At 42.1% G+C, this 142,217-nt stretch overlaps 3 protein-coding genes and 1 long non-coding RNA gene across 15 annotated transcripts; 3 read left to right on the top strand and 1 right to left on the bottom strand.

Annotated features, from left to right (window-relative positions):
- Positions 1-23,937: 23,937 nt before the first annotated feature.
- SAMD3 (sterile alpha motif domain containing 3) lies at positions 23,938-41,985 on the top strand. The gene is made up of 10 exons (XM_088666134.1): positions 23,938-24,038; positions 24,737-24,931; positions 26,577-26,675; positions 27,186-27,371; positions 28,118-28,202; positions 31,476-31,640; positions 38,343-38,555; positions 39,136-39,307; positions 39,688-39,770; positions 40,467-41,985. The coding sequence occupies exons 1-10, from the start codon at positions 23,956-23,958 to the stop codon at positions 40,731-40,733; spliced, it is 1,548 nt and encodes a 515-aa protein (XP_088522260.1). The 5' UTR covers positions 23,938-23,955; the 3' UTR covers positions 40,734-41,985.
- Positions 41,986-42,566: 581 nt separating this feature from the next.
- Positions 42,567-99,371, bottom strand: L3MBTL3 (L3MBTL histone methyl-lysine binding protein 3). 12 transcript variants are annotated; one of them, XM_035109022.3, is made up of 22 exons: positions 99,182-99,371; positions 88,169-88,280; positions 80,337-80,448; positions 79,735-79,894; positions 79,338-79,470; positions 78,208-78,292; positions 76,985-77,076; positions 76,280-76,384; positions 75,608-75,743; positions 72,013-72,104; positions 70,824-70,975; positions 65,193-65,269; positions 62,614-62,699; positions 60,651-60,761; positions 59,040-59,154; positions 57,981-58,083; positions 50,114-50,263; positions 49,207-49,338; positions 45,357-45,448; positions 45,004-45,167; positions 43,803-43,865; positions 42,567-43,334 (listed from the first exon to the last, which is right to left on the bottom strand). In XM_035109022.3, the coding sequence occupies exons 2-22, from the start codon at positions 88,268-88,270 to the stop codon at positions 43,191-43,193; spliced, it is 2,406 nt and encodes an 801-aa protein (XP_034964913.2). In that variant the 5' UTR covers positions 88,271-88,280; positions 99,182-99,371; the 3' UTR covers positions 42,567-43,190. The 12 variants fall into 12 exon arrangements, with proteins under 12 accessions (XP_034964913.2, XP_034964905.2, XP_034964907.2 ...); XM_035109014.3 differs by lacking the exon at positions 99,182-99,371 and adding an exon at positions 98,669-99,156; XM_035109016.3 differs by lacking the exon at positions 99,182-99,371 and adding an exon at positions 98,167-98,474.
- LOC148686258 (uncharacterized) lies at positions 99,341-100,501 on the top strand. The gene is made up of 2 exons (XR_015948971.1): positions 99,341-99,471; positions 100,028-100,501. It is a non-coding gene; the product is annotated as an uncharacterized LOC148686258 (long non-coding RNA).
- A 24,381-nt stretch (positions 100,502-124,882) lies between these two features.
- Positions 124,883-136,688, top strand: TMEM244 (transmembrane protein 244). Its single transcript, XM_035110537.2, has 6 exons — positions 124,883-124,915; positions 127,081-127,166; positions 127,543-127,616; positions 134,096-134,221; positions 135,942-135,986; positions 136,594-136,688. The coding sequence occupies exons 1-6, from the start codon at positions 124,883-124,885 to the stop codon at positions 136,686-136,688; spliced, it is 459 nt and encodes a 152-aa protein (XP_034966428.2).
- Positions 136,689-142,217: the final 5,529 nt, after the last annotated feature.

Here is a 142,217-nt window from a genome sequence, read left to right as displayed (position 1 = left end):
AAGCAGTTACAAACAATCCATAGTGATCATGTTGCTGCCCAACAGCTGCTCTGGGTACATAATCCTTCCCTACTGTGGTAATAAAAGCCCAGAACATATCTCTTGTTGACTCAGGAAGCAAATCATTCCATTGACGCAGGAAGCAAATGACCATGTTCATATCTCAAAACGAGAAGTGGATGCCTATAACTAGAGGGTATACCCATCTTTTTTTTCCAGCAAAAAAAGTGGAGATATATACACTGATAATACAATGGTGCTATAAAATTAAGGTGGCGACAAGTTATTGTTGACAACACAGGATATTGGTTGCAACACAGTCAAAAAAAATGTCCCGTGTGGTGGCTGTAATTGCATGGACAAGCGGACTGCCACCTGGAGCTTCCAGCAACACCTTGGGACCTTTGTTGCACCCCTTCCACAACTACTTTGGCAACCTAGAGAAGCCAGTCTCATGGTAATACTAGGTTTACCATGGGGGCAGAGAGCACAGATTACAGCCTCTGTGTGTTTACCCGTGTGATTCACCATCATTTCCGCCTTCTGTTCCATGTTCCATCCATGTTGGTATTTATTGATTTCTACTGAACAACTTAGGGACACAGGTGGCGCTGTGGTCTAAACCACTGAGCCTAGGGCTTGCCAATCGGAAGGTCAGCGGCGGTTCGAATCGCCACGATGGGGTGAGCTCCCATTGCTCGGTCACAGCTCCTGCTGTTTGAAAGCACGTCAAAGTGCAAGTAGATAAATAGGTACCACTCTGGCAGGAAGGTAAACGGCGTTTCCATACGCTGCTCTGTTTTTGGTGTTCTGTTCCAGAAGTGGCTTAGTCATGCTGGCCACATGACCCAGAAAAACTGCGGACAAACGTCTGCTCCCTCAGCCAATAAAGTGAGATGAGCACTGCAATCCCAGAGTAATTCACGACTGGACTTAACTGTCAGGGGTCCTTTACCTTTTACTGAACAACTATTTTGCACTGATGAACACCATTCTCTCATAAATATGAAGAGGACAATGAAGAGGATAGAAGGAGCAGACATTCTACTTCTGTGTTGATTTAACATGCAAGAGGCAGAGGGGATGAGCATGCTAGCTCTGCTGTCCCTGTTCCCATACCTTCCATCATTTGGAAGGCAAAGATTTGAAGTGTGGAGTTTCCTGTACTTAAGTACTTCCTGTACCATGCAGGCCTCCTGTATGGTCTTCCAGGGTTCTGAACTGGGCAGGGAGCCTCCACAAGGGTGAGCCTGGCTCATAGAAGCTTCCTGTTTGACCTAGCACATCTGGATTCCAAAATCTTTCCTCTTAATTGGCACCATCACTTCTTCCACCTGTGCATGTGGAATTGGCAAAGGGGCTGTTTAGCCTACTTCTCTTCTGTGGTGAGAACAGCAGGCCAGGGCCTATCAGAGATCTCCCCTTTGGTGAATGAACCAAGACACTGACAGAACCTCTGCTGGTTCCACCATTTCATCTTTCACCAGGAAGCTTGGGTTAAGGATCTGCACATAGTGTTGGGTCATTGAGATCCTGTTGAAGTCCCACCCACCCCACCATGCAACAACCTCCCTGCCAGAGCTGAGAAAGGAGCTCTTGGAGATATGGGTGGGTGACTCTGTTAGGTCTCCTTGATCTCTCAGTGGCTTTGGGGACCCATCAACCATTGTATTTTACAGGTCAGCCTTCTGGGGTTGAGGTTGAGGCCATGGTGAGATGTTGATGAGACACTGGTTGTGTTCCTGCCTGTAGGGTGTCTTCCATGGCTGTCAAGCTGTGGAGCATCATTATTACAACTTGTTTCTGAGTGAATGCTTGGGTACTGTTTTCAGATTTTCAGTTTCAACCTAGCTATATAATGTTGAGTGGGTGTGATGAAATTCTCTCTGAATAATTTTAAACGTTAAGAAATATGCAGTGTGTACAACAGCAAGGAACTGTTGACAAGATGGTGACTTATTGTTTACCTGATAGGGGTGGCTGAGGCACACAGCCTAAAGTAGGGGACTTGTTCCACTTGTCCCAGAGTGAGAAGATAGCTATATACAACACACACAACCTGCTGGTGCCACAGTTCTTCCTGTCAGCTATGTGGACGTTGCCGAGGCATGAAGTGTGGCAGAGCTTTCCGAACATTTCATGTTGGCGACACATATTTTTAGACATGCATCGTTTCATGACACAGTAATTCAATTTTACCAGCAAACCAGAGGTTAAACTAACCGCTTTCTAGTCCCAGGAGAAGAGTGGGGAGCATGACACACCAACACACTGCAGCCGACACACTAACGTGTTGCAACACACAGTTTGGAAAGCTCTGAACTATGGGAATTGCCCACACATATGATATGTTAGGATGTGCCTTCAGTGTGCATTTTGCTACTCCTTTAACACAGGAAATTTCAGCAAGTGCCTTAAGCTGATGTGTGTCATCAAAATATTTGAAGGAGCTGACAATGTCAGTGAAATGAATGGCACAAGAAATTGTCACCTTCTGTTTCCTGGAAGAAAAAGAAAGGTATTGTTCGATTTTACTATCCAATTCCATAACAACAGACTCCTTACACGTGGATGATACCATGAGCATTACTAATACTGTCTCTGTTAAAAAATTCCACCAGGGACCTCTGAACTGAAGAAACAAGGAAGAAGCAAAGCATAATTCTCGCTGGGAATATGTAGTGTGTCCTAAATTCAAGAAGCAGATAAATTTCCATTATCTTCTGCTTTCTACGCCTGAATCATGCCATCTTGTGAAATTATTTCAAATTAACTCACTCTGGGCACAGAACATCAAATTGTTGTTTAGTCGTTTAGTCGTGTCCGACTCTTCGTGACCCCATGGACCATAGCACGCCAGGCACTCCTGTCTTCCACTGCCTCCCGCAGTTTGGTCAAACTCATGTTCGTAGCTTCGAGAACACTGTCCAACCATCTCGTCCTCTGTCGTTCCCTTCTCCTTGTGCCCTCAATTTTTCCCAGCATCAGGGTCTTTTCCAAGGATTCTTCTCTTCTCACGAGGTGGCCAAAGTATTGGAGCCTCAGCTTCACGATCTGTCCATCCCGTGAGCACTCAGGGCTGATTTGCTTAAGAATGGATAGGTTTGATCTTCTTGCAGTCCATGGGACTCTCAAGAGTCTCCTCCAGCACCATAATTCAAAAGCATCAATTCTTCGGCGATCAGCCTTCTTTATGGTCCAGCTCTCACTTCCATACATCACTACTGGGAAAACCATAGCTTTAACTATACGGACCTTTGTCGGCAAGGTGATGTCTCTGCTTTTTAAGATGCTGTCTAGGTTTGTCATTGCTTTTCTCCCAAGAAGCAGGCGTCTTTTAATTTCTTGACTGCTGTCACCATCTGCAGTGATCATGGAACCCAAAAAGGTAAAATCTCTCACTGCCTCCATTTCTTCCCCTTCTATTTGCCAGGAGGTGTTGGGACCAGTGGCCATGATCTCCTCTACCCTTACCTTTTCTATCCAGCCTGGTGTTTGACCTCTAATCCATTCATGATGACCACAACTCATAACTCTGACACATGTGCCCATCACCTTACTTTGCAAAATTAGGTAGGATAAGATCTTTCTTCGAACCAGCTGCTTGATTATGCAGTACCTGTATTTCTAATCTTTCAGATTGCACAGTCCTCTTCACCAGACATTTTCAGATGATCATTCCAGGATTCATAAACTTTGTTTTGTTCAGATGGCTAGAGAGTCTGGGCCAAGCACTCCTTCCTCACCCCATCAAATTCCTGTGGCACAACGGCGCTGGCTTGCATTATATGTTTTGCTAAAACTGGTGAAAGTTAATAAGCCTTAATTCAAAAGAAATAATCTAAGAGGTTTATTTATCATGGGCACCTACCCACAAATCACACTACTTAGGTTAGGTATTTTTAAGTGTTTTATTGATTGACAGCCCTAAATATAAGACGTTTTACTTCGGAAACCTGCCAAAGAAATTATACGGAAGTCCTTCTGCAGTGACACCATAGAAATAGCAGGAAGCAACACAGCATAAGTGCTTGCTTATGCTGAGTTATTTTAAAGGCCCCCCTTGTAAAGTCTTTGCTCAGGTCTCTAGCTAGAGACCACTGAGCAATGCAATTAGTTTAATTAACCAAACAAAATGAAATGCAAAACTCTTATGAATAAAATGTTTGAAAGGTCAGCCATAGTCTTGAGTTATATTAACAACATGTGAATGCCTTGTCATTTCATTGCCTGCGTGTCAGACATGGTCATTAAAACGAGAGTGTAATTTATCAAGAAAGCTGTCCAAGTGTGACAGTCTAGCAGACTACATCAGGTAGCTAGCACTTGCTATAAGAAAGATTAGCATGACATTTTTTTTCTAGAATCAATGGAAGCTGAGTACTCTGTGTGGGGGAGTGCACTACACACACAAACACACACTGCATAGTTCATACACAATCTAGATCTATTGCATATTTTGTGCTCCTGAAAAGTGCTCTTTGTCTCCCAAGACAGATGGATGCCAACCAATATGTTGAATCCTGAACCGAAATCTACATTTAATTTTGACTGGTATTTAAAGACTAAGCCCATTCCATATGTTATGACTTCCTCTCTTTGTGATACAAGAACATATGAGGCTTCCCCACACCCACACTTGACGCCGTGTCAGCTCATCAACTTGCAAAATCAAACATCCCTTAAACTAAGCAAGGAACACTCAGGGTCTTGTGTCCGAAGGGCTCGTTCACATTGATTGAAGAAAAGAGAGACACAAATTGGGCAAAAAGAAATGTGAATTTAGAACGTGGAGTGGAACAAAGCACGGCACAATCTAGGGTACAGGAGGTTTCTATGATGTTGTCACAGGAAGTCTGGGATACCTCAGGGTTGTGGGTTCAAGCCCCATATTGGGCTAAAGATTCCTGCATTGCAGGGCTTGGCCAACATGACCTTTGTGGTCCCTTCCAACTCTATGAGTGTGGAAGAAGTGTGGAAAAGGTAGCTAGAGGTGTCATTAAGACTAACCATTAAGACTAACCGACTGTCGCAAAGGCTGTCCTTTCCCTGGCTCTGAGTAATGGATAGAGACAGAAGAATTGGGAGGGGCAGGTTGCCAGGGTTACAGGGGCTGTGATGTCACCACAGGGGGAGGGGGAAGCATCCTTTTGCAGGAATTTTCTGGAAAGGGCAAGAAGGAAGTGGGGACAGACCTCCATGTGGTGCTGGCTGGGAGAAGCTGCACACAAAGACCAGGGAGCATGGCTGGCTTCTGCTCCAAACCCAAGCTTTCTGATGCTATGGGAAAAGCAAGAAGAAATGCTCTTGAGGTATAACATGTTCTTCACTCCCTCCATTCCATCAAGGCTCAAGTATAAATATGTGTAAATGAACCATATTTCATAAAGACACTGCAGCCTTTGCTGTGCCTTGATTTTCCAATGAGAACACAAACCTGGTTTAAGTGCCTGGAACTCCCTGGAATCTTGCTATAGCTCAGCGGAGATTGGGGATGGCACATAACAATATATTTTAATGAAGGCACATCTTGCTGCTAAGGGTCAGCATTTCATTTTTTTAGCTCACATAAACCTCTCAAATGGACACCCCGACCAATTCGTCCATCAGCCAGAATTGTCATTCCTGCTGACATTCATGTCAATTTAACACACACAAAAAGATGGCAAGGGCAGGCTCCAAAAAACATTCAATTTCAACTGTTAAATGTTGGAGAAAAATTCCTCCTATAGGATAGAATGCCTAGTGACTTTTTTTAACCTGGCATTTCACTCATCACCTCACCATGCTATAGTGATGTTGGCCTTGGATTGCTAGTTAAATTATCCTTTGAATAATGACATCTTGATCACCAAGATTATGTCATCTGTTTCAATTTGTTAGCACCATCACTTTTGCTCATCACCTTATAATATTGCATAAAGAAACTCTGTGGTTTTAAATAGATATCAATTTGCATTCTGCAGGTTGTGTAGTCTAGACAAATGTATTGTAGTCTAGACAAAATTACCAAATTCTGATTTCATCACTAAATCCTTTCCCGTAAATATTTCAAGCACAGGCCTATTATCTAATGCCTTCCCTGGATAACATGCTATGAATCTTGGACCTGACAGACTACATCTGTTTTAGTGACAATGGGTGGTTTTCAACTAAGCTTTACGCAACATGGAATTAAGAACAATAAATATTACAAGACTATGTTCATGAATTTCATTGGATCTACTCTGAAGAAGTGTAAATTCTACACTGGGTGGTATTTAACTATCTTAGTCATTCCATTGTTGGAAAAACCAATGATAATGGACTTCTCTGAGATACCATTAAACCTGTGCTAAATTACTGTTATAATTATTATTTAATAATTAAGGAAATACACAGTCTGTAATCATACTTTTTCCTTTATTTTATTTTTAAATGTGCCATTTTAATGTTCTGATTTGCAAGAATACAAGATAACAGACAGCAAGCAATATACGTATAGCAACTCAGGAGGTGGCTTGGGAAAACTATGAGGGCTAGAGAAACATCTTTATTTGGAAATTAATAAAACATAATGTGCCACTACCAAGAAGGCCCTCTGCCTGGTTCCCTGTAACTTGGCTTCTCGCAGCGAGGGAACCGCCAGAAGGCCCTCGGCACTGGACCTCAGTGTCTGGGCAGAACGTTGGGGCTGGAGATGCTCCTTCAGGTACACTGGGCTGAGGCCGTTTAGGGCTTTAAAGGTCAGCACCAACACTTTGAATTGTGCTTGGAAACGAACTGGGAGCCAATGTAGGTCTTTAAAGACTGGTGTTATATGGTCTCGGCAGCCACTCCCAGTCACCAGCCTGGCTGCTACATTCTGGATTAGTTGTAGTTTCTGGATCACCTTCAAAGGTAGCCCCACGTACAGCGCATTGCAGGTTGTAGCTATGGTGGGACTGGTTTATACCTAGTATTTAAAGGAAATTACCAATTATACCTTTCTTTGCTGCTTCCTTGTCCAGCCTTTGTCAAGAATACCACTACTTGCAAGTTTGAAAACCAGAAATCTACCAGTCTTTTTAATGGATATGCAGTCTTTTTAAAGAAGATGCAGTTATAGCTTTCTCAACAAACAGAGCTATTATATTGGCCCCCAGGAGGTGGAGGAAGCAGCTGAGTGGGTCAAGCTATTGCTACACTGCATCCCCTTTCATACCTGCGCAGAGAGAAACACTATCCCTGGGCTTAACCTGAATCCCCTAGATAGCAAACTCATGAAGTGATTCATTCCTATTACAAGAAAATCAACTCAGATGAGCTGATGTGGAAAAGAAGCAGGACCTAGCTGCAGTTTGCAATGTACATTCTGTCCGTGACCTCAGGATTACTATTATGTTTTTAAATCACTACAAAACCATTTTTGGAAGAGGTCAGTCATCCAAAGGTTATTAAATGAAAATAAGGCACACCTGGCAGCATATCAATTGAAAGCAGTACATGTATAAGTACCTTTTTGTTCATTTATTGGTAAATGGATTCTGGACATGCCCCTCAAAGGCATAGCCTTCCGTCCTACATGCAAAATCAAAATCAACATATTATATAAACCAATAACAATCTTATCCCCTGAGATTATGAGCAGAACCATTTACAAAGCACTATTACAGAACCTTTCTGTTATCCAATACCCCTGCTTGCCTGCAGCATAAAAGGAATACATCATCCTTGATTAAGCAATGGTATAATTTAATCAGGGGATGTGGCTGAAATCACATTCAGCAAGAGCAGAGCTCAGGCAGTCTGTGACTGGCAGCCAATCCCTGTGATTAAATATCAGGACTAGAACCATAGCTGCCAAGTTACCCCTTTTTTAAAGGGATTTTCCCTTATGCTGAATAGGCTTCCTCGCGAGAAAAGCGAAAACTTGGCAGCTATGGAATTCACTTGGGAACTATGTTCAAGCCACACACAAAAATGTTTCTTTAATAATGGAAAGTAGAGCAAGTGAGGAAGGCAATAAATGCCAACCGAGTGCATTGGGGACTTGTGCGTGCAGTAGGTGAAATTAGAGGCAAGAAGCACCACTGGCTTCCATGGAAATTGGAAAATCTTGTCCATTCTTGGTGCTGAGAGCTTCTTATGGATGGGATAACTTAAAGGGCTGATCAATAAAAAAACATAACCATTTGCCCAGTAAAAGCATGGAAGAATATGCTAAAAGAGTAAGCGGAGTTTATTGGCTGGGTAATAAATCAGATAACATTATTATTATTATTATTATTATTAATATTATCCCACCCATTTGGGGTGTAAGCCATTCTGGGTGGCTTACAACATATATAAAAACATAATAAAAACATCAGTCCTTAAAAACTTCCCTAAACAGGGCTGCCTTCAGATGGCTTCTAAAAGTCAGACAGTTGTTTATTTCCTTGACATCTGAAGGAAGGACGTTCCAATTGTGTCGTTGGGTTTAAAAGATATTATTTTAAAGCAAATAGAATTGTAAGAAGCTCTTAATAATTTAGCATTCATGAAAGTTAATGAAAAAAGCTCCAGTTTACTGTTTCTGGGATATACATATACATATATACATACATAAGGGAAGCAGGTGGCGCTGTGGGTTAAACCACAGAGCCTAGGGCTTGCTGATCAGAAGGTCGGCGGTTTGAATCCCTGCGACAGGGTGAGCTCCCGTTGGCCTGAGTTTCCAACCCTACCTGATAAATGTTGATCTTATCTCAAGTTACGGCATCTTAAGGGACCACTTTCAGCTACGATGTCACGGAGATTTGTGCTCCTGGGGGAGGACCCTAAGCAAGGCCTCTCACTTTCCAGCAAGCCCAGTGTTCTCACCAAATTCTGTATGCAGTGCCACATACGGGAAATCCAAGGCTTCTTTAGCAAACTTACAAGCTTATATAAGGGGTTGCTGGCATCACACCCATCCTCTCCTGATTTGGGAGCTAGGATTAGCCATGGCACAGGTACTCTTGGGTTGAGTTGGGGAGTTCTGGCATACTAAAAAGATAGCTGCTTTCCCTGTGCTAAGGCTTGCACACAGAGAGCTGGAGACCCAATTTTAAAAGAGTGCACGACTGTTGAACATGTTGCCGAATCCTAGAACGCTGGGTTTTCTTTCTTCTTCTTTTTGAAATATTTTTTATTTTATTTTTACAAGCATATAACAATACAACCATTCACATTTACAGATCCCTCTGAATCTCTGGACTTCCCAGCTCCCTTCCATGGGCCCTATTATTAAACCTTTTCTACGGCAACTTTTCCAATAATCTATATTTTATATTGCATCATTGTCTCCATAGTACTTGCTACATTAGGGACCGAGGTGGCGCTGTGGGTTAAACCACAGAGCCTAGGGCTTGCTGATCTGAAGGTTGGCGGTTCGAATCCCTGCAACGGGGTGAGCTCCCGTTGCTCGGTCCCAGCTCCTGCCAACCTAGCAGTTCGGAAGCACGTCAAAGTGCAAGTAGATAAATAGGGACTGCTACAGCGGGAAGGTAAACGGTGTTTCCGTGTGCTGCTCTGGTTTGCCAGAAGCGGCTTTGTCATGCTGGCCACATGACCTGGAAGCTGTACACTGGCTCCCTTGGCCAATAATGCGAGATGAGCGCGCAACCCCAGAGTCGGTCATGACTGGACCTAATGGTCAGGGGTCCCTTTACCTTTTATATACATACATATACTCCATGCAACCAGCTCAATACAATTCTGTGCATTTTGTTATTATGGATTTGTCTTATACATGTGAGTACTGTAGAGCATTCCTGTAAACTGCAATTTACTGGATATATATTTGCCATGCTAAGTTACAGCACTGTGATCAATAGTGCAGGAATAGCAACTAATTGCACCTGTTTGGCCACAACATAATGTTAGAATGTTGAGGAATTATACAATTTCTTCTAATTTGGATCAGGACTTTAACTCTTAAGATCTGCTTTACTGGATTTTACACCAACCTGCCAGCGTTGGTAGCGGTGGGCAGGGCACCCACAGGGCTGCTGGCTGCCCCACGATATTCCACTACCCAAGGCATCTGCTTCAGTCTGCCTTATAGGTGAGTCGGTCCTGCCTCCTCTGATTCCCACAAAAGGCCTTAGTAAATATCCCTTCAAAGACCCACGATTCATGAGAGACTGTTTGCTCTTCCTGCTCAATCCCTGTTTGCACTGGCTCAGCCTCTCCGAACCTGCTCCAGCAGGCTAGGATTGAACACCAAACCTCTCTTCCATTCTGAACAGAGGAGAGCTTCTCTCTGTGAATGTATGTAGTGGTGGCTGATGAAGATGTCTTTTTTGCCATTGATGGGGGCAAATTCCAAACCATAACAGGACAATAATCTTGACCCTTCTAGACTGATTTTGGAATAAAAAGGAGCATTGTTCTCCTGCCCTTTTTTTGGGGGGGGGTGTTCCTTTTTCATTCCATATGAAGCCAGATATATAACACAGCTCAAAAGATGCAGAGTGGGGATTTTTTTATGAACCATAAACTCTCCTTGAAGCTGCTTCTTGAATAGCGGGGTCAAGGATTACTTTAACATGCCATCTGTCTATAAGCATTCCGAGTTTTGAACAGACCATGGTTGGCTGCTGTTCCATCTCAGACAGGTGTATGTGTATGCACATTAATCTCTCACCATCTCATTGTCTCTACCTTTCTCCTACATTTGACTCATAATATTTCATCCTCAGGGTGTAAAACATTATTCTGAATCTTTCACTCAGGGATGTGATTTCTTGCTTATGCCCTTTGATATGATTTACTTTCATTCAACAGCTATGGCCCAAGGGATTTGTCTCAGATTCATTTTTTCTAGACTTTCATTCAGGGTTTCTCTCCAGCACATACGCTTCCTGATTCTGGCTTTTAAGCAGAATAATTGAACAGTTATTAGTTCACTGAGGTCCAGAATCCAAAGATCTTTTTTTTCCACAAGGTGGCACTTCTGTTGCAGGGATATGGCATTTCCCCCACCACTGAAATGGTGCTACTATATTGTCACTTGGGCAACACAGTCTATATACCCTGTTCCTCCCCCCCACACACACACCTAGGACATTGATTGCAAATGTGTTATATTGAACATGGCCAAAGGGAGAGCCACAAAACTTCATCGATGCTTGCACCATCAAGCTTTATTTCACATTCATTACTTTACAAACATTCTTTAGTGCTCACATGCCTAGCAAAGGCATGACCATTCATTTTAAGACATGGTAAAAATACTCACAGTGATGGAATGGCATCTGTGAATGTTTTACTACTCTTAAAAAAAAGGATTTAGTGCTAAAGTCACTTACTATGGGGATAGGATTACACTGCCAGTCCTCTTAAGATTGTGAGCCCTGCCTTTCCAGTGCAGACGCACACAGATGCTTTTTCTTTCTCCTCTCCCACCTCATACATTGGGGTATTTTTAACACTGGACAGGAATGTGGTCATCTCAGGCAGCAAGTCTATTCCACTAGCGGCAAGCTTTCCTCAAGAATTTCATTCCTGGCACTACTAGTGCAATATATATATATATCACTAAAATACTTGGGGGAGTTGTCCAACTTTTTAAAATCACTGGGAAAGACCCACCCCGAATGTATCCTTTACCATTGTGTTTGAAATGCAATTGCTATCTACGGTGCCACCACGTGGAATTATGCCTCTATTGCAGGGTTTTTTAGTTGTTTGTTACTTGCATCAGCATCACTTTCTTTGAGAGACTTAAGAAAGTTTAATTTTAAGGAGTATTTGACACAGCCAGTGCTGCCAATGCTGATGGAATACTTTGACAAGGTTATCACAGTACTGCAGCAGATCTGAAGCCCCTCACAAAAGGATCTTTGGCTGCAGGCCAGTAGTGGATAGAGCAATGCACATCTGAATGCAGCAGAAGAAACAGTAAGCCAAATGTTGCTTATGTTATATGAATTTGTGCTAGTCTGAACTTGAAATACTGTAGAAATACTGAGCTAATTCTCAGTATTTCAATTTATTTACACCCTGCTTCTGGGGGATGATGAAAATGCTTGATTCCAGCATACAAATCCAAAAAATAATTTGCCAGAGATTTTTGCTTATGTCAGTGGCTCATTTCCATGCAGTTCAGTCTTCAGTACACCAGGCCTGTATATTTTCCATGACAGCATTTTTTGTTCTTGTTTTTTAAATGTCTAAATTTTGATACTTACTGCAAACTATTCTGCCTAGCAATTCTATTATTCTGTTCATATGTCTAGCAAATGTGATGGTGGTGGACCAAGAGAAAAACCTGAAGGATGTTTGAAAAACTATTTCAAAGATGCGTAACCCGGGTCTGGAGCAAGGAGTGCACACTTCCCTGTCTTTTTCAGAGAGCTTGTATCCCCAGGAAACAGCCGAGGCTGTTTTGCAACCCCCAATGTATTTTTTGAGCCGAGCCCGCTCAGTACTCAGGAGGCATTCGGGTCCACCCCCAGCACCCTGTGGCATTGTGCAGCATCAGAGTGTCACATGGCATCACACACGTGACGTCGGGACGTCACATGGCTACCTCACAGAGCATAGACTCCCTCAATCCTGTTAAGAAGATGGCACCCCTGGTGTCCCACTAGTTATATCCATTCTGCCCATGCCCTCTCCATCTAGGCTTGCCTCCACAACCATGTATTCCAGCCTACCTTTGTTGGCACATGATGCCTGCCTCCAGACGTCTTTGGCACAGGTGTTTCGCCCTATCATGTTTTAGTCTCTCTGAATTGCTCATGTACCCCAGCTGTCAGGCCTCAGAGGATCCAACCCCCCTATGGTAGTTTTCCATGAATGGATATGACAAAGAAAGTTCTTACCAAGACTGTTTATTCAATATTCACAGAGAAAGGCTTAGAAATGCAGCTTCTCTCCTACTTCCTCAATCGTCAACAGCACCACCCACCTTACAGTTGCCGCTTAGGGCCATCTGTCTCTGAGCTCTTTGCTCTCCTACTTTGAAGGCTTGCTGGGTTCTGGGAGAGGTTGGGTCTGGAATGCTTTGATAACGTGACAGCCAGCTGCTCCGGCTCTGCCTCCTCCTCCTCTCCCATTATTTCCCAACTCCCCCCTTCATCTGCCTCTGAGCTATGACCTCCCAGAAGCCACTGTTGTAAATCTATACTGCCTTCCTCCTCTCTGGAAGGGTCAGGCTGGGGAGGCAGTCTCCACCATTCTTCCTCTTCCCAGTCCCTGACATAGTGCCTGGTTTTACCCTTCTCTTATTAAACAATCATGGACATTAGCACCCTCATCCTTGGAATATGATTTCTTTTGAACCAGTTGCTTCACAGCTCCTGTTGGCTCCCCCCCCCCCCGGCGATCAGTTTAAAAGCTGCTCTGTCAGGTTTTTAAAATTCTAAGCACCAACAGTCTGGTTCCACTCTGGTTCAAATGGATCCCCATCCCTTTTGTACAGGCCTGGCTTGTGACCAAACATTCTTCAGTGCCTAACAAAGCCAACCCCACCTACTAACATTGATGTCTCATAAAAAGGCAAAGGTAAAGGGACCCGACCATTAGGTCCAGTCGTGACCGACTCTGGGGTTGCGACGCTCATCTCGCGTTATTGGCCAAGGGAGCTGGTGTACAGCTTCCAGGTCATGTGGCCAGCATGACAAAGCCGCTTCTGGTGAACCAGAACAGCTTACGGAAATGCCATTTACCTTCCCGCCAGAGCAGTACCTATTTATCTACTTGCACTTCGTGCTTCTGAACTGCTAGGTTGGCAGGAGCTGGGACCGAGCAACGGGAGCTCACCCCATCACGGGGATTCGAACCGCCGACCTTCTGATCGGCAAGCCCTAGGCTCTGTGGTTTATGCAATGGTGCTTTTCAAGCTGATCCTGCATGTGGAGTAGGTAGAATTTCAGAGAAAGCTACTTTGAAGTTTCTGCCTTTCAACCTCCTGCCTAGGAACCCAAATTTCACTTCCACAACTGCATGGTTACATTTGCCCATGTTGTTGGTGCCAACGTGCCATTCTGAGGAATATGACTACACACCCCACTGGCCACAAGTTCTTGGCAGCTGCAAAGTGTCCTTATGCCCACAGCAATGTGCTGTGGCCGCAAGGCTGACCATGGCTGGCTGTGCCTGCCTTTAGTGAGAGGTGTGAGTGGCACACATACCATCGCAATAACAGGCCTGCCCAGGGCAAGTCTTCAACACCATCTCACGGTGTTTTCAGAGCAGGAGAGGTTTTTTGTGTTCTCTTGATGATCAATACATAATGGTGCAATTGTTTTGTTTTCAGGAATTGGATTCTAATTGGCAGTCAGCTTAAATGGCAACACATTTTTTCTTGCCAGCTTTCCTAAAAACTGCAAGTCTTCTCCCCTTCCCACCAACCATCAGCACACAACACTAAAAATAAAATAAAATAAAATAAAATAAAATAAAAATCCTTCAGGCATTCAAAACTAACTAATTCAGGGGAAGCAGAGCCATGCACATTACCCCCACCCCTGATCAGGGCCGTCTTTAGGCCCGGGTTCGGTGGCGCGGGGCGCCAGGCCACCAGGGGCGCCGCTGCGCCCTCTGCGCCTGCTGAGAGGCGCGGCGGAGGCCGCCCCAGGCGTGCCTCTCAGCTGTTCAGCGGCTTCAGGCCGCTCTCCAGAGGCGTGCAGGCCTGGGGCCGCCTCCGCCGCGCGCAGGGGTGTCGCAACAGGGGGCGGGCAGCGCCCCCTGGCCCAGGGCCGGCCCTACGGCCAGGCTGGGTTGTGCAGGGCTCCAGCCCTCCAGGCAGGCAGCCGCACTGCGCCCGCCCACCCGCCGCGCTGGAAAACGGGGCGGGGGCGCCGGAGGGATCCGTCGCACCACGGCGCCAGATATGCTTAAGATGGCCCTGCCCCTGATTGTCCCCATCCTTTTGCAAACGGGAGAGTCAGATCTTTGCACTCAACATGTGAAAGTCTGCCAGGAGATTCCAAGTGTGTTGAGTGGGGTGCGCTTAGGGTCACACTTCCAACCTTAGCATGCCAGAAATGGAGTCAACGTGCACAGAGAAAATGCAGGGGAAGGCTTAGTGAGTGTCACCCTGTCCTTCCCAGTTTAAGCTCTTAACGCCTTCCGCAAAACACATGAACAGGGCACACATTAGAAAAATGATCGGCATGCATTCCTATGTACACTTCTTTGCAAAGATAAGTCAGTACCCCTAAAATCAGAAGCAAGCTACCTCTCGCAACTTACTCAGATTGAACAGGATCAGCTTGCTCTGGTTAGAACAGGTTGCCATTTATATCCGTTGGGGGCATCAGGGTCGAACAACAAATTATTTGAAACATGATTTCCAAACAAGCATTCAGCATGGGCTACTTTATTTTTTGAGAAAAGAAGTGACTGTGCAAGGACCCAAGCCACACTGGAGCTGCAGCATGCGGTGAGGAAGGTTTAACCCTTTCCCACCCACATAATTTGTCTGCTGGTGGGGAGGGCGGAAACCCCACCACACACCAGCTGCTATGTGTTCCTATTGGCAGTGACTTGCTTGAATTTAAGCTCAGAGGATGTGACAGTAGAGAGACTAGATGTGCTTCTGTGGTGATCATGCCTTCCCTAGTCTATGGAAGGCTTTGATGAAACATGAAAAGAGAATCTCACAAGCCGAAGGAGTGAAAGAGAGCTATACACTGGAAGTGAATCCAAAAATCTGGACGTGATATAAAGCTGACAGGAAAATGGGTTGCAAAAATTAGGGATTCCATTAAACACTAGCTCTCAACTCCTCAGTTTTTGCCAGACTGCTTCACTTTTAAGCCTCTTTCCCACTTAACCCCCCCTGCCCCTGCAGGCTCCATCATTCTTGGAAGTCCTGCATCACCTCGGCTGTCAAATGTGCGCTAAAAGTAGCTGCTTTCTCTTTTGCCCTCACCCTGTCGGCACCCGGGTTTTGCCGTACACGCTGATTATTTTCTGCAGTCACAGCACTGCCACTTCGCAACAGGCAGTGTAAGATAAATGAGGTAACTTGTTAATTTTTAATTGATTTTTTCACACTGGGGAAATTTGGGTGTGAGAATCTAGAAGCAGAGCTTGATTATTCGAAAAGAGGCGAAAGAATTCTCCATTCAAAAATCCTAAACATTTGCCTTTTAAAAAGCTAACCCTCTTTTTTCTGGGAAGCGGGTCCCTTTTGAGACTCTGAGAGGCCCAGAGGCGGAATGTGTGTCATATAATTCTTTCAAAGCAAGCATATAATTCTTTCAAAAACCATCTATATTTGAAATTATCAGTGTGTTACATTCCTATGCCTTTAAAACAGAGGGGAAATTAAAAATACTATTGGCAATCTCTCTCTCTCTCTCTCTCTCTCTCTCTCTCTCTCTCTCTCTCTCTTTCTCTCTCTCTCTCTCTCTCTCACACACACACACACACACACACACACAGAGAGAGAGAGAGAGAGAGAGAGAGAGAGAGAGAGAGATCTGAATGTAATATTTCTAATATCATTTGGACTGCTGTTCATCCATTTTGTTTCTTTTGGGTTTAGCTTTGTTTACTTAGGATAAATCAAACCAAAAAGGAGAACCTTTTCCCTGACTACTAAACAATAAGCAGCACAAAAAATGTCAAGCAAGAAAGTGTACAGTAATACATATGCCACAAAGCAAACCATAAATTACCACTGTCTACAACCTGAGGAAGGAAAGTCAGAATTAGGACATACAAAGGCTTGTTTCCAAGGAGTTTCTCCTTCTTTGATCCAGCTAAGCTTCACTTATTATTCATTTATTTTATTTACATATTTGTATATTGCCTGTCATTTAGAAATTCCCAGGTGAATTACAAAAATTAATACAATAAAACCAACAAATGTGTGCGCTCTCTCTCTCTCTCTCTCTCTCTCTCTCTCTCTCTCTCTCTCTCTCTCTCACACACACACACACACACACACACGATTGTCCGCTATCTTTATCTAAAATCTTGACTGTCCAGGAAGGAAGCAGGACCTCGGCTTCCTAGCATTGAATCTTCTCTGCTGCTCTGCTTTAATCTATATTTTTGATTAAGTAATGCTTTCAATGCCATTTTTAACTTTTTTATTTGAATATCTATACTGAAAACATCAGGGCTTCTTTTTCAGCCAGAACTTGCTGGAACTCAGTCCTGGCACCTCTCAGGTGGATGCTATTGTCATTATAAGAGATCTAGGGAGGCGTTCATGGTGAGTTCCAGCACCCCTTTTTCTAGAAAAATATTTATTTTATTTAATAATTTAATTTTATAGTTTTATAATACTGATTCCTTATTTTATTATTTTTACTCTTAAAATCATTAATCATTTCTTAGTGGGAATTAAACAAACTAACACTGTGTTTTTCTGTAAAACAGAAGAGAAAGAAGTGTCAGCATATGGCTAGACTTCAATCAGAGCTGGGTAGTGGTGCGGAGCTAAAAATAGTGGTTACAGGTCCTCCACGGGGGAGATATTGACTAGGGAAAGAATCTGGGTGTTTTCATGTCACAGTGAAAAGAATCAGCCTAGCTTTTCAGGAGATCATCATTGCGTTAAAGGGCCACAGTTGCTAATGCTGACCTATTATTTTATTGACTGAAGGCTGGTAATTTATTCCGGTCTATAAAATACCCAAGAGCCTTTATTCAAAGCCCTCAGTAGCTTACTATAATCAGTTTCCTTTCTCTGTCCTGCAACTGACCATGATTAATGGTATAATTAAAGCAATTGATGATAACAGAGTGTGATCGCTTGGCCTGAGTTTCCAACCCTACCTCATAAATGTTGATCTTATCTCAAGTTACGGCATCTTAAGGGACCACTTTCAGCTACGATGTCACGGAGATTTGTGCTCCTGGGGGAGGACCCTAAGCAAGGCCTCTCACTTTCCAGCAAGCCCAGTGTTCTCACCAAATTCTGTATGCAGCGCCACATACAGGAAATCCAAGGCTTCTTTAGCAAACTTACAAGCTTATATAAGGGGTTGCTGGCATCACACCCATCCTCTCCTGATTTGGGAGCTAGGATTAGCCATGGCACAGGTACTCTTGGGTTGAGTTGGGGAGTTCTGGCATACTAAAGAGATGGCTGCTTTCCCTGTGCTAGGGCTTGCACACAGAGAGCTGGAGACCCAATTTTAAAAGAGTGCACGACTGTTGAACATGTTACCGAATCCTAGAATGCTGGGTTTTCTTTCTTCTTTTTGAAATATTTTTTATTTGATTTTTACAAGTATATAACGATACAACCATTCACATTTACAGATCCCTCTGAATCTCTGGACTTCCCAGCTCCCTTCCATGGGCCCTATTATCAAACCTTTTCTACTGCAACTTTTCCAATAATCTATCTTTTATATAGCATCATTGTCTCCAAAGTACTTGCTACATTACAAGTGTTATTGCAATCCTGCTAATGTTTCCAGAATGTTGGGTTTTCTAGCTTTACTGTGTCTGAGCAATTTGGAAGAGGCTGCTTTAAAAAAATGTGTAATTATATATTTCTAGAAAGGTTTTGCCTCTTTAGCTGAGTATAAGGAAATAAAACCTTATACCTAGCTCATGAAAAATAAATGTGTTACCAACACTCAGGGCACAGCAGAATAGAAAGCCCATTATGAGTGTGAAATCATGTTAAGTATTAACTCTGGCTAGAAGGATGACAGGTTTTGGTCTGGACTGCTCTCCCTGCTAGGAAAGTGGTTCTGGCTCTTAATAACGTCTCCCTGAAATCACAGACAACTTTGAATCATTCAGCTGATCCCCAAGAAGAAAAGAAATCTCTTCACATTTTTTATTTTTTGGCCTGGCTTTTAAGCTGTCTTATCTTTCTACATCATCTTATTTGCATAGCAAAAACACATCGAAGGAAATCAGCACCTAGTGTTAACTTCCCTTGAACTCTTTTAAAAGGAGCGGCTAATGTGAAAAATCACAACTTTAAATAAATTTACACCCAGAGCAGAAACACTTATTTGAAGTCATCCCAGTTCTATTACCGGTATTCACATTCAATGTGCAGGACTTTGTTAGTGGTTGCAGATTAATGCTCTGGCAGAATAATATACTAAAAGCCCAACCTAGGTTCCAAGTTGAATTTTTCATATATAGATTCCAACCTTTATCCCTTTCTTAAATAAATTTGAATAAAAGTCACTTGTGATAAAAGCCTCGGTTTTAACAATTGTTACCTGAACTTTTAGTACCCACTTGCTCTATTCAATGATGCAGGTTATGACTAGATCTGGGTCTACCAACAGAATGAGACAGCAGAAACTGAATGAGACAGTAAAAATAATAATTTATTATTTATACCCTGCCCATCTGGCTGGGCTTCCCCAGGATGATAAATAATAATAATAATAATGCTGCGATAAAACATAATACATTAAAATCTTCCCTAAACAGGGCTGCCTTCAGATGTCTTCTAAAAGTCAGATAGTTGTTTATTTCCTTGACATCTGATGGGAGGGCGTTCCACAGGGCGGGTGCATATACTAGGGTATGGTGTTCATCTAAATTTAATAAATATAAAGGAAATTTAATAAGGAAAAAGAAAAAATATTTATTTAATAACTAAAAGAAAAGGAAAGTGTGAATGTAATATTGAAAAAAGAAGTCAAGAACTTATAAATCCCAGTAAAGACTGGAGGTATGATCTGTCAAGCCAAAACTAAGCATTTTGAACAGTTACCCCATGGAAATAATAAAACCCACTGGGTAGTATTCAGCTAAGCTTTACTCAGAGCAGACCCAATGAAATCAATTGGGTTAACTTAGCTGCTGTGATCTAAACTACTGAGCCTCTGGGGCTTGCTGATCAGAAGGTCGGGGGTTCAAATCTGCTCGAAGGTGGTGAGCTCCCGTTGCTCTGTTCCAGCTTCTGTCCACCTAGCATATCAGTGCAAGAGGATTACCGTGTTTCTCCTAAAATAATACACCGTCTTATATTTATTTTTCCTCCAAAAAAAACAACAACCACTATGGCTTATTTTCAGGGGATGTCTTATTTTTTCCCTCCTCCTCCTCCTCCTGCCGCAGTCGGCATTGCTGATGGGCCTATCACTGTGTCTTATTTTCAGGGTATGGCTTATATTCCTTGAATGCTTAAAAATCCTGCTACAGCTTATTTTATGGCTACGTCTTATTTTCGGAGAAACGGGGTAACAGGTACTGCTGTGGCGGGAAGATAAACGGTATTTCTATGCCCTCTGGCTTTCCATCACTGTGGCAGAAGCAGTTTAGTCATGCTGGCCACATGACCTGGAAAGCTGTTTGGGGACAAACGCCGACTCCCTTGACCTGAAGCGAGGTGAGCACCGCACCCCATAGTCTTAACCATCCAGGGGTCCTTTACCTTTTACCTAGCAGGCTAGCATCTCCTTCTGACAGTGTGGGACACACATAGTACTGGGCCTTAGCTTCTCATTCTGTGGCCCAATACCCAAGCTGCATACGGAGTGAATGGTGGCGTGTTAATGCTTCTGGGTGGGCAGGTAGCATGGCATGGTCAAGATGCCGCCCCATTCTAGTGGTGGTGTAGTAGCCATCATTCAAATTGTGCATAGACATATTGCCACAGTTTACAATGGCAAACTTAGGGCATTGTTCTCTTTCTCTATAGACTATAGCCTTTAACTTGGAATTCTTTTTAACTTGGAATATGAATTATCTGTCCAGTAAAATGTATTCTGTGCTGAATTCCATTTCATCGTTGAGGATTTTGCTCATTTCATCCTAGGCTTCTCAAGGAAACAAGAAGTGTGACAGGAAGGTGTGATCTTTTTAATTTACACCAGAGTTCTCAGCAAATAATGATTTTTCACACCCTGTTATTGCTCCTTAGCCTGGGGGGTGGGGAGGAGCTCCATGGCTACTAAATGAAGCCAACTGCTATAATTCTTGAAATAATTTTAAACATATTATGTTGAATATTATGCTATAGGAGAACTAGAAAAAATGCCAGAGGGCAAAATGCAGAGAAAATAAGCTTTATACTAGATAAGAATTTGGGGATAGGAACCAGCTCAGTTATGCTTTCCATTTAGAATGCGAAATGTTTTTGCAACTTTGTGTTGCATTATTTCTTCTTCTTTTTAAAGGATTTAAGAAGTAATTAGATTAGAAAAGGCTGCCGTGCCCTCTTCACAACAGGATGCCTACACTCTGTTTTATTTTGATACACCAAGCTGCCCCGGTTTGGATGTAATGTTCAACCATAATGTTGTACTACATGAGAGATCCTGGGGTGAGCCTCAGACTTGTGTGCTTTAGCATCCCTGTGATGTGAAGATTGAAAGCACCACTTCCTGGTTTAAAATAAGCAGAGTTTTGGGTTGGGGGGAAAGAGGAGTTTAAAAAAGAAAAGAAAATGTAAGCCTTGGAATTCATTTATGAATAGTATTATTATAACAGCATATTGCTATGAATAGATATTGGTTAAAATTAACCTCATGGTGATTGTAAAAGTGGATTCAGGGCCGGCCCAAAACACTGTCAGAGCTCAGGCCACCCCATTGCCAGTCCTGCTTTGCACCCTCCTTGAGTGTTTTTGACTGACTGGAAAGTGTCTTTGGATGGAGAGGAGAGAGAGTTGTGGTGGAAGAATGCTAATCTCACCTCCCTGTCCTGCCCTCTGCCCCGTCCAAATGCTTCCTCTTTCCATTCCATATTACACCGACCTCTGCACCAAGGCTTACATAGCTGGAGACTGAAGCTACTCTCTTGCAAAGCCGGGAGTCTGCCCATTAGGAGGCAGCTGTTTGCAGCCTGGTACTTGAACAGGGCTCTGTGGGGTTGTGTAGAGGTGCAAAAAGGAAGGGACAGGAAGACCTCAGGGAATGGGAAGGAGAAATGCTGAGGTAAAAACAAGGGGGTTGGAATGGAGAAGGAAAACAGTGACAGAGGGAGGAGAGAAAAAGCAGTGGGGAAGCCCAAGAATGCTTTTCCTCTCCATTTTTCTTCTCCATTTCGTTCCCTTGCTGGAGTACCTAGAGCAGGCATCCCCAAACTTTGGCCCTCCAGATGTTTTGGACTACAATTCCCATCATCCCTGACCACTGGTCCTCTTAGCTAGGGATCATGGGAGTTGTAGGCCAAAACATCTGGAGGTCTGCAGTTTGGGGATGCCTGGCCTAGAGGAGAACAACCAGGAACTTAGAAAGCTCCTTAGAACCACATTGTACTAAGTTAGAGCTCAGTATTGTCTACTCCAGGAATAGGGGATCTTTTTTAGCCCAAGAGCTGCAATTCCTCATAAACAAACTTCCAGCACTGGCGGTTGGCAGGGCTAGAGGCAAACATGGGTGTGGCAATGGATATGACTCTTACCTTTGTACTGTGGTCTACCTTCTAGCCATGCAAAATCCAGGTGTCTTAATAGTCTGGGATAGTCCTGAGAGCCAGAGAGATGAGCCTGGAGGTACTTTTGACCCTGTGCCTGATGTTCTCCAGCTGGCAGTGGCTCTCCATGTTTCAGACAGGAGTCTTTCCTAACCAGGGATTGAACCTGGGGCCTTCTGCTATACCAGTGTTTCTCAACCAGTGTGCCTCCAGATGTTTTGGGACTACAACTCCCATCATTCCTGACCACTGGTCTTGCTAGCTAGGGATGATGGGAGTTGTAGTCCCAAAACATCTGGAGGCACACTGGTGGAGAAACACTGTGCTATACGGCCCTTTTCTTACGGCGATGGGTTTGAAAAACATACGAAATGGTTGAAAGCATATGGCTAGCCCAGCGAAGAGAAGATCAATGGGAGACATGAATGCTGCCTCCAAATATCTAATGGGCTGCCGCAGAAAAGATGGAACAGGGATTGGCCTAGATGAATTCCACAATCCTCTTCTGAATCCATGGTTCTGAGTTATTTGTATTTGACGGATAAGTATGAATCATGGAATCACTACTGCTTGATTCAAGTATGAATCATAGAATCGCTACTGCTAAACACATAACTTTCAAAAACCTGTCTCATGAAAGGAGGTGGGCATTTCCATTTAAAGAGACCTCAGGAAACTGGAAGGGAAGAAGGAAGAGAACCTCTTAGGGTCAGGTTAGTTCACCCTCCCCACAAAAGCACTGAAATGTGGATTCCTGTGTGACTTCAAGGCAGGGGTGCCAACTTGATTAAAATATTTAGGGGGGCAGGTAAGCCCTGCCCCGCATCATCAATCATCAATCACAAGACACAACACACACACACACACACACACACACACACACCATTTGAATGGCAAGGCCCATCGATATTTTTTTTGGGGGGGGCAGCCTCCTCAAATATGCCTCAAGGACAGAGAATATCACGATATTGTCCTTCTACTGCTCAGTTGCACCAGACGCTTTGAAAATCTACCTGCAAACACATCCGTTTCTTGCATTTCCTAGAAATAGCTTGAATTATAAGGTGTCAGTAAAGGTGACTTCACAAAACTGGCGTGCGATTCTGTGGATTTTCTACCTTTGTTTATACTGCTCCCATTGCTGTACGTGTTCACTTGACTAGTTCCTCAATGGAGCAGTGTGGGTTAATGCGTTCAGTTTGCTCTAAATGTGCATGTGAGAGGATAATATGTAGTTTCTCCCCCATCCCAGCTTTCTGTAAAAAAAATATCAGCCATTTCCTGATGAGCATAGTGGTGGTGAATTTCACACCTTTCTCATATCTGTGTGGAAACTTGGGTGTTAATGGTGTAGGATCTGGGTGTGTTCAGTATTATAAAGAATGAAGCTGCCTGTTCGGAACAGAGGAAAGCAAGACTGGGATTCTAAGATCAGGTGAAAAAGGAATCATTAAACTGCCTCCTTACAGCAGGCATGAATATACAGTATAGTGTGCAAAATATGGGAACAAATTATTATCAGCCTGGAACCATGTGTACCTATTGCAAACTAGCAGGTTTTGGGGGTGGGGGAAGGACTGAACATTGACTCAAAGATTTAAAATAGAATCATTTTATTGTTCTTGTTTTTCCAAACTCTATAGTGGAGTTTTCCATCACAGCATGGAGATGGAAAGTTGGTCAGTTGATCAAGTCTGCAACTGGTTGCTACTGAAAAACTTAGGAGACCTGGTTCCTAAATTTCGTGGTAAGTCTGTTCTGTGTGTATCACTGTATGTGTCAAATATCTGTGTCATTTATAGAGGTTTATTAAATCAAATGAGGTTTCCATTGATGTTTCTAAGTATTTGTTGCAGGGGGTGGGGGTGAAATGTGGAATAAATTGCTGGATGCTAAAACCTTACAAGCTTTATGTGCATTCTGGTAGCATGTTTCTATGTGAAATTAATTGTTTTGATAGTGTTTGCTTCCTAGTTACATAATAATATAGCAATACAGTTTGTGAGTTTTTAACCAGGGGAAAGCTGTCATTAATTTCCAGAACAGGGCTGTGAGGTAAGCACAGGACTAAATATGCACCAGGCTTATCCACAGAACATTTTGAAGCAATCCAAAAAAGTACAGTGCCTCTGTGGATGTGGAGAGTACTTTTTAACCACCAATAGGCAACCACAACCTATTGGCTGGGGCTGGAGGTGGGGAGAAAAGTTCTTGGGACAGAAGACTTCAACTAGACTCCTGCCTTAGTGCCTCCTTCTGTAGCAATTCAACACCCACTAGACCCACAAAGCCAATATTGTGCCTAAGAACATCTGTACTCTAACTCAATTGAAAACAGATAGTGTGCACAAGGATTGATTGCTTGTTACAGTTTATATAGAACTTTCCCTTCAGATGTGCACAAAGAAAAAAAGACTTATACTTTTGTGTGAAATGATTCTTTGGCTCTTCTTTTAGAGGAAGAAGTGGGTGGAGCTGCTATGTTGGCTCTTAACGACAGGATGGTTCAGCAGCTGGTCAAGAAAATTGGGCACCAGGCAGTGTTAATGGATCTGATTAAAAAATGCAAGCAGCAGACAGAAGGACCAGCTTTTACCTGCAAAGTGCCCTTCTCTGAGTCACCAGGAGAATTCAGTGGGTAAGGCTCTGCAAAGAAAAATAAAGGAAGCAACAAAAGCATTCCATTTATATTCCAGTCAGAGGGGTTATCAGTTTTAATGCTAAGGCTCATTAATTTTTACAGTCACTGAATTTTGCTACTACAGTAATGTGAATTTGGAAGCTCGGCAGAATATGGCAATGAATGTTTATTGCTTGTTGTCCCTGAATATGGAAAAATAACAATCTGTCCTGTTTTTCTAAGGCACTGTTGCAATGTTCAGCTCGAACTAGTTTTGTGCCTCGTTTCTAAAATGAAAGGTGCTTGGGCTTTCAAGCCTGCTTGAAAATTGCACCCAGAGGCGGAACGAGCAAATCTTTCCACTTGTAAAGGTTCATCCTTAATCTATAGTTCAACTTTTATCTATAGATCAGGAGCAATAATGTTACACTTCCCCATTTTGCTCTGGCAGTGAGAACTGCCAGGGGCACAGTGTGTAACCAAGTTTTATTTTCTTTCCAACAAGGTAACTAGAGGATTATTGGTATATTGTCATAGTTGCATTTAATTTACAAATAAATCGGTTAGACAGAGGTGGTGGCACAGCTTAAACACTCCAAATGACAGCCCCCACACCAGATATTTAGGGAGATAACCCCCCTAAAATGGTACTAGTTTATGGAGTCCAAAGTCTCCGTATGACTGTGCCTTTTGGACTCTGGCCCAAACCAAAACCCTTATTATTATTCACACACAAACACCTTGTCCCTGCCCTCATAGTGGGAGAACCCAAATGAGTCACCTCTTCTGACCATTGCCCAGTATTTTTAGCTTCTATGGAGGCATGACCCCAGAACCTCATGGTCTACCAGTGCTCCTTGTAATGTCACCCATCCTTTAGAGTTCCATATAGTTCTTCTTCTGGGCAGAATATAAAGGGGGCACTTGAAAGGAGATTCAGGATCAGATATGAGCTCAGGAGCACCCAAAATGATAACCCTAGTCACCAAAATCAGATCAGAAAGCTACAACAATACAACTAAAGCAGAGTAGCATCCATGAAGCAGTTGACATAAGTTGAGATGACCAACTTATATGTCTGTAGGAGCTGTTTGGTTCTCCAAGGGCCAGATATATATTTTCCCAACTGACGTTTGGGCTGAGAACACACTGCACCTTTAAAGCACATTTCCCCCCCCCAAAAAATAATAATTCTGTGCACTGTAGTTTGCCCCTCACAAAGTTACGATTCCCAGCAACCTTTAGCAAACTAGAGTATCCATAATTATTTGAGGGGGAGGGAGGTTCTTTAAAAAGATTGTGTGTATACAGCTGTAAACAATATATAAAATCCACTGTGGATCTCTCTTTTTCTCACAACTTGACCATATTTGTTCATTTTTCTTGCAAGTGAATTAGTAGGCAGGCTTTGTACCAGACTGTGATCACATAATATGGTAGAGTCACAGGGGCCAGACGAAATTGTTTGGGGGACTGGCTGAATCCAGCCTGGCCATCCATGCTTCCAAGTTCCACATAGCCCTCATTCAGGCAGGAATATAAATAGAAGAGTTAAAAGGAGATTTAAGGGATTAAAAGGTAGATCTTTATACTTGGATCAAGACAGGAATTTCTATCTGTTGTGGGTCATAATCAACTGGGCAACATGTTTCCTTCCTTATAGAACCCATGGCATTCAGGTAACGGTTGGACACGCAAATTGTTTCTCTCCTAATGAAAGCCGTGATGATGGATCCATTGACCAAAGAGTTCTCAAACAAAAGTGAGTTTTTGGTTATCCTTCTCATTTCAAAGATATAGCTATCTTCATATAGAACCTCCCATACTACCAAGATATATTGACAATAACAAAGGATAACAACATCATATGCTTACATTAGTTTTTTTTTTAAGTCTTACACAAAGATGATATGATTCTCGGAGTAACAAATTATTTGGATGCAGAGAACTACTGGGGGGAGGGGAGGAGAGACAGGGAGTAGGGGTTCTAAAGCAAAATAAACTAAAGCACATTTTCTAAAAAATAATGTAAAGAAAAATATAATTTGGATCATATTATAATTTGTAACACATTTTTTTAAAATATAATAGATTATGTGGAAATAACCATAGGGGTAGCCCATGTTCCTGGACTGTAAAGCATAGTAAATATATTATAACAAGAGGATGGCTTGTCTTTCACTGATAATAAATCAATTGAAGGAGCCTAGCACAAGGAAGTATGTGAGAATTTAAAGTGCTAATGAATGGTCGTTTTTGCTTCCTTTGTCAGGAAAAACATGAGGCATGTTTTAACAAGATGCAAAACATTGCAATGGACAAATTCATATATTCTGCCTGAGTTCCCTTATGATGTCAAATGCATATTAGCAGAAAGAAAATGCCCTGGCCACAGTGTGAGAATAAGGATAATTGAATTCTTGCAAGCTGACATGACAAAGTATCTTGAAGGATCACTGTAAGTAAGGCAGTCTTCAGCATTCTGCCTCATGGGAGCAATATGGTATGGGGTGAATTTCCATAAGGATGATAAATTGATCTCTGCATGCTGTGATCTTTGATTTGAAGAGTGCCTAGGTATAAAGGCAGAATGAACATATTTGTGGCTGCCCATAACTTGTATGAGGGTTGGGAGGCCTGGAGGGTAGCCAGAGCCCACTTACGCCTATTCTCTTGCCACCCAGTCACTTAATAAACCCTGCAGACAGTGGTCCATGGTCTTGTTTGGACCAATGGACTGTCTTCCTAGCTGTCATCTCTCAGTGCTTGTCACCAAACCACAGGGAGCATGGTAAAGAAGCAGGAATGTCTCACTTACATGCAGGGGTGCAATCTCGCCCTCCGGATTGTGAGTGCCCACCACCTCAGTGCAGATGTGCAACATCACACAGAGAGATGTAGGAGCCCAACCACAGATATCCACTGCACAAGTGCTTCCACGGTGCTAAAGAAGAAATCAAATCTCCTTCCATATTAGGCACCCTGGGCCTGGGCACAGATCAGTGTTGATATGCAGCCTGATATGGTGGCAGCAGTGATAGGAATGACTGGGCCAGTGTGTGAGTAGAGATTGCCAAGAGTGTACTTTTTTATTTTGTATGATAGAGGCAGACATTAATGTAAAAGGAGCTGAAGATTTTCAAATTGAAGCAGCAGGGCACTTTAAATAATAATATTTGTATGCATTTTATATTGCGCGGGCAGATATCCAACCACTCAACAGTATAATGATGTTGTCAATGAATTGCTCCAGGCATACCCTTTTCTTGATGAGGATGGGAATGGCTTTGTAAGTACCCCAAACAAATGCAATTCTGTACTGTTGTTTTTCTTGAATTAAACATGCAATTGCTTTTATTTGATTATATACATTTCTATTGGGGTTTGGGCCTGCTTTTGTCATGTTTGCCTGGTATGGTGACTTCTGCCTGGAGATCTCTCAGTAGCTTTCTGTACCCTCAACCATTAGTATCCTGCAGGAGCAGCTGTCTGAATTGGGACTGGGCTTTCCAGTGGTTAGTCTTATTTGAGAGAGTGGTGCTTAGGGGATGTTGCTGGACCCTGTGGAACCTTCAATACATTGTTCCACAGAGGTTGATCTTACCCCCCTCCCCATGCGGGGCTTTCTGGAGAAATGCCATGTGTTGTCCTCAATATGTTAGCAAAGACTTCATAGATGAGTGCATGTTCCTTAGGAGAATGCTATCTATCCCCAGGTTGTGATCAAAAGGTGTGATTTGTATAAGCTTACCAAGGTTCCTGTCTCCACAGAGGAAACCTTGTGTGGCGAGGCCCCAGGGCCCAAAGTTCCCCTTGGATAATAAACACACGGACACAAATATTTTGAGTTAATGGGATAAATAAGGCCACAACTTTATTGGTTACAGATGTGAGCATTTGGCTTAGGCATTGGGTGAAACCGACTATATCATGACTCCTGCACACCCACATGAAGTATTAAGAGCACCCCCAGGTCCCCAATGGGGATGTTGTATGGCCCTAGACCATGCCCAGGCTTCGGACAGAATCCACCACCCCCACCCCACATCCCTTTAACAAGATCCCCTTAACTTGGAGGGGGCAGGTGGAGGCAATAACCTCCCATCCCATGAACCAGGTTTACCCAATGCCTAACCACCTAACCTTACAAAGTTGTGGCGATTGCTACAAGGTAGGCGAAAACCAAATGGCTGGCGCCAATTTGCCAAGTGGAAAAAATTCCTACCTGGCCCCAAGAATAAGGCAACCGACATTAGTCCATAGCAAGGCCAAAGTCAAGCAACGCATACAAAGAGGGTTGGTGGGCTGGGTGATCCAACAAAAGGAGGCCAAAGGAGGCCTCCCCCCAGCCATGCCCCCCGCTAACCAGATTGGTCAGCCGGGGGGCGTGATGCAGCTGGGAATCCCGATGATGCGGACGGCAACCCTCCACCTCCTGCTGGGTCCCAGTGAGGTCCCAGATGCCCACCCACAACTCCACCCCCAGGGAAGGGGAGTGGTCTTACAAGTACAGGCCCCTTTCAGAGGCCTGTACTTGACATGAGTGGGATGGGTTAAGGGGCCAGAGCTAGCTGGTGGGTTCTGAAAAGTCTCTTCATTCATACTGAACAACTGAAGGTTTGTGAGAGTTAAATATAAAGAACAACACTGGGACAGGAGTGTGTGATCATTTCAAACTTATGAAATGTTGGTCTTGGCAAGTGGACACCTGTGGCTTTCTGTTTTGACCTTTATTGTACTCTTGCAGGCATTTCCTAATTGTCTGCCATTCCTTTGAATTCAGTTTTTGGATGCTTATTACTTCATAGGTCCACTGGGCTAAGGTGATAATCTCATAGCAACTAGGAAATGTCAATCTGGATAGTATCCTCCATATATTACGAAGGATAAAGCTATCAATGGCTACAAGCCACAATGGCTATGTTCTGCCATCACAGTCAGAAACCATATCCTACTGACTACCAGTTCACAAGAGGGAGGGGAACACTGTTGCCAATGTCTCTTTTGTAGGATTCTCATCGGCATCTTTTTGCAAACCACTTTCAGGTTTTGTTTTGCTTTCTTTACAATCAAGTAGTAGATAAATGTTATGAAATAAGAAGCAAACAAACAAATCTGTTTGGCCACTGTGTGGTGGCTGAATTAGATGGACATGTGGCCTGATACAGCAGTTGTTATTCTTATATTATTATCACACTAGTGTCATTCAGCCCGTTCAGTAAACGGGCGCTAGCCGGGCGGGAATGGAGGGGAAGCCCTGGGACCGCGCAGGCGTCGCCTCCGTCGAGCGCCTGAGGCCCACCGGCCCGTCCTCCGCCTCCTCCCGCTGTCCCGAGTGGCAACGGCCTCCTCCACCTCCCTTCTCCTCCTCACCTGAGGAGAAGGAAGAGGCCTCTGCCGCCGCCTCCCACAGCGCGCCTCAGGTAAGAGCACCGCCCCTCGCTCTCCCGCCTCTCCGCCCTCGCGTCACTCCGCCGCAGCTCCCGCTCTCGCCCCACCCGCCGGCGAGCGCCTGAGGCCCACCGGCCCCTCCTCCGCCTCCTCCTGCTGTCCTGAGTGGTGACGGCCTCCTCCACCTCCCTGCTGCAGCGGAGTGATGCAGGGTGGCGAGGCGGGAGAGCGAGGGGTGGCGTGCTTACCTGAGGCGCGCTGCAGGAGGAGGAGGCAGAGGCCTCTTCCTTCTCCTCAGGAGAACGGAGGTGGAGGAGGCCGTCGCCACTCGGGACAGCGGGAGGAGGGGCTGGTCTGCGCTCCAAGTCTCTGCGTCCAATCCCTGTGTCCGTGGGGCACATGCACAGTAGCGCGGACACAGGGACACAGGGACTGGACGCAGAGACACAGGGACTTTATTATATAGGACAGGCATCCCCAAACTGCGGCCCTCCAGATGTTTTGGCCTACAACTCCCATGATCCCTAGCTTAAGGGACCAGTGGTTGGGGAAGATGGGAATTGTAGTCCAAAACATCTGGAGGGCCGAAGTTTAGGGATGCCTGATATAGGATGACACTAAAATGCTGAGAGCTATATGAGAAACTGTGGGTTATCAATAAGTTGGTTTACACTCTGATTTTCGATTCATGTTCTGTTACTCAGCCAGAAAACGTGGAACAAGATGGGCTATAATCTTAAACAGAATTTTAATGTACAGTAAGTTCACACACGCCTGTTTGCTTCTCAATGACTGAAACTTCAAGCGATTACTTGGATGTGTGAAAACAACTCCCCTGCATTGTGACTTACCAACTATGCTATTTGCTATGCTGTTAAAAGCAGGCAGCCATTGTTTTGCATTTACAATGTTATCATTTGTCAAACTACTTTTAGGCAAAGCTATTGCCTGCTGCCTTTCAAAGGTAGCTACTCTGTTTCCTCAATAGGGATGGGATGCAATTAGCTTCTGCAAAGTATACAGTAGTTGCATTTTTTTAAAAAAGAAAATCTGCTGGAAATGATATTCTAAAGGTTCTTTTTCTTTTAGCAATTTAGGAACAGTAGATAACTTGCTCTGAAAGAATAGATAAGGCTCCTGGAAGACACTAACAACTTTTTTAAATATGTAGTTTCTATGGAAACAAGCCCTTAAAGACCGTTTCAAGTATGTGCGGAGACCGATAGAGGATGATGAACAGGTGGTGAGAAATAAATGCAAGTTTGGACACAGGCGAGGGCAGACCAGAAAATCTTCTGAAAACAGGTGTGAGAAGGTCCAAGGAGTGCACACAAAAGTAAGTATTCAGGTTCTGTGGATGGAATAACAAGAGGATATGAATATGAGCTTTGCCTGTCCTTTCCAGCAACGCCTGAAAGGGGAAAATAGGAAGGTGTGCATTCCTCATATGGCCTCTTTCCAACCATTGAGCATTCCTCATATGGCCTCTTTCCAACCATTTTGATTCTTGAAGAATATGAGTGCCATATTTCCATTAAGGAGTCTAATGCCCCAATGCTTTAAAAAGTCCCATAGATTTCTGCCTGTCATTAATAGCTTAGATCTTAAGGTAACCTGAAGAAGTCTATGGAAAGAAAATTCCCTGTCTGCCCCTTTCTACTGCAACTTGAGATGGGGGATGAGGGCTTGAAGGAGGGAGGAGAGGATGGGTAGCATTTTGTCTATGAACTTCCTTAAGCTATCTTCCTTTCCCTTATAATCCAAGGCAATATGACAAGAATCTGACTGCAACATTCCTAGACCTTATTAAGATATCCCTGTGATGAGTAACAAGTAACTAAAGAGTTAACTGTGTACTGTAGCACCTGACCACTGAGGAATATCATGTTACAGAATGTACCAGAAGTGTTTCTGTATGTTGCAGTTGGTTTCGTTTCTGCCTGGGAGACGGTCGCAAGATGTCTGCGCTCTCACCAGGTTGTTTGTTATTTTCTCTCTAGAATAAACTTAAGTAGTTATTAGAACACTTTGGACTCTGTGTGTTCTTAAGAGGCTTTTTATCCAACGGCTATACAAGCTTTCGCTGTGTGAGAAGAAGAACTCTGCTGTGTGTGTGTTTTACTGCCAGCCCGGTTCTACGGAAGCAGAGAAGCGGAGAGGAAGCGCGCCGGGCGATAATCAGAGGCTCCTAATTGAGTCATAAACAACTCAACGGAGCCCTATACCCGTCACAGGTTATGGGAGATAATAGGTCATGGGCCACCTGTCACAGGTTCTGGGTGACAGGTTATGGGTCATAGAACCTAATCAATCACCAAAGCAATAAAAGGTGATTGCAGCTGTAAAAGCCGTGGAGAAAGCCGGTGTAAAGAGCTAGCTGGGAGAAACCTGTTGTTTTGCAGTCGGCAATCAATAGATGCACTCGCTAGCAGAAAGACCCTGTACCAGAAGGCTGGGATCCGCAGTCTACCCGGAGGAGCAACGTGAGCTATTCTGAGTGAGTACACAGACACGGAGCCCGGGGGTGGACAAGATGGCGGAGCAGCTACAGGAGTCATTTGTCGTGCCGTTCCAGAGGTTGAATGGCGACAACTATGCAGAGTGGAGAGAAAGGGCCAGAATGTGGTTGCTAGGAAAGGATTTGTGGACTTGTGTGTTAAATCCTCCAACCCCTGTCGCTGATAATTCAGCAGCTGAAGCACAGAGGTTTGCAGCAGAAACCAGGAAAGACAATAAGGCTCTATGTGCCATTGCCATGAGCTGCGATACTACGCAACTGCCCTATGTGCAAAATGCTGAGAATGCCAAGCAAGCCTGGGACAGTTTGGCGGATGAGGAACTGAGACGCCAGAAAGAATCGGCTGAGAAGGGGGGCCATGGGCGCAGAGAAGCCAGTGGGGGTGCAGTAAAAAGCACTGAGGAATCCACTGTGAGTGCGTGCGCAACAAGGCTTTGCTATCGGTGCCAGCAGCCTGGGCACGTAGCGAGATTTTGCCCAGCTCCGGAAGCAGCCAAGGTCACTCAGCCAGGTGCCAGGCAACCCAGCGGACGTGGTCATGGGACCAGCCAGCAGCGCCGAGGCAGAGGACGTGGGAAAACTCCAGATAAGCCTGTCAGCCGTCTTTCTGCTGCCTTAGCAACGGTTCGAAACAGAGGACAGGACAGTTTCACTTTTATTATCGACTCAGGCAGCAGCCATCATCTTGTACCTCCTTCAGGACAGATCCTGAACTGCAGGCCACTTGAAGATGAAAAGAGCCTGCATCTTGCTGATGGTTCTTCTGGAACAATTAAAAGCAAGGGTGTTTTTTATATGCAATGCTTAGACACTAACCTTGATGTTTATGTTGTACCAGGCATGGAGAATGGTCTTTTAAGTGTGTCTTGCTTATTGCGTGAGGGCTTTGAAATAAGTTTTGCCAATGGTGTTTGCAAAATTGCCAGAGATGGGGCTGAGCTGGTAAGTGTTACTGTTGGGTCTGATGGTCTGTTTGTCCTAGATGGGAGGGGGCAAGCAGGTGGAAGTAACACTGGTGATGCTCAGGCTAAAAGTGCCAATACCCCAAAGGGCACAGAGGGCGCTATCCATAAGGATTGTATTCATGCTTGGCACAGAAAATATTGTCATATGTCTTTTCCTTATGTGCAAAAAGCCCCTGATTTTGTCAAAGGTTGCAGGTTCAAGCCATGTCAAAAACACCTGCAATGCCGCGCATGTGCGAAAGCGAAGACGAAGAGATGCTCTTATCCTAGGTCTGAGAGGAAGAGCACAAAACCATTTCAGTTAGTTCACTTGGATATTTCTGGGCCTATGTCAACGTTAAGTTTAGGTGGTTCAAAATATGTTTTGTGTCTTTTGGATGATTTCAGCCATTTTTCCTGGGTCATAACACTGAAAGAGAAGGGGGAGGCTGCCAGAGTGATACAGGAGTGGGTAGCCGAGGTAGAACTACAGTTCTCCGTCACTGTCCAGTGTTTTCAGAGTGACAGGGCGGGAGAGTTTTTGAGTGCAGAACTACAAGGGTTTTTCCGAAGCAAGGGAATTAGGCACAGGAAAACCGCTCCTTTTAGTCCACAGGAGAATGGTTTAGCTGAAAGGAAATTTAGAACGCTGTCTGAACTGGTGGAGGCAACGTTGTTTGATGCAGGACTACCCCAGAAGTTTTGGGGGGAATGCTATAAATTTGTGAATTATTGTTCAAATCGCGCTTTTAATTCAGTTGTGGACAACACACCCTACTACATGTTGTATGGCAAAGTTCCGAAGGTGCACTATTTCAGAACTTTTGGGTGTGAGGCTTGGGTTCTAATTCCAAAGCAGAAGCGCAGAAAGGGAGGATCAAGATCCAGAAAAATGATCTTCTGTGGTTACGAACCAAACTCAAAGGCTTGGAGGTTTGTACCAGCAGAGGGGGACCAAACCCGCGTTCACATTAGCAGGAGTGCTACGTTCTGTGAACAAGAGGGCTGGAGACGCATTCATGCTAACCCCGAAGTTCTTCTTGACTGGTCTTCAGGTTTTGACCAGGAAGAGGAAACTCAGGTAGCTGATGCTGGAGTTCCAGGTGCTGCAGGACCAGATCCAGGTCAGGCAGCTGGTCCAAGTGGTGTAGCTCCTAGGGAAGTGAAGCAAGTAGTCAGAAGCGCACCGACTTCACCCCAGGTCAAGCCTGGGAAGTACAGCAAACGTGGTAGGTCACCCACTTCACCCAAAGCAAGCCCAGAGGGGGCTGCAAAGCGTAGTAGGTCTCTTGACAGTGCTGCTAGTCCGAGAGAGCCACAGTCAGAGACAAGCAGTTCGGATTTAGAGGGGGAAGATGTGGGACCAAGGCGTTCAAAACGCACCACGAAAGGTAAACCACCTGAAAGGTTTTCAGCTGTCAGTGTATGGGCGAACCTAGCAGTGTGTGAGCCTGAAAGCTTTGAAGAGGTGCAACAGTTGTCAGTGGAGGAAGCTAGTAAGTGGAAAGTTGCAATGGAGAAAGAGTTGAACTCCATGCAATCTCTTGGTGTGTATAGCCTAACACAGTTGCCAGAAGGCAAGAAAGCAGTCAGTTGTAGGTGGGTCTACAGGCTGAAACCCACAGTGACTGGAGAGCCTCAGTACAAGGCTAGATTAGTGGCTAGAGGTTTTACTCAGAAGAAAGGAATCCACTACACAGATGTCTTTAGTCCGACTTCGAGAGCGGAATCTTTCAGGATGCTTTTAGCGACTGCAGCGCAGAGAGGCCTAGTGGTCAACCACTTTGATGTGGACACCGCTTATTTGAACTCTGACCTCCAGGAGGAGTTGTACATGCTGCCTCCTCCAGGGTTTGAGAGTGACGTGCCAGGTCAGGTGTGGAAGCTGCACAAGTCGATCTACGGTCTGAAGCAATCCGCTAAAAATTGGAATTCATGTCTTGATTCTGTTTTGAAGAGCCTAGGTTTCAGGAAGAGTCTAGCTGACAGTTGTCTGTATCTCAGAGGTGAAGGAGAACAGCAAGAACTGTTGCTTGTCTATGTTGATGACTTGATCTGCTTAGCAAAGAGCCAGACGCAAGTGCAGAAGTTTGCAAAAGAGCTAGGCAAGAGGTTCAAACTCAAGAATCTAGGTGCAGTGAATGTTTATCTAGGTGTGCAGATAGACAGAACTGAGGATGGAAGTTTTTTGCTCAGTCAGAAAGGCAAGATTGAACATTTGCTTGAGAAGTTCAGAATGTCTGATTGTAAAGGGGTCAGAACACCCATGGAGACAAACTTTGTGAAAGAGTCACAAGTGAAGGACAAAGTAGCGTTTGAGAGTCCTGAAGTGTTTCAGTCAGCGCTAGGGAGTCTGTTGTATTTGTCACAATGGAGCAGACCAGATATTGCTTTTGCAGTCAATTTGCTCAGTAGAGAAGCATCGAAACCTAGCGTGCATGCTTGGAATGGCATTAAGAGAGTGCTTAGGTATTTGCAGGAGACCAAAGAGTATTGTTTGGAGATGTCAGCGCAAGGTGAGCCACAACTCACTTGTTTTGCAGATGCTGATTGGGCCAATCAGGAGGACAGGAAGTCAGTGACTGGTTTGGTAGTCAAGTTTGGAAATGCCCTGATTGGTTGGCGGTCGCGCAGGCAAAGCCTAATAGCAATGTCTTCCACGGAAGCCGAATTCTGTGCGTTGTCTGCGACATGCACTGAATTGGAGTACTACAGATGTTTGGTCCAGGAAATCTGGGGTGATTGTAGCCAGCCCATCACTGTTTGGGGCGACAATCAACCATCTTTGAGACTGGCGGAGTCTGGACAGTTCAAAGCCAGAACCAAACACTTAGACATCCGCTTCCGAAACGTATGTCAGAGCATACAGGTAGGCTTGGTGAAGTTGAGGTATTGTCCAAGCCAGGAGAACCTAGCAGATGGGTTCACAAAACCCTTGAGTTTCCAACGGCATGGGGAATTCTGTGAAGGGTTGGTTTTGGGGTAAGTTTGGATACCCGCTATCCCCAGTGTTCAGGTGAGAGGGGGTGTGATGAGTAACAAGTAACTAAAGAGTTAACTGTGTACTGTAGCACCTGACCACTGAGGAATATCATGTTACAGAATGTACCAGAAGTGTTTCTGTATGTTGCAGTTGGTTTCGTTTCTGCCTGGGAGACGGTCGCAAGATGTCTGCGCTCTCACCAGGTTGTTTGTTATTTTCTCTCTAGAATAAACTTAAGTAGTTATTAGAACACTTTGGACTCTGTGTGTTCTTAAGAGGCTTTTTATCCAACGGCTATACAAGCTTTCGCTGTGTGAGAAGAAGAACTCTGCTGTGTGTGTGTTTTACTGCCAGCCCGGTTCTACGGAAGCAGAGAAGCGGAGAGGAAGCGCGCCGGGCGATAATCAGAGGCTCCTAATTGAGTCATAAACAACTCAACGGAGCCCTATACCCGTCACAATCCCTCCCTTTTGTACTGGCAGAGAATGTCCTACCCACCATTTCTGTGCATGCAAATAACCTAAATGTTGGCTGTATTACAGCTGAGATGGGAGAAGGGACACATAAAGAACTGGAACCTAAGTGTTTGGATTGGAAATCATGGTGCTTGGGGACAAAAGAGGTGCAGACTTTGTCAAGGCATTCATCCTATGTACCCACTTAGGCTTGTTATTACTAAAGACTGATTTATATCATTATGGCTATAGCGAAATTGCTAGATGCGAATTTACCTTTGGGCGACATATCACCCTGAATAAATATGGTAATGCTTTTGCTTATCTGTTTTTGCTTCACTTTCTGCACTCACTTAGGTCTGGGGAGGGGAAGTGAACAGTATCCCCACTCTTCCCTCCACCCCAACCATTTTGCTAGTTCTGATTATCAGCTACGCCTGATAATTGCCAGTTGTAGTGTCCTATAAATTACTGGTGAGATTATACTTAGTAACACAATAATTATTTTACCATTTTAGAATTAAGAACTCTTCTAGAAGATCAGCATTTGGATTACTTAATTGTGACTATAAGAAGCTTGGGGGAGGTTTCTTTCCCCATATTTTTAAATTTAAATATATAATAAAACACTTGAAAATTGGCACAAATAATGTGTTTTTAGTCTGGAAAGTACTGATAAACAAGGAGTACTGAGTCTACTTGACTGGAATGTACTTATGGGTTCTAATTTTGAAGGGAAACTCAATTATAATTATAGATAAGAATTGTGCTTGCAAAGAATGCCTTTATCTTTATCTTCTAAATGTTGTTACCACCAAATGCTGCTGGAAATAAGATACTTCCGTTATGATGATGATGTTGTTGTAAAGAATGCAGGGTTTTGTTTTGTTTTTAAAAGAAGTATGAGAACCCTGAGAAAGAAATACTTGTAAAGCATTTGCCAAACATTAACAGTGCAGTCCTGTGCATCTGTACTCAAAAGCAAGCCCCACTGAGTTCAATGAGAGGTACTCCCAGCTGTGTATAGGATTAGTTTTTCTTGATAAATTGCACTATTATTAACAAAGACTATTCCTTTTTTTTTTTTTTGGTAAAAATGCACTCTGCAAAATAGTTAACTAAATGACTATTTTAACAGGTTAAAAACATTTACAATGAAGACCTTGATGTTGAGATAATTGAACATATTAGCTGGTTTAAGGAAGAATATATGAAAACGGAGAGAAATTGGGTAGAAGTGGACAACAGGATGACCAAGACTTTAGAAATTAGAAGGAAGATGATCAATAAAGAGAGGAAGCCTTTGAAGGAAATTCTCAGCCTATTCCCATTTTTAAAGTGTCCTTATCAGGTAATGGGGTTTTTCTTAGAAACAACCTTATATTTCATGACAGGACATGAGTGCGCATAGGCATTTCTATGTTTGTGGCAAAGAAGGCACTTCTGTAACTTATGCGGAGGTTTTAACAGCAAATCACACCCTGCTATAGTGAGCCAAGAAAAATATGATGGCTATGCTCTGCCTCCAGTGATTCTGAAACCCCAGTAACGCTGCAAAGGAGAGAGTGCTCTTGTGATCTGGTCTTGCATCAGTGCATACTTCTACTTATGTGCTCTATAAATTGTAATTTAACACATTTTCTCAGTTGAATTACAGTAGACCCTCGGGTTACATTACTCTCGAGTCATGTAAACTTCGAGTTGCGAAAGCGGCAAACCTGGAAGTATTTTTCCAGGTTTCACCGCTCGCGCATGCACCACACACATTCGTGCACCACACGCATGCACAGAAGTGCTCTATCGTGTCGCATGCATGCGCAGAAGCAGTGCTTCTGGATACGGATTTTTCAGGGTGCGCACATACCCCCAGAACAAATTAAATTCGTATCTAGAGGGTCCACTGTATCGAAATTGCTTTCCTTTCCCTTTAGCTCTTCAGAGAATATCATCTTCTAACACGGAAAGACATTTACAAGAAAACAGCTGAGATTTTGGAAGCGTATTCAGAGGACATACTGACGTCGTATGTGGTGAAGAATAGTCCAGTTATTGTTGCTCTGCAGAAGAACCTGAAGCAGTACATGGAAGATGACATTCGGACATGTTGGTATAGCCTGTTGTGTTTGATTTTAAAGCAGTTAATGGGCAAGATACTTTGTATAATAGAGGCTAAGTAAACGTTTTCCTTAAGTGCACTGAGAAATGGCTGTTTGCTTTCAATGCACTATGGGACAGATCCTACATAGAATATAAATGACTTATTAACTGAAAAAGGAAGGTTGATTAATCATGCTTGAGATGCTGAATGTTTCTTGTAAAGGTGACTAATGTGTGTGTGAAGTAACTCTAATAAATTATTGTCAAGAGTGGGGAAAAACATCCAAATATAGAGCATTCTGCTTTGAACACAACTGCCTTTTAAAACGCTTGCCTCTTCTGGCTGTTAATCCTACTGCCCTGTCATTGTTATTCACTTTCGATAGATATGAATATTACTGCCACATGTTTACTTTTGCCAGATGTTTTTGGAGAGGATTCCTGTTTGCTGGCTGCTGTGAATGAGGAGGTATGTAGATAACGAATTATACATAGCTGCCAAGTTATCCCTTTTTTAAAGGGATTTTCCCTTATGCTGAATAGGCTTCCTCGCGAGAAAAGGGAAAACTTGGCAGCTATGGAATTATATGGCGGGAGGCCGGACCTTTTTTTAAAATAAAAAATCCACATGTACTCATTTGTCCTTATGCAACATTGCAACAATATATTTGGAGTCACCATTGATAATGGTTGGTAAGATGTAAAATGGTTTTTCTTTTATGTCTTGATTTTGTCAGGCATTGGAGTGCTTTCCTGGAAGTAGCCCAAGTAGTAAGAACCAAATTGGGGTCAGCAGTTCCAATTCTTATTTACTAACGATCTTATATTGTAGCACCTTAAAGACCAACTAAGTTTTTATTTTGGTATGAGCTTTCGTGTGCATGCACAGAAGTGTGCATGCACACGAAAGCTCATACCAAAATAAAAACTTAGTTGGTCTTTAAGGTGCTACTGAAGGAATTTCTTTTATTTTGCTTCGACTCAGACCAACACGGCTACCTACCTGTAACTAGATCTTATATTGTGTTTTTTCATTCAACTTGAACTCTAATTACTGGTTTAAAAGACAGTTTTGAGAGAATGATGGTCCTCCTGCTACTTCCTTTTTAGTTAATACAAGAAATCCCATGAATTTTATGCGTAGACTTCTATTTTTCTAAACCAGGTGAAAGTGTCAACACCAGTACTAGAAGTAAAATACCCATTTGATGTAAACGTGTGTGAGTGTTCCCTGTATGTGGAGAAGGAGAAATTGGCCCAGCTGGATGATTGTTCAATGGCCCTCGCTGCTCTGCTGGCTTCCTACCATGTCTTCGGCATTCCATACCCCAAAAGACTGTACAATACCCTTCACTTTTTGGAGTCCCTCATCTTTGAAGTCAAGTGTCCGCAGTTACTTTCAGCAAAAATCAGGGAACTGGGGAAAATGTGAATGTACCAATACTGAATATTACTTAATATGGCTTTGGGGCAGAATCCACTTGCAAGTAATTCCTGATTTTATCATTTGCCATTTTGATTGATTTAAGTGCACTATTTAGTAAAAGTTCACATAATCTTGCTCCTTCAGTTAAAAAAAAAGTTAGATGTTTTATGAACATATACTTTTATAGCAACTATCTTCTGCCAAATACTCATATTCTTAACACCCAACTTGAATGGGATGTGGGTTTTTTTATGTTTCCATGAATATCCTGTCCCTCTAGTTTCATAACTTTGTTATTTCCTAACAGTGTTCATAAAAATGTAATGCAACTTGATTTTAAATAATTATCTATGGTCTTACCTATGGTCCTGTGACAAATGCATTTTAATTTTAAATGTGTTGACTCTGTATCAACTGTATCATCCATGCTACATGATTGTGCAGTTCTACCTTGACTTAAAAGAAACATTCCTCAGGAGAGCAATTAAAAATAATCATAATGGGGCAAGAATGGGAGGTTCATGTTGCCCAAGCTATTGGAACCACTTTTATTTCTAGAAGTATAGTAGTATAGAAGTAAGAGAAGTGTATAAGTAAGAGAACGATAGCGCATATACAACGTCAGATGATCCCTTGCCTCTCTAGCTAACATGAAAATATGTACCATGTGTGAAAAATGACATACTTACTTCCCACGGTAATTTTGCCAGTCATGGGGCAATGTAAGTAACCCCACCATCTAGTTGTTTACAGATGCTACCATAGGACTGAACCATAGCAAAGCTGCTCTTTCCACTCTCTTAGCTTGTGAGAATACCAGACACTGCTCACTTGTTTAAGCATGGAGGTTAAAAACACTCTAGCTCTATTAAAAGGGTAAAGGTACCCCTGACCGTTAGGTCCAGTCGCAGACTACTCTGGGGTTGCGTGCTTCATCTCGCTCTACAGGCCGAGGGAGCCGGCATTTGTCCGCAGACAGCTTCCGGGTCATGTGGCCAGCACGACTAAGCCACTTCTGGCGAACCAGAGCAGCGCACGGAAACAGCGTTTACCTTCCCGCCGGAGCAGTACCTATTTATCTTCTTGCACTTTCAAACTGTGCTTTCAAATGTGCTTTCAAACTGCTAGGTTGGCGCTAAATATTATAATTAACACTCTGTTAATAGTTACTAACAGGATCCAGTATCAAATTCTACACTTGTAAAGCACACTCAGTCTCATTTGCACATCAGAGTAAACTATTACAATGGTTTATCACAAAGGGGCCTTTCTAGTCTGTATCAGGGGCGTACCCAGGATCAAAACTGGGGGGGGGGCAAGCCATGGTCGTTCAGGGGCGGGGCCAAGGCACGGGAGGGGAGGGGCCACAAAGTGGGGAATTTTGGCTGGGGCTACAGGGCCAGCGGGCCCGACGACTCTGCGGCGGCGGCTGCAGCCGCTAAATGAACCCCCTAAACTCTCTCACACGAATTCCCCCTGCTCTGAAGCAGGGCCGTCTCTAGGCCCAGGTCCAGTGGCACGGGGCGCCAGGCCACCACTTTTACAAGTGAAAAATTCCTCTTAGCTGTAACATAAATTTTACTTGACTGTCTGCTTGGGCTTTTCCCTATCTCTTGTCCTATCTATTCCTATCTTTAAATTACTGAGGGTAATGCATTATTCCTGCTCAAATAGATTTTTAATTTCCCCAAGGAATTGGACATTTTAGTTGTAGAATTTAATTTCTATTTTCGTCTTAGATTTGTGGACTAAATATTATAATGCAACATAAAACAATTATATAGATCCTGAATTTTACTTTTGTTGGTAGTTCTTATTTTAGTAACTTAATACTAAATATGCTGGTGGAAATATTCATTAAACTTCTTTAATCATGCAAAAAAACAAAAACAAAAAAAGCATTGGTCTCCAGCAATGTTTTCATACAACGGAATAAATCAATCAGATTAATTGTACACAGCAAAGTGTTAAATTTGAGCTGCTGTGTGAAACTAAGACGACTTGTTAACAGTCTTCATTAACTAACTATATTTCACTTATTTTAAACTGTGAACAATTTTTTTAAATGAAAATGATGAAACAATACAAAGGAATTCACTGATGAAGAAGTAAATTCATGAAGTGTGTATTTTGTGTCTCCTTAGAAAAGGATATTTCCATAATTTTAGTATGTTAACTTAGTTAATGGATCCCCGATAAAATTAAGGATGGCTAGTTGTGGGGAAAATAGAGCCATCAGCCAGTAAACATTAAGTACCCACTCTTTTGTAAGAGCATCTTACTAAAAAGCTTAAGCACTTCCCAGAAGTGTTACTTTGCTTAGGCTCTTGGAGAAAATCAACACTCCATCCACTCTGACTTTTCCGCCTTGGAGAGTTCCTCCTTGATGATCCTTTGGAGTCTTTGTGCTTTGAATAAAACATGAGCTGCAATGGAGAGAGCTGCCCTGTAGTCACTTTTCCATTAGAGTTCATTGTGCGAATTCTTATCGGCAGCCTTGAACATCAGGATTGAGTTGAAGATCTTTAGGGCTGGTCCTAGCTTAATGCTCATTATTTTTACTATATCTGTTTGGGTCATTAGAAGGAAAGCTTCTCCATCAATTTGCTTGAAAAAAAGAGAGAAAATTTCCATTATTAGTAACTTTGGACATTTAGGAAAAAGAACTCTAAACTTTAATAATTTAAGATACAGTGGTACCTTGGTTTTCGAATGCCGTAAACCCGCAAGTAAATGCTTCTCTTTTTGAATGCGTCTCAGAAGTCAAACGGCTTCCACTGAGGTACCACTGTGTTTTTCTCAATTTTCTCTATTAAATTTGCAGACCACTCTTTGCACCTTGGTTTTCGAAAATTTCAGAACTCTAATGGTCGTCCAGAATGGATTACGTTTGAAAACCAAGCTACTACTGTAGTTCCAATGGCTTTAGCTGGCTCTCAGAAAACAAATCTGATTTCAGTTGAAACCAGGCTCAAATAATGTCTTCAGGAATATGCCCTAAACCAGTATTTGGCCTCCTTTATCCATTTAAATAATAATTCTTGATCAAAGAAACAACAGATTTGTTATACTCACTTCATCTTTGAACACCTTGCCATGTTCCTCGCAGCCTGGCAAACTCCGTATGAATTCTGACACCTGAATTTTAACAACACATAAAATCAGTGGATGTTTATCCACAGGAGGGCACAAAAAATACTGTGATCTTGTCTAGCAATTAACAACGAGCACATTCTTCGAAGGCCCCACCCCCGCTAGCTTGGAAATTAACAGAGTTCTGAAAAATATTAGAAAAACTTGGATAATTTTTTTAAAAAATGGCCCCAGGGTTTAGAAACGTTGGCTCTCTTTTTCCCACCCTCACACAAGAGCTGCATTAGCATGGCATTCACTCATTTGTATGGAGGAAGAGAAAAAGATGCTACAATGGCCAAAGTTAACTGAGAGATTGAGGAGTGTTCTCTATGGCTTCCTCCAAAAAATGGATCTCATCACTGCATGTCTTTATTCCAGCTGATTTTAATATAATGAAGCCCCCCACCACAGCCTTCACCCACTTTCCAATTTTGCCCGTGGAGCCTCTTTTTCCAGCTTATGTAAACTAATTGAGGTCTGTTGCTTAGAAGAGGGTGGGATGGGGTGGAATCAGGCAGTGGTGAGCAATGATGGGAAGAGTCCAACAACATCTGGAGGGCTGCAGGTTTCCCATCTGTGCCCTAAGATGACACTGCTTTCCCTATGATCTGTTCTAACACTGCCCTAAAGGAGTATTTTAGAAAAATGAAGCTCTACAATAAATTGGAATTCAGTATAGCCACAAAAACAAAATCAGGAGGAAAGCACAAAGTCACCATCTGCATTGGTTATAAGAAACATCTGCCTTTACCATAAGGCAAAACAAGTTGTCTTTAAAGTATGATTCCTCTTAAAGTAGTTTAGATACAGTCCACTTTCTGATAAAGACAGAAAGGTTTATTTTATGTAACATGAGCATAGTTTTTAGGATTCATCTATTATTTGCTATATCAGAATAGGTTTTTTTAGGATTCACCTATTATTCGCTATTATCCTACTTTAAAAACCCACAAATAGCTTACTAAACTTAAAAGGAACCATGTTACATTAAAAATAAATATGTAATCAGCAATAAACAAATAAACAATAAACTATACAATATTGTGTTCTCTACAAAATAGAGCTATAACCCCCAAAGACTACATGATCAAGTGAAGTCTGCTTTAGTTCATGTCCAGCAAGAATTGCGCTGGGAACACACCTCATCTGTGCTCCACTTGGAAACTTTACTGGCAGGGATTCCAGCCACAGTAGGAAGGAGTTTACTCTGCTGTTCCCATCGCAATGGAAAGGCTGGGATTGTCAACTTCGAAGTCAAAATAACTGGCTGAGGATGGGAACTACTGTTATTGGATTCCTTGGTGTCTGTAAATAAAAGGAAACAAACAAATAAACAAAAACACAAGCAAGTTTTAAAACTGCAGGCTGAATTATTTGGTTCAGATTTGATTGGCCATGGAAACCGGTGACATAATCCATAAATGTGAGCTTAAACCATTAATTTGTGGCATTCAAAAAAGCCTGTACATTGGCAGGTATAACATGAGATAGTACCTTTGGATTCATTTAGAGATGACTCCTCATTTTCCATGTTCCTGACCGCACAGCTGTCCTTCTTTGCAAAATCCTTAGTTGCCTGGCATCCCCTAATTAATTAATTGATTAAATAAATAAATCAATAATTTTCAAGATGCTACAGAGTACAACAAACCATTCCTGTCACCTTTGCATGGAATATTCTACAACAAGAAATGGAGACCCATATATGAACCCACACGCAGCAACCTTCAGCTAGTCACCCTCTTTGCCTCACTGATCTGACAGGAGTTTCCATTGTCTCCTGAGACAGACTGAAGCCAACCAACCATCTGGCAGGGTTGTTGGGAAGATAAAATGTACCAGGGAGGGAGATCGTTGCCTCAGCTTTAATTTAAGAAATACTACAGAAAGAAGCAACCAGAGTGTAATTGCTGGATTATTCGATGCTGAAACACAGAAAATAACCAACAATTCTCTATTATCTTCAGTAGCTATTTTAGGCGATTAACTTTTTATAGAAAATTGACAGAAATGGAAGTCACTTTTATGAGTATTTCCTTTGTCATCTGTCACATAACACCTGCCTGCTATTTGAACACAGAAATGTAAATGGCTTATATAAAAAGGTAAAGGTACCCCTGACAGTTAAGTCCAATCGTGAACGACTCTGGGGTGGCGGCGCTCATCTCACTTTACAGGCCAAGGGAGCCGGCGTTTGTCCGCTTCTGCAGACAGTTTTTTCCAGGTCATGTGGCCAGCATGACTAAGCAGCTTCTGGCGAAGCCAGAGCAGCACACGAAATGCCATTTACCTACCCGCCAGAGCGGTACCTATTTATCTACTTGCACTGCATGCTTTTGAACTCCTAGGTTGGCAGGAGCAGGGACCGAGGAATGGGAACTCACCCCGTCGTGGGGCCTCGAACCGCCGACCTTCCGATCGGCAAGTCCAAGCGGCCCAGTGATTTAAACCACAGCGCCACCTGCATCCCCTAATGGCTTATACATAAGTGCATTGCTGGAGGGGGACATCCTGGAGCATGATGCAATGCAGGCAGCCAGAGAAAATAACTAATAAGGTCTGAACAAAGCTCAATTCAATTAAAGCAACAAACAACCACCACAACTACATTTATCAGCAGTGAAGCACTGTCCCATCCATCCTCACTATTTAATTCAGGATGTGGTGAAAGAATTAATTTGCAATAAAGAATATGCAAAATGGAATAGTGGCTCACACACACTCGCCATTAGCATGGAAACTCACCACAGGGCAGTAGCACCTTTGAAGAACCCCGTGATTAAAATGGGATTCTTTTTAATGCAAGGTTGTAAACCACTATGGGGGGGGGGTTGTTTGTTTTTTACAATTAAACAAAATTTTATGGTGTGGGGAGATTTTCCTGTTTCGTTGCTGGTCTGGGCATTTCACAAATGCAGACAGATTTGCCACAAAATACATCACACAGACATGTTGATGAAAATAGTCTGGAGGGGAAGGAGCCTGGTCTGTCCAACACGTATCCTGCATGGTTGCTGTGGGGGGAGAATGCCACAATACATGCATTTTATCCATAGAAAATATGGAGTAGGAGAGTAAATAGTAAAAGTGATAAAGAAAGTGCAGTGAGTCATGTAATGAAGCTTGAAAGGACATAATGATGTTTGGAAATGAACATATTAACAGATTTTTTCCTGCAACAGCTCCTCTCACTGATATACAGAATTCCATTCAAAATCATGGGAAACTGTGTGTTTGTTTCTGGTTGTTTTGTTCTTCTTGATATGGAGATGCTCATATTGAAAAGTAAGTGTTTGGATATTCTAATTACGGAAAAATAATTTGATCTAGGTTTCTGGGGATTTAATTGGTTCTTAATTAAATAGAAAGCTTCAGTAACCTAAACACTACTGTGAAATATCAACTGCATGTAATTAACTTTTCTGAACAGAGGGCTTTATCCCTGTTCACATGTTATCAGCAGCCACTTAATAATAGGGCTGTTGTGAAAATGATATGTTAAGTGTTATATTTTGGGTATCCCATTGTACCGTAGCAAGACAACAGACACCACACTATGGTCCTTAGGCAAAGATCCTTTCCCCCAAGCATTTGATGGTGTAACAGTACTGTTTCCTTCCTTTTTTATATAAGCACTGTTTTTAATTAAAGCCATCAATATCTATATTTGTTGCAAAGGTGGTGAATGCATTTCTATGGATAAAAAAATACTAGTGAACATTTCTTTTAAAAAGAAAATTAAAAACTCGTGTATCTCTAAATATGGAGAATACAATCTCCATGAAAGAAAGATTTCTCTTATCTGCTTTATATATGTCAGAAGCACTGGGCACTATTGGTTAATGCTAGAGTGAGGTTATTATTATTTTTTAACAAAATGGATACACAATACAATTATCAATAAAACCAGCAGCCTCTACATGTCTGATAGAGTAGACTTGCCTAAACAAAAAACAAGGCAAGTAACAATATTTCTGCAAACTGACTTTGTGGGCATTGTAAGATCTGTCAGTTCCCTAAACCCAAAAGAATTGCAGGAACAAGAGAAAGAGATCAGCCTTAAAGATGGTAAAATGTGATAGCCTGGTGCATAGTAAACAGGACAAAATGGAAAGAGAAACAGATAGGCAAATAGACAGTAATATTTCTGGGAGTTATTCATGCGGGCAATATAGAATTTGTGTCAACACTACACAAGCTATGGCTACAATTCTTCCCTAGGCAAAGGCACAGCAGCTGGTGCTTGTGTTGTAATTGTGCTCTATAACTGCAGTGATAATTTGTACAGACTTCTTCAAAAACTGGGGTTGTATTGATCTGCATACAAAAGGCAATTAGATGAATCAGAGGCTTTCATGAGCAGGAAGGAGGAAGAGGTGGTTTCTGCAGCTTCTTCCTTTCTCCAGCAGCCCCCTGGGGCACCTGCCACATTGTTCCAAAGGGTTCCCCAACCCCGTACAGCAATTTCCCCCCCTGTTTGAGTGTGCATACAAAAAACAGCAAAAACTGCCTCATTTTTCTCTTACAGCAATTTCTGCTGAACCAAACAGTAGAGGAACACAGTTGGATAAAACTTTTAATTCATTAAATCAGTTAGTACCATGAGAACCTACTACTGTACTTCTAATCATGTACAATTCCAATACAATGTTTTTGAAAATATGCTTTCAAAAAGTATGTCGCACATACACCACAAAGTTAATATTTTCTTAGTGCAATGCTTTGCTGAGCTAGTTTTAGTTACGGCATTCTAGTTTCTATAGAAACTGCACAGAAGGAAGCAATGTGGCCTATATCTAAACTAGATACCTTTCGCTCCCCCTGTTCAATAGAAAAAGTACTCAACTGTTGACAGCTAGGACAACCTTGACTCACCCAGCACTCAAAAAAAACACACTTGAGACAGTATGCTTGAGATGCTTATTCTTAGCCTGAATATTTGCATCAGAAATGCTCTTGTGGGTGCCTGAATGTTGATCAGCAGAGCATTAGTGTTATCTGGGCAGGATACTACAAGTTTGACCCCTGGTACAAAAGACCCACCCACTGTTAGGCAGCTGCCACTGTTTTGTCCAAAAGGAGAGATCCTGAAGTGTCAACCGGCTATGATGCATGAAACACTCTCTTCACTGAATCATAATCACCAGCTTATTTGCCAAGCACAAGTAAGCATTCCTAATCCCCCAACTTCCAGTAACAGAGTGCATCATGTATATGGCACGGTGCATCTAACAAGTAGGACCCCTGAACAAAGCACTTAATTCAGGAAAGCAATTACTGGCACTAGGATGATAAGCATTAGAGCTGGAGTATTCTTTATTTTTAACATATCTGAAAAGGATACCTGTAGTTCTTTTCTTTGACATCAAACATTAGAGGCTTTTTGCAAAGAGGTTTCACCTCTGTATCTTCCTGCTTTGATGAATGGAGATGAGCTGAAGATTTTAGGACAACGGGACTGGGACATTTTCTATTACTGATTTAAAATAAAAGGACAAGCTTTCAAAATCCTACATTCATGTCAAAATTACTCAAAGTATCAAAGAATTAATAGCAAGCTGAACACCATGCAGTAGGAAAATACCATATAAATTTTCTTTACTGTATCTGCTTTCAGATCTTTACAATTTGAGATGGATACTTATTTAGAAAATACAATTGCACACAAATATGGAAATGTCTTTTAGGGATTTATTTGCACCCCAACTCCAGAATCAAATGTGCATTCATGGAAGGACAGTTGGGCTCACAGAAGTTTTTCCATAAGTGGAAAGGGATCCCTCCATGAGCACATTTCCTTCCATGATTGGCAGGAACTTCCACTCAAAGGAGAAAAAAATAGGATCCGAACCTGGAGATGATACAAATATTTCAAATAGGGGTTGAAATCTATTTATTATTCTCTGTTATTATAAATAAAATTGAAATTAGGTAAATGTTAACCAGATATCTGATTTTGCTCTAATTGAAAAAAGTAATATGTATATTATTTATTTTTATTTCATAAAAATTCTATACCATTTGATTGTAAGAAAAAAACCTCTAAAAAGCTAAAAGATTCAAATCAAGAAAAAAATGCAACACTTTAAAACATACAGAAAATTAAAATATTAAAATTCAAATCAGCATTTCTAAGCATTCTGGGTAGGTTTGCCTAAACAATGATTTTAGCAGGTGCCGAAAGGTTAGCATTTTATCTAGGTCTGCAAACACTATAAGCTACATATAAAGGAAAATTCTGTCATAGTTACCTGATTACAGGAGATGCAGATCTTTCATTTGCTTCTGGCTTCCGGTTCCAATGCAGAGGCGGAATACTCAGAGGCATCTCTCCACTTAAGCGGTCTGAAAGGATATGTTCTTTGCTCAGATTTATCTCAGAATATGGGCAGCTGAGAGCACTGAAAAATTGAAGAAGAAAGAGATTAGACATTGATAAGACCTCCTAGCTGAACTGAACACCCTACAGATTAAAAGTTAGGTGGAACCTGTCTCAATCCATTAACCAATACAAGTAAAAATGTCTTGCAAGACTCCTACTTTAGAACTAAAGTGCCAACTACATTTGAGCACACAACACTTGGAACTTCCTCATCAGGGAAATTTACTGATAAAAGAAATTCATTTGTAATTAAATTGTTGCTACGGTATACAGACATAAGAGTTTAGCAAGTTCCAGTGCCCAAAGGTGTATTATTGTTTAATGGCAATAATACAAATGTGTTTGACGTTTGGGCTATTTTCCTGAGGACTATCAGGGAACTGTTGTCAGCTATAAAATAATGTTCTGAAAGCACACAACAAACTATGAACAATAATTAGCTTTAAGCCTCTTGGGTGAGATGTCAACCCTAATAGGACTATACAGCAGTATACTAAAGTTCAATGAGATATTCTCCCTCCCTGTTCTACAATATGCCAAGAGAAACATATGAAGCAGAACCCTTTAGTTTTGTAGTATTTGTAGGTTTCTTGTCCCCTAAGTTGTCAAGACCTCTTCTCTTCAGTTTAGTTCAGGTAGAAGCAGCCAGCTTCATTTTCCCCCTTCCCTGGTGTACAAAGCATCATAAGTCATTTCTGTCATGTAATGCAAGGCACTGTGCCTTTTCTGTAGTATTTTCAGGTGTTTAGGTGTCACTGACATCCCAAAATACTGCTCCCTTCTACCTGACTCACCTTTCTTGATAGTAAAAGTTCAGCTCCAATGTCAAATTGGGTCTATGCTGGAAACAGAGGGAAGGAATTACTGCCATGGGCATAGTTCTTCCCCCATGAACGACTTCAAAATGGCTAGATATCTCAGCAGACCACTTTGGCATAGTCATAATTGTCAAAACCCGAAATGAAAACCACTGGTCCTAGGCCAAAATCCCATTAGCCTGCTTGATCAATTGAGCTCTACTCAAAACGGCCTCAATCTCTGTTGTTAGAAAAAATTAACCAAGCACAAGACCAAGTGCAGATATTACTGATGTTATTCTCAAACCACCTAGATGAAGCTTCTGGACTTGTCCATGAAAGCCCTATGCAAGGACTTCCCTTCCCCCACATATTCCCCCACCCCATTAGCTCAGGAAGGATTGGGAGAATCCCCAGAATAGCATGCAGGGGGAGGAGAAGGGGTATTATTCTGTTTCACAAGCTACAATGCTTCCACTAACATAACCATCAGAACAGCATGACATTGCTTTTCTCCCTCAGTGACTCGCAGACCACAGTTTGAGAATTTCTGTTCAAGAGTAATAGTAGGCAATGAGATTGAAAGCCCAAAATGAAATGCTAAGAGGGACTGGGGAAACTTCAGAATCTTAATTAAAAGTCCAAGTGCCATTTTTGTTAAGTAAGCTGCTTCATCTGTATGGATATAGCATTGGCTTTCACAGGACACTTGGTTTCAGAGCTTTTTTGCCAGAAGCAGACAAACATTCCCTGCTTCCCATTTGATAGCATACATTAAAAAGGAAGGGGATAAATTAAAGAAATCACACTTCTAAAGTAAGATGAAAATTACAACATGAAATAAAATTAATTAGGAACTGAAATTGGCATCACATTCCCCACAAGTCCTAGGTGCCACACAAATTGCCTAAAATTGCTCTGAACTTTTGACAGTAACAGAGATATGTAACTATTAACTGAATGCACAAAATGAAGCTTCCACACATTGCCAGACACAACAGAAAGTATATGAAAGAGATTCTCCTTTACTTGTCAATAAACTGGAACACCTACTGTGAAAGAGAATTACTCTTTTCTTTTCATTTTATTGTTATTTTAGGAAGGACTGCCTTTGTACAATATGAGAGAGAAAAAAGAGCTCACAATTTACCTGTGGCTTCTCTTTTCAAGTAACTATCCTCCCACTTACCATTTCACATTTATCCCTCATTGTGACATAATTGCTTTTGATATCACAAGCATCTTCCTCAGAGCAGTAACCTAGCAATCTATATAACCACTCTGAAACGGCAAATGTAAAGACAAAGAACAATCCCAGTCTCTTTTTAGTCTTTAGCTTATTCTGTTGGGTAGACCAAAGCACCAGGTATTTTTCAGGTGTGGACCAAAGGAGATGTATGTTGTGTTAATCAACTTTCATTGTTTTCCTTTAAGCATTTGGCTCTGGGCAACATTCAATCCTTACGGACGCTTTCCAGAATGGAAAAGAGATCAATTCTTCAGTACTGGAGGCCTTGCAGCTCTTTTGCTATTGACAGAAAGAACGCCGGAGCGCAGCATGTGAAGAGACTGTCTTATAATAGAAGAAATACTACTGACATTTTTCCTTAGTGCATTTATTTGTTTCAATCATGCATTTCCATTTGGGTTGCCAGCCTTTCTTCTCTTTTTCTTTCACTTCACACTGAACTGCCTTTCTTTCTCATTCACTTCTATTAGTTCTTATAAAAAGCTGTGGGTTAGGGTGGACATAAGAGGGTGCTGGGGTTGCTTTTGTTGAATATCACAACCAAGATCCAAATATCTACTTTCAACAAAGGCGAGAGCTAGGGCATGCATGGAAATATTTTCTTACATTTCCCCCTGAAAAACAGCAGGGATTCAAACTACTTTTGGACCTCTGTCCTGGTAAAGCAGTCTGTGGCAGGTCAGGATTGTAGTACCATGGAGAGTTCCAAGTGAACAACTTGCTCTGACAAAGACTGAAAGCCATTTAAAGCTTCCACCAGCTGCATCTCTCCCAGGCTCCACCCCTTTTGGTGAGAACTTAGATTCTTAAAGGGCCAACCTTCTGGCCTGAAGACACAGCCTCCTGCCCGGCGAGGTACTGTGGGGGGACATTTTTTCCCCCAGACTCAGCAGAAGAGATCTGTGAGAATAAGACACCTGTGAGTCAGGTTCTGGCTCTACAGGCCCTGGCCCTATGGGAGGTTGTGCTATGGGCTGTTTGTCAGCCTCGGGATGAGTAATCTGATCTGCAGTAGAAAGCTCAGAGTCCTCAACCTGTTCTGACTCCTTAGCCACTGACTGCAGCCTCCAACTCTGTGCCATAGCTGCCAAGTTTTCCCTTTTCTCGCAAGGAAGCCTATTCAGCATAAGGGAAAATCCCTTTAAAAAAGGGATAACTTGGCAGCTATGCTCTGTGCCTTGATCACAACTGAACTCTGGGGCCATCATCCTCTACTTAAAAGATAACATGGAGGGCTCTTTGGCACATGGGATGAATCACAAGGGTCTTCAGATTATATACACTTGTAAAAAAATATAAAAGAATAAAAAATAAAAGGAAAGGAAAACCATCTCCTTGCTACTGCAGTGTTAGAAAATAGAGGAACTAATATATAATTTTGGAGTAAAACCTTAGCACCTTAGAAATCAATGGGATCAGTGATGCAACTGGATCCACAACTACAATGAAAGCATTTTGCCCAAGTTTGTCCTTCTTTGCTCACTGTGTTTTAAAACAACTGGTACAGGAACAATACAAATAACAAATAAAGCATTTAACTAAAAAAGTATGAATTAAAAAGCACACAATTTATTCACAGGAGACCCCAGGCAAGCTAATCTTCCTGTCTTTTAACCGGGAGGGATTCAAATAAATGAAGCTTTTTCTCAGAAAGCGGTAAATTAATCTGCACATTGCTCAATTTAAATAATCAATTTATTGACTATGACTGCTCAGTCAAAATCTGATTTAAAAACTTAGAAATGCAAGTGAAGTTCAGTATTGCATTTGAAAGAAAAATGGAGATGATTCAGTCCCATACAACATACATGGTTAATGGACATTTTAATCTGTAAAACAAACAAAAGACAACTAAAAATATAAAACCAAATTACACTGTGGGAGGAACTGAGCCATAACTCGTGTCTTTTAAGACAGGTGCTGTATCCAATTTTAGGAAATAACTTCCTTTTTTAAGTAAATGCTTTAGATTTAGAGTTCTTAAAACAGGACTACTACGTTAGCACTGTATTATGCAGATGGCTTATTTTGGAACTCAGCACCAAATGAAGTTGATTTGTCTAGGTTTCCATTTTGGATTTTTAATAAAGCAAAGTAAAAAAGAGACTTGCACATGAGCAGTACAAGCTCGGTTTGAGAAATATACAAGTAGGCTTGTTCTCTCTCTTCCTTTGTAAACGAATTCCCTCCTCCATTTCTGGGTTGCTGTAACCATGATGTTCAACTATGACAAACTATGGTTTAGCACAAACTATGTGTCATGGTAAAATCTGAATGCAGGAGTTAATCATGACAGCCCCCATAGCTACACCCCCAAACCCTAAATCCATAGCATCTCAAAGGAGAATCCAAACTGATGCCAAAAAAGGTAGCTGTGCAAGGAATGTTTACTACAGAAATGAAGGGATAATGTCTAGTCTTTCAAGAAGGACTCCCGTGTAACTATGACTACAGTCCTATATATAGTTACCTGAGTGTAATCTGAGTGTATAGTGGTGCTGACTTATGAATGCATAGGTTAAACTTGCAAGACACATTAAGCATCAACAAAAGATCTTCAGCCAGCTAAAGCCTCTTTGTCTCTTCATTCACTCACCTGAGCTAGGAGACACCATCTAGGACATTTGTCTTGCTAGGAGACACCCTGGTGCTCCAGCAAATGATGTCATCACTTCTACCCTGGAAAGAGCAGAAGGGCTGCATTCGCCCGTTTCCCCTCCACTACACCACTGAAGCTTAGCAGTTGCCATTAGCCATAGTTGTTCAGTTCAGATGTCATTAGAAACTAACAGTAACTTGGAGATGGAGGAGGAGGAGGAGGAGAAGGGACTGCATGAGCTAGCAGCACGTTTCTCCATCCTCTAAACCACTGTGTTGGTGTTTTAAATCAATTCATAAATCCTCCCAAGCAGCACAGCCTCCAGGTCTCCATTTAACAAGCCAACCATAAATCATCAAAAATTAATCATGTCATACCCTACATTGGGTTGTTGACACCAGAACAAAATGGTATACAATAGCCCCTTCAAATGAATACACAGCTTTAAAAAAAATTGGAAGAAAAGGAAATTATATGATTCACTTGGCATCTTTACTAAGGAATTGTGAAGGCTTTAATTTTTAAAAAGCACTAGACAGATCAGAAGTATGTCTAATAGCATAGTAAATCCTACTTTGTATTAAAATGAAACCAGTGAAATAGCAAAGCAACAGAAACATTGCATTTCTGTAATCAACAGTGTTTTTGTGAACTCTGTTGATAGACATGAGGAGTCCACATCTTCACAATCAATGACTACAAGTGACATTTCCACTAGAAAAATAAGAGAATGAATCACATGGTGATTAATCTTTCCAATGGGGGGACGGGAGACTGTGTTTGCATGTGGGCTTAAATACTCAGAACATAGTCAATATAAATAGTCACACAATTTGAGAGTGAATAAGGGGAAAGTAGGATTCAGATGACTAACTACTGTTGGGGTGGGGGGAAGTTATGCAGGACAGCTCCATGTTTCCCCCCACCCCTCTTAGGGCTTCTGAGGCTATGCAGATTTTCACACTCTTCCACAACTAGGAGAGTTATACAGGAATCTTAAAATCAATCCTACATTGGATGACTTTTAAATTATAAGAATATATAATCACCCATGGGATAGATTTGGAATAGGCAAGGATTGGCCTGAGGGTTCAGTCTGCCCCTCCCCTGTTAACCTTTGTGAGCTGACTCAGGGCTGAAAGATGGCCAAGAAATAAGCTCTAAGTTGTAAAAAACAGCACAGAGGGATGTAGGAATGGACTACTATTTATGTTGTACTGATAATAGGGATTCATTCTCTAGTCTAGGGGAAAGTTCAAAGGTATACTTTGTAGGACATTCAATATGCAATTCCTCACATAAGCACACCAGACACTCCCATTTGTATGCAAGCTCAAACACTTTTCTGCAAAGCAGAACCCCCAAAGCCCTTTTTAACATCTACATTTTAAAAGGTGCTCATTTTAACCCTGCCATAATTAATCACCACAGGTTTCATCCAGCTCAAGCAAAACACTTAACAGAAAATGGCCAATCTGCCTACTCTCAGACACTTGTTCTGACAGCATAAATGCACCTTGTCATAAAAAAATTCAAAAGTACATTTTCAGTTCTAAGATGAAAGAACCCATGGAAGAAAGCCTGACGTAGATAATTATATCCACTTTATATTGTCCTTTTAATTCAAGTGGACAATGGGACACAATCTGAGGGTTCTAGGATGACTTGGATTCAGAAACCTGTAGGATCCTGTTATTTTTTCCCCTGCGTGCTTATTGAACTCAAACTGTTGTAAGACTGCAGCTGCAGCAAATACAAGTACAGTGGATGCTCAGGTTGTGAACGTGATCCGTGCAGGAGGCACACTCGCTACCCGCAGCGCCACGTCTGCGCAAATGTGGGTTGTGATTCGGTGCTTCTGGGCATGCACGATTTAGTGCTTTTGATCATGCACGAGCATCAAAACCTGGAAGTAACCCGTTCCAGTACTTCCGGGTTCGGCGTGGTGTGCAACGCGAAAACGTGCAACCTGAAATGTCTGTAACCCAAGGTATGACTGTAAGTTATAACTGCATTAGTTTTCTTTCTCCTTAGCATTACGTAGTAACAAATATAGTACATATTTGTGCTGACCTGCTTTATATTGATGCTTTTCATCTTCAACCAGATATCTATGTATATATGCTATGTTATGTATACATGTAAGCATGTACACGCAAGTCCCCCTACTGCAAATAGTTGCTCCAACTTATAGAGGGCAAGGGGCACAGCAAGGGGGCGGCAGCGTGGGGGGGTAGTCCCCCCCCGTCTCCACTTCTCCCACCTCACTCATTGAACACACATTGACAAATGCCTGAAGAAAGGCAGGGGGGAAAACTAATAATATATTTTATCTGCTTTCTAATTATTTTGAGTGGTGCTTAGATCAGAAATTCTGAAACACACATTTCGTTTCACACTACAAGGGGTGAGTCTCTGTGACAATGAAAAACAAGAGTGTTGATTTCTAGATTAAGCAGAAGGAGTAGTAATTGGCACAAAGGGGTACATTCCACAGATGAGTATATTAACTGAGTTAGCATTTACCTATGTCTATCTAGCTGACAGCAGTGACAAAACAACATGTTTCTGCTTCAATAGAGGCTATCAGGCACACTTAGATACCCAAAGACGAAACACTGATGTGCTCACCAATTGCACAAACCTGTGAAAACTACAACTGAGTTTTAAACCAGAACATACCAATGAAGTTACAAACCTTTCCATGTTCATTCCAAAGAGGTAACCTGAATTCTTGTTTTCTTCCTCTAGTTCACATCTTCTTTTTCACAAACAGCAATTAAGGATAATAAAAAAATTCCTTCAGTAGCACCTTAAAGACCAACTAAGGTTTTATTTTGGTATGAGCTTTCGTGTGCATGCACACTTCTTCTTCTTTTTTTATTTTGCTTCGACTCAGACCAACACGGCTACCTACCTTTAACTAGCAATTAAGGATGCTATTCTATATTCCCTTTCCTGGGAGTAAGTTTTATTGAACTCCATGGAACTTCCTTCCGAGGAGATGTGTGAATAAGCATGTGTTAGAAATCAAGTACTGTATATGTGCAGATCCTAATCGGACATCCGAGTTTAGCTACTTAACACATACCTGTGATGGCCCGTATGTCTGGCTCTTTTTATGTGTCCAACTCCTTTGCAGCCTGCTGTAGGACATCCTCCTTGTTCTAAAGCTTCTACCAATTCCAAAGGACCTATACAAATAATATGGGAGGTAAAATGCAAAGCATTTGTAAGAGTGGAAGTTATGCCTCACGTTTAGGTAAACTCTAGTGAACATCTGTTTAAAATGCTGAAGACCCACAAGTACAAATTACCAAGATAAAATATTTAAACCTTACTAAAATCTACTGCAACCATTTCATTATCTTGTTAGTAAAAAACTGACATGTATTTTATTCTTTAATAAATTATGACTCGATTGTATGAATATTGAATCAAACAATGATTTATGTTATTCTGTGATAAATATTCCTGCATGAACACCCTCTTCCGCCCAGAAAATGTTTGTCAATAAGGAAACTACAACTTAAGAGGTTAATTTATCAATTGTTTCCAAGAGCAAGCATTATTCTCAACTGATCCTCCAAGTATTCACTTCTAACTCTACAATTCTATGATTCTATAAACTATTACAGCAGTAACTGACTTGGCTCTACTATTCAACATCACTTTTTCTAAGTTAATCAAATACTTTAGAAATATTTCTTCAGAATCTAGAGGATGTTTTAAAAGCATTCATATATTGGTTTCTATTTTTTTACAGTGAAATAATAGGGATGCAACATTTAATCAATAAAAGGGTTAGATCAATTGATTAAGCACTTGAAGACATAAAAAAGGTTTTTAATTATTACTTTTTAAAAACAAAAACAAAAACTGTTCATCCTATGTTCAGAATGCGAATTTATAGAGAGCTATAATTTTGCCATGATCTGGAGTAACGTGAATTCATATTTAATATCAAGTCAGAAATTAAGAATATCACTATTTTCCAGTCTCCAGTACCAAGGTTATTTGCTTCAAAGATGCTGGCTTTGTTATGCATACTAGACTTATTCAGTATTACAGAGGTCGCATCAAACAAAGTATAACAAGGTATTCAATATCCTTTCTTTAAACGTCTACTATATCTTATAGCACATCTCACTAAGTGGGGGCTGAAGAGGATGTCCAGTTTTCCCACACCAGCCAGCAGGATGGATATCAGGGCTATCTGCATCGATCCAATAATCATAAATACTATCCCAGCCATCAAAGTGGACCTAGAACACAAAGGAATATTACATTTCAAACTTAAGTGAAGTCCTATTCCCATGCAATCTCCAAGAGTGCTTGGCTTTCGTTAGAGAACATAATGGTTAAGAGAATCCATTTGTTCAAATATCAGGCATTATGTATTGGACAAGGGTGTGTGGGAGAAGGAGTTTGTCAAGTAATACAAAATTATCTACCAGGCTCTCGTCTTACTAATTACAACAGCTTTTGCATTTACTGAGATAAGAAATAGATCACAATTACAACTAGTTTATTAAAGTGTTGATGCATGAGCTTAACAATTTATTTAGTACAGAATGGTCCTCAGTGTGAGTCTACTGAGGCCTACATAACTTGTGATCCATCAAGTTAAACACAGCTCACTGACCATAAAGTGAAGCTTCTCCAGTGCTTGACAGACCCTATTGTTGCAGTCACAGAAATACAACAAAAATAGGGCATTGAGCCCCTGGTGGCCCACCAGAATTTTTGCCCCACCCACATCCCCCTGAAATTCCCCTGCCCCAAAGTCACGACTTATACTGTTACAGTGGTACCTCGCAAGACGAATTGCCTGCAAGACGAATTTTTCACAAGACGAATGCATTTTGCGATCTGATGGTGACTCGCAAGACGAATTCATTTTGCGAAAAATTCGTCTTGCAAATCGCGGTTTCCCATAGGAATGCAGTGAAATTTAATTAATGCGTTCCTATGGGCAAAAAAAAAAAAAGAAATTTCAATGCATTCCTATGGGAAACCGCGATTCACAAGACAATTTTTTTCACAAAACGAATTGACTCGTGGAACGAATTAAATTCGTCTTGCGAGGCACCACTGTATACTGTTACTATGAACTAAGTAATTTTAAAAAAAGGTTAAGTACTATCTAGAATAGGATGAAAGTTTTGAGGACTTAAGCTTGCATTATTTGAGGCACCTAGTTCGGGTTTTCTAAAATTATCCCTACCGGTAATCCTGCAGGCCATAAAAAGGTAAAGGGACCCCTGACCGTTGGGTCCAGGCGCAGACGACTCTGGGGTTGCGGTGCTCATCTCGCTTTACTGGCTGAGGGAGCTGGCGTACAGCTTCTGGGTCATGTGGCCAGCATGACTAAGCAGCTTCTAGCGAACCAGAGCAGCGCACGGAAACACTATTTATCTACTTGCACTTCGTGCTTTTGAACTGCTAGGTTGGCAGAAGCACGGACCGAGCAATGGGAGCTCACCCCATCACAGGGATTCACCAACCTTCTGATCAGCAATAACCACCAACCTTCTGATCAGCAAGCCCTAGGCTCTGTGGTTTAACCCACAGCGCCACCCGTGTTCCCCTGCAGGCCATAAGTGATGCCAAACACTGTAGATACCTGTGGATATTTATTCTCCCTTCTAGGAGAGTGAATGGGGAAGCCATGTGGGACAGTGTGTGTAACATGATACCACCACTCAGAAGGGATTTTTCAATACAGTAATTTTAAAATATATGTGAAAGTATGAATTACTTTAATTCTATGGTCATCAGTATCTACCACGGTTGCTACCCTGATAAGTACAGGATTCCTCTTGTCAACTACTTCAAGTTTCATATTCTTCTGGAATCCATGAGAAGGTTTCTACAATAAAGAAGAGATTGAGTTGCTATTATTTATATCCTTCTTTTCCATTAAAAATAACCAAAAGAAAATAACTATAAAGGAAACATTTTTTTAAAAAAAAACATTCATCAGATTGTTACAGCTGTTCCCATAGTTTACAATGAATATGTAATTGATATCAATTAAACTAAAAAATTTAAAAAGCATATGCACCTACTTAAACTGGCATTCATAGCTTTTTAAAAAACAACAACAACACCCTTTGTTAATGACTTTGTGTTGTATGCAATTGTGTCCCTCTACTGCTGAAAAGCTCTTTGATCCAACTGAAACTTCCATGAGTGGGAAGTGGGTAGAAATGGATTTTGCAAATTTCCCTTTTCCTATGCCCAGCCCTTTTAATACTGTGGAAATGCTTTGATGGATAATAATAATAATAATAATAATAATAATAATAATAATATTTTATTTGTATCCCACCCTCCCCCGCCGGAACCGGGCTCAGGGCAGCTAACATCATAAAACTAACACAGTATAGAAAGAACATAAAAACATAAAAACAAGCAATTAATTAATTAATTAATTAATTAATTAAAATCCATCTTAAAATTAGTTCAGTACAAATTAAAATCTGGACAGATGTCAACCTACACTTTCCCCACCTACCTTTAGTGAGAGAAATTATTTAGCTTCTTCATTATTGGGTGGAGAAAGAAAAGACATACCCAATAAACGTTTGCCTGAGTATTTTGCCTTGACAGCTACAAAATAGCAATATTATTATTTTGATATGCATGCTGATTGCAAGCTGAAAAGCCAATATGCTACTTTGTTTATAGCTCAGTTTTAAACGTGTTTGCCGTCTGCTTTGTTGTTACTGTGACTGCCTGCTTTGCTATTTTTTCATTATTATTTTTTTCATATTTTGTTATGACTTACTGGCCAAGACATCAGCAGAATATCTTAAGACTGTCCCAAAAGGTAGACTTTGTGGCTTCATGACCATGCCAATTTCTCTCTCTTACCCTCAACCCTCTGATTTACTTAGCTGTTGTTTTTGTGTACCTGCTGAACTGAAACTTGCCTCCAAAGCTGAAACATTGGTAGCTTTTAAACCATTAAGGTTATATGTTTATATATAACACCTAAGCTAAATAACTTTATAAAACATTGAATGGTGTAGATAGAAGGAAAGTTTTCTCCCTCTCTCAAAAGACTAGAAGTGAGGGTCACCAACAGAACTGACTGCCAACAGGATTTGAATAGAAAAAGGAATTTTTCATATACTGCATAGTGAATTAATAGAATTTATGACTAATTATAGAATTAGTCTCTTCTTTCTTAAACTGCCAGCATGCACAAGCTGACTGGACTAGAGACCCTCACCTTTGTGTTTGGGAGGGGGAAGGAAGCTTTGGGGCAAATGAGCTTTTCCCCTAACGCAAACTGCAGCTATGCATGCTCACAATATGGATCAGGATTCCACACAGTGGTCCCACACCCTCCACTCTGGCAATTTATGGAGGAAAAAGCACTCACACATGTGTAGAGTTTGGGCCCGAGGTAGTGGTGGTCACTAATTTATAGGCATTTATTTATTTACTATTTAGGCATTTGTTTATTTTACTATTTTACTATATATAGGCATTTATTTATTTCACTATTTCCTTTCTCCTGGAACCCCTGCCCTGCCAGTTCTCCAGAGCAGATTTTCAAGGGGCACAAGGAGCTGCAGGGCAAAGGAAGTATCACTGAAAGTCCCCTCTCTTCTTTCCTCCCAGGAGAAGCTCCTACCAGTGGAAGCCACTAAGCATAGGAACAGCAATGAAGCATGAGTTAGGCATATGAGAACACTGCACATTTTTCTTACCACTTTAAAAGCTCTGGCAGGTGCTGGTAAAGAACTAGTTTCTTCCAAATATTTCTCCCAAGAAAAATGCTTGGCATGTGGATAGTCTGGCAAATAAATGATGATACAAAATGTAATTATGTCACGCAACACAAATAGTTACGATATTTTTCAGGACTTGTTAGGTTTAAAGAAGCAACAGAAGAGGAAATAAATGTGCTTGCACTCCTTCTGCCATCCTGCAATGCAAAATATGATGGTACAGCCTCCCTGTGGACAGCGACCCAAGCTCCAGAAGCCACCTCTCTCATATCTCACCTTGAGAAGACCCACATCTATTTTTCATATTATTTCACTCCTTCTAATGTGTGTTGTCATACAGTTAAAACACAACATGATCAAAGAGAAGCTCCTGAACTTTAGAAATGATTAAAAGGTTATGGTAGAAGTAAGCCTCTGGCGGCCCTCAGAAACAATTATTTTAAGGATTCTGAGCAAATCAGAGTCCTGCAGTTATGAATAAATAAATAAACTTTTAATCCTTCTCCTCTTTACTTCATGCGGTCCCAGTCACCTTTCTCCTCTGCACATTTTCTAATCCTACTTTTCCTTGTTCCTTGGTTGTTCTCCTAACAACTATATGCATAAGGCCAACTATTTACCTGTCTGTATGCTTCTCCCATACCTCATATTCTATTCCTTCGGACTATCTCTTCATATTTTCCCTGTTCTTTTTAAATTGCATTCTTTCCAGTGTCTACACATTCACTTCCCTCAATACCCTTTCTTTTCTGCATTATTTCCTTCAGCCTTCATTTGCCTTCCCAGCTCTTCTTTCCCTACCCGCTTCTCCTTCTTTCCTTAGCCCTCTGCTGCTTCATGACACTTCCTCTTCCAGAGGTTGGCCCCTTTTTCTTGAGTGGGCACTAGGACACCACCAAGTGGCTGTCATCTTCCAATTGCTTGAGACAGGACAAAAGTCATCACTCCAAAGAATCTCTTGAGTCACCCCTCCCTTAAAGTGGCTGTTTGGCAGTTACTCATGTTACTATAAAGACAGGCTTCAAAAGAGGTTTGAAACCTAACACACTGCATTGACTGGCTTCGACTTTTGTCATGCATGATGTCAGGGCTGCCCAGCATCAGGCCCCCACTCCTTCTACATGTGATTGAACATCCCGAAAAGGACTTCAATGACATAGTTCGTTCAGTCAAGACAGGTGGCTTCCTTACAACTATATATTTAAAAATAGAGCACACCACTTATTAGAATCTAAGATATAAAATAGACTGGAATTATTAGAATACATAAAGAATCAAAAGTGTCAAAATTCTGCTGTGACTCTGAGCATCTAAGCATCAAAAACTAAAAGGCCTGTCCATTCCAGCTCTTAACGTTTTACTGAGTCAGGTACTAATCTGAACCTTTAGGGGTTACACATCAGCTTTAAATGCAGGTAGTCCCCTGCCTAGCCTATAATATCTTAACAAAGTTGCTTTTCAGGCAAAATTTCCACCAACATTGTAAACGCAGAATAAAGCTTACTATCATGGGGGGAAATATTGTCACTGTGGGAAAGCCAATTTGAGTTTTCTGTGTTTATAAAATGCATACTGTTGAAAGGTAACAGCTTACAAAGCATTACTTTTCCAAGTGACTCATAATATGGCAGTGAATTATACCATCACTCTGTGTGGGCTATTTTACAAAACTCTCTACTAACAAGCTACAATTACATCACTTGCAGGTTCAATATTTATAGTACATTTAAGAAGATTTTCATGCTCAAATTTCATAGCTCCAAGGTATTATTCATGATTTCCACAGTTTATTGATTCTCATCTGCTAGTTATTACCATTTTCTGTAACACATTTTCTCTTTTTCATGGAAGTCTTTTCACTTCATTCACATAATGACTCACATGAGCTCCCTATTCTGTTAAAATTCAGCACAGTTAAGGGTTGTAGTCAATGGTTGCTCAGCAGTAGAGCATCTGATTTGCATGCAGAGGGTCCTGTCCTCAGTCCCCAGCTTCTCCAGCCAGTCAGTCTAGACTCTAGACAATACAGTCATACCTCGAAAGTAGAACGGAATCTGTTCCGGAAGTCCATTCGACTTCCAAAACGTTCGGAAGCCGCACCGGACGTTCGGGTTCCAAAGAACATTTGCAAACCGGAACACTCACTTCCGGGTTTGCAGCATTCGGGAGCCAAAATGTACGAGAGCCAAGGCGTTTGGCTTCCAAGGTACGACTGTACTGAGCTAGATAGGCCAATACGTTTACTCAATATAAAGCAGCTTCCTACACTGCTATGTCCCTAAGTTGCTATTGGAAGAAAGGCAAGAATCAGGTGCTCTTTGTGTGAGTTGAAGCACTATCTGTCAAAACAAAGCCACTTCTGGATATACCTCTAAAACCTTAAGTACTTTAAGGATGATCAGGATTTTTATTCTCTCCCTTCTTCCATTATTGTCCCCGCAAGCTCACTTTTAAAGTGAGAGAATTTTTACTATTTTACTATTTTTACTATTTTACTATTCCACATTACAATTTCTAGTCTTGTGAAATAAAGTTGTGCACAGCTCTTTCATACAGACCTCGAGGGGTTACAAGGGTCTTTCTGTGCTCTTTACACCAGCCAACTGGATGAATATGTGGACTAGCCGCTTCACACCTGCAGGAAAAATGTTGATTTAGTTAGATTTCATTTCTATAAATGTCTTAAACAGCTTTCTAGGATCTGTCTAAAGCAGCTTATGGTCAACAGAGATCTGGGTTGCCTGTAAACAGAAATGCTAGACAAGCTCCGCAGCACTAAGAAATAGCCTCTCAAAGGAATTTTGTCTGAGCACATTAATTTCTGGCCTAAAACATTCAGCTAAAGAATTGGTCCAACCTTACAAACCATTCAGAAATTAACCATAGAAAAAATGGTTACCTGTGAACACAAGCCTAAGACACTAATATATGACCCAAAAAGGACGGCAGGGGGGGAGAGAATAAAGTGCACTGATTTTATTCACCATAGGTAACTATTTGAGTGACTAGTTACAAGCTTACATTTTGTAGCTTTTTTGTTCTTCTAATTTGTATGTCTGAAGATGTTTTTAGATGCTGTGAGTTGCATATGCAAGCATATGGAGAAGTGAGAAGCAAATATTTAAGCCAATAAAATACAAAGTGTGCAGATTGTTCTATTGTGGTAGAATTCGCTCTCTAGTTCAGTAATATTGATAGGGCAACTCTACCAAATCATATATATTTTTATACTGTTCTAAATACTAGTCTTGCTAAAGAGGAATTGCTCTACCAGTAATAATACACAAGTCATCTTATAGCACCATCTGGTGTTCAGATGTCAAACTCACTGTGAACACATATGTCAAGTTAATTTAAGGAAATGCTGAAATATCATCTGTTGCTCTGCTCTATGAAGAGGTGGTTCTTCCCTTCTCACAGCCTAGCTAAGGATTTATGAGTATCCTGAAGGCTTTTGAAAGTATCAACTTTTTTTAACCTAAAGTAAGCTTCTAGCATCCACAAAATTAAAACAAAAACCCATTCACCTCATTTACGTTTTTCAACTCTCACATTTAATAAAATAGCAAATAATAAATAAATAAATAAATAAATAAATAATTTATTATTTATACCCCGCCCATCTGGCTGGGTTCCCCCAGCCACTATGGGCGGCTTCCAACAAAATATTAAAATACAGAAATCCATCAAACATTAAAAGCTTCCCTAAACAGGGCTGTTTAAAATATTTTATAGATGTTGAGCAAAAGGAAAGCAACATAAAAGTTGAGGTAAGAACTACAATCAAAAAAACCAAGATCATGGCCACTGGTCCCATCACCTCCTGGCAAATAGAAGGGGAAGAAATGGAGGCAGTGAGAGATTTTACTTTCTTGGGCTGCTTGATCACTGCAGATGGTGACAGCAGTCACGAAATTAAAAGACGCCTGCTTCTTGGGAGAAAAGCAATGACAAACCTAGACAGCATCTTAAAAAGCAGAGACATCACCTTGCCTACAAAGGTCCGTATAGTTAAAGCTATGGTTTTCCCAGTAGTGATGTATGGAAGTGAGAGCTGGACCATAAAGAAGGCTGATCGCCGAAGAATTGATGCTTTTGAATTATGGTGCTGGAGGAGACTCTTGAGAGTCCCATGGACTGCAAGAAGATCAAACCTATCAATTCTTAAGCAAATCAGCCCTGAGTGCTCCCTGGAAGGACAGATCGTGAAGCTGAGGCTCCAATACTTTGGCCACCTCATGAGAAGAGAAGAATCCTTGGAAAAGACCCTGATGTTGGGAAAGATTGAGGGCACTAGGAGAAGGGGACGACAGAGGACGAGATGGTTGGACAGTGTTCTCGAAGCTACGAACATGAGTTTGACCAAACTGCGGGAGGCAGTGCAAGACAGGAGTGCCTGGCGTGCTCTGGTCCATGGGGTCACGAAGAGTCGGACACGACTAAACGACTAAACAACAACAACAAGAACTACATGTTACAAATCTGCAATTCTTTCCCTCACTCAATAGCCAAGCTGTTTTAATCTCCAATAAGTAAAAGATAATTCATATATTTCACCTTTAGGGATGAATAGCTGTACCTACCCTGTATTTCATTAGTCTAAAGACACTTTCCCCTGACAAAAGTTTGTTTACATTTGTTTTTCTTGACAAAAGTTTGGGGGATGGGAAGGGATATCATGCTTAAGGCAGCTGAGATCGTTCATCCAGCTTAATCTCAAGGTCATGGGTTCGAGCCCCACGTTGGGCAACATTCCTGTTCTGCAGGGCATTGGACTAAGGACTCTTCTGGCCCCTGCCAACTCTATGCTTCTATTATTCCATGAAACATGAAGTTCTGCTGTCAGATACCAGGTGTGGGGGCCACTCCCCTGTGGATTCACCCCAGTGTAGCTGTAACTTTTTAAAGGACCACATTATTTTTTTGAAGGTCTACCTACATCCATGTGAGCCTGCCCAGCTCTTGCTAGGTAGCCTGCCCATTACAGTCTACCAGACTGGCAGGCACTATAGGCGGGGCCTTCTGGTGGCGGCCCCGAGTCTTTAGCACTCCCAAAACAAATACAGCATAAAATGCCCTATCATTTTAAAATTTGGGGAGCTTGTGCCACTGGGCCCACCTGCATGGCTCCAAGCCCTTTAAAAGTTACAGCTCTGCCAAGGGATGAACCCCTGGGAAACGTGATGCTGCTGTAATGTTTAAAAGGTGCCCATATCCCATTTAAAATCAACAAGACAAGCTAGTCAAAGTCAAATTCCAGTGCTTTCAACTTGCAGCATGTCCACGACGTTTAATGCCGAAGGGATCAAGCAGCAGCTTTAAACAACCTCCCTGTGTCTTCAGAAAAGGTTCTTTTTCTTCTGTTGCAGGGTATATTTTCTCTTTTCTACTTTATCTTCAGTTTCTTTGCCCTTTGACATTCTGCAGTTTTATTCTGCCATTGCTCTCAAGCTCTCCTAGCAACCAACCCCACCTCCTTCAGCAAGTCTGCCTCACACTTAAACATGAATGACTAGCTCAAGAGTATCCAAAAAATGTGTTAAAAGCAAAGCAATGGTCACCCGTTTCTGTGGCCAAGCATTGGGACAACATTCATTCATGTTAGAAAAAGGAGATGGAAGGTTTCAAGGCCTAAACATCAGACTACTGAATATTTGTAATTATTATTAGACTTCCACGTCAAAAGGCCTGCAATCTGCATATCCAATTTAAAAATCAAAATGTTCACGCGTGCCCTTTCCATAGCAGAACAAATGTAAACCATGGCCTGCTTCACATGATAGGGAAGTCAAATTATGGCTTTCTAGAATGGTACAAATGTGCTGCCTCCTGAGAAATGATCACAGCCACTTTGCTCCTTGGCTTAGTGACTGTGCTAAAAGGCTTGGAGAGAAGCAAAGCAGCTGGAATTACTTCCCCTGACAGTTGCACATTTGAATGAAGCCATGGTTTGGCTTAGTGTCATCTGCAAACATGGCCAATGAGAGAAACAATGTTGCCTCAATTTGAAAACCAAATCTAAGGAAGATTTATGGAGAACTCAAACGCTTGCTCGCTATTTCTTTTTCTTTTTTTAAAAAATAATTTTAATTAAAGATTTTCTTGGTTTACAAAAGTACATGCATTGTGTCTTCTTTCATGTTGTAAAGCAGGGGTCCCCAGACTTACTGCGCAGTGGGCCGGAGGGTAGGGGAGTGCGCGCGCAGCGGGCCGGAGGGCGGGGGAGTGCGCGCCCGTGCGCATGCGCACACGCACACGGGCGGGGAAAAATCGCCGAAAATCGCTTGTGCGCATGCGTATGGGCCTCCCCCGACCCGGAAGTGCATCGGAAATGACCTCTTCTGGGTCGGGAGAGGCCCATACGCATGCGCACAAAGGATTTTCGGCGATTTTTTGCCGATTTTTAAGATCGTCACCGCGCCGCGCACCGTAAGAGCAGGCGGCGGGGGTCGTCGCGGGCAGGATTGGGAGGCCGATTGGGCCGCATCCGGCCCGGGGGCCGTAGTTTGGGGACCCCTGTTGTAAAGTCTTTTCTACAGATCAGTTATATTTGTTATAAGATGTTAGTGTTGAGTATAGTATAAGGTCAGGGGAAAAGAGTGGGGGGAGAGGAGGGGTGGGGAAATTTATATTCTTTTCTATAGTGTCCGTGTGGGGTTTTGTGTCAGCGTCAACTGGGTAGCTTCTCTTTCTATTCGCTTGATACATTTCTTGCTCACTATTTCTGACAGTCTTTGCCTCTAGTAAAGTTATTGTTCAACTGTGCATTTTGACATTTTTCTGATGGACCAACAGCATTTCCTATGCTTTTTACACAACAACATGGTATCCTTTAATTGAACGTTTAAGCCAAAGCTTTATAAACGCATTATGATAGTTCTGCTGACAAAGTACTGTATAATGGAACTACCATTGAACTGCTTACTGGTTTGCAAATCCAATTTCTTTTGATGATCGTTTGATAAGATCTTGAGGAAATTTAATTTATTTATATGAATGTTTATGCTAACTAATAAAAAAGAGTATTGTGACAGTGTACAATAAAATCATTAAAACATCATAAAATTAGATAATTAGATAATAAAATAAAGGACAAATGGCCAACGCTGAATGAAATTAAAACTCTAAAAATGCTTGGTGGAATGTTTTCAGCATCAGAATTGTGGGTGTCTCTCTGAATTCACCAGGAATGTTGTTCCAAAATTCTGGTTGAAACTATGCTAAAATCCTTAGTTCCTGAGAGGATGCTCTTCCTAAGTAACCAGCTCAGCTAATTTCACTGATCAGTGGTGTATGTGAGAACAAACCATTTTTCTGGCAGACAGCTTTTTGCCACTTAATGTGCAACTGTCATCCATATTGTTGGTGTTGTCACTCTCTATGTAATATTCCACAGCTGGCCTTGCCTGTGTTAGCATCTTTCCTTCTCCTCATGAGCAGCTGTGCCAGCACATGCAAGGGCAATGTTGCTGGAAAGATTAGGAAGGAGGAAAGGTTTGAGAACCTGTGACCTTTCACCTGGCAGAGAACTTCTCGAATGGCTTTTCCATTTGGGCCCTTGCAAAGAGAGTTATGTGCAGCATTTTGAAGTCCTGACAAACAGCTGATTGTTGAGGCTTCAAAGCACCACTTCGCATGATGTTAATGGCCCACTGGGGGCTAGGAGATACTGTATAAGGATCTGGCCCAGCGACCATATCCAGTTCCCCACCCACAGCAAAGAACTAAGAAATTCAAGCATTAACAGCACTTGCAAACTTTTATATAGAGTGAAAAATGCACACACTAATCAGACCATAGAATACTTTGCCATCTTTCAACTACAGTGGTACCTCGGTTTAAGAACAGCCCTGTTTACTAACTATTTGGTATATGAAATCTGCAAAACCGGAAGTAGTGTTCCGGTTAGCTAACTTTACCTAGGTCTACGAACGGAAGCCGAATGGTGGAAGGGCACCAGCGGCAGGAGGCCTCATTAGGGAAAGTGCACCTTGGTTTAAGAATGGCTTTGGTTTAAGAATGGACTTCTGGAATGGATTAAGTTTGTAAACCGAGGTACCACTGTATTGTCAAAAATCTAGGGACATCATAGCAACCATGTGGCGGGGGGAGGGGAGAAAACAACAAATTAACACGGTAGAATTTTGGGGATGCTTATTCCAACAAACAAGCTCTTTATAAAGGCATACCAGTAGTCATAACTCTCATCCCAGTTGTCAAAATGAACCAGAAAACGACTGTCCACAATGTCAGTTACTGTAGCAACACATATGAATGCAGGGTTCTTTTTGTCTACTGCTTCAAGCTTCATCCCCACTCGAAACCCTGATGGAATCACCGTCTAATCAAGGAAAAATTTAAAATTAACAAAGACAGGGAACTGGTCTATTTAAGTACCTAAAGCAATAAAAAGAAATAAAAGAAATAACAAATAAAAAATAAAATAAGAAATAAAATAATAATAATAAAATAATAATAATAATAAAATAATAATAATAATAAAATAAGAAATAAAAAATAAAATAAAAGAAATAAAGAAACACAGATTAATAATAAACCATGCATCCAAAAGTCTCTTGACTATCCACAATCAACCCACAATCTTGCTACTAAAAAGAAAGGAGTCCCAATAATTCACATGAAAGTGGCAGAATAAAACAATTTTCAGCGTCATGCTTTATCATATATTAATCTTTTTTAAAAAGTCTTAACTATTACGCCCTGTCCATTTTGGAATGACAAAAATAGATTTGCTGGCCATTTGTGGTTTTGTGTGCTTGAATAGGTGATGGATACAAGCCACTGTTTATAGTAGTTGCTCCTGATCTCTGCACACTTTGTAAGCCAGTTGTCTATTTCACCTCGCCAAGTATTACATACACATTTGATACAAACCTGTGAGAAAACAGTAATCTGTTTCCTCCCAGGCCAAGACATATCTAATTGTTTTGAGTGCAATCTGTGGACTGTGTTACTGTGGATCAACAGCTTCACAGAAGATTGTCTTGGATATAAGATGAACTATCTCCCTCAATATAAGGAAATAGTTTGAATTTTACCATGGAAAACAGGCAGGGATTGATGGGTGTGCACCCAACTAAGTATTTACGTGGGCCTTTTCCCTTGGTTTAGACCAGGCATCCCCAAACTTCGGCCCTCCAGATGTTTTGGACTACAATCCCCATCATCCCTGACCACTGATCCTGTTAGCTAGGGATCATGGGAGTTGTAGGCCAAAACATCTGGAGGGCCGCAGTTTGGGGATGCCTAGTTTAGACTAAGGGTTTGAGTCATAATACTAATAAAAACAATGTACAGTAATCATAATATAAAAAGCTACTATCTGCAAAGAAGCAGGGATAATCAGAGAAAACTCACTGTGTTTTGGTTTTCAAACAAGGATTTCGGAGCAGCTTGAGCCTTACATTTCTTCAGATACGAGGGCCAATTAAATTCATCTTCTTTATATCCTAAAGAAACCCATGGAAAGGAGGAAGATAAAATACCATACCTATTAAACTTGTGGTGCACTTGTGTCAACTGCAGTCACACCTGTTAGCACAGTACCTCAGTTTCACTCTGCCAAATCATTCAATCACAGAATTAAGTGGGAAACAGAGACTGTTTCTTGTAATTTGCTGATTTGGTTGGAGGACATTCAGTCTTGAGGATGATGCCTCCTACTGGACATGATAGGCAGGCTTTATCTTCCCCTTAGAATTATCCCACCCTCCAGATCAACTGGCAGAGCAGAAAACAACTTCCCATCCCCAAATAAGCAAAACTAAAAAACTGGAACTAGAGCTATCCAAAGAGGAAACAATAAAAGAAACAGTAGGGTCAAGGTGGGGGCTATATTTCAATGGCTGCTGAGAACAAGGGGTTGGAATGAAGCATTCACATGGCAAGTGCTCAAACTCCAGGGCACAGCCCTTCAACACCACCTCAATCACCCACCTGTCTGAGGTGACATGATTCCAATGGTGAGGAAAAGAAGGAGCTAGGCCTCCACTGGAGACAGCTCCTGACAATGGGTGTAGTTAAGACTGAGGATTTCTTTCTGCCCTCTGGAACCAAGCAGCGGCAAAATCTGACATAGAAGTGTATCCCCCATTTAAGTCTGTTGGGCTGGTAACCTGTTAGGGGGGGACTATCTTGAAGGATGAAAAACATCCTTGGGCTGCTTGGTTTTGTCCCACAACTCTGTAAGATGAGCCTCAAGTGCCTGCAAACTGGAACTAACAACTCACTGCTGCGACCCTACATTTCTATGCACAACAGTGGTGGAAGCCATATGAGGCCCTATATTGAAAAGCATCAAAGGAGGTGCCAGCTGCCAGAGCAGAGTAGTAGTAGTATATTTTCTTAAATCCATCCTTAACTGCCTGGGGGATATCATCCCTGGCATTCAGCTCCTCCACTCACATACATAAATAAAGCCAGATGAAAAAAGGGACGCTGTGGTGGCTGACTTGAATGCCACTGCATCTGCTTCAAAACTCCTATGAAGGGCCCTTTCCACCCTTCTGCCACAGGGATCATTTACAGGAGGCTCTACAACCAGAAAATGCAATCGCTGCATCATGCCACCTGCGAAGGTATAATGTTCTTTGCAATCTCAATCACTAATTTAGTCTTGTCCAGTTTGGCCCACTCTGCTTTCCATGTAGTACAGATCTAATGTGAAAAGGCGACCCTGGGAGGGGTGGCTAAACACGTGGGGAGAGCCTTTAGAGTGCCCACCACCTTAGCGTGTGACTCAGAAGATGCCAAGGGCTCTCTCTCCTCAGTTAGCTGGAGGGCCTTATGAGTCTCCAGCCTAATCTGGCAAAATGTAACTTTTAAAATTATTCCTGTAGGCTCCACGCTAATTGGGAATGCAAAAGCTTCTCCTGAAAGCTCCACTGAGGCAGAGAAATTAAAGCTAAGCCACAGTCAATCCATTTTCTAGTAAATAGATGAAGTGCCTAGATACTATGTACAGTTATGCATGCTCATGAATTCTGTTCAGCTCTTATAAGTGAACAAGATACATGTCTGGGATTTATCATCTTCTCAAAGAACAAAAGGAAGTTGGATCCCTTAGATTATTTGTGAAGTATGGTTTGCAGTTCTGGTCCAGAGGAACCTTACAGTTTCATTTCAATGGTATCCTGTGGTGTCCATGAAAAGTGCACGTAACAGATTAAAACAAGAGTGTGCAGTTAGGCCGCATTAAGTACAAGTTTCATTAATGTAATGCCAAAGCATGTTTTGGCATTATATATGGTCCAACCCACTGTGTCTAAGACTGCTGATACCCACTTAGCCAGGATGAAACCCTATTGAACCTGGGATTAAATAAATTGAGATGACACCTATTTTGATGCATTATAAAGCAACTCTGTTAGACCTATAACAAAATGCTGGGATTGCATATATGCTTAACTGGAGGACTGCACTCTTAAATAAGAAAAGAGGTCTGCTAAGTATATTAAAAAACACAGTCTGATTTACAAATTATTATTATTTCAGAAGCAACTTTTTCAATTCCTGATTGTAGGACTTTAGGTTCTAACTTGGATGGCCTGATACACTTTGTTTTTCCACCACCATTTTTGTCACTATTTTTTTTTTGTGTGTCTTAAAAATTCCTTTAGATGCTTACTCTTAAGTCCCACTCTGTTTGATGGGGCTTAGTCCCAAGTGCATTTGGACTTTAGCATAATGATCCATAAATCCTATTGCTTTTACAAAGCAGAGCTTATTGTTCCAAACAGGTTCTCGTGAATAGATAGCTATGAAGTTTAGAAATCAGCTCAAAGGCATCCAGCAAAAGTCTACTCATTCAAACAAAGTCTACTCATTCAAACCTATGGCAGTATAAGAAATACTATTAGATCTCCTTGTCCAGATTTATCCCTCAAAGAGAACAGCAACTGGACAATAGCAATCCTAGAAGCAGGGTGGGGCTGCTTACCTACCTTCGTAACTCCATAGGTGACCCTGAATACAATGTCACTCAATAGGCAGAGAGCCACCATACACAGGTGTTTTAGTACCCAGCATGAGAAGCACATCTCAGCACCATCAGCACCTTTCGTCACTTTCATTGGCTGACCCTTCAGAAAGCTACTAGCAGCATATTTTAGAAGTAGGCTAACTTTTGCAAAACAAGAGATTTTTTTCCCATTAAGCCAAATACTGCAGCCACCTCCAAGTTCCATGATACAGTACCATAGTTGAGACAAATGGTTTCAGCTTTGAAACTGAACTGTAGTGAGACTCGGGCTTGTGTGTCCTCCCCCCCCCCTCCTCCATGGATATGAAGGAGGAGGAAACTGCGTGCAAAAGCCCAATGTTCACCATGGTTCATTCACACAGGAAGAAAGTATGGTTGCTCATTATTACTGAACTAGGCAACTGCATGACGTTATGGTTTTAGAGAATAGAAATGTGCAAGTGTGAAAAGAAGTTGTAGTAGGAAAACTGTGAAATGATAATGCAGACTTGACAGACACACAAAAACCTATCCACTCTGGAGTCCCTCCTGAGGGTGGGTGTTTTTTCCACCATTCAATGAACAGGTCACAACAAAATGCTTTTAAAAAACCCTATACAAGCAATTCCCATTTTGTGCATGTTGGAGGAGCGTGCAACTGCTAATGTGTACACTGTTTTCAGCCCCGGAAGGGGCTGGAACAGGGTAGGTGCAGTACTTCAAAACACAACCTTCATGCAAATGGAGTGTTGCCTGTATAGTTTCAGATGCTGGAGTTTCAGACGCTTCAGAATTCAGTCATTTCTAATATATAATTCATGAACAGAAAATAAACATTACTTTCTTTTTCACAGCTGAAATAGTGCATCCTATTATTCTATTTGTGGGCTCCCAACCCTCTCAGAATGGGAGCACAACTTGGCTGCTTTTACAAAATTCATAGAAAAAGCAATTGTCTAATATGACACAGATTTTTTGTTGGTAATCTAATACCTTTTGGTGGATGAAGTTTGTGTCCTGTTTTCTCGCACCAACCAACTGGGTGAATATCAGAAGAATCAGCATTCCGCCAAAAATCATAACACTCTGGGTATTCGTCAAAGTGAAGTCTAATTCTGTAACCACAAGTCTAAATCCATAGTAGGAAAAAAGAATACAGCAAAAGAAAAACGTGTTTACATTTAAACCAAAAAGTCAATATTAGAAAATTGGTATACGTGCAGTCAGAATCAAGAGTTTTCAAACAAAATGTTGTAGCTTTTTATGAGATAACTTTACTTATTATCCAGAAAAGGGAAGCAATCAGAATACATAGACACAATAGAAAATCAGGTAGTAAGGTTGTAAGACAGTAGTACTGTATATGCACACTAGTCCACATGGGCATCAGAGTATATCGGGCATATGCATGGTATATAAATGAGAAGGCTGGTATTTCTTTTCAACACTATCTTCTATATAGAAGTTTTTCTCCCTCTCTTGATACTAGAATGCAGTGAAGTGAAGATTCAACACAGACAAAAGGAAGTACTTCTTCACACAACATGTAATTAAAACTATGGAATTTGGTACCAAAAGGTGAAGTGATGGCCACCAGCTTTCATGGTGTTATTTCTAATCCCATTTTAAAGCCATTAATAACTGCTTGTCACTTCTGGTACTCACCTCAGCTACTGTAAGCACGCAATACATTGACTGGTGCTCAGGGTCCACTCCTTCTAGTTTCATTCCAACTCTGAATCCATTTTTGTTGTATGGGAAGGATTGATACTGGAAGAAAAAATGTCAAATTTTCTAAGTTCAGCATAAACATTTCTAAAAGATGACCAACGATTTCAAGGGGATGTGGATCTTAGGCCTTCCACTGAACAGATTAAACTATTACCTATTTGTATATTACTTACAAACCTACATGGAAGTTAAAAACATACGAAAACCAATCATTACAAGTTTACTGAAACAGATTGATTTTCAGCAATATCTAAAAGAACTCAATATAAAAGGCCAAATGCACCTCAGTTGCAAGGGCATTCAAGAGTTTCAGTGTAACCACTGAAAAAGTTATACCGGTATCTCTTGTGCAAAGTAGTTCTTAACCCTCCATGAGAGAATTTTTTTGAGAAGACCTAATCTCAGCTCATTACAAGACAAATTAAACACACACTAATGCAATTATCAATTGAATATTTACCATGTAAAATATCATATTATATGAGAACTGTTTTAAAGTTTCATAAGCAAGCAAGCAAGCTAAATTGGTCATGCCAGCCATTTCAAACTTCTTCTATATTTGTACATGGCACCTATTTTTTACCCGACACACAGGCCCCCGTCTGCCTCAAAGAAGCAGTGTTTAAGGTTTCAGCATACCTCTTTAAAAATCTTAGGCGGTGCTGCTGTAGCCTTTTCTTCTTCCAAATACGAAGACCAACTCCATGTTTTCTTTGCCTTTGACATCAAAGCTGGAATTAGAAATTAAAATCTTAATGTAAGCACGATCACAGCTTTGTAACAAATTATATCTGCATAAGCAGTTGTATTATACTATAATTATGGTTGTAACGGTATGAATTACAGTTCTCTTACAATATAATACCATATGCTTCAGATTTATGGTTAATTTCAGTGCTACTCCATTAAGGAGAAGACCAAAGCTACATTTTTCACACCGCTGATCAGCAGCTAGCAAAGATGGATGGTTATTGCCAAAGCAAAAATTACAGATCACACTGTAGAAGGCTATGGAGTTAACCAATACTTCCTAATCCTGTTGTTTTCCTCAAATACATGTATCCACTTTGCTAACAATCTGACTCTATGGCAATTGATTTATACTGCTTTAGGCATCTCCTAGGATTTATTTATTACTGGTTTCTATAAATCTGTCTTAACTTTCAGCATGTGGTTTAGATATGAAATTACTCCCAGGAGATACCAAGCAGGGCCTCACTTCTGGTTTTAAAATGCATGTTCTAAAGAACTATTTGAACAATTCCACATATTTGAGACACAGAAATCCTTGCCAGTATTCAAGCAATTCAATTATCTTAATCTCATTTATACTTCCACTTTAAAGCTCCCCCATGGAACAGTATAACAAAGCCAGAGCAGGAATTTACTCAGCCAAGTAATATAATCGAAGTACTTGGAAGGATGGTGCTCTTCAATCTCTTACTTTACAAAATGCACAATATTTGTTGCATACAACGTCACAAATGGATTCAGATTTGGACTAGTGACTGAAAATGGGCCAACCTAGCTTTTTACAGAGAAACTAGAAATACACCAGCATTATTGTTATAGTAAAGGGCCAGTCTCTTCCAAAACGTGAAACATCATCCCAAATTTCTGGGTATGCATCTAAGGCGTTTGCGTGCACACTGAGGCGTTTACGTGCACACTGAAATACGTAGTTTACAAACATGCACATCATACAAGGACAAATTGTCAGTGAGCAGGAATTGCCTATGGTTCCATTAGGAGTACACACTCAGTGTCCCACATGGGTTTGCTAACGTAACACAGAAGAGGCCCTTTAGATGACAGAAACTGATGAAAAGCTTATACTGATATGGACTCGCATATCAACTTACTCTGTTTTAGAACTGCCATCTCTCTTTTCCTTTTCCGTGTGGCTCTCTGAGAGACTCTTAGTATCCTCCCTTCAGGTTTCTCCTCCTAAATTGCAAAATTAAAGTATACTTCACTGAAGTAACTACGAAGCACACTGGTTTTCGAAATACTTTTTTCAGGTTGCTCACTGCTGTTTTGTCACGTGTTCTCCAAGATATTACAGGGCAATCCTGTGAACATTTATTTGGAAGCAAGTCTATTCAGGTCAATGGGTCTGACTTCCTAATACATGTGTTATATTAGAAACGTATGAAATAAATGGAACAATAAGGTTTTAATAAGGTCCTGAAATGTGTGCTGGGGAGGCCCATGCATGGAATACAGCCTTTGTCTGACATACCCAGGAAAGACACGTCCATTTTGTGCAGCAAAAAGAACTGTCTCCACCACCCATAACTGGCCCACTTTTTCCAGTGGAGAGGACCTGGCTATTTTTATTCATTTTGCTCAGCCTTAGAAATAATTGATAATATAGTGGTAATATAGTGACTAGCAATGCTTTCATCCCACTGCCTGGAATCACTATAATAAAGAAGCATGGAACAGCATGATAACTCAATATACATTTTTTGTTATATTAAACATAAGAACAACAATGATAAAAAGAAGGTAACATAATTATTGACCTTGGTGGAGCTAATATTGAATACCAACCTATATATTAGAAAGGTTATTTATCCTCTACAGGATAACAGTCAGACACCAGTGTCCATAAAAGTTTTTTTTTAGCATTCCTAAAAGCTCTGGGAGTGTGCAACAGCTCAAATAAATGCCTAGGGTCTATGGAAGGAAACTTGCCTTTCTTTTCAGAACTCCCAGGGAACACTTGACCAACCTTAGGACACCAAAATATAAGGTTGGATCAGGCACAGCAGCAATAATCTCACCAGGACACTCACATATTTAAATGGCTATTTAAATAGAAAAAAGCATTCCGTTTACATTTTGCTAAACATTTCAAACACTCCAACCTTAAAAGAACAGAGACATTTAAATGCATCAAGTTTCTGAATGACTGTAAATTGCCAAAACTATATTTACAACCACAGATCAGTTTAACCTATAAACCTGTCAACTGGACCATACTAACCATTTCCTCATACTTCTTGACATTGTCTTCCATAAATTCTCCTTTTGAGGGCGATTTGGTTTTTCTGTTTTGAGTGCCCTTGGAACAGTCCTCATCATTGACTTCGGATACATCTTTGTCCTCCCTTTGCTCTCTAGAATGAAAACAAAATAACAGGAGCTACATTGACTGCAATTTTGAAGAATACATTTTCTAAAGCCGAGTTTGTCTATCTCTTAAAGTTGTTTTGTTTTGTTTTTTTAAGAAAAGAGGAATTGCAAGCGCTAAATTTTTTATTTATAAACACCACAATTAATGCAAGCATACAATAAGCAGTCATTAGCAATGAGGCAAGTTCTTTTAAACAGCAGCACTATTTACACTAGTTATCACATTATTCACACATGCCGACTCTTACTTGTTTTTAATCTGATGTGCACATTTTTGGCTGCAAGATCTTTCTCCAGATACAAAGTCCACTATGGTTCCAGAATGAAAACAATGTTCACAGAAATGAAGCCCGTCTACCTTGCTAGTTTCCTTCAATTTTTGTGGTACTTCTGTCCTTTCTGAGAAAGCTATACAATGGAAAGCACAGCAAATGTTTTAGGCTGTCAATGGTGAAAACTAGCAGGCATATTTGTAAACCACATGAAGCAAAAGATGCCACTGAAAGATATGACTTAGCTAAGACTTGCCAAGAATGGAACTGGCACATTCATTCATGCTACTTTGAAAAAGTGCTTCAGGCTTTTAGACAACTCTGTGCTAACATTTTACTAAAAACCTTACTGGTTTTCGCCTCTTCCTCAACAGCAGTCTAACCAGTACAGTAACAACTATCATTTCTACCAAGTGGTTTGCAGGTTTCAGAATTTAATTTGTTAAAATATTAACTATCTTTCAATATTCCAGAGAAGAAGCTAATATTAAAGAAAATGTCAGGAACATAATCATAGTGAAACTTCAAGAATATCACCATTTTGTTCTGAAGACAGAAATTTGTCTTATGATTCTGACCTTCTTGAGCAGTTGGCACCATCCAGGTTGTGGTAGCTGTAGCCTTCTTAACACTTTCCATCTCTGTTTCATCAGTGATTACTTCTAGGGCACCAAATTCATTCACACGAAACTAATTTTAAAAACAGGTAAGAATTAGGGGTGGGGGGAATATTGCTAGAAAGGTAAAGATCTACGTATTGACGTTTAATCTATAACGGTTTGACACCTAATAGTTGACAGCCTCCATAATGCCTACTGACACCACTTGGTTAAAAAAAAAGAGAGAAAAGTAAACAGACACTTCTACATTTCACCTCTGTAGAAGCTTCCTTCACATCCATGTTAATATATACCAGCAGACACATGGAAAGCTGGGGATAGGATGATATCTGTGCCCATGGACCAAGACAGTAGCTTATATTGCACACTGCTTGTCAGGTCTGTTGCTCAAATGAGGACCCCAAGAGGCATTTCTAAGGGAAACCTTTCTAGGGAAAGTGAAATCCTGAAGTATTACAAGATCTTGAAACAGAGAATCAATGAATGGAGGTTGAGAACATTTTTCACAGTTTGGATAATCCATAATCACAGATCACATCCAAGCGAACAAATCCTAAAAAGTTATAGTCCACCACAAATCTTTTTTACTAGCTTGCTTGCCACAAAATCATGTTTGTTAATCATCTACAAGCTCAGTGACAGTCTAAAAGAAATAAACTAACGAACTCTCTTCTTGTTTACATGAGATTCACTGCCTAACTCCGTCTTTGACATAAGCCAGAACTTTCCAAACTGTGTGTCATGATAAGTTAGTGTGTTAGCTGCAGTGTGTAGGTGTGTCATGCAAACGCTCCCCACACTCCTTCAAGGGCTGGAAAGGGGTTAGTTTAACCTCCGGTTTTGCTAGTGAAACTGAATTACCGTGTCACAAAATGATGCATGCCTAAAAAGTGTGTAACCAACATGAAAAGTTTGGAAAGCTCTGACAAATGCAAACAAGCAAGTGGCTATTTACATGCCTGATCACAATCTTTCAAAATATGAAGTACTTCACAAATCAGACCTTCGGGGGGGAAAACTATTGAACAGCAGTGAACACTATCAAATATGGAGAACTTACGTCTCTATCCTACCTTTTGGAAATTAATTTATAACCAAGCTATTTCCTGAACTGAACTAAGAAATCAGTGGTGGGCCATCAGCATCTGCTCAGTCTACGGAATCACTCCCGCATGAGCAGGATTGCAGGCAAAACCTCAACCCTTTCCCCTTCTCAGCTGCTTACCCCATGTGTGTGCCCTCCACACAACCTGCTTATTAAGCATTCATCAATTTGTTTCTTGGGACAATGCTGGCTATTTAATGAGCATTATTTTTATTGGTTTATGGGGAGGATAGATGACGATGTGTCAAAGCAAGTGTTATCTCACTTTCCAGTGTTTTTTCCTGTCACTTTCCTTATAGCAAAAAGCTCAGTATTTTGAGGAAGGTTTGCTGGCAAAAAAACTGTGAAAACTGAATTTGCCAGTATGCGATATTATCTCATCCAACGACAGTGATAGTCTGGAAGCGATCTTCAGTTTCAGCAGGAGGAAATAGCTGAGGTACATCATACAGTGTAACATACACTGGGGATCAGAGGAGAAGCGTTTGAGGAGGTCAACTGAGCAGCCAGTCTCTCCCTTTCCAGTTTCTACTATATACAGATAGGAAAACAGAAAAAGGGGGAAGAAAAATACCGTAGGTGCAAAGAAAAAAAAATGCAGCTCACCACTACCATCTAGTGGTCATTATAAACATGTATCATAATTCCATTAAATATATATCTGAGAACGAGCTTTTTTTGAGGACCCTAACTCCTTCTATGCAAACAAGAGAAGGGAGGCAGTGACAGCTTTGAAAGTTTGTCAGCCATCTGCTGCTTTTGTTTTGCCGATGTTCAATTTTAGACGGCAAGTTCCTCTGAGGAGCCTGTTGTTTTATACTTGGTAAAGCTCAATGCTCACTGATGATGGCATCATCATCAATATCCTCATTACCACCATCAATTTAACATCACAGGAGCAAGAAATGGGGAAAGTGGGCATATATAGTTTTATTTTTCACTTTTTGCTCATGAATGGTAAAATGGAAAACCTTTTCTTACTTATCACCTCAAATAGTATCTCAATCATTTCTATAATTGTACTTTCCTCTCCCAGCAACTCCTTGTTGGAAAAGGAACTATGGGACCCACACTCAAGCAGATGCGCAAAGGGGGAAATGTCAGGGCCTCAAAATAGTGTTCCATCCCCCACGTTTCCTGAAAAGCAGGGTGTGTGGGTGTGTGCTGTGAGAATAAACCTGCTTTGTTTCAAATCACTTTTTCATGTTGCTGTTTACACCAATGAGGTACGAGTACCTTTTCACCCAATGACCATTATATCTGTCCCCGCACATCAAACTGTGCATGTGCTATCACGTGTGCATGTGCAACGGCTGTCTGAATGTAGTCACCTCAGGTTAACAGTGACTTCCTTTTCCTAATCAGATGGAAGCTTGTTTGAGGGAAAGAGCATCAAACAGGAGTATTTGCTCTTTCCCTCCTTTGCTGCAGGACAGAAGGTTGCAGCCGTTGCTCGCTTCCCCCATAGTCTTCCCTGGTTGGTTGTTTTTACTCCTCCCTCCCTCTCATCACCTTAACTTCTCTTCCCCCCCCCCTGAATTTCTTCAAACAACTGTACTCAGAACTCTCTCAGTTTTATCAGACAAAACCTATTCAGTCCCTTAAAAAGCAAAAAAAAAGGTTGTGTTCCAGGATCCCAAAGGCTTTCATTTCATAATTTACTATTATAGTCCTAAGGAAGCATTTCTTTCCTTTTAACACATTTCCTTCATCCACCGTTCTCGTGCTAATCCTGAAAGCCAGTAGCCTTGTGTTCTCAAGGTCAGCACTCAAGCAATGCTAATAGATCACCATCACCAGTATAAGTAATTGATATTAATAAGGCTTTCCAAGAAAAGAAGCGGAGTAACTGCAGGTGGTATAAAACCAGGTTTGAGTGGACCTTTGTCTCTTTCTTCACCTGCAAGGTCAATAGGTTCTCCATCTGCTTTTTCTGGGCAAAAAAAAACTTGGGTATATGTATTTTCAGGAGGATTTAAAAATTAATCCATTCACTTGTTTGGATGCAATGATAACATACTGGGCATGCTTGTAATTTCCACTTTGAAAATATGGCACTTGAGAGGCACAAAAGCCTAAAATACTCCATATACTGCCTCTCCACCAGGAAGCAATTTTAAATTATTGCAGCTTGTCCAATTTGATAGAAGCACTTGAATCCAGAGGTGATGGTGATTGTGTGCACTCATCAGAGTGATTCAAAAAAGCAGAGTACTTCACATTTATATATGCTCTTCAGCTTAGAAGATATCAACTCTTCTAGTCCTCTACACAGCACACAGCAATTGTAAAGCACTGAAGTGTTTCTGATTTGAAGACGCTGCTTAGCCTGCCAAATGGAAAAGTTCCAAACCTCGAAATCCTGCACTAGACTATGATTGTTTCACATGCGAAGATCCCTTTCCTCCCCCCGCAATTTGTACATTTAGAAATCACAATGTAGAATGTTATACACAAATCTGAACAAGCCCGCAAAACTTCAATTTGCTTGCAAACAATCTTCAAACTGGAAAAATAGGTCAAGGCAAAGTATAAAATTGCTTACTATAAATAATACAACACTCAGCACTAAATACAAAAAAATATATAATTTCTGGTCTTGTGTGAATTTTTTAGAAGAAAAACTTTCAAAAGGCTTGCAATTCAGTGTAAAGATCTACCTACTAATAATAAAATCTCTCTTGTGAAATGGTTTTCCTGTTCATTACTCTTCTATTGCAGCCAGGAAGATGTTGTTGTTGTTGTTTAGTCATTTAGTCGTGTCCGACTCTTCGTGACCCCATGGACCAGAGCACGCCAGGCACTCCTGTCTTGCACTGCCTCCCGCAGTTTGGTCAAACTCATGTTCGTAGCTTCGAGAACACTGTCCAACTATCTTGTCCTCTGTCGTCCCCTTCTCCTAGTGCTCTCAATCTTTCCCAACATCAGGGTCTTTTCCAAGGATTCTTCTCTTCTCATGAGGTGGCCAAAGTATTGGAGCCTCAGCTTCACAATCTGTCCTTCCAGTGAGCACTCAGGGCTGATTTCCTTCAGAATGGATAGATTTCATCTTCTTGCAGTCCATGGGACTCTCAAGAGTCTCCTCCAGCACCATAATTCAAAAGCATCAATTCTTCGGCGATTAGCCTTCTTTATGGTCCAGCTCTCACTTCCATACATCACTACTGGGAAAACCATAGCTTTAACTATACGGACCTTTGTCGGCAAGGTGATGTCTCTGCTTTTTAAGATGCTGTCTAGGTTTGTCATTGCTTTTCTCCCAAGAAGCAGGCGTCTTTTAATTTCGTGACTGCTGGGATGTATCTGCAGTGATCAAGGAGCCCAAGAAAGTAAAATCTCTCACTGCCTCCATTTCTTCCCCTTCTATTTGCCAGGAGGTGATGGGACCAGTGGCCATGATCTTGGTTTTTTTGATGTTGAGCTTCAGACTATATTTTGCGCTCTCCTCTTTCACCCTCATTAAAAGGTTCTTTAATTCCTCCTCACTTTCTGCCATCAAGGTTGTGTCATCTGCATATCTGAGGTTGTTGATATTTCTTCCGGCAATCTTAATTCCGGCTTGGGATTCATCTAGTCCAGCCTTTCGCATGATGAATTCTGCATATAAGTTAAATAAGCAGGGAGACAATATACAACCTTGTCGTACTCCTTTCCCAATTTTGAACCAATCAGTTGTTCCATATCCAGTTCTAACTGTAGCTTCTTGTCCCACATAGAGATTTCTCAGGAGACAGATGAGGTGATCAGGCACTCCCATTTCTTTAAGAACTTGCCAAAGTTTGCTGTGGTCGACACAGTCAAAGGCTTTTGCATAGTCAATGAAGCAGAAGTAGACGTTTTTCTGGAACTCTCTAGCTTTCTCCATAATCCTGCGCATGTTTGCTATTTGGTCTCTGGTTCCTCTGCCCTTTCGAAATCCAGCTTGCACTTCTGGGAGTTCTCGGTCCACATACTGCCTAAGCCTGCCTTGTAGAATTTTAAGCATAACCTTGCTAGCGTGTGAAATGAGCGCAATTGTGCGGTAGTTGGAGCATTCTTTGGCACTGCCCTTCTTTGGAACTGGGATGTAGACAACAGGCATACAGCCAGGAAGATATTTACAGCTAACTGTAAGGCTAGAATGGCTGGTGATGTGACCGTAAGGACTTGCCCTGTGTGTGCCTGAGTTCAATTATTTGAGTTATCAGAAGCAATCTGCTGTAGATCAAACTGCTGATCAATTATGATTCAAATCACACAGCTCTATTTTGAGTTTCTTCAGGTCCCTCTCTCTTCTATGATTCTACTAAATATTTCCAGGACAGACTCCAGAGCATGGCAGCGTGGGCATTTCCTGCAGTCCTCAATGCCCTCTCCAATCTTTGAAAGGAGAACCCAAGAACATCAGAAGCAGTTATTTGTGAATTCTCAGTTTGCACTCTCCATCTCTTTCAGGTGAAGGATGACTTCAGAGGGCTCCAAAGTCTGAGAGCCAGAAAGAGGCATTTGAGAATAATAGAACAGTACTGTACTGAAAATTGACTTGCTTTTCCCACAACGTGGTTGCTATCTCCCATTGCTGCTGTTTGTGGACCCTGGTCAGTTATGATAAGGTACATATGGCTGGAAGCTAGGGTATCTTCCTACTACCACTTGCCCTGAGCAGACGCCATACAAACATTCACAGGATTATTGCATTAAAGATCAAATATGTACTGGAGAGCTAGCAAGGACTGACTGAGAAACTGCTCATGGTAAAAGGCGAAAGATTTATACGATCTGAGGTGAAACCAGTATATAACGTCACATGCGAATAACCGAGTGTCCACATACCATTTGCATACACAGATGACACCCCAGCGCAAGGTAAAACCCTGTTTTGTGGACCTCAAAACTCAGACAGCAGACACTACCGGGCATGCTGGGAAATAGAACCCAGAAGCTGCGTCTCCAAGGGCGGAACAGAGTGCATCCTGGGAAATAGAAGGCCGAATCTGCGTCTCAGCAACCAATATGCTATAACTGCCAGAACGGCCATTTCTCCACAAAGGGCCACGCCGGGATCCTGCCCCTAGCCACCCACGTCCCAAAACATGTCAGCTCAGGTTTGCAGGGGACGGAGCTGGGGACTCGCCTGTGTTGCAGCTGGGGGCAGGACGGGGGCAGGATAGCTCAGGTTTGCAGGGAACGGAACTGGGAACCCACAGCAACACGTGGCAGGGCCAGCTAGTCGAGAGAGAGAAAGAGAAAGAGAAAGAGAAAGAGAAAGAGAAAGAGAAAAAGAAAGAGAAAGAGAGAGAGAGAGAGATGTAAAGTGGCCATGTGGGTGTGTCTCCACTTTTCTCCAAAACCGCTTGAACGATTGCGTTCAAATTTTGACACAACGTCCCAAGCAAATATGCGAGTGACCATATACAGTTCGCGTAGACAGATGTCACACCTAGGCCACGTAAAACCCCACTCCGTGTTTCAGAACTCACAACTCGAAAGTGCGAAAGTGCATGCTGGGAAATAGAAGCCAGAAGCTCCGTCTCCAAGGCCAAGCCGAGATCATGACGTCACCAACTGACATGCTATAACTACTATTCCTCCACAAAGGCCAACGGCGGGATCCTGCCCCTAGCCCCTCACGTCCAACTGTCACAGACAGACCACACCACACCGACACCGCGCTGAAAAGTGGACCACGCTCTGCCGTTCCCCCCCCCCAACGGCAAATACCTGACATACAGGCCAGGATACGCCGATGACACCGGGGGACTTACAGGGGTGAGCTGGGGGGACCGAGGAGGGGGGTGGGAGAAGTCACAGGGATGAGCCGGGGGGGAGTGCAGGGAGGGTGGGGGGGCCTCACAGGGATGTGCCAGGGAATGGGGAGAGGAGGGGACGCGGTAGTTCATGGATCGGGACAGGATGGGGACACTCACTGGGATGAACCGAGGGATGGAGGGAGGAGGGGTCAAAATATCTCAAACAAAAGGGGCCTATGAAGGTGAGGGGAGTCTGAAGGGGGACTCTGAGGATCCATTTAACAGACTGAGCCACAGCAATGCATGGCCGGGCCAGCTAGTCACCTATATAAATACAATAATAGTAATAATCTATTATAATGTCCTTTCGGGCTCAGTACTGTATATGCACTGAGAATTAGGAGTCCTGTCCTTTGTGTATTATTTATTATTCCGTTCCTCCTTAGCAAAAGCAATGCTAGAGGCTCTTATTTTGTCCCATAGCAGTTGAGCACTGGACTACCATAGTACTCTGTTTGCTATTTAACACATACATATCACAAGAGGAAGATTTTGGACTGAATGAGGCCAAAAAAACCTCTCAAATTCAGTCTAGTCAAGAGATATGAACTGTTGGTGGATGGTTTGATCAATGTAGGAGGTGCTGTTCAACCTATTCTGGGCAGGGTTGCCTTCTCACTAAAGGAGCAAGTCCAGAGTTTGTATTTGCTGTTCAATATAGCCTATAGCTTGGATATCAAGTGGCATTCATGATATGAAACATATTTTACCAGTAAAGGTTGATAGGCCAGCTGTGGCATATCCTGGAGAGAGAGAGAGAGTTTTGACACACTTATCCATTCCCTAGTAACATCAAGACTTGCCCTTTATACAGCACTAAGTTGTATGTATATATGTCTCTGCATCTATGGTTACATTACGTTTTTCAGAGCCTATTTAGGATTATAAAATGTTACCTTCAGATCACTTCCAGGCAAGGTACCAATTCCGTCCTTCCAGTCCATTACACTAAATACATCAAAGTCTTGCCCACTTCCACTAGAAGTTGGTTCATTCATGGTGCATATACTGTAAAATAAATAAGACAGGAGATATGAAAATGTTATCTCTGATCCAAACATCTGATCCCTCAAGATGTTTATGTATGCCTACATAAACAGAGATGTAAAATTGTGGTGGCTTTTTTCTTTTTCTTTTGTGAATGGGGTAGGTGGGTAGGGAAACAGCACATGCACCCCATTCTGAGGGACAGTATTTCTATTTTTGTCTTTGTACTTTATTATACTTTTTTTAAAAAAAATCTAACATTCTCATAAAAAATCTGATTCGCTTCCACAAAATGTTACATTTGAGTCACTTTCACACCATATATCACATGATTTTCAATCATCGTTTCACCTGCCCCACAATATTTATAACCTATTGTAAATAATTTCAAAATTCATAGCTAATCAACACTTTTATTAAAACCAGCCAAAACATCACAAAATACCAAAATAGTTTCTGAGTTCACCAAAGCTCCTAATCAGACTGGATATTAAGCAAATTGGGGGAGGGGCAGGGGAGTGGATGGAAGAGAGAGGTACAGTAGAAAACTGGGTTAGATGGTGATGCTGCGAAGTCTAAATTTAGCCAGAAATAGGAGGATAGGAAGAGATAGCAGATTTAATCGGATTAGGCTCTACTGTGCTGTGTAGGTTTCAGGTCACACCTAGGACTGCTGGGAAAATGAAAGAAATAATGGTTCCAATTTTTGAAAATATAAAATCCGGCAGTTGCCTGGATTTTAGCCTTAAGTGAAATACATCTGGCATAACACTTAAAATCTATATCTAACTTTGCTAATATCAAAACTGTCACATTTCTAGTTATCTGCATTCTCCACCTGTGTGTTTTGCTTAAAGCTGGAAACAAATATGGATAACTACTGGGTTATATATTTGACTGGAATTTAAAAGTCCTATGTTCATCCATAAACGAGCTTCTTCTAGTTTTCTCTAATGCTGTTTCAGAGAGTCTCCCAACCCTCAAGCAGCAAGAAAGCACCTATTATAAAGCCATGGTGCTACCTGCCATTGTAATAATAATTTTAAGATGCTGTTGCTCGTGGACTTATAAAAAAGCACCAGTAACAGAGTAGGACACATGGGAAATGTTGGGCATTAGAGAAGAATTATCTAAAACCCAACCTAGAGTAGATGAAGGTTATATTGTTCCTTCACATGAACTCTCCAGGTCATACTTGAGCGTTCCTTCACTTGAACAACCATAATATAAAAGCCAGGAACTCAGAGATCCTGGTGATAACAATTTCCGTGATTTCGAAGGCTGAAAACTGTGCATCTGAATTGCAGAAGTTACAACAGCCAAGATCTGTAAACTCCCCACTCAAATGAACTCCCACCAAACAATGAGCCAGAAGGGACTCTTCCCACACTTCTAGTTGGAACCGCATGAACTTTTTCCCTTTAGGGGAAAAATACTAGATCAGGCATCTCCAAACTGCGGCCCTCCAGATGTTTTGGCCTACAACTCCCATGATCCCTAGCTAACAGGACCAGTGGTCAGAGATGATGTGAATTGTAGTCCAAAACTTTTGGAGGGCCAAAGTTTGGGGATGCCTGTACTAGATCATGGAATGCTGTGTGCTTCACGGTGGTGAAGCAGAGGCTAAAATTCTATGCATGCTTTCTGGGAAATAAGTCCCAATAGATGCAATAGGACTTGCTTCCAAGTAAACCTATAAAGATACAAAATCTATTTATCCTCAAAAACAGATGATACAGTCAAGAGGACTACGTTCAATAGAACTAGGTCCTATTTAAACCTAAAGGTAAAAAAAAGCTAAGGGATCCCTGGGCGGTTAAATCCAGTCAAATTCAGCTATGGGGGTTTGGCACTCATCTTGCTTTCAGGCTGAGGGAGGTGGTGTTTGTCTACAGACAGCTTTCCGGGTCATGTGGCCAGCATGAATAAACCACTTCTGGCGCAATGGAACACCGTAAAGGAAGCAAGAGAGCATGGAAACACCATTTACCTTCCCACCGCAGTGGTACCTATTTATCTACTCACACTGGTATGCTTTCAAACTGCTAGGTTGGTAGGAGCTGGGACAAAACAACAGGAGTTTACCCCGTCATGCAGATTCAAAGTGCCAACCTTATGTTCAGCAAGCTCAAAAGACTCGGTGGTTTAGACCACAGAGCCACCCACACCCCTATTTAAGCCTAAAGACTGCTAACGTGGTTCCACGTTTTGGTAGATCTTACTCACTAATAGCTTGAGCTAGACAACAACAAAAAAAAACCCTTTACGATCTGCAATTACGTCTCTCAAAACAGTTAAAAGCAGCAATACCTATTATCAACAGATATAACTGGTCTTCAACTTTCGTTCAATATAGTAGAAATGATGTTACCCTTTATGGCCTTTTCTCGTGCTCTCAGCCTGTTTGCTTCTCTCCTTTTCTCCTCCCTTCCACATACACACTCACATTTATGTTAGTTTTTAGACTTTGTATGGCTGAAAGAAAGGGGCTATTCAAAACTACTTGTTCTTATGCTAAATAATCACCATCTTCAGCACTGCAGTACCACTTATCCAGCTTTTCTTTAGAAAGGCAGGAGAGAAACAACAACATAGCTAACCTGTTGCACCAAAGCTTTTACACTCCCCAAGTAGTTATTGCCACCACACAGCCCAAATATCTGTGATTAGAACTTGTAAGACTATTCCACAATGGCTAAAATGGCATAGAAAACACTTTGAAAAGATTGCCTGGACAAGCTCTTATAGTTATGACTCATGATCAGTGTAGTAAGTCGATCTGAAAAATATCTAGCAGCTATTTGCTTGGGGGGGGGGAGAACTACCAATAATCTATCTTTATTTTTTGCTTTTATATACCCTAGAATTCTCAAGTTCTGGGCCTAGATTTTTCTGACAGAAAGAAGAATGAACTATCCTCTTTCACAATGACTATTAACTTTGATTAAGCTCAATACATACGGTATTGGATACACATCCAATCCCCAGTTATGCTCTTTTATTCAACTGTATTTGCCGTTTTAAAATGCACTACAGTATATTTTTCTGCCATATGCATTATATGTAATTGGCAATAATTTTAACATAAACTGAAAATTCCAGGCTTCCAAACCTATCTATAAGCAGGCAAAATAATCTCTGAGACCATTGAAGCCTGCTTGCATAGTGAAGGAAGCAAATTTTGAAAGGAACAACTTTAACTAAACAGCATTCTTATAGAAAACAGAATCTACCTCTGTTGATATCAGCTCAAACGGTACCTTTCAATAGGTGAGATTATAATGCAGAGATAGCAAATTCTAGAAACACGGCCAGATACTAGACAAATAACCATAATCATAATGCAGTCTGTACGACAGGAATAACCTATAGGCTTGAACTCAGACTCGGTTAGTTGAATTAAAGTCCAATTAATTTCAGTGGACATTGAGCCATGAACAACTCAGCTCCTCAATTTAAATGGAAACGGTGTTCATCTTAGTCTGGATATGACTCTTGTTTTACACTTGCAAGTAACTTGGAAAGAATACTACTGTATAGTGTTACCCATGTTGAATAGCTTTGTGAAACAATGTTGTGTGTCAGCTTCCTTCTTCTGTGCATTTTAATAACTTCTATTGAAAGGATCATAAAATGCGAAGAGGTTTAAAATTAATCCAATAAATGTGTTTGCACTTCTTTAGAAAGCCTACTGTTGTCTAAGGGATTATTCACATTTCCTCTTGTCCTGCTGCTTCCACCCCAGAGAAAACTGCTCTTTAGCATTCGACAAATCAGGTTTCCTCTAGATTGACATGTGCTCCAATTTAGCTTTAAAAAAAGGTGTTTCCCTGGGAAAGGAGAGGAGCAAAGGGGAAAACACTTGAACCCATGCTTGAAAATTGCAGGTCAAGCGGAAAAACACTCAGATCTGTACTCTCTAGGCATGAGACAAATGGTTGTGTGGATGAGTCCCAAAAGCAATTACGACTCTCTTCTTACAGTATCTGGTGGCCTCTTCTACACCAATGGCAACTCTTTGTATTAAAACGAAAATCAGAGCTAAGCAATAAGAACCAACAAAAGTGTCAGAAAATAGCGAGCAAACTATTGTGCTCCCCAGAACACTTGTGATGTCATTTGCTAATTAATGCAGATTAATGTAGACATCATCAAAAGCTGTTTATGCTCATTTCACTGCAATGTTTCAACAGTTTGTATTGCTTATTTTTAATTTTTTTAAGCCACCTGAAACTTTGGGAGAAGTAATAACTTTCCCTTTCCACAGCATGTAACCTGAAAACATTTGAACCATATACATTCTTATCTGAAAGTAACAGACAGGGCCCTACTTCTCCCTGCATCAATTTCTAATATGTGGTTATTTAAATGTGCTAGAGGTAGAATTGGTGCAACCAAAGCAGCACATGACAGCTGATCCTTAAAAAAAAAATTAACACATTGTCACAGAAATAATTGCCTTTAAGTGTATCTTCTCTTGGAGCCCATTATAGTTGACAAAAAAACACCTCTCATTTTTAAATGGACTTGAATACAGAAAAGATTAAAGAATTTGGAGATTTAGATCTAAAAATTCTTCTGCAAAGGTCGTAAGACTAATGAAAGCAGTATTTATAAATAGCAAATATCATAAAATTTATAAAAAGACTGTAGAAACTATAGAGATTTAACTGTATGCTGTACAGTAGCTGCAATCTTAGACTCGGATGTGTGTACTGGGCCCAGTATACATGTAAGACCACAATCTACACATAGTGAGTTCGCCATAAACTGTTATTAAGCCTTAGATGACACACCAGTTAGGAAGCTAGGTAAGAACTTTATTGCCTCTGTTAAACAGTAACAGAAAAAGCAACTGGTGGATCTTGACTCCACCACTATACTGTACCAAGTGCGACCTAGTGACTAGACTATATAATTACATTATCCACATTAAAGCCAGAGTCTTTCTCAACACACCGTATTTTCCTGTGTATAAGACGCCCCCAAGTATAAGATGCCCCTTACTTTTGGGGACCCCAAATTAAGAAAATGGGGGGAGATGGCCAAGAGTTGTTGAGCTTTTTGAGGGAGGATTGCCAGAGTTGTTGGGCTTTTTTTGGAGGGGAACGCCCCGAATATCACTCACCCGTCGCTGCAAATCTTGCACATCACAGAAGAGAACAAGCATCTGCCAATCTGCAGCAGCCCTTGATGCAACCACCGATCAGTCACAAAATTGTTGCACTAGCACCCAATCCTAAGCAGCCCCTGCAGCCACCGCCTTCAACCACCCAATCACCACTGACAAGCTCCTGCTTGCAGCTGCAACCAATCGCCCGTCCAGCATATGCACTATCCTTGTATAACACGCCCCCCCCGATTTATAACCTTATTTTAGAGTTTAAAAACCCCTTGTCTTATACATGGAAAAGTACGGTAATTTCCCCCAAAAATTCACTTTGAAATATTCTATGTCTAGCAAATCAGCAACAATCACAAGTCTGGCTGGGGGAAAGGGTTTTCAGTATTTGCTGAAACCCCACAATATCCATTAAAACTCAGCAGAAAATTACTTTCAAGCAAGTCTGAAAATGTCATAGCTCAGTTTAAGAGCAGTTGCTTTGTATACATAAGGTCCCAAGTCCAATTGCTGGCATCCCTAAGTAGAGCAGGGCATTATCCCATCCTGAAACACTGGAAAACCTCTGCCGATCTGTGTGGGCAATACTAAGCAAAATGGACCAACAGTCTATCTCAGTACAAGGTAGCGTCCTATGCAGAGTCCTGCTGCGCATATATCCAATTGTTTTGAGCATGAATAGCCCAAGGAGAGGTAACTGTTTCAGCTAAGGAAAATGCAGGTTGCCCCACTTTATTTTGGTGCTGTTCTGGCCTTAACACTTACAAAACTTTTTCAGTGCAGGCCAACTTAACATGCAAACAACTTCAACTCAGCATTGAAAACACAGCAAACCAGACAGCCCATCAAGCGATGACTAGAAGCCCTCAAGGAGTTACTTCAACTAGGTGGTATGTCAGGGCAACCTTGTAATAGTTAACTTCATACCAAGCTTTATCAAGACTGAAACAATGCAAATTTTAACAATTCTTTGCCACTGGATCATCATTAGTTTCTGCACTCGGCATTCAGTTCCAGCCTGTTCTTTCTTCCTGCCAAATCCAATGGAGTACCCAATGAAAAGCACTTACATTTTTGTATAATTTTAACAAGATTGTTTTGTTTTGAAACATCTCATTTCGTGAATTATTGCACTGCTCACAGACTTGCTCTTCAGCTGATTACCTTGTTCCTGAAGGATTAAATGAGAAAGTGTATTGCTTATCCTTTCCATGTTCATTAATCACTATATTTTGTACTCTCTCTATTTGAACAACCTGTCTTCATAATTTCAAACAGGTGATGTGTTAATGGAAATAAACTCATACTATCAGTCAGAAAACTTGTTTTGTCAACATACATCAGGAGAAGTCTGCCCAATTAAACTCAGTAACAGCTTAACTGCCAGACCCTTACAGCATAATAAACACCAAACAATTCCTTTTCCGAAAAATGATCGGAATGTCAAATGTAGTTATAAAAGTGATTAAATAAAGCTGACTTCAAAATGACAGCTGTGCTAGAAACACCAACTAAGTACAGCTCTAAACTTCCCAAGAGATATGTCACAAGAGGTTAAAAAGCTATCTTAATGTCATTTGTTTGATTCATTTAACAGTATACTGCAGAAAGCAAGTGAAGATACAATCATGCAATCCCCTACCAGGAAAAACCAATACTTTCAGCAACACCAAAAGCTAAAATGAACTAGGATGTATCCAATAAAACACAAGGGAAAGAGAACCCCACTATATCTACTATATGGGGTATTTTTTTAAAAGAAACGGTGCCACAGAGTTGAGGTGGCAAACTCCCCTGTATCACTATCCAGGAATGCAGACAAACTGAAACGAGATACAGTACTCCACCTTGAATTTGGCTACACAAACATTAACAGAATATGAAGCATGCACACCTTTCCATACACATTTCTCTCTCCCCCTCAAAATATTTACAGAAGCAGAGATCCTACTCCTTATGCAATCGCAAACAAAATCTTGACTAAAATAGTTAGCTCAGAAAAACAAAGATGGACTTAGGAGGTGAGTCAAGGAAACAGGAATTTTTATCGAAATTGGCCAGCACGCAGGGCATCTTTGAATGCTGTGCATGAGAAAAGTGTTCAAAGACCTTCCTTTTTTGCCGCTCATACATATTGTTGAGATGAGAAGTTCCAACATTTCTTGGGTACCTCGATGTGTGGCTCTTCTTTGCCATAAAAATATGTGAATCTTATTTAAAGCCATGAACTTAGCCTTAGGTTAGTCTAGGACAGGCATCCCCAAACTTCGGCCCTCCAGATGTTTTGGACTACAATTCCCATCCTCCCTGACCACTGGTCCTGTTAGCTAGGGATCATGGGAGTTGTAGGCCAAAACATCTGGAGGGCCGCAGTTTGGGGATGCCTGGTCTACGAGCAAGTCCAAGCTTGTGGTGTGTTTTCTGCAAGCAATCAACGTGAGGGAGGCTTCCCAACTTTCCATATCCACACATCTGAAACATACCCCTGTACATTCCAGCCTCCTAAATGAATTTTAAGACTATCATTTCTGCAGGCCCTTCTATCACCTTAATGTGGTATGCTTCTAGCAACCAACAATTCCTCCATCAGAAGAAACTTGAATAAAGTATAGCAGATGCCTGCAAAGAAAATCCTACAGTTATCATAAAATTATTCATTGAAAAACATCATTTTTATTTAATTACAGCCAAAGGCGATCTAAAGTTGTCCTGTATCAACAGAAATGCACTAGACCATTTAGGAAACTGATGTAAAAAAAGGGGGGGTTGAATACACTCATCTTCACAACTATCAGATGTATTTATTATGTTCAGTGTTGAGTATTCAAAACGAAAGTTTAGTCTCATAATAATCCTAAGAAATATTCGTCATTATATATCTACATTTCATATAGATCAGAAAACACTGTAATAACAGAAATGGTACGGAAGGGGGAAGCAGCAAAAAAACCGTATCTTCAAACCATTCCTTTGGAATATACCTCACCAACTCATGAACTCTGAAGTGCAATCACGGCAAAACTTGGAGGCCAGAATTTGAACTTTCATCCCCAGGGTGGATACCTCCGTTCCACCAGTAGGGGTCCCTCCTTGGCCAGTTTTGGAATAGTGTATTTTGCTGCACTTGAAACTTTTCTGGAGAACACTATGATCACGCAGGAATACTACATATTCTCTCCCCCCCCCCTCCTAAAATTAAGAAGAGCGGCGGAAGGGGTCGAAGAGAGGCGCAGGTCCTTCACATGCAACTTCCCGGCGCAACGAAGCCACTGTAACAAAAACTACCAAATTCAAACTACGCTTCAGGCTACAAAACAGGGGTTGTTCCCCCCCCCCCCAGTCCCCTGCCCAGGTTCTCCATTCGCCTCTTTTGGAAAAAGGGCAGAAAGTACCGCGAGCCAGCTTTCCGAGGGGGCTCCTGAAATAACCTCGACGCCTCCACTTTCTCTGAAAGGAAATGCCCAAGGGGAGGGCGGCGAGGCCGTTGCACGGAGAGCAAAAGGTGTATAAGCGTGTGGGAAGGAAAAGAAAAAGAAAAAGAGAGAGAGACCGGGTGCCCCGGCTGAGGAAGTTGCATAATAAGAGAAAGGCACTGCTCTTGTTTGTTAATCGGGTCCCGTTTTTTTCTTACGGAGCCTGCGACGGAAACCGGGAAGGGGAGGTTGCCTAAAACAAACTCGAGACATCTTTTGTTTTTTTTACCCTTCTCTTCCCGCACTCCCCACTTTCAGGAAGGGCCGGGACTGTTCTCTCTTCCGAGGGGAGAAGAAACGGTTCTGGGCTCTTTCCCTGTCTGGATTAGTTCTCTTTCCCGAGCTCGTAAGAGAGAGAAATCACCCTCCTTGAGGAGAAGGCGTCTCCTTTCTCTCTGTGTTTCTGGTCTCCTCAGCCCGGCCCCCTTTCACCCACCCTTAGCCAGGCGCTTGAGAAGGTCCCCTTTGGAGTTGGCTCGGCCCTTTCAAAGTTTTCTCCTCACCCACTTCCTCCTTCTGCTGAGCGCGCGTGTGAGAATAAAAGGGGAGGGGGCTCCGGGAGAGCACCCCCCGCCCGCCCACGCACCTCCTGTTATCTTCCACATCAACATACCACAAAGCAGGCTTTAGTCCCGTCCCGTCCCCCCAAACAGACTCTCACTTACGGACCCTCGGTTATGGGGAGCTCGGGCCGAGCGCCTTCCCATCCCCCCACGAAGAGCTTGGAACAAGTGTGTCAGTTTGCAGCTCATCATGGGAAAAGGGCTACTACAGGAAGCGGGGAATATATAGGCAAGCGGGCGGCGTTGTTGCAGAGCATTAGGAACCCGGGTGTGCTGCTATCTTGGCATAATTCACACGAACCACGTTCATGTGATGCAAACACACCTCTCCCACCCTCACTCACACACACGCGCGCAAAAAGAAAAGAAAAATCCCCGCATCTCCCACGGGGGTTTATTTGCTGCCCCCAATCCCTACCTATGTTTACACTTAAGTGAGAAGACATGCAGGGGGAGCAAGAGTCGTCCTCCCCTTCCACACACGCTCCCTCCCACTCCTAACTGCGAGGAGCGTCTCTGCTGCGCGTGTGGTGTGTGCGTGCGTGTGCAAAGTTTGCCCAAAATGGCGGAATTGGGGAGCTCGGTATTATATTTCTATATATCGGCACACACATGCACACGCCGCCGCCGCGCTCGCGCCCGCCCGCCACAAAGTCCAGAAGCTGCAAAAGGGAGACAAGAAGGAGGAGAAACAGTATTAACAATAATAATAACAATAATCCTTTGACGAAAAAGGAGAAAAAACACACCCTCAGAAGCTGCCCGTGCGCGCTGATCCGAGCAGGCCTCCCCCCCCCCCGCGCTTCCCTTCTCCAGGAGGGGAGACACGACACACGTTACACATGCAACCGGTATATCCCGCTGCAGCCAAATCTGGGTGGGAAAAGTCAGTCGTCCCTCCTCCTCCCCGCGCGCTTCCAGCCTCCATCCCTCCCTCGGCTGAGGGAACCCCGTAAACAAAAACGGAGCGAGCGGCGGCGGCGGCCCCTCCGCAACCCGCACCCCTCTGGCCCCCAAATCCCTGTCGCGGCGGCGGTGCCGTCCCCCTTCCCTAGACACTCCCGGGGAAGTGTCAAAAAAACCCGGGCCGTCTCCCCAGTGGCGGGGCAGCAGGACGCCGCAGAACCGCCGCCGCCCCCCCTCCCTCCCCGCCGGTCTCCGCCCGCCAAGACGTGCGGGGCTGCGAAATGCCCTCCTCATTTCCACCGCCGCTCCAGCTTCCACCACCTCCCTTTTCTCCCCACAATTTACCCGTCATATGTTGGGGAAGAAGCGAGCGGGGAGGCTGGCGGGGTGGGGGACGCGGACGCCGAAGGCACCTCTCTCTCTCTCTCTCGCCCACTCTTTTGTTCCTCTTTCACTCTCACGCACTTAAGGGTTTTTTTTAGGGAATGAATCCCCCGTGGCCGACGACTCACACTCCCCGGCCACTTCGCAGGCACCGGGCCACTTTCCCCACCACCTCGGGTCCCATCCCCTGGGCGAGACGCGAGAGGCTGTGCTGGAACTCTTTCCTCTGGCCCCCCCCCCCCGCACCTTTATGGAGAAAATTCTCTTCTATATTCCTCTTTCTCTCCCCCCCCCCCGCGTGCGCGCTCCTCCTCCCGGTTCATAAGGGAGGCAAAGGAGGTGCGCTTGCTTCCCTTTATCTCTCTCTTAACTTTCATCCTCAGCCAAAGGGAGGCAATGGAAAGGCAAAACCCTCGGCGTTGTGCACTGCAGTTAATGGGTTAGCAATCAGGTCGGAACCAGGCGCTTCCTTACCCCCCCAAAATTCTCTCTCTCTCTTTATTTTTTTTTTCTCCGTCTCTCGAGGAGTCCTGACAAATATGGTCCAGGGCTGCGGGCACAAGTGAGCATGCGCCCGTAGAGTCAGGGCCGGGGAAAGGGGAAACTGCTGCCGCTGCCGCCGCCGCCGGGGTGCCTGCTCTTCCTTTGCTGCTGCGCCTCAGCCTCTGTGAAAGGTAGCAGCGAGGATCGCGTCTGCCGCCGCCGCCGCCGCCACCCCCATCTCTCCCCTTTCTCCTCCGAACCACAAAAGAACCATCTCCGAGGTGCATCGGTATCTCCTCTCTCACACATCATAATGGCAACGTGAAGGGGAAGAAGGAGCAGCTGAAGTCTCTCCCTATTTTTAGGCTTCTTTCTTTCTTCTTTGTTTTTCTTTCTTTCTTTCTTTCTTTCTTTCTTTCTTTCTTTCTTTCTTTCTTTCTTTCTTTCTTTCTTTCTTCCTTTCTTCCTTCCTTCCTTCCTTCCTTCCTTCCTTCCTTCCTTCCTTCCTTCCTTTCTTTCTTTCTTTCTACTACTTTTCATTCCAGAAGTAGCAGAATCAGTTATTAATTATGGTGCTTGCCATCAAGGAAAATTAAAGCAGGACAGTCTGTCCATATTAGGAGTTTGGGAGGGGGGAATTAAAACATATTCCCAAGGGTATTTTTTAAAGGGCAAATTTTCTGAAAATAAATATAAACTGTATTTTAAAACATATACCAAAAAGATTCCAGAAGGATTTTTATTTTATTTTATTTTATTGCGCTTCCCATATCTCTAGTGTGAAATTAAAACTGCATTTTCTACAATGTATACTCATTTTTTAAAACTAACTTTCAGCCCTGAGTGCTCACTGGGAGGACAGATCCTGAAGCTGAGGCTCCAATACTTTGGCCACCTCATGACAAGAGAAGACTCCCTGGAAAAGACCCTGATGTGGGGAAAGATTGAGGGCACTAGGAGAAGGGGACGACAGAGGACGAGATGGTTGGACAGTGTTCTCAAAGCTACCGACATGAGTCTGAGCAAATTGTGGGAGGCAGTGGAAGACAGGAGTGCCTGGCATGCTCTGGTCCATGGGGTCACGAAGAGTCGGACACAACTAAACGACTAAACAACAACAACAACAAACTTTCATCTGTGTTATATACCCCATGTTAGCCCTCTGTCAACAGGTGGGGTCAATGGCATTGAGAAAATAATAATAAAAGTTTGTGTCAGTCTTCCACAACTATTATGTTCTAGTTACAGGTAGGTAGCCGTGTTGGTCTGAGTCAAAGCAAAATAAAAAAATTCCTTCAGTAGCACCTTAAAGACCAACTAAGTTTTTATTTTGGTATGAGCTTTCGTGTGCATGCACACTTCTTCACCTACTTATTTGTTCTTTATTTATTTATTGCACTGCACATGTAGGTTCAAGGTACATTATTCATATTAATTTACAAAGTTGGGTCCAAGATACTTTAAGCACCACCTGGTTCCTTATATCCCTTATATCACTGTGGTTTTCAGAGGAGTCACTATTAATGGATGCACAGCCATATTATCTGGCAGAAGTTGTGCATTCTGTATTGTGAACCCAATTTCGAAGAACTATTTTCTAGCTGAGATCAGACAGGTCCCCTCCCTGCTGAACTACCAGGACTTAAAGGTAAAGGGACCCCTGACCAGTCGTGTCCGACTCTGGGGTTGCGGCGCTCATCTCGCGTTATTGGCCGAGGGAGCCGGCGTACAGCTTCCAGGTCATGTGCCCAGCATGACAAAGCCGCTTCTGGCGAACCAGATCAGCGCATGGAAACGCTGTTTACCTTCCTGCTTGGAGCGGTACCTATTTATCTACTTGCACTTTGACTTTTTTTGCTTTCAAACTGGTAGGTTGGCAGAAGCTGGGACCGAGCAACGGGAGCTCACCCCATCGCAGGGATTCGAACCGCCGCGCCGACCTTCTGATTGGCAAGCCCTAGGCTCAGTGGTTAACCCACAGCACCACCTGCGTTTAAGTCTTACTGAAGACTTAAAAAAAAAATCAGCAGGCATTCAAAGCATTTCTTAATTTACTGGGGGGGGGGGTTGTTGATTTTTATTTTTATCTATATTATACAGTATTTGTTGATTTCACTGTACACCACTTAGAGACAACTGTAGTGAAGTGGTATATACATTGTCAAAATAAATAAGTAAATTTAATAACCAGCCCTTCAATCTGAAGAATCCCAGGGCAGCATATCACATTACATTAAGATAGAGTGCTGCATATCAACATAACATAAAGCCAATACATGTCATAAAAACAACTAAGCTGCAACAAAAAGACAATTTATTAGCTCAGCCAGTCCCAATGGCCTGAACGAAACACTCTACAGTGTTGAAAAGCCGGTAGTAATAATAATAATAATAATAATAATAATAATAATAATAATAATAATAATAATAATTAATAATATTTATTTATACATACATACATACATACATACATACATACATACATACATACATTCCCCGCCCACTTGGCTGGGTTTCCCCAGCCACTCTGGGCGGCTTCCAACAGAACATTAAAATACAATAATCTATTAAACATTAAAAGCTTCCCTAAACTGGGCTGCCTTCAGATGTCTTCTAAAAGTCTGGTACTGTAGTTGTTTTTCTCTTTGACATCTGGTGAGAGGGCGTTCCACAAGGCGGGTGCCACTACCAAGAAGGCCCTCTACCTGGTTCCCTGTAACTTGGCTTCTTGCAGCAAGGGAACCACCAGAAGGCCCTCAGCACTGGACCTCAATGTCCGGGCAGTACAATGGGGGTGGAGACGCTCCTTCAGGTATACTGGACCGAGGCCGTTTAGGGCTTTAAAGGTCAGCACCAACACTTTGAATTGTGCTCGGAAACATACTGGGAGCCAATGTAGGTCTTTCAAGTTATGTGATCTTGGTGGCCACTCCCAGTCACCAGCCTAGCTGCCACATTCTGCATTGGTTGCAGTTTCTGGGTCACCTTCAAAGGTAGCCCCACATAGAGTGCATTGCAGTAGTCCAAGCGAGAGATAACTAGAGCATGCACCACTGGCAAGACAGTCCGCGGGCAGGTAGGGTCTCAGCCTGCTTACCAGATGAAGCTGGTAAGCAGCTGCCCTGGACACAGAATAGACCTGCGCCTCCATGGACAGCTGTGAGTCCAAAGTGACTCCCAGGCTGCACACCTGGTCCTTCAGGGGCACAGTTACCCCATTCAGGACCAGGGAGTCCTCCACACCTGCCCGCCTCCTGTCCCCCCAAAACAGTACTTCTGTCTTGTCAGGATTCAACCTCGATCTCAATATGTAATATGGGAGTCAAACCGCAATATGGGAGTCAACTGTATCTCCAATGAAAGGAAGTCCCACGAGCAGGAAGCCATAAGGCCCAGCTCTTTAAGGCCTTGCTCTGTGTTGTCACACAGTGAATCATGGATGCTGAAATGCCTACAAGCAGGATTCTTCTGCAGATTTGAAGGCCCAGGCTGGCAGATGAGCTGCTCTGGAACAGTGGCCAGACACTCTATGCATACACTTCCAAACACCTAATCAAACAGTGGCCAGTGGAGTTTTTTCTAATGTATTGTCTGAAAGTTGAATAACCCACAGTGGCATGAACATCACAAGTTGTTCTTGTTTAGTAGACCAAGAGTTGAGTCTTCCCTGGACTTTCAAGAAATACAGCCGTGGAACTGGTCAGGCCTGCCACTCCTGACAGCAAGAAAAGGAGGAGGTGTGGTCTCTGCAGTTGACACAATGGCAGAAGATCACAGCAATGAGGTGCTTCATGTAACTGTTTTGTCTGCTCTGCTCATCTAGTTGTGAAATCTGATTTAGGTTGCGTAGGTGCTTTGTGATATGGCTGCTAGGACTGTGAGATTTTGCTGTTGTTAGTGGTAATTCACAACTTGTAATTATTGCACTTTTATACTTGTGAGACTGTTATAATTAAGTCATATGAATGTTAATGGCACATTATGCTGCTTTATTTTACTGTTTGTTTACTGAGGTTTTCAATTAAGTACTGACAAAACAATGTTTTCACTTAAGTTCTGACAAAATGGACAATGTAAGAAAACAACAGAAATGTGCATAAATTGAAACATAAATTAACATAAATATTTCTTTTGCTGGTGGCAATGTTTTTTTAAAAAACTTTGGGGCCTGTTAGACCCCACATACTATATGTGTCCATTTTTGTAACTTATGTTATGGATATTGTTGACCCTGATTACTTTTGTGCAGCTAGATTGTGTTATTTGAAAAAGGGAGATCTCAAGAAATACATGTTGTTTTACTTGCAAATAACATTAATCAAGTATTGCATTTGTATGCCTTTATTGAGTACATTGACACTGAAACCAGATTAGTACAGTCATTTTTTTCCCCTAATGATAGATATTCACAAATGACAGGGCTGCATAGCATTCTTAATCTCACTTGTTAAAAACACACACACACATCCTAAATGCAAAATGCTTCAAACCTATCTCAAAGATTCCCTTAATTTTGTCTGGCAAAATCATACTTGCTCTCCAAGGACTCATTTGCCTAGCTTAATTTTGCTGTACTAGCACTTAGGGTCAATTCACATCTCTTCTGTTGTGGTTGTTTCATTTCGTTTTCTCTCCCCAGGCATTATGAAAAGGGCAACCAAAATGATAAAGGGCCTGGGGCAACTCCCCTTTGTGGAAAGGACTGTTTAGTTTACAAAAATTGTGAAGTAAGGGGGCCTAGTAGAGTGAAAAATGATGCACGATGTGGAGAAGGTCTTTAGAGAGAAGGATTTCTTCTTCTCTCTTAATACAAGAACCTGATCTTATTCCAGGAAGCTGAATGTTGGAGGACAGGCAAATGAAGGTTCTTCGCAGTGCACCAACTATGGAAGGAGCTCCACAATATGTGGTGATGGACTCCAATAAAAGGGGACCAGAAAAATTCATGGAGGACAAGCCTGTCAATGGCTAGTCGTAATTGCAGTTTCAGAGGCAGTATAACTGAACAGCAATTGTTGGGGATCATGAGCAAGAGAGAGCTGTTGTACTCAGCTTCACAAATTGCATTTCACACACACATGTATGTAAATAAAACACTGGATCAGATGTTCACCTTGCAGCTTATCTCATGCTTCAGACAAGCGGTCTGTTTTAAAGCAGCTTAATGGCATACATGCATCTTTAACAATACATATACATCCTTTGTTTAATGTATCAGCTCTAATGACATGAATACCTTAGAAACTTGTGCAAAACTCTTCTGGAGACTGGGAGGAGGAGATTGGTGGTAACCAGTCAGCAGCCTCAGCATATTAAAACTTGCAGAACTTGTTCACTTTAGGACATTAAAATGTTTGTGTTTTATGGATGGGAAAGGTACTTTCAAACCAGGAAAAGAGAGCCTGTGACCCTGCAGGTGATGTTGGACTCCAGCTTACATCCTCTCAGACCATTCAGTGTTGACTACGGCTGATGGGCCCCTTCATGGATCAATGCCTTGTCGTGGCGAAGGGGCTTGAATAACTCGGAGAAGCTATGAGCTATGCCATGCAGGGCCACCCAAGATGGACAGGTCATAGTGGAGAGTTTTGACTAAACGTGATCCACCTGGAGAAGGAACTGGCAAGCCACTCCAGTATCCCTGCCAAGAAAACTCCATGGACAAAGACAACAGGCATATAAAAGTTATGACGCTGGAAGATGAGCCCCTCAGGTCGGAAGGCGTCCAACATGCTACTGAGGAAGAGCGGAGGACAAGTACAAGTAGATTCAGAGCTGATGAAGCAGCTGGGCCAAAGCCGAAAGGACGCTCAGTTGCGGATATGCCTGGAAGCGAAAGGAAAGTCCGATGCTGTAAAGAAAAATATTGCATAGGAACCTGGAATGTAAGAACCATGGATGGAGGTAAGCTGGATGTGGTCAAAAATGAGATGACAAGAATAAATATCGACATCCTGGGCATCAGTGAACTAAAATGGAAGGGAATGGGCGAATTCAGTTCGGGTGACTATCATATCTACTACTGTGGGCAAGAATCCTGTAGAAGAAATGGAGTGGCCCTCATAGTCAACAAAAGAGTGGCAAAAGCTGTAATGGGATGCAATCTCAAAAATGACAGAATGATCTCGATACGAATCCAAGGAAGACCTTTTAACATCACAGTAATCCAAGTTTATGCACCAACTACCGGTGCTGAAGAAAGTGAAATTGACCAATTCTATGAAGACCTACAACACCTTCTAGAAATGACACCAAAGAAGGATGTTCTTCTCATTACAGGGGATTGGAATGCTAAAGTAGGGAATCAAGAGATAAAAGGAATAACTGGCAAGTTTGGCCTTGGAGTTCAAAATGAAGCAGGGCAAAGGCTAATAGAGTTCTGTCAAGAGAACAAGCTGGTCATCACAAACACTCTCTTCCAACAACACAAGAGACGACTCTACACATGGATATCACCAAATGGGCAGCATCGAAATCAGATTGATTATATTTTCTGCAGCCAAAGATGGAGAAGCTCTATACAGTCAGCAAAAACAAGACCTGGAGCTGACTGTAACTCAGATCATCAGCTTCTTATAGCAAAATTCCAGCTTAAACTGAAGAAAGTAGGAAAAACCACTGGGCCAGTAAGATACAATCTGAATCAAATCCCTTATGAATACACAGTGGAAGTGAGGAACAGGTTTAAGGATTTAGATTTGGTGGACAGAGTGCCTGAAGAACTATGGATGGAGGCTCGTAACATTATACAGGAGGCAGCAACGAAAACCATCCCAAGGAAAAGGAAATGCAAGAAAGCAAAATGCCTGTCCAACGAGGCCTTACAAATAGCGGAGGAGAGGAGGCAAGCAAAATGCAAGGGAGATAGGGAAAGATACAGGAAACTGAATGCAGATTTCCAAAAAGCAGCAAGGAGAGACAAGAGGGTCTTCTTAAATGATCAATGCAAAGAAATAGAGGAAAACAATAGAATGGGGAAAACCAGAGATCTGTTCAAGAAAATTGGAGATATGAAAGGAACATTTCGTACAAAGATTACCATAATCAAGGACAAAAGTGGTAAGGACCTAACAGAAGCAGAAGACATCAAGAAGAGGTGGCAAGAATACACAGAGGAATTATACCAGAAAGATATGGAGGTCTCGTACACCCCAGGTAGTGTGGTTGCTGACCTTGAGCCAGACATCTTGGAGAGTGAAGTCAAATGGGCCTTAGAAAGCACTGCTAATAACAAGGCAAGTGGAAGTGATGATATTCCAGCTGAACTATTTAAAATTTTAAAAGATGATGCTGTTAAGGTGCTACACCCAATATGCCAGCAAGTTTGGAAAACTCAGCAATGGCCAGAGGATTGGAGAAGATCAGTCTACATCCCAATTCCAAAGAAGGGCAGTGCCAAAGAATGCTCCAACTACCGCACAATTGCGCTCATTTCACACGCTAGCAAGGTTATGCTCAAAATTCTACAAGGCAGGCTTAGGCAGTATGTGGACCGAGAACTCCCAGAAGTGCAAGCTGGATTTCGAAAGGGCAGAGGAACCAGAGACCAAATAGCAAACATGCGCTGGATTATGGAGAAAGCTAGAGAGTTCCAGAAAAACGTCTACTTCTGCTTCATTGACTATGCAAAAGCCTTTGACTGTGTCGACCACAGCAAACTATGGCAAGTTCTTAAAGAAATGGGAGTGCCTGATCACCTCATCTGTCTCCTGAGAAATCTCTATGTGGGACAAGAAGCTACAGTTAGAACTGGATATGGAACAACTGATTGGTTCAAAATTGGGAAAGGAGTACGACAAGGTTGTATATTGTCTCCCTGCTTATTTAACTTATATGCAGAATTCATCATGCGAAAGGCTGGACTAGATGAATCCCAAGCCGGAATTAAGATTGCCGGAAGAAATATCAACAACCTCAGATATGCAGATGACACAACCTTGATGGCAGAAAGCGAGGAGGAATTAAAGAACCTTTTAATGAGGGTGAAAGAGGAGAGCGCAAAATATGGTCTGAAGCTCAACATCAAAAAAACCAAGATCATGGCCACCGGTCCCATCACCACCTGGCAAATAGAAGGGGAAGAAATGGAGGCAGTGAGAGATTTTACTTTCTTGGGCTCCTTGATCACTGCAGATGGTGACAGCAGTCACGAAATTAAAAGACGCCTGCTTCTTGGGAGAAAAGCAATGACAAACCTAGACAGCATCTTAAAAAGCAGAGACATCACCTTGCCGACAAAGGTCCGTATAGTTAAAGCTATGGTTTTCCCAGTAGTGATGTATGGAAGTGAGAGCTGGTCCATAAAGAAGGCTGATCGCCGAAGAATTGATGCTTTTGAATTATGGTGCTGGAGGAGACTCTTGAGAGTCCCATGGACTGCTAGAAGATCAAACCTATCCATTCTTAAGGAAATCAGCCCTGAGTGCTCCCTGGAAGGACAGATCGTGAAGCTGAGGCTCCAATACTTTGGCCACCTCATGAGAAGAGAAGAATCCTTGGAAAAGACCCTGATGTTGGGAAAGATGGAGGGCACTAGGAGAAGGGGACGACAGAGGACAAGATGGTTGGACAGTGTTCTCGAAGCTACGAACATGAGTTTGACCAAACTGCGGGAGGCAGTGCAAGACAGGAGTGCCTGGCGTGCTATGGTCCATGGGGTCACGAAGAGTCGGACACGACTAAACGACTAAACAACAACAACAACAACACGGCTGATGGGAGCTGCAGTCCAATGATACCTGGTGGGACACAGGTTTTAAACCACTGGCAAACACCTAAAATTTTACTCCCTGGTTTCCCCCCTCTTTCTATCCTGTGCTTTTCTCTGTTCCGTGTTCAAGCAGAGGGCTGAGAAAGACTGTCTGAAACTCCAAATAGCCACTCACTACTGAACTAGACAGACCGAATGATTCAACTCAGAATAAGGCAATGGGCCCTATACAGTGGTACCTCGGGTTTCAAATGCCGCAGGTTACAACTCTGCTAACCTGGAAGAGTTACCTCAAGTTGAGAACTTTGCCTCAGGATGAGAATGGAAATTGTGTGCCGGCAGCTCAGCAGCAGCAGCAAGAGGTCCCATTAGCGAAAGCACGCCTCTAGTTAAAAACAGTTTCAGGTTAAGAACGGACCTCTGGAACTAATTAAGTCCATAACTAGAGGTACCACTGTATAACCAATAACCATGTGTTGTCGTGCTAATGCACGGGCTATGTGGGCAGTTGTTGGCATAGGAGCCAACTTCTACAGGCCAAGGGGGTTCGCCCCCATAAAATATTTGAGGGGGCCAGCACTCCAAAGTTGATGGGCATTGCCATTCAAATAGTGTGTGTGCACTGTGTCATGTGATTGATTATGTGGGGTGGGGCTTACCTGCCCCCCCAAATATTTTATTCAAGTTGGCAGTGGCACCCCTGGTTGCTAATAAGAATCGGTGATCAAAAGGGAAAAGCTGGATCCTACCCTGCTCATTCATTCTCCCTGCAAATGTCCCCACAGTGGTATTCATTCTTAGTCAACAAGGCCCCCAAAGCAGAACTCAGTTGAGGCTGCTGGGCAAAGTAGCCATAGGGAACATTTACAGGAGAGAACCATCCCCCTATCCAGTTCTCACAATTTGTCCATACAGTTGGCCACTATAATGCCTTCACAGTACTTTGGAAAATGTGGGTTTGTGACATGCAATTCAAACTTCAGGGTGTGGAAAGACACTTTTAAGTGTGGTGAGGGGAAGGTTTTTTTGTTTTTTTGTTTTTGGTTTAAAGAACTGTGGTAGAAAAGCTCAATAAGGAAATTCTCATCAGGAAACTTCTGACAAGCTTCTGAGGAATTCCAGGCTTCCTAGGTACACAACTTTAAAAACAGCAAGTTAAGGGAAGAACAAGAAAGAGGCACTTCTGCAAACCAAAGCGCTCTGCTCGCCATCAGCTTTCACTGACAGCAGGAAACACAATACTGATCATGGCTGGTCTTGATGCTGTTAACGGGGAGGCTTGAAGATTCTTCCTTCTGCCTCACTTTACAAACCTGCACTGTGATCTTATGAACCACTGCTCTAATCCAGCCAATCCACTTGATTATAGATTATATTTTATTTGAGGAGTTTTAAAATATTGTAATTCTCATGAATGCATTTTAAAAATCCTAGTTACACCAGTGAGGCACATTCTGCTTTCAGTATAGGTAAAGGGACCCCTGACCATTAGGTCCAGTCGTGACCGACTCTGGGGTTGCGGCGCTCATCTTGCGTTTTTGGCCAAGGGAGCCAGCATATAGCTTCCAGGCCACTTGGCCAGCATGACAAAGCCGCTTCTGGCAAACGGAAACGCCGTTTACCTTCCTGATGTAGCGGTACCTATTTATCTACTTGCACTTTGAGGTGCTTTCGAACTGCTAGGTTGGCAGGAGCTGGGACCGAGCAACGGGAGCTCACCCGTTCTCATGAATGCATTTTAAAAATTCTAGTTACACTAGTGAGACACATTCTGCTTTCAGTATAATGAATGACTAATATTTGTTAGAGTGGGAGTCATCAATGCAAGCAAAAAACTGAAACCAGAAACTGAACAGACAAAGATGGTAATGTGTAATTAGAAGTGTATTGTGATATATATATATATTTTAAAAAATTACATTACAAAGTTGTAGTGAATAGAAAATGAGGAGAATGGAACAAAAGCACCACAGGTTATTCAGATTTATTCTTATTCTTTTAGGCATGTTTCATCTTTCAGTTTTTCACCCAAGAAGCATTCCACCAACTAGACACTAATAAAAATACAGGAAAACAGAGATACAAGTAAATCACAGTGAGATAAAAGATTACCATGCTCTCTACATTATTTTTAAGAATGCAAAGGATATTTATAATATGCATATATACTAAAAATTACATTGCTAGTTTTATTTAGTGCTCGTGTTTAAAGGAGCAGCATAGTCTTCGCCATCATGTTGGCAATGGAAAGAGCAGTGTTGTCAGTTCCAATCTGGGACTGAGCCCATGCTATTCATAGCTTCATAAATAGGAATGCAAATGTAAAGAGAAAGTTCTGCAGGTGCAACTCGAACTTCTCCTTTCATGGTGCTGCAGTGACAGGAGATGTGCATATGCCTATCATCTGCTCATTGCAGCCCCTATGAAGTGAGAAGTCAGAGTTGCACCTGCAGAACTTTCTCTTTACATTTACCAAAGGCACCCCACAGCAGATGTGCAGCTGGCAGGGCATAGCTGATGGTAGCTCCTGCAAAACAGGTGAAGGGATGTATTAGACTATGGACAATTGCACTTTTCCAGAAGGGTCTTGCTTTCTGTTTTCAAAAGTAGCCAGACAAAGGCACCTGGCAATCTACTGACAGACAGATCAATGGACAGCTGGCTAGATTCAGCCATGGCCGGCCCCATCATATAGGCAAAATGAGGCAGCTGCCTCAGGCAGCAGATGCTGTGGGGCAGGTAAAGGGACCCCTGAGTCGCAGACAACTCGGGTTGTGGCGCTCATCTCGCTTTACTGGACAAGGGAGTGGCCAGCATGTGGCCAGCATGACTAAGCTGCTTCTGGCAAACCAGAGCAGCGCACGGAAACGCCGTTTACCTTCCCACCGGAGCGGTACCTGTTTATCTACTTGCACTTTGCAGGTGCCAAAGTGTTGGGAGGACAGAGCTGTGTGTGCCATGTGCTTCCTGCTTTCCATGGCGAATACTTTTCTATTGCCGCAGTTAAAGTCAGATTCAACTTATTTACAGGGAATGGCATAAGGGAGCACCTCAGGCAGGAAAATGTCTTGAGAAAGGCAGCTCCTATTTTGAATAGTCATGACTTTTCTCCGTAAGTTTTGCTTCCTTAAAAATTAAACTCACGAGGCACGCAGTGAGTACCGTAAGTGGACATTTCAGCACTTGTTTTAACTGAGTTTCATCAGTTACTCAGGTCCCCACGGAGAGCAGTTTAAACACACAACAGTGCATCTTAAAAGCTAAGGTTGGGGGGGGATCCCTATCCTATCTGCTGCAGCACCAGAGAATAAGTCATTAGGAAAGAAAATAACTATCATGTCACTAGCTATCAATGTCTACTAGCTACAGGGGCTATGTTCTGCTTCTACTGTCTCTCAGTGACGGTTGCTGGCAATCACAAGTGTGGAGGGTGCTGTCAGGCCCTGCTTTCAGGTTTCCCTCAGGTATTTGGTTGGCCACTATGAGTTTCAGATGCTGGACTAGATGAGTCAATGGCAGGCACCCCCAAACTTCGGCCCTCCAGATGTTTTAGACTACAATTCCCATCTTCCCCGACCACTGGTCCTGTTAGCTAGGGATCATGGGAGTTGTAGGCCAAAACATCTGGAGGGCCGGAGTTTGGGGGTGCCTGGTCAACGGCCTAGTCAAGCAGACCAGTGGCTGGTCACAAGGAAGTTCCATTCAGCAAAGGTCTTTCCTAAACAAAGGCTTCCAGTTTGTAACCCCAACCCTTTTTGTTTCTTCCTATTGTTGAGGGTTGTAGAATTAATGATTAATAGCCTCCTTTGCCCCTTTAATAGCGTCTCTAAATTGCCCCAGTTTTCCTTTGGAGGTGGGACAGGAAATGATTTAATTACTAATTTCCTCTTATTACTCCTTTTCCCTTTTTATTCTTTTCACTAATGGAGAAATAGTGGTTTTTATGGCACTGTTTTACCCCTTTTAAGGAATGTTTGTTTACTAAATTTGTTAGTTGCTTGCTGCCGAAAAGGTCTCCAAAGGCCTTACAACATGTTTGAGCCATAGACTTAAGTTTTTGTTTTTGTTTTAAAAGTTACATTATAATAGGAACATATATGCACAAAGCAAATACTGCAGCAATAAGTAATTGAAGCTGCCACCACCATAACCACTGGCTATGGAGCACTTTAGAAAGGAGCGAAGCAGGAGCTGTTCATCACCTAACAGCTCAGCCTGGATCAACAGGAAGCAATAAGGCAAGTTGTGAACTTGCAAAATGGAAGAGTTCAATTTAAAGGCACAGAAGCCCTGGAAAGCCTTACTAGCGTTGTTAGCTATCCACACTGCATAAATCAGTGTTGCAATAAAGTTTTCTCTCAAAATAATAACCACAAAACATGTCTGGGAAACACTGGGAACAGTTCCAGGGAAAGCTCTAGAATGCAGTGGGGCAGTGCTTCTCAAGCAGTGGACCAGGACACACCAGTGGGCTTTGCTTTCAAGTGGGTCTTCTCAGTGCCAGAGCCTGCCTCATGCCTCAGTTGTTGATCCCACCCTCTAGTCATCTCATAGCCTTTGGATTTAACAAGCACCAGCACCAACAATTCATTGCATGCTGAGTAAAGATGCCCAGGAGACCTAGAGGTTTAGTGGCGAGCAGAGGGTGAGGAAGGTAGGAAAGTTTTCTTCCCCTGAGGGGAAAGAGTCAGAGAAGACCTTGAGGGACAGCGGAAAAGGGGCTTCTGATGACGACAACATTGATTACTTAAACTGGGAATAGAAAGAAAAGGGATAAGACAGGAAAGTTATTATTGCTATATAGGAGGAAGATGCGGATGTAAAAGGGTGGAGGAATGAAAGAAATCACGGGGGAATAAGGTACAAGAAGGTACAAGTTTAGTGTAGAAGGAGAATGGGCAAAGAAATTACAGGAAACAGTTAAAAAACACTGTAAAGAGCATGTGGGGGTGAGAAGCGAAAAATATGCCACAGCAGCAGCAAGAATCTTATTAGCAAAGAACTGGAAAACCCATGCAATATCAACTATCGATGATTGGCAGATGAAGATGATGGAGTTTATGGAACTGGCTGAGATGACCAGAAGAATCCGCAACCGGGGGGAAGAAGCGATAGAAGAAGAATGGAAAGATTTTAAGCTGTATTTAAAAAAATATGTAAAAGTTATATATTAAGATTAGAAGTAGGTTGAAACTATACTGTGGAGATGATGAATATGTAAGATGTAAAGTATAAAATAAGATGAGACAAGGTGAATAAATTGGTATAGAAATTGCTAAAATAGTGTATGTTAAAGAACCACAGTGGATGGGAGCCCGAGGAGGTCCCTATATATAAAATGTGAGAGGAAAATAGGAATAGTATTTTTTTGTTATGTATCTATCTTTTTGTAGTGTTTGTTTTATGTTGTGTTTTTCTTTGTTTCTTACTTTCTTTGTATTTTGGAAAAATTGTAATAAAAAATATTTTAGAAGAAGAAAAAAAGAGAAGCGAAAAATATGAAAGAAAATGCCTTCTCCACTCAGAGCCTCTGGATAAGCAAATGCTGACAAAAACGGAGAGATTGAGCCAGAATACCTCAGAGAAATGTCTGTACTTAGAGGAAAGCTGGCCTATGGAAATGCATCTGTGGCTAATAATTTAGCAATCTCCAAAGATGGATTAGATACAGTGGTGCCTCGACTTACGAATTTAATCCGTTCCAAAGGCACCTTCGTAGGTCGAAAAATTCGTAAGTCGAAAAGCGCCATTGGAAACGCGATTTCCCATAGGAATGCATTGGAAATGGAAAAATTTGTAAGTCGAAGCAACCCCATCTAAAAATTCGTAAGTCAATAAAACCCTATCTAAAACCACCGTGGTTTCCGTTCGGATGTCGAGAAATTCGTAAGCGTGCGGCCATTTGCCCCACTCGTAAGTCGAAAAATTCAGTTGTCGAGTCGTTTGTAAGTCGAGGTACCACTGTATTGTTAGAAGGTGATGCCACTAATTACCAGTTGTAGTTATACCAAAGTCCCCTTGCATCCGTCACCATTTTGTGACTTATTCTACCCCTGCCTGCACTACTATTTTGTGACTGGTGGGCCTTAGTAACTTTCTTTTTTCATATATATAATTTTTATTATTTTTGCATATAATTTCCAAACATCTTATTACATACATTCATAGCTTATACAGTCATACCTCAGGATACGTCCGCTGTGGGTTGCGTCTTTTCAGGTTATGGATGTGCCAAACCCAGAAGTCTCGGAACAGGTTACTTCCAGGTTTGGCGTGTTCGTGACTTGCACGCATGCACAGAAGCACTAGATCGCGCTTTGCGCATGCGTAGAAGTGCCACATTGTGTCACGTGCGTGCGCAGATGCGGCGCTTCATGTTGCGGCCCTTTCATGTTGCAAACAGACATACTGAAGCACCTTATTTATTGTAAGCCTTCTAGAGAACATTGTATGATGGGGCTATAAGTTAATGCCATCTATGAACGAACAAACAAATAAACAAATAAAGCAAAGTAGCATGGCTCAAGGGGACCCAGGTGGCGCTGTGGTTAAACCACTGAGCCTAGGGCTTGCTGATCAGAAGGTCGGCGGTTCGAATCCCTGTGACGGGGTGAGCTCCCGTTGCTTGGTCCCAGCTCCTGCCAACCTAGCAGTTCGAAAGCACGTCAAAATGCAAGTAGATAAATAGGAACCGCTACAGCGGGAAGGTAAACAGCGTTTCCATGTGCTGCTCTGGTTTGCCAGAAGCGGCTTTGTCATGCTGGCCACATGACCTGGAAGCTATACACCGGCTCCCTTGGCTAATAATGCGAGATGAGCGCGCAACCCCAGAGTCGGCCACGACTGGACCTAATGGTCAGGGGTCCCTTTACCTTTACCTAGCATGGCTCAATATTGGACAGAGAAGGTTATGTGGCATTTTTACTGGAATGGGGGGAGCAGTTGCTAAGGTTTACTCTGTGCTGTTCTAAAGTATTTTTGACCACCTCAAGAAACAAATATATTATTGCAACCCTACACAGTTAATAATTTGGAGCAATCTTTTGTGATTATAGGCAGCTGATATGTCACTGCAGCACCAGCTGTTCCCTGCACTGTGAGGGTGACAAGCAGGCATAGCCAACCTGGTAACCTCCGAATGTTGTTGGACTCCAACTCCCATCAGTCTTAGCTGTAATTCCCAATGGTCAGGGATTATGGGAGCTGTCCAACAACATTTGGAGAGCCCCGCATTGGTTACCCAAATCTATAGGAATTTAGCCCCTATAGTTCTTATAGTTCCACAGAGGAACCCATTCTTATTCAAAACCAATTTAAGTCTGTAATGCAGATATATCCTAAGGGCTTTTTCACACACAGTTTGAAAATTGCTTGAATTATCAGCTCTAGCTCATTACATTCCCTTCCTCCATAAGTAAAGATTTCTCCTGTAGTAAAGATTCTCTTGACCCCTCCAGCGAAAAAGGGGAAATGCTCTATTACTTGCTTAGAACTAAATCTATACAGCTCAAATTTGATGGAGGGCCAGTCACCTGCTTTAGGTAGAGCATCTCAAGTGACAACAGCAGCATACGAAAGTTAAAATATGCTTGTAATCTACCATCTTGCTTCATCCTCCATTGCATTAACAATAGGATTTCTGAGCATTCAAAAAATTTCATTAAGCTCGTACTCACATGCACACAAATACGGTAGTGTAAGAAAGGCTCAAAGCCCTTTAATTAGTGTGTGCATAAATGTGTGGACTTCTTGCAAGCACTTAACTGCTGATCTTGCAGTTTCCCCATACTTTCTGAGATAGTCTATTATTAGTATGTACATCATGCTTTTCATGTTCATACAGTGAAGCCTGTTTTATTCAATATTAATTATTTATCATTAACATGAGTTGACTTCAATAGTTAGTGATAATGTAACTGTTTTCATAACCTAGGTTTTGATTGGTTAAAAGAAAGAAGTCACAATCTAATCAAGAATGCTTAGCTCTGTGTTAGATTATTCAGTCTTTTTATTCCTCAAGGTAACATAAATAATCTCCTTTCCCCTATTATCCTCATAACAACAACCTTGGAAGGTATGTCAGACTGACCAACTCAGGGTCACTCAGTTTTGCAATGTGACAAAATTAGCTCCATCTGCAAATAGCCAAAATTTGCTTTCCAAAGACATAGATTTCTGTTTTCGGATAACTTTTTAGTCAAACTCCACATACACTATTACTCCAACTCCCCCCCCCCAAAGAGTGAGTAAATTCTATCTAAATGTTTTAAACAGGATCAGTTATTGTACAGAGCATGGCCAACCCATCTCCTATCCTGATATCACTCTGACGCATTTGGTTCATGATGTTCTGTATTGCAGAGGGCTTATCAACATGGTTCTTTCCTCACAATCTTTCTTTTCTATTTACCACAAAAGATGTAGGACAGTAGACTCATGTAACATTGTGGTGGTTTCTGCGATGTTTAGGCCACCCTAAAAAAGGGTGCTGGAACTCACCATGGCCTCATTCTCTTAGAAGGGCAATGGTGCTCACTTTAGGAGGAGACATGGAGAAAATTTGCTCTGGATATTTTGTGGATGTGATTTTTAAATCACAAAAGCACCATGCGCTTGGGTCAGAGGAAGCAGGTGGGACAGCATCAGGGAGTCACTGTTTCCAAGGTCTTGGGAAGAGGAAAGTATGGGAGACGGGAGGTAGACAATTCGGGTCTTTTTGGAGGCTACAACAAGTGCAGGATGCGACTGCTAGGTTGTTAAGTGGGGGAGCCCAATGGAACCATATGTTACCAGTCCAGAAAGAACAGCATTGGCTGCTAGTGACCTACTGAAACCAATGTCAGGACAAGCATGCAAAGTCCTAAATGGCTTGGGACCCAAGTGCCTAAAAGAGCACCTCTCCTAATATCAAATATTCTGGGCAGAGGCATATTTCCCATAGGGCCTAGTGGCTCGTTGCGCCAGAGCGCTAGCCTCTCAGGGGCGCCCCAGCGAGTGGGGGAGCTGCGCGGCTTTGCCAGCAGCTTTCCCTTTCCCTGCACTCAGCCAGATGGTTGGCGGGGCGCAACCAGCCACTAAGCCCTATGGCTCCTCCGCTGCTGCCGCCTCCTCCTCTCCCTTGGCCGCAGGAATCCCCTCAGCTGCTGCCCACTGAGCCGCTGTCATCTGAGGGAGCGGCAGGAGTGGCAGTGGCGGGAGCAGCTCCCAAGGGGCCTCCTCCATGTCTCCGGTGCCCGCCGCCCCACCACCACCACTCCCCGGGGCATAGCAACTGCCTCCTGCTCCTCAGGCCGTTGGGCAGCAGCAAGAGCGCCGGCAGCGGGCTGTAGTCAGGCAGCGGAGGAGGAGGCAGCACCCTGGAGCCTCACAAGTGAGCACGGGGTTCCAGCGGTCTGGCCAGCCCCGGAGCCTCGCAAGTGAGCGTGGGGTTCCAGCTGCACCACGAGGCTCCGGTGCGGGGCGACCAGCTGCACCGCGGCCACCACATCTGCGGCATCTTCTGTGGGCGGCTGCTGCTGGGGCTGCAAGGTGGTCCGCATGTTGGGCCCCGAGCTCTAAATTTTGGGAGAGGGGGCGCCGGAGGGATCTTTGTGTCAGGGCGCTGGATGTGCTTAAGACGGCCCTGATTCTGGGCCCTATAATTGGCATGAGGGTGGGGCTATTGGTGGTACTGTCACTAGGGGCTGCCCAGTTGGCACTGACCTGTGAGAAGACCCTAAGTGGAACTACCTCACTTACGGAATGCTTTCCCTGTAAAGGTGCACCTGTCTCCCTCACTATGAACTTTCAGGAGGAACTTAATAATATTCCTGTTTACCCAAGCATTTGATGGCTGAAAAATTCTGTTCCTGGCAACCTTGACATTATTAGCTGTGAGGGAATGTGACTGCTTTATATGCTTTTAGGTGTTTTTAAATCTTTCATATATACTATGCTTTATTTTTAGTAGTATTGTTCTACCTCTTTGGTGTTTGCTGCCCTGGTCTGCATAGGGAGGGAAGGAGGGATAGAAATTTAATAAATGAAATGAAATTTTAATGAAGATGCTGCTGCAGCAAAATTTGAATCTTCTGTACAGTCTTGGGTTTTTTATGAATTGTTTTCAGTGGATTCTAAAGTGAAATTTGAAATCCAAAGCAAATTTAAAATGAAAAGCACAACCATTCAAAACTGCACTGGCTGCAGTCCTATGCACATTTTCCTAGGAGTAAGTCTTAATTGAAAACAGCAGCACTTTTTCCTGTTTCAGTTGTCAATAAATAGCCATATTATTCATGCAAAACCTACAAAGATTGCCTTGTTCTAGCTAATTCCAAAAAAGCTTTTGGCAGTTTTAAGCAATAATTGTGATTCATTTCGTATAAGAACAAACAGCAAAGATTCTGTAGCACCTTACAGACTAAGAAATGAATTGTGGCAGAAGCTTTCATGGACCAGATCACTACTCTGTAAAAGGCAAGCTATCACCACAATATTAGCCTTAAACGTTCCATACAGAAATGTTGTTTTTCTCTGCAGCAGGCTCAGAGGGCTACCTTAAGACTGTGTGTGCACTTTGCCTTTAAAGCCCGTTCAAAGCACATTCCCCACCCCCTCAAAGAATTCTGGGCACTGTAGTTTATAAAAGGTTGCTGGAAATTGTGACTCTGTGAGGGGTAAATTATAGTGCCTAGAATTCTTTCAGAGGGAAAATGAGCTTTTAAAGTATAGCACGTGCAGTCTATGGAACCTCACTTTAAGAATTTATTATATTCGGGAAGATATGAGCAATAGTCCCAAAATGCAAAACTAGTAGGGGTAGGAATCACTGACAAAATATTTCTGGATATTGCTCTCACTCCTTCAGCAATGCAAATCTTTATATATCCTCTCCAAAACTGCAATAATAAAATTTTCTTTTTGAAAGGTGAGCAGTTGCAAGTTCAGCACAGAGGCACTTTGAATAAATTTACAGGAGAAAAGAAAAAATAGCATGACTAAAGGTTCTTACAACATTACACTAGCTCACAAATTATAAGATCACTTAGAACAGTACTATATCAGGCTAAATCAGGCACGGGGAACCTGTGGCTCCCCAGATAGTGTCAGACTTCAACTCCCATCAGCCTTAGCCAGCATGGCGAATGTTCAGGGATAATGGGTGAATGTTCAGGGATAATGTAGCCCAACAACTGGAGAGCCATGGATTTCCTAGTCCTGGCCTAACATATTTGTGTGAATGCAACCAAAGTCACTCCAATGAAGAGGTCAGAGAGAGAAGCAACAACATATAGATGAACTTAAGAGTTTTTTCATATTTATACACTGAAAGCGAAATATTGTTTTAAATGAACAAATTCTTTCCTGCATTGACATCATTTTGTGGAAATACACCTAGGGGGATGGTGATGCAATATGTCTAGCATGGCCTAATTGTGCAAAGTACTGCTGCCTTAAGTCACTTGGATATTTAACCTGATCAGTTATGTTTGCCCTCTAGTGGCAGCTCTTTTGAACACAAGCAAGACAATTTTGACTTGTGGGTCTGTTGCGATCATGGTATGCAATAACGTACCGTATTCAAAAGACCTTTCCATTTGATTCTTAGGCTTAGCATTTCACATGGCATCATAGAGAAGGGTGTTATTTAACTAAGTTTTAATCTGAGGAGACTGATATTAATGGATCTCATTTATGGTCATTAATTTCAGTAGGTCCATTCTGAGGATAACTTAGTTGAATACTGCCCATAAGGTTTAACTTCATTTGTCTATACAGCTTTCTCACTTCATAAACTTATATTCTCATAGGGCATTTTTTTCTTAATCATGCTGTTCTTTTACAAACATATTTGCTCTGTAGTCTCCCAGCTTTGCCTTTGTGATATATTGTTATTAAAAGACTATGCTAATAACTTCACCAGACCTTAGAGAGAGAAAAAAGACTATAACTCAATGTAACCATTTTCTACAAAAAAAATATGTTGGTATGGCACCTCCAGGATTGCTGACATTAATAGGTTAGCAGAAAACTGCTTCTGGATTGGCTAGGTATAGTAAGTGCCTGAAGTCTTGCTGGTCAACAGCTAGCCCACCCGTGAGGCAACTGTCTCAGGCAGCAGGATCTGTAGGGGCATCAGGTCCCAGTGTAGGTCTTTCTTTCCCCCTTCTTCTTGATGTAGATCTTCATTCATTCCTTCTTCCCTGGCAGGAAGGAGGGCACCATTCTGTGGTTCACTTCAGGTGCCAAAATATATTGGTCCAGCCCTGATGATATGTATGCTACTCTTCTAGATTTTAGCGTTCCAGATTTCCTGCTTAAAAGTTTCAACACTTCCTGCATTTAAATTGTCTCCTCTTCCATCTTCCAAATCCTAGATTCTTAATAATATGGATCTAGATTTCAGCTTCTGGCAACGCCGCAACACCATCTCAATTAATACTATGCCAATCGGACCATTTATTCAACCTAACTTAGACTTCGATATCATCTGCAGTGTCTCTGAGTTAGTTCTGGTCTAGTCAAGGGTTTTCTAAAGCAATCTTTGTTGTTTAGTCGTTTAGTCGTGTCCGACTCTTCGTGACCCCATGAACCATAGCACGCCAGGCACTCCTGTCTTGCACTGCCTCCCGCAGTTTGGTCTTACAGGATAACAAAATGGAAATAGTTTATTACTAAGCTATAGTGTTCTGACCAATGCTAACTATAGAGACCAAATGGCAAAACAAATGTTTCTAAGGTTTGCTCATACTCTTTTCCTTCTGCTCAATTATCCAGAAAGTTTCTGAGAAGCAAAAGCACAGCATATCTACACAATAAATTGATTGCTTTGTGCCCTCAAGTGATGAGAGGACACAGAAGAAAGCTTAAGAATTATGAGAAGGAAAACCTTCTTGCTGGAACATAGGAAGCTGTCTTATTGGTCAATCTTGTCAGAGCCATTGGTCTATCTTGCTCAGTACTGTCTACACTGACTGGCAGTGGCTCTCCAGGGTTTCAGGCTTGCTGGAAGCATTTCGAATCCTACTTGGAAATGCTAAGGATTAGACCTGAGACTCTCTCCATGCATAGAATCATAGAATCATAGAGTTGGAAGAGACCACAAGGGCCATCCAGTCCAACCCCCTGCCAAGCAGGAAACACCATCGAAGCATTCCTGACAGATGGCTGTCAAGCCTCCGCTTAAAGACCTCCAAAGAAGGAGACTCCACCACACTCCTTGGCAGCAAATTCCACTGTTGAACAGCTCTTACTGTCAGGAAGCTTTTACTGTTTAGGGAAGCTTTTAATCTTTAAGAAATTAGTGTAGTTTAATATTTCTGTTGGAAGTCGGCCAGAGTGGCTGGGGAGACCCAGCCAGATGGGCGGGGTATTATTATTATTATTATTATTATTATTATTATTATTATTATTATTTTCCTAATGTTTACGTGGAATCTTCTTTCTTGTAGTTTGAATCCATTGCTCCGTGTCCGCTTCTCTGGAGCAGCAGAAAACAACCTTTCTCCCTGCTCTATCCCTTAATATATTTGAACATGGCTATCATATCACCCCTTAACCTTCTCTTTTTCAGGCTAAACATGCCCAGCTCCCTAAGCCATTCCTCATAAGGCATCATTTCCAGGCTTTGACCATTTTGGTTACCCTCCTCTGGACACGTTCCAGCTTGTCAGTATCCTTCTTGAACTGTGGTCCCCAGAACTGGACACAGTATTCCAGGTGAGGTCTGACCAGAGCGGAATACAGTGGTACTATTACTTCGCTTGATCTAGATGCTATACTCCTATTGATGCAGCCCAGAATTACATTGGCTTTTTTAGCTGCTGCATCACACTGTTGACTCATGTCGAGTTTGTGGTCTACCAAGACTCCTAGATCCTTTTCACATGTACTGCTCTCAAGCCAAGTGTCACCCATCCTGTATTTGTGCCTTTCATATGTTTTTGCCCAAATGTAGTACTTTACATTTCTCCCTGTTAAAATTCATCTTGTTTGCTTTGGCCCAGTTGTCTAATCTTTGGCCCAGATGCTCTACTGATGAGCTACAGCCCTATGCACAGACACCTCCCCTCCTACATACCTGCAGATTATGTTAAGCTTTTAATATTAGTAACAGCCTATGGGTATTCTTCATATGATTTCAATATCACAAACCAAGTTTTTTTATACGGCAGACCTCACTATGTATCCCAAAGCATTTCAAAGTGATTTAAAAGCTGTCAAAAAAGCAACAACAATAAGCACTCAGGCTCTTTCATTCAAATTCAGAAACAGAAAGATCATAATCCTCAGTCATTTACTCTTGAAGTTGTTCCTCCAAAATCAATAGTTACTTCAAAATACTCAAGTTTTGGATTATAGCCTAACACAGCTGTTCTGCCTGTCTAAGCTTTCCTGGGAGTTTGTACCGTAATCATTAATAGCAAAGACTTGAAAAGGCAATTGATTTCAATCAATATGGAAAGTGTTGCAAACAGCAGGCAGCAGCGAACCCAGCACCTATGAACAAAAGCTGACAAAGGTCAAAAAGGAACAGATTTATTCTCACATGCTTGAAGTGCAGGTGGGCAGCAGAAGGTACATTTTGTGAAATGCAAAGCAGGGAGGGAACATCAGCCCCTACCCCCCACAAGTAAGAAAACGGCATATGGGGTGCAGAAAGGGAGCCCAAACTCAGGTGAACTCCCACCTGATTTTAAATTATTGTCTTCTCCAGCAGCCCTCTGTTCAGGAGGACTCTCCAATACTCCAGAGAGGCTTGGAACTGCAGATGGGTGGTCTTAGGGAAGAGAAGTGGTGAATGTTCTTTCTGTGAACATTATGCTCATTTAAGATCAAAGCTACTGTGTGTATATGGATAAATGCTCAGGCACACAGTTGAAATCCACCAAGAATCATGGGTTCAGTATTGTGGGCCTAATTCTGTGGATCTCCTTCCCTGCTGGGATCAGACAGCCCCCATCTCACCCCTTTTAATTCAGCAAACATGTTAAGAAAGCCTTTCTGTTCTTCTTCTTCTTCTTCTTCTTCTTCTTCTTCTTCTTCTTCTTCTTCTTCTTCTTCTTCTTCTTCTTCTTCTTCTTCTTCTTCTTCTTCTTCTTCTTCTTCTTCTTCTTCTTCTTCTTCTTCTTCTTCTTCTTCTTCCCCTCCTCCTCCTCCTCCCCTCCTCCTCCTTCTCTGATATTATTTCTACTGTATCTCTTTTGTAACCTCATTGTACACTGCTTAGAAACAATGCTGTTAAGTGGTATATTAACTGATTGAATTAATTAATTAATTAATTAACAAGGCTCCTTAAAGACCAGCAAATTTATAATGGCATAAATTTTTGTGCATAAATTAACTGGCACAATTCAAAGGACAGGTGGCTATAGAGCAGTTGCTGGAAACCTTTGGACCCATTGATGTTGATCAACTACAACTCCCATCAGCCCTAGCCATTGGTCATGTTTACTGGGAATGCGGGTGGCGCTGTGTTCTAAAGCGCTGAGCCTCTTGGGCTTGCCGATCAAAAGGTTAGCGGATCATATCCCCACAACGGGGTGAGCTCCCATTGCTCTGTCCAGCTCCTACCAACCTAGCAGTTCGAAAGCATGCCAGTGCAAGTAGATAAATAGGCACCACTGTGGTGGGAAGGTAAACGGCGTTTCCATGCGCTCTGGTTTCCGTCACGGTGTCCCGATGCACCAGAAGCGGTTTAGGCATGCTGGCCACATGATCCGGAAAGCTTTCTGTGCACAAACGCCAGCTTCCTCGGCCTGTAAAGCGAGATGAGTGCCGCAACCCCAGAGTTGCCTTTGATTGGACTTAACTGTCCAGGGGTCCTTTACCCTTTTTTACCATGTTTACTGGGGTTGATGGGAGTTGTAGTTCAGCAACTTCTGGTGGGCCAAAGGTTCCCAAAATCTGCTAAAAAGGTTAATCTCCAATTTTTCATAAACTCTGCAACTCTGTTTCAACTGTTGGAACCAGAATTTGGATTTAGGATTATTAGACCAACTGGCAATGATATGAATGGCTGGTTTATGTTGTTATTTATGGCCTCGTTTGTAAATAAATAAGTAACCCCAAATCCAAATTTAGAAGGGTAGCTGTGTTAAGCAAAATCAGCAGAGTCTTGTAACGCCTTTAAACAAATTTATCGTAGCATAAGCTTTCACAGATAAGTGATATTTCATCAGTTGATGGGGTGTGGGGCGATGTACCATTCTTTCTAAAGAAAACAAGAGGGCCAAAATACCTTGGCAAAACAACATCTACACATTCTGATCCAAATATGATAAAAAGGAATTCAATTACAGCTGATTGTTTACTTCCAGTTATGGCCTCAGGGAGGGGCCATAGCTCAGAGAATATGATCACTTGATATGCAGATGGTCTTGTGTTCAGTCCCTATTATTTCCCATTTGAAAATAAGCTCCTGCATCAGATCAGGAGGTTTTCACAATAACATTGCAAGTCAGCATAAGACAGTAACCAGGTGAGATCAGTCAACGACCTCAACACAAGGCAGATGTGTGTGTGCGTGTTCACACACATATACACATACATGTTCATTGTAATTGGTGATATTAAATGTATGTTATGATTTGCAAAAGAGATCAGAAACAGGACAGTCGTGCCTCCTCCATGAACTGATATCAAAGACCCACAATAGAGAGAAAATGGAAAAAAATGGAAATACTAGCTACATGCAGTTTAATAATAGCAAAGTGTGCAAGATGTGGTGTTTTTTTTTTTTTTTTTTTTTTTAGCTGAGCATGTCGAAAAGCAGTTTGGACTTTTAATGAGCTGCTAAGGATTGTCTGGTTGGACTTCAGCAGCTTAGAGTTGGCTCACAGATGGCTTTTGCCCCAGTTCACTTTAATCCAATAATGCTATTCTGCTCCGTCGCGCACTGCACACCCAGTAGTGCTTTGTGAGTGAAAAATTGAGGCTTCTTCCAGCTGATATTGGTATGAGAAATGTGACTGCATCACTGCTCTTTTGCTCATCATGTGTACATGGCTCTCAAGATAAAAATTGCTGAGACTAAGGTAACAAAAATCAAGTTGGCATTGAACTCAAGGTCATTGCGTAGAATTTGCTATATGCGACATATGGCAGGTATTTGGAAGAACCCTTGCCTTTACTCCAATAAGCTGTCTTGTATACTTTTGCCGTTCTTTGACTCTTGAAAAAAAAAACAAGCATTACAAAAATTAGTGATGCAGGTGGGAAATAATTTAAAGCATTGATAACAACTGTTGGGACATAAAGAGGATTTTTTAAAAAAATGTAGAGTTTGAAAGTGTTTTCTAATGTTGTCTGGAGTTCCTGAAACATAATTAATTGCTGCTTTATACAGAAACTGTTAGAAATGCCACCAGTCCTCATGATCTGGCGTAGTTCTAATTGTTTCAATAGAATAGCTTCAAACATTGCTTTTTTCTATTTTAAAAAAAAGTTTAGGGGTACTCTCATTTTCCTACTCATATTGAAATACTGTCCCTCAATGAGGCCAAACTTAGATTCGCAAAATGTTTAGGGGTATGCATACCCCTGCTTCCCCCCCAGAAGAAAAGCACTGGCTTCAAACCAAATTGTGACTAACAAATCACTGAAGCATGCTGGATTATTTTATTATTATTTCTAAACAGAACAAAGTTTTTTAAATGCTCCAGATATGGCAGCAGGGATGGGAGGCGGATAGGATACCAACACATATGTCAGGCATAGGCAAACTCAGCCCTCCACCTGTTTTGGGTCTACAACTCCCATGATCCCTAGCTAACAGGACCAGTGGTCAGGGATGATGGGAATTGTAGTCGCAAAACATCTGGAGGGCCGAGTTTGCCTATGCCTGACATATAGGCTTACTAATCACCCTGTGATTACGTGATGTCTTGGATCAGGACCAGAGCATTTGGCCACCAGCTAAAATAAGGTTACCAGATTTTAAAAAAATGAATCCGGGAACACTTTTCAACTTCCTGCTAAATAGATGGATTTTGTCAGGGGACTGTAAATTCAGGGACTGTCCCCGGGAAATGGGGATGTCTGGTAACCTTAAGCTAAAATAGCCTTTTGGCATCCAATTATAGAGAGTCCGTTCTTTAAATCTTTCACATACATTTTATTATCATTTGCAGGATTCTCTCCAAGTAACTAACGTTTCTAGGGTGGTGACAACTAGCGTTTTATTTGGTATGCTGTATGAAGTTTGCAAACATGAGATGAGGTGGATGGAGAACAAGTTGTTGTTGCGGGATTTGGGACTTGGCTCAAGATTCTGTTCAGCCATGAACACAAGAATGAGTCATTGGGTCCTACAAAGTGGTAGCTTAACAAGCTGTGCATGTGGCTTCCCATCGGATTGTGTTGCCCTAGCAAACAGGGATGAAAATCCAGCACATGTTTTTGCTTCGTCATAAATCCAGGCAAGCAGGAGAATGGTAATATTCAAATGTTCAAAATGGACACGCTTACGAAGTGTTCATTGTAGTAAAGGTAAAGGTAAAGGGACCCCTGACCATTAGGTCCAGTCGTGACCGACTCTGGGGTTGCGCGCTCAACTCGCATTATTGGCCGAGGGAGCCGGCGTATAGCTTCCAGGTCATGTGGCCAGCATGATAAAGCCACTTCTGGCGAACCAGAGCAGCACACGGAAACGCCGTTTACCTTCCCGCTGTAGCGGTTCCTATTTATCTACTTGCATTTTTGACGTGCTTTCGAACTGCTAGGTTGGCAGGAGCTGGGACCAAGCAACGGGAGCTCACCCCATCGCAGGGATTCGAACCGCCGACCTTCTGATCAGCAAGCCCTAGGCTCAGTGGTTTAACCCACAGCGCCACCTGGGTAAACTGACTTTTAATAAACTGTGGTCTGTAATTGCACAGTTTCTTCTCACAGCCTCAATACCCTTACGGAAAATGGCACTAATGGGGATTTAGCGGTACCTCATAGTGTTGCTTGCAAGATCATAGAATCATCTAGGGAATGATCTGAGAGCTAAGCAGGTTTAGGTCTGGTCAGTGCTTGGATAGGAGGTTGCTTGGAAATCCTATGCAGATGGCCTTGAGTTACATTATAGAAAAGAAAGAGGGACATAAATGTACTAAAGTAAAAATAATAATAATTGTTTACGGTAAGGTATCTTACTGCTGAGTTATTGTTTTCTGGGTAATTTGAAAGTGAATTTCATGTCATTTTTCCTTTACAGGTTGTTTTGCTCAATCTCCTACTATGTGTGATCATATTCTACTCTGTGTATTATGTGGTCCTATGCTTTTGTTTCACAGCTTTCAGGTAGGAATACTTTGGCAATAATCATGAATGAATGAATGAATGAATGAATGTGACTACAGATGTAGTGCAATGCTGACAACATTTTGCTCAAACATGGCCTCAGATACTTTGGGTGGAATTCTTTAGCATAATAAAGCATAGTATGGTAGCTAAATGTGTCCATATAAGCACACAGAGTGGATCATTGAATTCACTGTAAAATACATAATGGCGTTTAAAACATCTTCTGTGAAAAGTAGAACAATTAGCTAAAATTGCCTTAGCAAGACATTAAAAGCATTTAGGAAATCAGCACACATGCACAATAATTTGCCTGATTTAGTATCATAAGCTTCTTGTACTGGGATAAACTTTAAAATTTCCCAACTCTTCACAGGCTGCAGATGTTGGATGGACTGGCACCATTTGACTTCAAGACCAGCCCATCATGGATTCACCCATATTATTTAGGTAAATGTTCTTCCTTGAAGTCCTTATTCTTAAGATGGTCTTTATTCTTAGAGGGTTTCTCTATTGAAATACTTCAAACACTTGAATTTTTTTAAAAGTTTAAGTTTAAGAATTATACAGACCATATCATCTTATAGCAGGGTTAGCAGGGTTGGGGAAACCTTTTCAACCTGACTGAGGGCCAAATTCCCTTCAGGGAATCCTTTTTTTGGCCATAGGCAAAAAGTGAGGAAAGAAACAAATGTGAATTTTACCTCTGTACAGTAGAGTAGTTTGTACACACAGCCCTCTATCCTCCACACACGCAAGGAAGAGACATTATGAGAGCTCAAGGGCACATTTCAGCCTGGCAAAAACACTCAAGGAAGGTGTAAAGCAGGGCTCGTGAGAGGTTTGTAGTGAGGGCCACCCATTACGACCATCAGGCCTGCATTTGACTCCTGAACCTGAGGTTTCCCCTCATGGTTTCATAATTTCATACTGTATGGCATTAGTAATTTCAAGTCAATTGTATTTATTTATTTATTCCATTTATATCCCACCCCCCTGGAGGAGCCTAGGGTGGCAGACGCAGCAACAATAAAACATTAAAACAACAACTAAAAACAGTTGAAATCGGGTTTTTTTTTTTAAAAAAAAAGTTTAGTGAAGTACTAAAGTACATAGCAGTTTGACAGTGGAACCAGATACTGAATGGAGAGGTCTTCAAGCAGAGGCTGCAAAGCCACATGTTGGGGATTCCTTAGCTGCAGATTTCTTGATGACCTACGATGCCTTCTCCTGCAATGTGATTCCAGAGGTCTGTATGTATGACTTTTCAATTGAGGGCATTCACATCTGAGACCCTACTTGAGATGCCCACCTAGAACTAGCCCTGATAATATTGTTGACACATCTCACAATTACTCAGCCTTCCTAGTTCATATGGAAATATTCCTGTCATGCAAAACAAAAGAACATATCCCAAAGCAAGGTGTTCAGGCCCACAAAAAGATAAATAGGGAAATAGGGTTCTGAACATTGTTGGTCTGGACTCGAGGTTCCCATTTCTGAAGGCATACACCCAAGATTTCATTCATGCACACCAGGGATGGGGAACCAGCAGTCCTCCAGATGTTTCTGGACTCCAAGTCCTGTCAGCCCCAACCAGTATGGCCAAATGCCAGGCATGATGGGAGTTCAGGTCCAGTATACCTGAAGGAGCGTCTCCACCTCCATCGCTCTGCCCGACACTGAGATCCAGTGCCGAGGGCCTTCTGGCAGTTCCCTCGCTGCGAGAAGCCAAGTTACAGGGAACCAGGCAGAGGGCCTTCTCGGTAGTGGCACCCGCCCTGTGGAACGCCCTCCCACCAGATGTCAAAAAGAAAAATAACTACCAGACTTTTAGAGGACACCTGAAGGCAGCCCTATTTAGGGAAGCTTTTAATCTTTAAGAAATTAGGGTATTCTGTATTTCTGTTGGAAGCCGGGTATAAATATATTATTATTATTATTATTATTATTATTATTATTATTATTATTATTATTATTTGAAGTGCAGCAGCATATGGAAGGCCACAAGTTCCTCACACCTGAACTTGTTAAGTGTGAAATGTTAAGCGTGATTGTGAAAGCACATGTATCATTCAGATATAATAATCAAATAGCTAGGATTGGTTGTGGATTCCTGTTGCTGTATAAGCTGTGAATCATCTTGGCTGTGATTCTTTGTAAAGCTATTATGGCTCCCCTTCTGAGCTAAAAGAGAGTGATTTACATTAAATACATACATTTTAGTTATTTTATGGTCTTTTTTTCTTAAACAAAGGCTAAATCGCTATGAATGAAACCTTTTAAAATGTAAATTGTTTTGAGAAACATCTCAAACACTTACGGAAACAGAAAATGTGAGGAGATATGCTACTGATTTGCTTTTAGATTAAAATAACATTCAGGGAGGTGATTTGGTTACTTGGGGTGGGGGTGGCAGCAAAGCCATGTGTAATTGCAATAAGTGACTTATTGTATACAAATCTCATCTCAGTCTTATTGATATGATGTTCTAGCTTATTGTGGGTCCTCCCTGCCCCCGGCAAGCAGTAACATACAGTAGATTTAAATACCGGTATGAATTTGCATGATGGCTTTTGGGCAAGCATCTTTTTCTGAGGCCCTCCTGCCTCCAAACACTTGTTGAGGCCATTTCTAAAAGGCTTGGGTAAAAGAAACTGAAAATAGCACTGGAAGAAAGTTGGAAACCAGGAGTCCAAGGCCAGGAGATCACAAGCTGGTAGCTGGATAATAGAATCAGCACTTTGTCAATCTGATTCTGAAGCCTTTACAATAATTGCATGTCAGGAGGTTCCAATGGCTCTCCTGGCTGGTAGAGTTACTCTGGAGCTTAAGAGCACCACAGCTTGTAGCGTCTAGGGAAGACTGCAACATCTGTAGGCTACCATACCCCCCCCCCCCAACATTTCTCTGATGAAAATAGGGATGTCCCACTCCGTAATGATAATTTTATTAGTTATACCCCACACATCTTATTGGGTTGCCCCAGTCACTCTGGCCAGCTTCCAACATATATAAAAACAAAAGAAAACATTAAACATTTTTTTAAAACTTCCCTATACAGGATTGTTTTCAGACGGCTCGGAGGTCGGCTAACTCCCTACTCTCCAACATTTCTCCAATGAAAATAGGGACATCCTAAGGAAAAGCGGGATAAAATCAGAAACCGGGATGGCTTCTCAGGGACATCCTTGGAAAATAAGGACACTTGGAGGGTCTGGGCTTCTACCAGCATCTATGTTAATATGGCACTCACAAATGTGCAGCTTCATTCTCTTCATTTACCTCTGTGTGCTAGTTGCTCGCATACTGCACTAATATGACCATTCCATCACTCTTGACCTCTGCTTACCCACTTGTATGGTATTCTCTAGATTATTATAGCATTCCAGGCTATAGATCCTCTCTCCAGTCCACAGGTCTTCTACAATGCTGCGCCCATTGCTACACTTTTCCAATAACCAACAGCACCACTTTCTAGCATAGCTGCCAAGTTTTCCCTTTTCTCGCGAGGAAGCCTATTCAGCATAAGGGAAAATCCCTTAAAAAAAGGGATAACTTGGCAGCTATGCTTTCTAGCATTTGTGCCAAGTTTTAAAGCATCATCACTAAGTTGTTGTGGATTCCTGAATACAGCAGCTAATCATTTTGGGATTGCCAGTCTAGTCATAATGCAAATAGGGCTGACCACGTGCAACTCAGGAAAAATGGTGATTATTATAGACAAGTTCCACTTTTATATAAACTTGCTTTTGAAGAGCAGGTTTTCCCCCCCTTTCATAGTTGTGTAGCCAAAACTAGATAATATAATTTTATCTATGTCTCAGAGCAGAAGCATATAATAGAAAGTGCAAGATATTTTTTTAAACTTTCATGATTTTAAGCTATTCAATATTTTTATGAAGATATCCTTTTTAAAAAAAGAAAAAAGTTTAAGGTTTGTGAGGAAATGGCTCGATTTAAATGGGTTTATTTTTACCTCAAGGTTGAGATAAGAAATTGTGTGTCCCTTGTAACACCTGGTGTAAACATGTGGCTTCACTGAACTCAGAGTCCCGGTCCCCACCACCACCACATGGCAGCCACTGAAATTGAGCAAAGGGGTGAGGGACTTTGTGCATGGTGGCAGTCAGGGCTTTATTTACTAACAGCAGTCATGAGTCCTTCATACTGCCCAGTCTGGCACTGACTCAACATCTATTATACAAAGGGGAGCTGGTTCGCTTCAGAAAGTAGTGAATGGCATGGTGGGGCTGCACTGCTTATCTGACCTCTATCCAGCTGAGTTGTTACAGCATACCAGGACAAAGAGAGGAGGAAGGGTGAGAGGACAGTGAGGCGAGTGAACTGGATTGGTTCCACTGGAGCACTGGATTGGATTTGTGCCACGCCAGCCTCCCTGTCTCCATCTTAGCATGTAGCAGCGACTCAGCTGGAGGGCGTTTGAGTGGCGCCATCTGGTATTGCCTGCAAATGTTACTAGTTTGGAAGCTAGGGCTTTTCCCATTCACAGAAGCAGAACCACAAGTCCACTTTTGAGACTTTGACACTTCCTACTTATTGTCCTACATTTATATCCCTCCTTTCTCCCCTCATGCTGACCAGACCCTGACGTGCTTTAGCTTCAGCAGTTGGTGGCCTTACCTGCCTTAATCCTAGAATTGTGGCATTGGAAGTGATCCCAAGGGTCCCAACTCCCTGCAATGCAGGAATCACAACTAAAGAATCTCTGACATACGGCCATTCAAGCTCTGCTTAAAAACCTCCAATGACAGACAGCCCACCACTTTTGGAGGTAGTCTGTTTCATTGTAGAAGAGCTCTTACTTCTGGCCGTGAATTGTCTCATTCTTCATGCAAATCATGTGAGCCAGCTTCAGTAGAATTATTTGGATGGGATTGTGGGGTGGCAGGTTTCCTTGCTTCTCCTTCTTCCCCCAAATCCTAGAGACTAAAGGAGGAGGAGGAAAGAGCTGTGAAATGACTGGATTGTGAAACTAAGCACTTAGCCCTTGGTTCCTTCCAATCTCCTGGTCTCTAGGGTTTCCTGAATGCTGGTGTGGGTAAAGAAAGCCAGTTAAGTCCAGGGTTATCTGCAGGAGAGCAGTAGATTAATTACAGTAATGACCACAGCAGCTGTTGAAGGTCTGAGTAATAAATTAGAGGGACACTTCTGAATTAATATCAGGAAAGTATTATTGCTTACCTTTTCATAGATCTTGTTGCAGTTATGACAGAGGGTAAGAGAATGGGTATAAAAAGACTATGGATCTTATTTAATCACCCAGAAACCTCTTTGTCTTTGTTAAAGTCAGTGGATGTTTACTATTAATTTTGGCTGATGAAGGAACAGCTCCTTGAAGGATAAGGTGGATTGTCTTTCGGTCTTGATAGAGAACCAACTGCTCAAGGCAACATTTAACTGTGTAAATTTTTAAGTTCATTTCCTTCATGAGGTTACTGCTGGTCTAAGCAACAATAAGTACCCATAAACTACTTTAATTTAGTGCATAATGGGATCTTGTTCGTGGCAGGCAGGAGACTACAGTAAATACTTTTGCGGGGGAAATTACAGCGGCAATTATGAAAATCTGCCACATTCAGAACAATAAGTACTTTAAAACATATTAATGGTGTTTAAAATGTCACAATGAAATCTTCCTGCAAAAATTTGTTCATATGCCAACTGTCAGCCATCCTAAGTTATTGAGAGGTCATGTGGTGTGTAGTGTATCTTTCTGCTCCCCTTTGAGGGGTGCAGTATCCATAGAAAATTCAAGATGTACTGCTACCTCAGGATTGTTTTGTTTTGTACCATACCTCCTTCCTTGAAAAGCATCATCTTCCAAAGATTTGGATAGAAAGTAAAGGTGACCCTGCTGTATTTACTTTGCTATTATATTAGATGGCGGGGCTGATGAGGCAGTCTTGCAAACATGTGGCATGGTGTGTAAAGTGTTAAGAGGATCACCAGAGGAAATCCAAAATCCCTTAAAAATGATGCTATGGATTTCCACTTCCAGATCAATACAGGCAGCACATGGGAATTATTTCATCATGCTAGCATGTGGCTAGAATTCAGACTCCCCAATCAAAGCATACACATAAATTAAAGCAGGGCTAATGCAACACATTTTTTCCACCTGAGGCAAAGGACAAGATGGCGTCTCCCCCTAGATCAGGTTCAAAAGTCAAGACAGGTAGCAAAATGTTACTTCAATGCTGGCTCTGGGACAGCATCTTCCACCAAACCTAAGGACAGCAGGCTGGCTTAGGGGGCCACAGGGTAAATGCAGCTCCATTTCCCTGCCTTCTGCTATCTACTACCTGAAACGTCTGCTTCCTTCTCTCTAATGATAGAACTGGCCCTGAATGAAAGAGATACGTGTCTCCCATAATAACTCTGTAAAGTAAAGGGGCCCCTGACCATTAGATCCAGTTGTGACCGACTCTGGGGTTGCAGCGCTCATCTCGCTCTATTGGCTGAGGGAGCTGGCATACAGCTTCCAAGTCATGTGGCCAGCATAACAAAGTCGCTTCTGGTGAACCAGAGCAGCACACGGAAACGCCGTTTACCTTCCCGCTGTAGCGGTACCTATTTATCTACTTGCACTTTGTCATGCTTTTGAACTGCTAGGTTGGCAGGAGCTGAGACCGAGCAACAGGAGCTCACCCCGCCGTGGGGATTCGAACCGCCAACCTTCTGATCGGCAAGCCCTAGGCTCTGTGGTTTAACCCACCAGCGCCACCCGCGTCCCATTAACAACCCTGTGTGCCTCTTTAATTGCAAAGAATGCTTAGCAAACTGAGCCTGGAGCTGAGGATAAATACAGCTGCCAAGCAGTGGATAATTTAGCAGTCTTGGGACTAGCAGCAGCCATAGGATACAGCATCCCATCCACTACTGTAACTCATTTTCTGTTTGTTTAGTTCTTCTAGTGTCACTGGAAATAACCTATCTCGTCTCTGGACTGCTCTTTGTGTTGGTTGTAGAAGAATGGGTTTGGGATTATGCAGTGACTGTTACGGTCATTCACATCACCATAACTGCGGCTGGTACGTATGCTGTTTAGTTAATAAATCCACAGAAAAAGAAGTATTGTTGATTTAAAACAACAACTACCCCAGGTTTTTTTAAGTGATGCCTTTGGCTTTACTAGCACTACTTGGATTATTAGCTTGTCCTTGCTTCTGTGTCTTGAGCTCTTGAGCTCTTGCCAAAGCTCCACTTGGTCAGCCATGAGGCCTACTTCGCAGGATTGTTCTGGGGATGCAGTGGAGGGGCTCACTGCAAGCAAACCTGAGCCTCGCACTATCTGCAGAGGGAAAATTCTGTTTTCAGATGTAGTTTGAATCCAACAGACCTGCAAATTGACTTGACAGCGCTGATAAGCTGATCAACTCTGATGATGAGACCCCTCTGCTGCATTTGGAAATTCCTGATGCGAACTTCCTAGTGTGAACAAGCCAATTCCTGCTGATTGTGCACTGCTGGGCAGTGAGCCACACTTGTAAATGAGCTACCAGGAGCCCAAACCTCCTGATTGTTCCTTTGTGCCTTTACCTGCTGCACAGATTGTGTCCTCCCTCAAAGAAGGCACATGTTGTAGTGAGACCTGGCAACCAAACCCTTGTGTTGTGGGTGGGTACAATTGGATAGCTACAACACCCAATTGGTAGGTCCCTTGATGCTGGGTTTAATCTGACCAATGGGACACCAGCCAAATGGATCAAGGGACCTATATATGCCAATGCATGTGACCCTGAGCTTTCTCTCTTGGTTAGTGCATCGGAACACCCGCCCACCTCTCCCTATATTTAGGGCTTGTGTGCTTGACCTTGCTATGCCACCGTGTGTCGTCTGTCATTGGGACAGGGGCACGGCAGGAATTTTCCTCACTTGGCTGATTGGCTGGTGCCATTTGGGTTTCGCCTGCCACGTAGCAAATTGTCACAACTTGTAAGGTTGTGGATAGGCTCTGGTTCAGGTGATAGGGATGGGGGAACACTCTTGCCACCCCTATGTGAAGGGGTATTCCATTAAAGGAATCCAGGGACGCAATGGTTTGGTCAACCCTGCGAGGTTGTGCCCGTGCCTGAGTCCAGGGGGCCACCTGGGTGGTGGAAATAGCGTGTCCCCGGCTTTCCGCCATTCCGGGTGTTCACCCTAGGCTGACCTATGATAGTGCCCTGGGTCAGCGCTACCTGCAATGGTGCAGGGAGCTAGTCGAACCAGAGGCTATGCAACCACTCACTTGCTGTAATCAATAAAGTTGTGGCCTAAATTCTGCCAAAAACCAAACCAAAAATTTGAGCCTTGTGTAAATTTATTTAAGGGGGAGGTTTAAAGGTCTAAACACGCAAGTCAAGTGGGGTGTGGCCATGTTCGAAACTCCCATTGTTCTAGGCGCATTTTCGTTAGCACAAGCAGTTTCTGAGCTCTGGGTGCAGTATTGCGCCTAAGATTTCAGATTAAAACTTCAGAGTGGAGGAAAGGAGGACCCTTTTCAGCTTCCTCATGTGAAAAATGAACATAGTATTTTAGCTGCAGTTCATTCATTTTCAGCTTTGTATTCTGGTTATAAAAAAGCACACCTAGACATTTCATTGTTGCGCCCATAACCTAGGCTTAAGGCGCCGTTTAGCTCCTGGCTTTCATATCTCAGTTTCTAGCACAGGGGTGTGAGCGGTTGTGGTTTTACAGTGTTGTTTGATATAACATTGTAATTTTTGTCATGTTGACATTGATCCTAAAATGTAACATTTCGTTTTGCAGTTATGTCTGAATTCCCGCTGACATTGCACTGGTGGGCAGCTTTAGGTATGAGTTAAATGCTTATGATTTAATTATCCAAAAGAGCACAGCTATAATAAAAAAGACTCTGTCAGATCAGGCCAAAAGCCCATCTAGCTCAGCACTCTGTTCTCACAGTGACTAACCAGATGCTTATGGGAACCCCTGAAGCAAAACCTGAGCATTCTCCCCACCTGTGAGAGCCAGCACCCAGTATTTAGAGGCAGTATGTCAGAACATTGTTAATGTGGCTAGTAGCCACGAACAGCCTTATTCTTCATGAATTTGTCCAATCTTCTTTGAAAGCCATCTAAGCTGGTGGTCATCACTGTGTGAAAAAGTACTTCCTTCCAACATTCAGCTTGTTTGGATTGCCCTAAATTCTAGTATTAAGAAAGAGGAAAGAAAAACTTTTCTCTAGTCACTTTATCCACACTGCATAATTCTATACCCTTCTATCATATCCCCCTCCTTACTTGTCTGCTCTGTAAACAAAAAACCGCTGAAACACAGCCCAGCCAAATATATGCCTCTCAAAACATCGCTGCTTTCCATTGCAAAACAGGTACTGTATTTTAAAATTATTGCTAGCTGTTCCTAATACTAATCTAACATATTCTTGTATTATTTACAGGTTCGGGCCTAATTTTGATGGTTTGTGTTGGACAAAGTTTGGCTTACTACCTGTTCAAAGACAACTTTATTTATCCAGTTCTGGATAATTTCTGAAATGCATTTTTCCAGTGCCTACGTTGCTTTTTGAAAATGCACATGGATGTGTGGGCCAACGCTAGCATGAAGTTTTCAGTAGATCAGAATTCTATACACTGTTATAACCCAGGTGTTTGCTTGTTTTGTATAGGAATAACTATTTTTATTCAATAAAACTGCTCTTATCACCACAAAGCTCTTTCCGATGTTTAGTCAGATTCTCCTTTCTTGTAACTTGAATCCATTGGTTCGGGTCCTGCCCTCCAGAAGAGGAGAAAACAAGTTTGATTCATCTTCCATGTGACAGCCCTTTGGATTTTTGAAGGTGATTATCATGTTTCCTCTCAGTCTCCTTTTATTCAGGCCAAACATACCCAACTCTCTCAACCATTCCTCATAAGGCTTGGTTACCAGACCCTTCATTATCTTGGTCACCCTCATCTGCACATGATCCAGATTGTCAATACAGTATCCTTCTTAAATTGTGGTGCCCAGAATAGGGCAGTACTACTACTTCCCTTGAGCTGGACACTATACTTATGTTGATGCAGCCTAGAATAGCACTAGCTTTTTTGTTGCTGTATCACACTGCAGACTCATGTTCAGCTTGTGGTCTACTAAGACCCCTATATGCTTTTTGCATGTATTACTGGCAAGCCATCTTACATTCCTGCCTAAGTGCAGAACCTTACATTTGTACCTATTGGAATTAATTTTCTTTGGGCCCAGTTCTCCAGTCTGATAAGGTAATCTTGAATCCCAACACTGTCTTCTGTTGCATTCCTTCATCCAAGTCGCTTATAAAGACATTGAACAACAACAGACCTGGGACAGAACCATGTGGTACCCCACTTGTCACTTTTTTTCAGGGTGATGAGGAACCATTAGTGAGGAACTCTGTGGGTTTGGTCAGTCAACCAGCTACAATCCACCTAATAGTTACCACGTCCAGCCCACATTTTACTAACTTCTCTGCAAGAATATCACAGGACTTGGTCAAAACCCTTACAGAGATCAAGATACACTCAAGTCCATAGCATTCCCCTGGTCCACCAACTTTGTCACTCTATCCAAAAAAGAAATGAGATTCACTTGGCATGACTTGTTTTTTTGAGAAACCCATGTTGGGTCTTTGTGTCCCAAGGCCCTACCTACCCAGATAGTCCCTTGCTATGCATGAAAGCCTTCTTGGAACGCCTTGCTGAAATTTAAGATTTGTCAGAAATTTCTGAAATTTGGTTAAATTAAGGTAAAATTTCTATGCTAAATTTTCTACTGGGATAAAAAATTGTCTTGGTTTTTATTATGAATATAATGATCAAGTTTTATAAAGCCACTTGTCTTAGCCACAGAGCTGCTTCCATTGCAATATAATGATGTTTGTATGTTTAATGCATAAGGAAATGTGGAAGTGAAGCTAAGTCCAAAATTACAGCTATTCTTAATGCAGATAGAAAGTTATAGGACACCATTAAGTCTTACCCATATATCACTGAAAGTATAAGAGGATGGTGTGGAGTTCACCGGTTTAATTAGTAAAAACTCATCCCCCAGAAAGCAGAAAGAGCAACCAACCTAGTCTTTAGTACGGTATGTGACTTTGAGGGCGCATCTGTCTGCAGCGTAGTGGTCCCTTGAATTGAATAGCATATATACATATATATATATATGTATATATATATATATGATTTGTTTATTGGGCCTGTGAGATTTGACACATATACATACACACTGCTTTTTATCTATCCACCTTCTTATTCTGAAGCATTTCCCCAGCATGAGCCACAGTGCTCAAAATATGAAATTTTGTGAAATCCATTACAGTATCCCCATTTACTGAGTCCCCCCAATTCTTAACAAGTCATGCTCCCCTTAGTTGTCTACAAGCAGTAGAAAAGGAAGGTAGCAGAAGGGTGTTCTCCCTATACTGGTAATTCAAACACTGTACTATAGGAAAGGAAGGAAACACAGGCAATTGCTTAATGAAAATGAAACTTTTAATCTGGGAGACAGTTCCCAAATGGCTCTTCAGAACTGCATAGTGGAATTGCACTTTTCCTTGCTTTAGATGGATGTTGGTGCCATCCGTAGACATTACACCAATGTCCTTCCTCATCTCAGGCATAGCTGTCAACTTTCCCCCCCTTTTTAAGGGAAATTCCCTTATTCCGAATAGGATTCCTCACAAGAAAAGGGAAAAGTTGACAGCTATGATCTCAGGCTTATTTGCATGTGAAGCAGTTGAATGACTTCATATAACTAACAAATGAGGCAAATATCTCTAAGCATAATATTACTGTGGTGGTAGTGGTGGTTTTTATTTTTTATTTTTAATTTTTTTTAACCTACCCTAAGGTTCCAGGGCAAGTTGCAACAATTGCAACACAATCTTAAAAACAGTTTAAAATAACTACAATAAGAAAATAAGGTGGGTCCTAGATATATATACATCTCAGGTGTCAAAAGCCAGGGCAAGCAGGTGTGTTTTCAGCATTAATTGTCAGCTGTGAAGATACTAATCACACCTCTGTGGGGAGTGAGTGAGTTCCACAATTTAGGGGCTTCCAAAGAGTATGCCCTCTTCTAGGTCACCAGCACCCCAAGCTTTTGAGGGCAGTAGAAGTTAGAGCAATCCAGAAGAGACCAAAACAGATTTAGGAGCTTTGGAAGGAGAGGAGAGGGGGAGAACGTTCACCTGCACAAGGAAAATCCTTGCATGGTACAGCAATGTATGTAACTGCATTCGTTGTAAACTATTTGGGGCATGGTTTGAAAATGTACCTAGGCACAGAGCTTTAGTGGATTATGACTCAAGTTAATCCATGGGTGAAACAGGTATCTATTTTTAACAGTCTTTCTTATTTTAAGCAGCAGCTTCAGTAATGTTGCTCTACAGGGTAAGTTTATTTAATTTTTATTATCATTCTGACTCTTTTACCAACTCCCAAGTTTTGAAATGACATATGGTCTGGTCTTATAACATTTTATACAACCAAGAAGCCAAAAACTAGAGCTCAGTGAGTATTCAAATATGAAGACTACAAAGGATTTAAGGGTTTCCACTGCTTTAGGAAATATATTTCTGACTAGCCAGCATTCCAAGCAGAAAACAATAAAAAGATAGATCCCTCTTTCATGTTGGCACGTGCTCATATATCACTTTTCAGCTCTAGAAAAAAAAGTAAGCCATCAATATGAAATGTAATAGAATGTTCTAATTCATATTATTATTATTATTTTCAAATGTATATATGTACATTATTTAAAGTTAATATTTAAGCTTCTGCCATTGCATTTGTTAAGTAAGGAATGTGGTACAAGCATGAATTTGGTCTCTAGCAGAAAATTCAGGTTTTCTAAGCACCAAGGTGGGCACTGCCTTATGAAATCTCTGTGGGCAGGAACAACTGAGCTCAGGGACCTTAGATGCTCTGACACCCACAATTTCATGTCCCATTACTTCTTGGTCTAGTACTCTAGTTCAAGAGTTCACCTGCCTCCATTCTCCATACCTTCCTTTGTTTTCTTCTTCTCGAATTTGCAGCTGTGTACTTTGAAACAAGTCTCTATCATAGAAGCAGAATCAATAACACTAAATAAGCAGATGTAACCAGTTATTTAGATTGTAATCTTTATTCTAATTGTAGAATTTAACTTACATATATTTACAATAAAAAACTACATAAAGGGACATAAAGCAGCTTCTGCCAACCTGGTGCCCTTCAGATGTTTTGGACTACAACTCCCATCAGCCCTAGCTAGAACTTGTCCAAAACATCTGGAGGGCACCAGGTTGGGCTGTCATATAGGCTTATATTCCAAGCTTTCTTGCATAAGTAGTCACACCAAATTCTGGCAATTACTCAATCTTGCTGCAGCCCATTGTGCCTCATCTCACCCCATTCCAGAGAGTTCTTTGACCTGCAGGAAATGTTTTGGGGGAACCATAAAGGGGCATAGTGTGAATGTGGAGCCAGCAAACCCACATTGTCGCATCTTATGTGGATCTGATCCATAGAGAATTCTGAATCACAGAGAATTCTAAATCACCAAGTTTTTGGTAATTTTTGCACTGTAACGTAACAAAAACTGGAGCTGTCTGCATCTCCAGGAGCTATTCACTAGAGAGAGTTTTCTTTGTGAAAGTATTGTCTCTGAAGTCAGAGACACATTTAGGAAGACCAAGGGCTAAACTAGATATAATTTGGAAGTCTATGGATTGATCTTCCACTATCTCATTCTTTTTGCTAAAAGCAGAGATGAAATCTAGGCCTTTCCCTCTTCATGACTGCCACAATCTTAATCTGCCTACTTTAGCTATTATATAAGTGATGTTTTATGCTTTACCCATGTAAACCTGCTTGATATTTTATGATTTGGTGGTATAGAAATATGTCAATCAATCAATGATTTAAGACACCTATTCAGAATTTCATCTGCTCCCCTAGAATTAGATGGAAAACAGAGACAACTCAGTGAGTATCACCAACATACCGTACCAATTATAACACTATACTCAATTCTTCTCAGCACTTTCACATAGATATTAAAATTCATAGGAGATAATAAGTGTCTTTGAAGTACCCTTCAGCTCAAAGGCTATGAAGTGTAGCTGCATATTCTGAAAGGTGTAGTAGCACATCCTGAGGTTTACCTCCAGGAAGTATCCCCAAGTTGCATCCCAGCAGCACAATCTAGGTCAGATACTATGATGGTCCTGAAGGCAGGCAAGAGATCCAAAACAACACTCCCCTATTTATCTCTAGGTATATGTCATCCAATGGATGGGTAACCTATGGCCCTCCAGATGTTGCTGGACTGCATTTCCCATCAACTCCAGCCAGCATGACCAATGATCAAGAATGATTGAAATTATAGTCTACAGGTCCGCAAACCTGCACTAGGGCAACTGAGGCAATTTTAGTCTTAAACATAGGTCGAAAACCAGTCTGAAAAGAATCCATGGTTGTGGAGCATTACTGCAGTCAAACACCAAAACTCTGAATATCAGCTTATTTGTGCTGACATAAATATTATTATTAGTTGGCCCAGCCACACGTTGCTGTGGCTCAGTCTGTTAAATGGACCCTCAGAGTCCCCCTTCAGATTCTCCTCACCTTCAGAGTCCCTCTTCATTTTGTTGAAATGTTTTACGCATGTCCCCTCCTCCCCCCACCCCTGGCTCATCCCTGTGATTGGCCCCACATTGCCCCGACCCATGACCTATCCCGTCCCCGTCCTGCCCCCACCCGCAACGCAGGCGAATCCCCAGCTCCATTCCCTGCAAACCTGAGATGACGTGTTTTGGGACGTGGGTGGCTAGGGGCAGGATCCCGGCGTGGCCCTATGTGGAGGAATGGCCGTTCTGTCAGTTGTAGCATATTGGTTGCTGAGACGCAGGTTCGGCCTTCTATTCAGTGCATCTGTTTCCCAGGATGCACTCTGTCCCACCCTTGGAGACACAGCTTCTGGGTTCTATTTCCCAGCATGCACGGCAGTGTCTGCTGTCTGAGTTTGAGGTCCACAAAACAGGGTTTTACCTTGCGC

Source organism: Zootoca vivipara, chromosome 3 (genome assembly GCF_965207765.1).
Source record: "Zootoca vivipara chromosome 3, rZooViv2.hap1.1, whole genome shotgun sequence".
Classification (NCBI taxonomy): Eukaryota; Metazoa; Chordata; class Lepidosauria; order Squamata; family Lacertidae; genus Zootoca; species Zootoca vivipara.
Note: the sequence above shows the minus strand (reverse complement) of the source record. Positions and strands in the feature narration are given on the sequence as shown.

What these genes read in the sequence shown, in the direction of transcription:
- SAMD3 (XM_088666134.1), top strand. Translation starts at nt 23,956, where the DNA reads ATGGAGATGGAAAGTTGGTCAGTTGATCAAGTCTGCAACTGGTTGCTA. An exon ending in TTTTAAAGTGTCCTTATCAG is followed by an intron (nt 38,556 to 39,135) that starts GTAATGGGGTTT and finishes CTTTCCCTTTAG; the next exon opens with CTCTTCAGAGAATATCATCT. An exon ending in TGGCTGCTGTGAATGAGGAG is followed by an intron (nt 39,771 to 40,466) that starts GTATGTAGATAA and finishes TTTCTAAACCAG; the next exon opens with GTGAAAGTGTCAACACCAGT.
- L3MBTL3 (XM_035109011.3), bottom strand. Translation starts at nt 96,958, where the DNA reads ATGCAACTTCCTCAGCCGGGGCACCCGGTCTCTCTCTCTTTTTCTTTT. An exon ending in CAAACTTCATCCACCAAAAG is followed by an intron (nt 72,105 to 75,607) that starts GTATTAGATTAC and finishes GGGTTTCTTTAG; the next exon opens with GATATAAAGAAGATGAATTT. An exon ending in TGTTTGAAAACCAAAACACA is followed by an intron (nt 70,976 to 72,012) that starts GTGAGTTTTCTC and finishes TTCCTTGATTAG; the next exon opens with ACGGTGATTCCATCAGGGTT.
- TMEM244 (XM_035110537.2), top strand. Translation starts at nt 124,883, where the DNA reads ATGGCTCTCAAGATAAAAATTGCTGAGACTAAG. An exon ending in GATTCACCCATATTATTTAG is followed by an intron (nt 127,617 to 134,095) that starts GTAAATGTTCTT and finishes CTGTTTGTTTAG; the next exon opens with TTCTTCTAGTGTCACTGGAA. An exon ending in GCACTGGTGGGCAGCTTTAG is followed by an intron (nt 135,987 to 136,593) that starts GTATGAGTTAAA and finishes TATTATTTACAG; the next exon opens with GTTCGGGCCTAATTTTGATG.